General features: G+C 40.4%; 2 protein-coding genes, 3 long non-coding RNA genes and 6 pseudogenes across 6 annotated transcripts; 5 read left to right on the forward strand and 6 right to left on the reverse strand.

Annotated features, from left to right (window-relative positions):
• Positions 1-12,047: 12,047 nt before the first annotated feature.
• On the reverse strand, positions 12,048-23,570 carry LOC129374161 (uncharacterized). Of its 2 annotated transcripts, none has more exons than XR_008607463.1 (5): positions 23,516-23,570; positions 23,140-23,232; positions 12,855-12,913; positions 12,729-12,769; positions 12,048-12,580 (listed from the first exon to the last, which is right to left on the reverse strand). It is a non-coding gene; the product is annotated as an uncharacterized LOC129374161 (long non-coding RNA). The 2 variants fall into 2 exon arrangements; XR_008607462.1 differs by having other exon boundaries at positions 23,448-23,555.
• Positions 23,571-30,353: 6,783 nt separating this feature from the next.
• LOC129374156 (transmembrane emp24 domain-containing protein 2-like) lies at positions 30,354-32,089 on the reverse strand. Its single transcript, XM_055052412.1, has 4 exons — positions 31,707-32,089; positions 31,566-31,583; positions 30,611-30,718; positions 30,354-30,503 (listed from the first exon to the last, which is right to left on the reverse strand). The coding sequence occupies exons 1-4, from the start codon at positions 31,822-31,824 to the stop codon at positions 30,379-30,381; spliced, it is 369 nt and encodes a 122-aa protein (XP_054908387.1). The 5' UTR covers positions 31,825-32,089; the 3' UTR covers positions 30,354-30,378.
• A 746-nt stretch (positions 32,090-32,835) lies between these two features.
• LOC129374099 (translation initiation factor eIF-2B subunit alpha-like) lies at positions 32,836-35,952 on the forward strand (annotated as a pseudogene).
• Positions 35,243-42,837, reverse strand: LOC129374157 (ATP-dependent RNA helicase DDX55-like; annotated as a pseudogene).
• LOC129374158 (cadherin-1-like) lies at positions 41,957-57,333 on the forward strand (annotated as a pseudogene).
• An 11,324-nt stretch (positions 57,334-68,657) lies between these two features.
• On the reverse strand, positions 68,658-75,684 carry LOC129374163 (uncharacterized). The gene is made up of 5 exons (XR_008607465.1): positions 75,412-75,684; positions 75,105-75,197; positions 69,629-69,687; positions 69,503-69,543; positions 68,658-69,354 (listed from the first exon to the last, which is right to left on the reverse strand). It is a non-coding gene; the product is annotated as an uncharacterized LOC129374163 (long non-coding RNA).
• Positions 75,685-81,517: 5,833 nt separating this feature from the next.
• Positions 81,518-83,116, reverse strand: LOC129374100 (transmembrane emp24 domain-containing protein 2-like; annotated as a pseudogene).
• Positions 83,117-84,014: 898 nt separating this feature from the next.
• Positions 84,015-87,102, forward strand: LOC129374101 (translation initiation factor eIF-2B subunit alpha-like; annotated as a pseudogene).
• LOC129374152 (ATP-dependent RNA helicase DDX55-like) lies at positions 86,392-94,019 on the reverse strand (annotated as a pseudogene).
• LOC129374166 (uncharacterized) lies at positions 93,438-97,629 on the forward strand. The gene is made up of 3 exons (XR_008607469.1): positions 93,438-93,716; positions 96,872-96,988; positions 97,252-97,629. It is a non-coding gene; the product is annotated as an uncharacterized LOC129374166 (long non-coding RNA).
• Positions 97,630-97,832: 203 nt separating this feature from the next.
• Positions 97,833-104,400, forward strand: LOC129374102 (cadherin-1-like). The gene is made up of 10 exons (XM_055052299.1): positions 97,833-97,901; positions 100,251-100,427; positions 100,765-100,893; positions 101,110-101,295; positions 101,463-101,665; positions 101,931-102,073; positions 102,752-102,843; positions 102,957-103,089; positions 103,415-103,636; positions 104,306-104,400. Exons 1-10 carry the CDS (start codon positions 97,833-97,835, stop codon positions 104,398-104,400), a joined length of 1,449 nt encoding a protein of 482 aa, XP_054908274.1.
• The last annotated feature ends 4,931 nt before the right edge of the window (positions 104,401-109,331 follow it).

Consider the following 109,331-nt stretch of genomic DNA (forward strand, 5'->3'; position numbering starts at 1 on the left):
TTGGCGTCACACTTCACCACACTTCCGTTTAAAACCCTTTCAAAATAAAAGCATAAATTCTTATGTTAACAAATACTCGTTTTTAAATGAGGAAACACAAATTACTAATAAGGTCATTTACATCCTCCACCTTTTGTTGAGACGTTCTAGTTTTCGCCTTAAATAGAGAATTCGTTCTCCATTTTCTCAAACTTCCTGTTGTTTTCAAGCTCGTGCTCTGCAAGTTGAGCCTCCAGCTCCAGATATTGTTCGTTGTCCATTGTCCAAACAAATCACAGACAAATGATTGATATTTTCCTGGCTGTTCCCTGGAATTCAAGAATGCAGCTCTATGATGTCACAGAAGAACGTGATGTCACAAATCGGTGTAACAGCCTCAGCAGAACAACTGAAAAACGTCTGCAGTTTGAATAAAAACAATTTGTATTTTGGGGGGCGCAAGTGAGCACCGTATGGAGTAGACGTGTTTCTTTCGGCTCCTCACCGCTCAAATAATTTTACATTTGCATTGATATTCTACTCATTTTCGGTTTCCTCCTGCTCTGACCGACTGTCTTGACATCGAGGATGACTAAACCCAATGAATGAAGCTCTACGCGTGAAACTGATCGATTTGGAGGCCCGTTGCAGACGGCAGAATATTAAAATCATCGGATTGCCGGAAAAAATTGAGGGTGGATCTCCGAGAGAGTTTCTGACGAAGTTCATTCCAGAATGCTGGTTGGACTCTCTTATCAAAATATGGATTCTATTAATTACTAAAGACAGTAAAAACGTTTTGTTGACAACTTCAGAAAAAAAATGAATCAATTTTCGATTGTTGGTAAATAGAACAGATTACATGTTTTATTTTCCTAAAATAAAACAATGTGATCATCATTTTGTTGAATGATGATCATAAACGTTCTGAATCAACCTGGAGTATGAATAATTATGGACTTAACTGTTGCTAGACCTTGGGAGCTCGCAAAGATGCATCTCCCTAAGTTGAAGAATTAACAGTAAATGTCTGTAAGATGTTGAACATTGAGATGTTTTACTGTTTTGCTCAATTGTAATGCAATAATTTCTGTAAATATCCTTTTGGTGTTGGTAGTTGTCGTTTCGCATATTTTTTAAATACTTTTTCTTTTAACTCTGGTTTGAGCTCACAGCAGCAAGAGAATATGCTTTATTCCAAAAATGTCTTTTAACGTTATGAGCTCAGAAAGCAAAATATCAGTTTATTGTCGCTAAGGGAAATTTTCTTGAAGCAAGGTGATAAAAAGATCAATTTAAACACACACAGAAAACAATCACACAACAACACTGCAAAATAGAAACAGTTCTAAGAAACAATCAGTTTGATATGAATAAAACAGACTAAACAACAATTAGTGTGTCACTCTAATCTGTCCAGAAAAGAAGTGGTTTTGAAATATTATTTATCTGCTTAAACACAGGAAACTTATGGTAGGTAAAATTTTCAAAATAAAAATCAGATCATACTTCATTTCAATTTGTGACCAGAAAAAAGCTCGTCTCTAGCAAGAGCTTAACAAATACTGTTATTTTTGGAAAAAAAACAATAATTTGCCGCTCTTTTGAAGTGTCTCAACACTCCATTGATTAATAAAACATAAGAGTTTTGGAAAGAGACAAGAAACTTAAAGAAGGTAAATTTTTATAAAAATAAAACTCAGGTCTTTACTTCATTTCAATTCGATACTAGAAAAAAAAGCTCGTCTCTTAACAACAGCTTAACAAATCCTTGTTATTTTTGGAAAAAAAACATAATAATTCTGCCAATCTTTTGAAGTGTGTCAACACTCATTAGATTAATGAAACATAAGTGTTGTTGAAATATTATTCATCTACTTAGACACAAGAAACTTGTAGTAGGTAAATGTTATAAAAATAAAAATCAGGTCATTACTTCGTTTCAATTTGTTACCAGAAAAAAGATTGTGTCTCAGCAACAGCTTAACAAATATTATTTTGGGAAAAAAAACAGTAATCTGCCTCTCTTTTTAAAGTGTCTCAACACTCTAATTGTTCATAAAACATAAGTGTTTTTCAAAAGAGATAAGAAACTTAAAGTAGGTATAACCAGGTGAAAAAATGGGTACCTGTCAAATGTATTTTTAAAGGCATGTTTTTGTTTCACCCACTGGTTGTTATTCTTGTTTTTGCCAGCATGTGGTGCTGTTGTTACAGAGAGGTCTAAAATGACCGGAAATAAAAAAAAAAAACTCATTCATGTATCGTGGCACTAAAATCCAAACAGAAGAGAAGGACATTTTGTGCACCGAGACCGGTTGGAGGAAGGTGACTATATGGCCACCTGACCAGAAGATCCGAGTTCTCGAATTGCCACTGCCGTTTGTTTTACCCGTTGTTAGAGTTTAGCTCTGTGAAGCTACGGCCGCCATTTTCACTGAAGCTAACCGTTGATTGAATACGGGTCATGTTTTTTCAGCATATATATATATATATATATATATATATATATATATATATATATATAAATATATATATATATATATATATATATATATATATATATATATATATATATATATATATATATACACCTGAGCAATAGAGGCCAGATCTACCACACCAGACAAGACCCAAGGTGTAGGTTGTGCAAGGAGGCCCCTGAGACAGTCCAGCACATCACAGCAGGGTGCAAGATACTGGCAGGGAAAGCGTACATGGAACGACATAACCAAGTGGCAGGCATAGTGTACAGAAACATCTGTGCAGAATATGGACTGGAAACCCCGAGATCAAAGTGGGAAACACCCCCAAAGGTGGTGGAGAACGCCAGAGCTAAGATCCTGTTGGACTTCCAGATCCAGACAGACAGAATGGTAATGGCGAACCAACCAGACATTGTCGTAGTGGATAAATAACAGAGGAAAGCCGTTGTGGTAGATGTAGCAATACCAAGTGATTGCAACATCAGGAAAAAGGAGCACGGAAAACTGGAGAAATACCAGGGCCTCAGGGAAGAACTGGAGAGGGCCTGGAAGGTGAAGACCACAGTGGTGCCTGTGGTCATCGGGGCCCTCGGGGCAGTAACCCCCAAACTGGAGCAGTGGCTACAACAGATCCCAGGAACAACATCAGACATCTCAGTCCAGAAATGTGCAGTCCTTGGCACAGCCAAGATACTGCGCAGGACCCTCAAGCTCCCAGGCCTCTGGTAGAGGACCGAGCTCAGAGGATAAGAACCACCCGCGGTGGGTGAGAAGGGAATTTTATTTTTTATATATCTGCATTTGAGAGAGAGAAAACTATTCTTCTATATTCTATTTTTTTAAGCTCTGTGTGCATCATTACTCCTGGCTTCATAGGTAAATTTTATAAAAATAAAACTCAGATCTTTAGTTCGTTTCAATTCGTTGCAAGAAAAAAAGCTCGTCTCTTAGCAACAGCTTAACAAATATTATTTTTGAAAAAAACATAGTAATTCTGCCGTTATTTTTAAAGTGTATCAACACTCTTAATTTTTCATAAAACAGAAGTGTCGTTGAAATATCATTTATCTACTTAGACACAAGAAACCTAAAGTTAGTAAATTTTCTAAAAATAAAAATCAGGTCTTTATTTCGTTTCAATTCGTGACCAGAAAACAAGCTTATGTCTAAGAAGCAGCTGAACGAACAGCTATTGTTATTTTTGGAAAAAAATAGTAATTCTGCCGCTCCTTTGAAATGTGTCAACACTCTATTGATTCTTAAAAGTATAAGTGTCTTTGAAAGACACAAGAAACTTGTAGTAGGTACATTTTCTAAAAATAAAAATAAGATCTTTACTTTGTTTCAATTCGTTACCAGAAAAGAGCATCTCTCTTGGCAACAGCTTAACAAACTGTTTTTGAAATATTATTGATTTACTTAGACACAAGAAATGTATAGTAGATAAATTTGATAAATTTGACAAAAATATTTTTTAAAAGAACATAGTAATTCTGCCTGTCTTGGAGTGTCTCAACACTACATTGTTTCATAAAACATAAGTGTTGTTGAAAGATTATTTATCTACTTAGACACAAGAAACTTATAATAGGTAAATCTTATAAAAATAAAACTCAGGTCTTTGGTTCGTTTCAATTCGTTGCAAGAAAGAAAGCTCGTCTCTTAGCAAACAGCTTAACAAACATTGTTGTTTTTGAAAAAAACAGTTATTCTACCCCTGTTTTGAAATGTCTCAAACTCTAATTGTTCATAAGACATAAGAGTTTTTCCAAAGAGATAAGAAACTTAAAGTAGGTCAATTTTATAAAAATAAAACTCACGTCTTTTGGTCGTTTCAATTCGTTACCAGAAAAAAAGATTGTGTCTTAGCAACAGCTCAACAAATCTAATTTTTGAAAAAAAAAAAAAAAAAAAAAACAGCAATTCTTCCACTCTTTTGAACTGTCTCAACACTCTGTTTGATTAATAAAACATAAGTGGTTCTGAAATATTCATTTATCTACTTAACACAAGACACTTGGAGTTGGTAAATTTTATAAAAATAAGATCTTTACTTTGTTTCAACAAGAAAAACAGCAGCTAAACAAATATTGACCCAAAAACATAGTAATTCTGACGGTCTTTTGAAAGTTTGTCAACACTAATTGTTCATAAAACATCAGTGTTTTTGTAAGAGACAAGAAACTTATGGTATGTAAATTTGATTAAAAAAAACAAAACAAAACACTTATCTCTTTAATTCATTTCAATTCATTACAAGAAAACAAGCTTGTCTTTTAGCAACAGCTTAACAAATATTGTTTTTAGAAAACAGAAATTCTGCCACTCTTTAAGTGTCTCAACACTTCATTGATTAAAATAATATTTAAATAAAAATAATATTTAAATGATCTTTATTACCCCTACTCTTTATTAAGGACAGTGCACATTAATGAACAATCAACACTACTTGTTATGGCAACAGATCCAATATCTGTGTCATTCCTTAGACACGGAGAGTAAAGGACGCGTGAAACTATGAATTTTAACGAAACAATAACAATTCATACTCTGCCTCCTTGGCTGCCAACTCTGCTGCAGCCTCTGCTCTCTTTACATCTGCTATTGACCTTGCAGAGTTTGAGTTACTGGCAGCTGAGCGTTTACTTGAGTGTGTCATGGAAGAACTGTAAATGGATTGAACATAGTCTGGAGTAAGAAGTTCACGTAGACGTGCCTTCACTTTTCCTCTGTCATAATCATCTATCCCTGAGAGTCTTTCATATGCAACTTTGATAATGTCATTAGTGACCGCTTCGCATGCATCTATAAGTCGCCTAGTGTCACTGCAGGGAGTAATGATTTCCCTTATTTCTGTATATAACTTTATGACACTATCCCTTTCCTTTTCTAAGATGTCCAGGAGTGAAGCAATTTGACTGTTTGTTATGTCTCCTTTCAGTTGTTCTCTTGTCGTACGTACTTGCCTTTTCCATTGATCATAAACTTTGAGCAGACGTTTTTCCTTTTTGTGGGCTTCCTCCTCCTGATATGCTCGCATTTTTTCTGTGGGCCTCCTTTGACGAACAGAGCATAAAGTCTCCTCTTCCTCGTTGACAGGTAGGTCCTCGATGTACTCTGTTTCCTTTTCAGATGTTTCCATGGTGAAGACAGGGTGATAAAGTTGACCATCAAATCCCAGAAGACGTTGTTTGGAGCCGTGGAGCTGGAACCTTAATGTGGCTTTCGCTGGGACTTCGGTGCTGAGGGTGGATTGAACTTTTTCTTAGCTCTGGGTGAAGCTCTTACTCCTCTTGGGTCAAGCTCTTACTGTAGCGTCCCGGTTGAATGGATGGTCTCTCAAACTGATGGTTCACAACGTTTATTTAATGCCTTTTTTTTTTGTGAACACACCGTAAGAGCTACAGAACATACAAATAAAATACATTAATAACTCAAACAGTGTTGTTTTCACATTTTACTTTAACATATAAATCAATTTTCTTACATTCTGTAATTAAACCTGTCATAAAGTGCAACATATTAACTATTAACGGTTAATCAACGAATATTAGTGCCGTATAATAACGCAACCGTCACACCAAAGCAAATTACACATTTTACAGTAAAACTAAATATATATTACATATTAAAAACTCTCACCTTGTTCCCCATCAACCAAGCGCCAACCAACTGACTGTCTACACTCTAATCTGAACTACTCCTTTATTAGCTTCACTCCAACCTGAGCGCTCTCTTTCTGCGCGATGACCAGCAGTTAATTGTCAGTTAATTGTCTAACGTTGGCGTCACACTTCACCACACTTCCGTTTAAAACCCTTTCAAAATAAAAGCATAAATTCTTATGTTAACAAATACTCGTTTTTAAATGAGGAAACACAAATTACTAATAAGGTCATTTACATCCTCCACCCTTTTGTTGAGACGTTCTAGTTTTCGCCTTAAATAGAGAATTTCGTTCTCCATTTTCTCAAACTTCCTGTTGTTTTCAAGCTCGTGCTCTGCAAGTTGAGCCTCCAGCTCCAGATATTGTTCGTTGTCCATTGTCCAAACAAATCACAGACAAATGATTGATATTTTCCTGGCTGTTCCCTGGAATTCAAGAATGCAGCTCTATGATGTCACAGAAGAACGTGATGTCACAAATCGGTGTAACAACCTCAGCAGAACAACTGAAAAACGTCTGCAGTTTGAATAAAAACAATTTGTATTTTGGGGGGCGCAAGTGAGCACCGTATGGAGTAGACGTGTTTCTTTCGGCTCCTCACCGCTCAAAATAATTTTACATTTGCATTGATATTCTACTCATTTTTCGGTTCCTCCTTGCTCTGACCGACTGTCTTGACATCGAGGATGACTAAACCCAATGAATGAAGCTCTACGCGTGAAACTGATCGATTTGGAGGCCCGTTGCAGACGGCAGAATATTAAAATCATCGGATTGCCGGAAAAAATTGAGGGTGGATCTCCGAGAGAGTTTCTGACGAAGTTCATTCCAGAACTGCTTGGTTGGACTCTCTTATCAAAATATGGATTCTATTAATTACTAAAGACAGTAAAAACGTTTTGTTGACACCAACTTCCAGAAAAAAAATGAATTCAATTTTCGATTGTTGGTAAATAGAACAGATTACATTGTTTTATTTTCCTAAAATAAAACAATGTGATCATCATTTTGTTGAATGATGATCATAAACGTTCTGAATCAACCTGGAGTATGAATAATTATGGACTTAACTGTTGCTAGACCTTGGGAGCTCGCCAAAGATGCATCTCCCTAAGTTTGAAGAATTAACAGTAAATGTCTGTAAGATGTTGAACATTGAGATGTTTTACTGTTTTGCTCAATTGTAATGCAATAATTTCTGTAAATATCCTTTTGGTGTTGGTAGTTGTCGTTTCGCATATTTTTTAAATACTTTTTCTTTTAACTCTGGTTTGAGCTCACAGCAGCAAGAGAATATGCTTTATTCCAAAAATGTCTTTTTAACGTTATGAGCTCAGAAAGCAAAATATCAGTTTATTGTCCGCTAAGGGAAATTTTTCTTGAAGCAAGGTGATAAAAAGATAATTTAAACACACACAGAAACAATCACACAACAACACTGCAAAATAGAAACAGTTCTAAGAAACATCAGTTCTGATATGAATAAAACAGACTAAACAACAATTAGTGTGTCAACACTCTAATTGTCCAGAAAACAGAAGTGGTTTTGAAATATTATTTATCTGCTTAAACACAGGAAACTTATGGTAGGTAAAATTTTTCAAAATAAAAATCAGATCATACTTCATTTCAATTTGTGACCAGAAAAAAGCTCGTCTCTTAGCAAGAGCTTAACAAATACTGTTATTTTTGGAAAAAAACATAATTTTGCCGCTCTTTTGAAGTGTTGAGACACTCCATTGATTAATAAAACATAAGAGTTTTGGAAAGAGACAAGAAACTTAAAGAAGGTAAATTTTATAAAAATAAAACTCAGGTCTTTACTTCATTTCAATTCGATACTAGAAAAAAAAGCTCGTCTCTTAACAACAGCTTAACAAATCTTGTTATTTTTGGAAAAAAAACATAATAATTCTGCCAATCTTTTGAAGTGTGTCAACACTCATTAGATTAATGAAACATAAGTGTTGTTGAAATATTATTCATCTACTTAGACACAAGAAACTTGTAGTAGGTAAATGTTATAAAAATAAAAATCAGGTCATTACTTCGTTTCAATTTGTTACCAGAAAAAAAGATTGTGTCTCAGCAACAGCTTAACAAATATTATTTTTGGGAAAAAAACAGTAATTCTGCCTCTCTTTTTAAAGTGTCTCAACACTCTAATTGTTCATAAAACATAAGTGTTTTTCAAAAGAGATAAGAAACTTAAAGTAGGTATAACCAGGTGAAAAAATGGGTACCTGTCAAATGTATTTTTAAAGGCATGTTTTTGTTTCACCGACTGGTTGTTATTCTTGTTTTTGCCAGCATGTGGTGCTGTTGTTACAGAGAGGTCTAAAATGACCGGAAATAAAAAAAAAGAACTCATTCATGTATCGTGGCACTAAAATCCAAACAGAAGAGAAGGACATTTTGTGCACCGAGACCGGTTGGAGGAAGGTGACTATATGGCCACCTGACCAGAAGATCCGAGTTCTCGAATTGCCACTGCCGTTTGTTTTACCCGTTGTTAGAGTTTAGCTCTGTGAAGCTACGGCCGCCATTTTCACTGAAGCTAACCGTTGATTGAATACGGGTCATGTTTTTTCAGCATATATATATATATATATATATATATATATATAATATATATATATATATATATATATATATATATATATATATACACATCTGAGCAATAGAGGCCCAGATCTACCACACCAGACAAGACCCAAGGTGTAGGTTGTGCAAGGAGGCCCCTGAGACAGTCCAGCACATCACAGCAGGGTGCAAGATACTGGCAGGGAAAGCGTACATGGAACGACATAACCAAGTGGCAGGCATAGTGTACAGAAACATCTGTGCAGAATATGGACTGGAAACCCCGAGATCAAAGTGGGAAACACCCCCAAAGGTGGTGGAGAACGCCAGAGCTAAGATCCTGTTGGACTTCCAGATCCAGACAGACAGAATGGTAATGGTGAACCAACCAGACATTGTCGTAGTGGATAAATAACAGAGGAAAGCCGTTGTGGTAGATGTAGCAATACCAAGTGATTGCAACATCAGGAAAAAGGAGCACGAGAAACTGGAGAAATACCAGGGCCTCAGGGAAGAACTGGAGAGGGCCTGGAAGGTGAAGACCACAGTGGTGCCTGTGGTCATCGGGGCCCTCGGGGCAGTAACCCCCAAACTGGAGCAGTGGCTACAACAGATCCCAGGAACAACATCAGACATCTCAGTCCAGAAATGTGCAGTCCTTGGCACAGCCAAGATACTGCGCAGGACCCTCAAGCTCCCAGGCCTCTGGTAGAGGACCCGAGCTCAGAGGATAAGAACCACCCGCGGTGGGTGAGAAGGGAATTTTATTTTTTTATATATCTGCATTTGAGAGAGAGAAAACTATTCTTCTATATTCTATTTTTTTAAGCTCTGTGTGCATCATTACTCCTGGCTTCATAGGTAAATTTTATAAAAATAAAACTCAGATCTTTAGTTCGTTCAATTCGTTGCAAGAAAAAAAGCTCGTCTCTTAGCAACAGCTTAACAAATATTATTTTTTGAAAAAAACATAGTAATTCTGCCGTTTTTTTAAAGTGTATCAACACTCTTAATTTTTCATAAAACAGAAGTGTCGTTGAAATATCATTTATCTACTTAGACACAAGAAACCTAAAGTTAGTAAATTTTCTAAAAATAAAAATCAGGTCTTTATTTCGTTTCAATTCGTGACCAGAAAACAAGCTTATGTCTAAGAAGCAGCTGAACGAACAGCTATTGTTATTTTTGGAAAAAAACATAGTAATTCTGCCGCTCCTTTGAAATGTGTCAACACTCTATTGATTCTTAAAAGTATAAGTGTCTTTGAAAGACACAAGAAACTTGTAGTAGGTACATTTTCTAAAAATAAAAATAAGATCTTTACTTTGTTTCAATTCGTTACCAGAAAAGAGCATCTCTCTTGGCAACAGCTTAACAAACTGTTTTTGAAATATTATTGATTACTTAGACACAAGAAATGTATAGTAGATAAATTTGATAAATTTGACAAAAAATATTTTTTAAAAGAACATAGTAATTCTGCCTGTCTTGGAGTGTCTCAACACTACATTGTTTCATAAAACATAAGTGTTGTTGAAAGATTATTTATCTACTTAGACACAAGAAACTTATAATAGGTAAATCTTATAAAAATAAAACTCAGGTCTTTGGTTCGTTTCAATTCGTTCCAAGAAAGAAAGCTCGTCTCTTAGCAACAGCTTAACAAACATTGTTGTTTTTGAAAAACAGTTATTCTACCCCTGTTTTGAAATGTCTCAAACTCTAATTGTTCATAAGACATAAGAGTTTTCCAAAGAGATAAGAAACTTAAAGTAGGTCAATTTTATAAAAATAAAACTCACGTCTTTTGGTCGTTTCAATTCGTTACCAGAAAAAAAAGATTGTGTCTTAGCAACAGCTCAACAAATCTAATTTTTGAAAAAAAAAAAAAAAAAACAACAGCAATTCTTCCAATCTTTTGAACTGTCTCAACACTCTGTTTGATTAATAAAACATAAGTGGTTCTGAAATATTCATTTATCTACTTAACACAAGACACTTGGAGTTGGTAAATTTATAAAAATAAGATCTTTACTTTGTTTCAACAAGAAAAACAGCAGCTAAACAAATATTGACCCAAAAACATAGTAATTCTGACGGTCTTTTGAAAGTTTGTCAACACTAATTGTTCATAAAACATCAGTGTTTTTGTAAGAGACAAGAAACTTATGGTATGTAAATTTGATAAAAAAAAAATAAAAAAACCCACTTATCTCTTTAATTCATTTCGATTCATTACAAGAAAACAAGCTTGTCTTTTAGCAACAGCTTAACAAATATTGTTTTTAGAAAACAGAAATTCTGCCACTCTTTAAGTGTCTCAACACTTCATTGATTAAAATAATATTTAAATAAAATTAATATTTAAATAATCTTTATTACCCCTACTCTTTATTAAGGACAGTGCACATTAATGAACAATCAACACTACTGTATAGACTGTAAATGGGCCAGATTGTAGCATAATTGCTAATTTACATCTGTAGTTCTAGACAAGGAGACCCAAACAACAAAAAGACATTACAAACATACAATCAAGAATTAACAAACATTCACAAAAAAACACAGTAAAAAGTTAGTTAGGTTTTTTTGAAATATTATTTATCTATTTAGATATAAGAAACATGTAGGTAAATTTTATAAAAATCAAAATCAGATCTTTAGTTTGTTTCGTTACCAGAAAAACAGGGCTCAACAGGTGTTGACACCTCAACATATATTGTTGTTTTGAAAAAACGTAGTAATTCGGCCGTTGAAGAGTCTCAACTCTTAAGTGTTTTAACAACAATTTGAGGAAGAGAGTAACGTGGCACCCTTTCAACTTGGCGTTCCCCATTGAACAGCCACAGAATACATAGCTCTCTGATCTCGGCCGGGGGGCTCCAGGGAATGGCTCCCAGGGTTGGGCACTGTCCCAAGGAGTCCCCAGGAAAGGCCCAGTCCGGTGCCAGTCACCTGGCACCCTTGCAACTGACCAAGCCCCAGTGAGCATCGCTCTGGGTAAACGATTCCCAGACCCTGGATCTCGTCCAGGGACCACCGACTTACCTTCTGCCACCTAACCCTTACCCTAAACCTTACAGTTTTAGTGCATCCAATGCCTGCATGGAACTTGGCTGGATCCCCTGGTTCTAGAGACTCTGAAGGGGTCCCTTCAGAGTCCCCTGGTATCCCTTCAGAGTCCCTGGTATCCCTTCAGAGTCCCTTTAACTCTGCAAGTTGAGCCTCCTGTGATGGTCGAGAGGTTTAGTCTCAATAAAGAAAATAGTAGTCTGCAAGGATTGTACACAGAGTCTCAATCAAGATTCAATAATTTATTACAAAAACAGCTGGTTAAAAAAAGGAGGCATAGACAGTTCCTGACAAGAAATCAATACACAAGTTTGTGAGAGATTCTTAACTGGCCCAAAACGGGGAAAAGGAGGCGCGGTCCTCTACTGTTTCCAGTAGAGGTCCGACCGATCCTCCGGTTCCCAGCGAACCTCCAGCGGCGACCTAGCAGTCCCCACTCCTACAGTTGGCCGCCAGATCAGCAGCACTCCTTGGGGCCAGTCCTCCATCTCCAGATTAAATCTGAGAGAGAGTCTTAGCTGGCCCAACAACAAGGGAGGGGAAAGGGATGTAGTCCTCTGCTGCTCCCAGGCCGACCGATCCTCCGGTTCCCAACAGACCTCCAGCTGCGATCCCGCAATTCCCGCTCTTCCAGCTGGGCTCCAGCTCCTCTGCGGCGTCCAGATCAGCAGTACTCCTTTTGGGCCAGTCCTCCATCTCCAAACCTCCAGTCCACCTCCGTCCTCCTACAACCGACGTCTGTAGCCCACCTGGTCCATCTGCCCGTCCAGCTGCAGCCGTCTCACCTGGCCGTCTTCTCCAGCCGTGTTGTACCAATCAAAACATGCAACACAACAACCCAACATTTAAACCAAAATAATCTAGGAAACTAACTAACTTCAAAATACACAGTCCAAACAATATAAGAATCATAAATTAACTCAAAAGAAAAACAAGATCACCTTGCCACACTCCAGGTCCTCATTTTTTTCTGTGGCCATTTCTCAACAAAGAAATCACAGACAAGCAATGTTAGATAAACTGCATTAATCTAACATCCACATAATATCTTGAAGCAACTCACATACCTGTTCAAAACAGAAATAACCCAGTACAGCAGTCTGGGCTCTGGCTTTCCCTCACACACCTTAAACGATCAAAGAGCAAAAATAACCAAGTTGTTTCGGTAAATTCAACAAATGTCGCTGTGGTGGGAATTAAATACCCAATACAGTGCTGCACCTACATAAAACAATTGAAAAGCAATATATAAGGACTTGTAAAGTTAGCATACATGCTTTTTTTTAGAATATTTTCATACACAAACTGATGACAGCTCTATATACTCACCTCTCCCCAGCGCAGCTCGGCGCGAACTGAGTAGAATAGCGCGAACACACAGGAAACAAGAAAATAAAAGCTTCTCTACCAAAATAAAATTACAACTCGAAAACCAAGAAAAACAACTATACATAGATAATAAATATGGATTTGGGATGAAATATCAACAACTTCTTTTTTTTTTTGCATACTTGATTTTCATCCCAACATTTTGTGTTACGGTGATGAAATGATTTTTTGCATTAAAATAAAACAATTTGTCAAAAATGCCTATTTTTGTTTAAATCTGTCCGTCTGTGCACACTGAAGTTCTTGAAAAAATGTGGGGTAAAAAAGAAAAAAGGTTTTGTGGTTTCTTCATGGAAATTGTGTTTCGGTAAAGAATTTATATGAGTAAAATGTTTAAAAATACCTACAAAATGTGAATATAAATTGTAATTTTGCAGTGAAAAGTTAAATTAGGCTGTATTTCATGAAGAGTGAGTGTTTTTGTGTGTGCATAATGTTTCTTAGAATTTTTGCTGCGGGTTGGACCATGTTTATGATTTTGGGGTTGACTGTCCCGAGGGCCCCAATGACCACGGCCACCACTGTGGTCTTTACCTTCCAGACCCTCTCCAGTTCCTCCGTGAGACCCTGGTATTTCTCCAATATCTATCTATCTATCTATCTATCTATCTATCTATCTATCTATCTATCTATCTATCTATCTATCTATCTATCTATCTATCTATCTATCTATCTATCTATCTATCTATCTATCTATCTATCTATCTATCTATCTATCTATCTATCTATCTATCTATCTATCTATCTATCTATCTATCTATCTATCTATCTACTATCTATCTATCTATCTATCTATCTATCTATCTATCTATCTATCTATAAGGAATAGGGCCTTATTCCATATTGTATTGATTTAATTTTATTGGCTGCACAGTGGCGCAGTGGGTAGCGCTGTTTCCTTGCAGCAAGACGGTCCTGTGTTCGATTCCCGGCCCGGGGTCTTTCTGCAGGGAGTTTGCATGTTCTCCCTGTGCATGCTGGGTTCTCTCCTGGTTCTCCGGCTTCCTCCCACAGTCCAAAAACATGACTGTCAGGTTAATTGTTCTTTCCAAATTCTCCTTAGGTGTCAGTGTGTGTGTGCATGCTTGTTGTCCTGTTTGTCTTTGTGTTGCCCTGCGACAGACTGGCGACCTGTCCAGGGTGGACCCCACCTCTTGCCCGGGACGCAGCGGAAGATAGGCGCCAGCACCTCCCGACCCCGATAGGGAGAAGGGTGCTCAGAAAATGGATGGATCGATGGATGGATGTTCTGTGTTTGTATGTGCTTACATTAGTTTTTTCTGTCTTAGTCTCTCGTTGTTACGGAGCCCCCTAGGGGACATGGGGATTTTTTTCTTTTGCGTCCCCTCGCAAAACTTTTGTGTTCCCTCTCAAAATGAAAAAGTTTGAGGCAGCGTTCCGGAACAAGACGAAGATGACAGTGGAGCAGACAGTACACTCGTGTGTGAGTTTTGTGAATTTTTATTTTGAAATTGGCCTGCAATATAAGAATATTCAGTCTCTGCTTGCCAAAAAGCATGGGTGTCACAACAGTATGCGACATTTGAAAAGAATACTTAGTGCACGAGGACACACTCGTCGCTACTATTTTGCTAACTTGGCAAGTCTGGTGGAATTCGTCAGGAGAGAACTTCAGTCCTCTGGACAGCTTCACGAATATCGTTGGATGTATGCCAAATGCAGGCAACATGGACTTTGTGTAAGGAAGGAGGATGTCCGTCTGATCATGAGAGAATTAGATCCAGCAGGAGTGTCCTCAAAACAAGCCAGACGTCTTCAAAGAAGAAACTACTTCTCAAAGGGTCCGAACTTTATTTGGCACATTGACTCTTATGATAAACTGAAGCCATTTGGCTTTGTATTACGAAGCATCGGTGGATTTTCACGAAAGATTATCTGGCTCAATGCATACACCACAAATAGTGATCCCAAGTTGGTAGGAGGGTATTACACTGAAGCAGTAAAGCGTTTGGGAGGGTGACCGAGAGTTGTTAGAGGGGATTGGTACAGAAAATGTTTATGTCAGAGACTTCCAGAGATTCCTCATTCCCACTCAGCCCAACGACCCTCTTGAAAGTTACCTCAAAGGAGCAAGCACTGCAAATCAAAGGATTCAATATTGGTGGCGCTTTCTGCGCGTGGAGTGTATGGAGTTGTTCGTACAATACTTGAATGTCAAGCGAACGCTCAATTTTGTGACGTAGGTGCATACTTTTATCACACTGAAAATTGGAAATAACGCACGACGGTGGCACACCCATAAACGAAAGTGATATGTTTCTACAAAGAGAAGTAGATGTCTTTGTGTTTATATGTGGTAAATTATAATATCATGAAACAAAGCGATTCTCCAGTTGTTCTTTCGTGGTCGCTGTTCACACATCTGTGGTGCTGAAAATGCACTGGTTACTTTTTCTACCTTAATGTCATAACACGAAAGAGCAGGTTACTTGCTGTTATAGTGTGAGATTTTACACTACAGCAGCAACAAGGGATCATTTTGACAGCTGCATTTAAACCTCTATTATAATGAAGATACATTCAATTTCATTGGCTATTTTTTAAAACCAAATCAAAAGTGAACGAATTTTAACCCAATAGCAGGCGTTTAAATATGCATTAAGTTTCTAACTGTGTCAAAAGTCAAAACTGTTACAAGATACCAAAGTAATCTTTAAAATCAATTCATCTAAGAAATGTCACAATGTATTTCTATAACTCGGTAACAACTGTAATTGTATGAATGACAGTTCTAAACAGCAAGTCTGAAAGTACTTTATAGGAGCTGTTTCTCCTTTCTTAGTTAAATCTTATTTAGATTTAGTTAATTTTTATTTCTTCCTTATTTTCTAGTTGATTTATAATTAAAATTTTTGTTCAGTTATTTAAAATAAGTTTGCTGGTTCATTTAAGTTAATTAATTAAATTTTGGGACGTGGGTGTTACACAGTACAGATTTGAACTAGCACATTATGCATGTGGGTGGTCAAAAGGTTTTTTACCAGTCTATTCAGTTAGTCATCAGTCAGTCTATCCAATCGGTCAGCCAGTTCATAAAAACAACAGGTGTAGGAATCAGACTGAAAGAAGTAGTGGAATTCTGTGAGGCCTGTTACTTGTTTTGTCTGAATAGTGGAATAAAACAAAGAACTGCATTTTGACCTTTTGTAGAATCCATGATGCACCATTTGCACTATTTGAGTTGAATTCACCTTTTAGTCTTACGTTTTGTTACTTTTGAATTTGAGTTTTGGACAAATAGTCAGTACAACCTAAATAAACATTATTTTGTAATTATGACATAAAACAGTGACTATGCCTAATCCTTTTTTATAGCTGAGGTTAACAAAAATGTACTCAATTTTTCTGTTTTATGTTACAGGATGAGCTGGATGACACAGCACAACTATGGAATACACACCACATCAGGCCATCTAAAAACTTGCACGTTCCCAGCGGTCGGCCCAATGTGATGTATGCCCTACCTGAACTGTACAGAACTACAGACTTCCTCACTCCTTTTGAAGTAGAACAGATTCAACTGTGTAGAGATGCATGCACTTTTCGGCAGACCATACCATGTGATTCTGCTGTGTATGACATTTGCAATGTTTAATGGCAGAATATGGTCTAATGACACCATCAGATCCATATGATTCTGTGAAACTGTACATGTTACTGAGAGATGCCATTAGAGGATTACTGTGAGTATTGACTGGAAAGAGCCTGCCATGTTAGGGTTCCACATGTCTCAAAACGGAGCTGCTTGTTTTCGATTATGAGACATTAACATGCATTCTAACTGTTAAACTTGATAAATAATCTGACTCTTTTTTTTCCCTTTCTAAAGTATTAAAATAGAAGCAGAAAACTAAATGTCCCTCTTACAACATTAATCCATCTAAGTGCTGATTTATTTTGCTAAGTGCAAAAGTCAACATGCACAACACACAGCTGTGGATAAATGTTTACGCAAATTGCATATTTGCGTAAACATTTATTGTGAACATTCACAGGAAATCCAAACATGTATCAAAAATAAAAACTTTGCAAGACAATTACTTCATGTTTAAGTTTACCTAAAAACATTTTGGCACCACCAAAACAATAAAACAGGTCACCAGAAAACCAAGGTTGGCGGATGTTACAAACACTCTGAATTTTGTTGTATTTTAAGTATTGTTGTGTTTACTTCATTTCCATTATCCAACCATCAAAATAAACTTTCTGTTGAATTTCTAAACATACTTTGATAAAGATGAAAATACATCAATTTCACTGCTGGAATACTATCAGGAACTATTAGATAAAATGGCCAAAATTACAAGAACTGTGAATTCTTATCCCTTTAATTCCTAAAAACACTCTTTCACATTTAGAAAATTCTACAAGAAACAATGTTTTTAAACCAGCGTTATGTTATGTTCTCAACATTGTGCATATCAACAAATGAAAGGGTAAAGAATGAATGTATTTTGATCAATTAGTCAAACTCCAAATTTGGTTCTATTACAAGTTTTTTCCTGCAAACACATGTGCTATTAAAATATCTTGATGAAATTTCAGCTGCGTGACAGAACTTTATTAAAACAAATATGAAAACTAACTACTGGTCTAATTGCAACTGGCGGTTATTAAATTCTGGAAACTATACAAAATTGGAAATTGTTTACCCTTTGGGTTTTCAAGCAAAAACACAAACCTTTCAACATTGCACAGCTTTTAAGCATTGAAAATGGAAACCCACAATTTAACAATCATGAACATTGTGCATAATGCAGAATAATATAGGATTTAATTGAGCATAAATGTCAACTACCTTTTCAAGCTTAAATAATATCCATCAACATGAAGTTGCTTACCAAGATACTGTCAAACTCTGCTCTAAATTCTGGGTAGGAACTGTAAGTGTAAGGCACATCAATGATTGCTGCACATGTGTGTGCAACAGGTCTTCTCCCAAAACCGTTTCAGCATTGAATGTAACCTTAATTTTTTCTGTGCATAAAACGGAGGACCTGTGCAAAATCGCAAAAATTTTCTAGTTTGCGCTGATCTGCATTCCTAATGTACCTCTGCAAGTAAGTAAATGTTGTCTGCTCTTCCTGTGATAAAGCCTCTGTTTGCAGCATGTCAACTGCAAACATTCGTTTGTTGCTTTTTTGGACTCATAAATGAAGGACACCAGCTGGATGACACAGATTTAATGCAATGCCTTTGAAAATGTCAGTAAAGCAATCAACGATATACTTTGGTTCTTGTAATATGACTTTATGAGCCATGATCTGTATTGCTTGCTTGATATTTTCCTGAGATGGAATGCAGTGAGCCCCCATCTGTGAAAACAGATCCAACAAATTTTCCTCCTCATCCTCTTCCAATACTCCACTGAGGGCCTTTTCTGTGGTACTTCTCTCGCTCTCTGACAAATACTTAGAAAAGGAGGACAAACCAAACTTCTTCTTCTTCCTGATAACTCTGCCTGCGAATTACTTTTTAAAGCGACAGTTTTTATAGTTATATTTATATTATTGACATTTTAACTGGATTACTACTAACCTAAGGACTGGGGGATTTTCGTACTTTATTTTATTTTTACCTACTTTTCTTTACCTCCAAGTTAAACCAGGGCAAAATGCCTCCGACTGACCCCAAGGACATGAGCAGCATTTTACAACGACTTCAGTTTATAGAAATGAAGATCAAACTGCTGGAGGTGAACTTTGAGATCAACGCTGCCTGTGGAAATGAAACGACCCTTCCTCAAATCAACGGAGAGGTCGGGAGCCCTGCATCGAGCAGCTCACCCTGGAACGCTCTGGGTGCCAAGCCGAAACGGGAGTCTCGCACTGCGGATCCGATGAGACGACTATCAGAGAGAACCCGCACCTGGACGAATCAGCGTGGCCGGCTCTGAGCCGAAACCCACCTTCAACTTCAACACCTGCTCCGCCAAAGAAAGACAAACAAGCAGCTGCAACCAAAACGCCTCCACCGACCCCACTGACCCGCTGACCCGCTGACCCCGCTCCAGGGACAAAGCAACCTGCACGAGCCTCAAAAACATTCTGACTCTGTGGGAATCCCACTGAAAAACAGATTTTCTGCACTCCAGCCTGAGCCTCTGAGTGAAACTTCGCCTTCAAATATCAACAGTGAGGCAAGACCAAACATCCATCCCCCAAAGCTCCAAAGGACAAAGCGACCACCAGGAAAACTAAAGGTAACCCAAAAGTGCTTGTTGTTGGAGATGAGGCAGTAAAGGGAATCAGTGACGTTTGCAATCCAAGGAAAACAAGAGTGATGTATTTTCCTGGTGACACTGTATCTGATTAACCAAAAACTGCTCTCTCTAACCACTGATCAGCCAGATATTCAGACTTTAGTTGTGCATGTTGGAGCCAACGATCTGGCAAAGCAAAAGTCTGAGATTCTGAAAAAGGACTTTAACATTCTTCTGGACACTATGGGAAAACTGAGAATGAAGTTATTTCTCAGTGGTCCAATTCCATCACCTCAATGGGGAGATGAAAAACACTCCAGGCTGCTCACGATCAACAAATGGCTGATTAAAACCTGCTCTACCAGCTCAGTGACCTTCATCGATAACCTCTGGATCTATGGCAGCGCTTTCACCTTTTTGGAGAGGAGGAGCAATCTTAATAAACATGGGATAAAGCTACTCACTGCAAACCTTTTTTATTTTATCAACAAGGACAGCAACAGGATCATCGCGCCAGAAGAACAGGCTCAAGGATGTCTGACTAGGATGGAACGCTCCCCGGATCAGGAGCACGATATTCCAAAACAAGCTGATAAATCGACTGGAGACGGAGCGACTGCTTCCCTCGCTCCTTCCCCTCCCTCTCTGCCTCCAATCATTCACAGGATTCAATGGATACCAATGAAGAAATGTCTTCCGGACCAGAGTTTTTTAAATTTACAGATGGAATGAATCAACAGGTTCGCCTCGGCACGTCTCTCCTTAGTACTCACGTAGCAGACCTCACTACATTTAAGCCACCTGCCCCTGACTTTCCAGAGGATCCATCACTCTGCGTCTCTGAGGTCTGAGGCTGGGGACCAGATATTATCTTTACACCCGTCTTCCTCCAGAATGCAACTGGCCCCTGGAAATGCAGAACAGGACATTACCTGTCCGGATCACTACAAGAAAATTTACAAAAAATAGAAATATGAAATACAGCGGTCCTAATTTGAACCTCAGGCTGACCCTGCTAAAGGAACCTCAGACTGAAAATCTTTTGGCCTCCAAGTCACTTAAAATAGCACTTTTAAATACCAGATCACTCTGTGCTAAAGCTCTATTAATTAATGATTTCATCACTGAGTATAATGTTGATGTTATGTTTCTGACAGAAACATGGTTGAATGACGATAATGACCAAATTGTACTCATTGAATCAGCGCCTCCTGACTACAATTTTTTAAGTGAGAATAGAAAACATAAAAAAGGAGGAGGCGTGGCTTCTATATTTAAAAATACCATAAACTGTAGTAAAATCTCTTCGGTCATTTCACATCTTTTGAGTATCTTGGAATTCAGGTTAAAGGCTTCAAACGAACTTTGACACTAACTTTATACAAAACTCCAGCATATGTGGAAAATTTCTTGACTGACTTGAATGATCTTTTATCTCTCATATGCATGATTTTGATTGTTTAATAATTGTTGGTGATTTTAACATTCATGTGGACAAACCCGAAAACAGAGGAGCAAAAAAGCTCTTGATATTTTAGAAAATTTTGGTTAACACAACATGTCAAACAAGCAACACACACTCCAGGACACACACTGGACCTGGTTATCAGTAAGGGTGTGACTATTTCCAATGTCTCTGTAACTGATGTCGCCCTGTCGGATCACTTTGCTGTTATCTTTGAAGGTTCTTTATTCTTTGACCCACTTGGACAAACAGCTACTGTCACAAAACGTTCTTTCACAGAAAAACACAACAGAAACATTTAATCAAATCTATTCTTCCTCCTCACCCTTAAGCTGTAATGATGTAGATCAGTTGTTAGATGATTTTCAGTCTAAAGTCTCATATATCATTAATTCCATTGCCCCATTAAAGTAAAGGTTTTGACTGGTAGAAAGAAATCTCCATGGAGAAATGCACAAATAGTTCGGTCTGCAAGACAAGTCTGCCGCAGGGCAGAACGATAATGGCGTAAAACTCAACTTCATGTTCATCATGACATCTACAAAGAAAAAACTACGTAACTATCACTTAACACTAAAACATGCAAGGGAGGCTTTCTTGGCAGATGTCATAAACAAAAAACATCAATAATGCTCGAACTTTATTTGCAACAGTTGACAGGCTCACAAACCCTCCTGTGACGTTACACATGAACTCCAATCTAATGCTGCCTGGAACAGGTTTTCCAGCTTCTTTTCAGGAAAATCCAAAAAATCAGAGGATTAATCTGCACATCAACTTCAAAGCCAGAACCATTGCTGTACCAAAAACAAAACAAATACAGAAAAAATGACCCATTTTCAACTACTTAATTATAAAACTCTAGAAGAAATTATAAGTCAATTAAGTTCAAGCTCCTGCTGTCTGGATGTCCTACCCACACATTTCTTTAAGAAAGTCCTGCTGTTATTGCTACTGATCTGATCCAAATAGTAACTCATCGCTTACATCAGGTGTTTTCCCCCAGGCCTTGAAAACAGCAGTCATCAAACCACTGTTAAAAAAGAACAACCTGGACAAATCACTATTGCAGAATTACAGGCCAATCTCAAATCTCCCATTCATCAGCAAAGTTATTGAAAAAAACTGTGTGTAAACAATAAATAGTTTCCTCATGATGACCAACTGCTTGACACTTTCCAGTCTGGTTTTCGTGCTCACCACAGCACGGAGACTGCCCTCGTAAAAGTATTCAATGATATTCATATAAATACGGACTGTAGCAGAACCACGGTGCTGGTTCTGTTGGACCTCAGTGCAGCTTTTGACACTGTCGACCATGACATATTATTGAATCGACTTGAAAGTTGGGTTGGACTCTCTGGGTTCGGTGCTCGACTGGTTTGAATCCTACATAAAGAACAGGGATTTCTTTGTTTCAATTGGAAACTTCATCAAAGAGGTCAAAGGTCACATGTGGGTACCCCAAGGTTCAATCCTAGGACCCCTCTATTTAATATTTATATTCTCCACTAGCTCAGGTTATAACAGGAAATAATATTAGCTACCATAACTATGCAGATGACACACAGCTCTACATTACGATGTCACCAGGTGACTCTGAACCCATCCAATCACTGAATAAATGTTTAGAACAGATAAATGTGTGGATGTGCCAAAACTTTCTCCAACTGAACAAAAATAAAAACTGAAGTCATTATTTTTGGACCTAAAGAGGAACGATCTAGAGTCAATGCACAGCTTCAGTTATTACAACTAAAAACTAGCGATCAGGCCCGAAACCTGGGAGTAGTGATGGACTCGGAGCCACATAAAGACCAGAGCCACATAAAGACAGTAACAAAATCAGCCTTCTACCACCTGAAGAACATCTCCAGGATAGAGGACTAATGTCAGCCAGATCTAGAGAAACTTATTCATGCGTTTGTCTTCTTCTACTGCTTGAAGACCAAGTACAGAGGCAACTATGAATGTCTTGGACAACCTGACTGGAAATATGCCATAATCAATGAGTCCTTTGGCCCCAAATTCGGCTTACTGCATATCACCTCTCTTTGGAAAAGTCTGGTCTGAGTTTTGGCACCCTCTCCTCCTCCCCTTCACAGAGCTCCAAGAACTGCTCCCAGAAAGCTGTATACATGTCCCTTGACACTCCACTGTCGTCCACAGCCATTTCATGATTAATTCCATTCTTAATTCTGATTCCATTATGCTTTTGTCTATGAACAACTTAAGAAGGTCATCTATGACTATGGCACAGCGGATATGTGCATACCTGGTCTTTGGGATGTCCTACATCTCCAGTGGAAGACGGTAGTGCATAATTTTCTGTTGAAGGGATCATGTGTACTACAGCTGTTTGTGGAGCCTGGAATATAACATGAATTAGAACAGTACATTTTAGTTGTCATATTTTCTTCATAAGACAACCAAGAGTTTGAAAAGACATAGTAATAATTTAGATATGTAAGTATCTAATTTAGGAACTTCATGACATTCATTACATTGGTGTAACGTTATTTTTAAAAATGCAAACAAATCATGTACAGAAGCAAATAAAATTTTAAAACAAAACACATTTACTTCTGAAAAGTTTTCGGCTTCTGTCTCAGGATGACTGGCCATCATGGGAAGAGTAGAAGCAAGCTCACCATCACCATCTTCTGACCTTGATCTCCCCAGCGTCCCTACAGGTTTCCCGGCGTCCCCCAGGTCTCCCTGGCGTCCCTCCAGATTTTCCCGGCGTCCCTACAGGTTTTCCCGGCGTCCCTCCAGGTCTCCCCGGCGTCCCTACAGGTCTTCCCGGCGTCCCTCCAGGTCTCCCCGGCGTCCCTACAGGTCTCCCCGGGGTCCCTACAGGTTTTCCCGGCGTCCCTCCAGATTTTCCCGGCGTCCCTCCAGGTTTCCCCAGCGTCCCTACATGTCTCCCGGGGTCCCTACAGGTCTCCCTGGCGTCCCTTCAGGTTTCCCCAGGCTCCCTACAGGTTTCCCCAGGGTCCCTACAGGTTTCCCCGGTGTCCCTACAGGTTTCCCCGGGGTCCCTACAGGTTTCCCCGGGGTCCCTACAGGTTTCCCCGTCGTCCCTCCAGGTCTCCCCTGCGTCCCTACAGGTTTCCCCCTGGGTCCCTACAGGTCTCCCTGCGTCCCTACAGGTTTCCCCAGGGTCCCTACAGGTTTCCCCCGGGTCCCTACAGGTTTCCCCGGGTTCCCTACAGGTTTCTCCGGGGTCCCTACAGGTTTCCCCAGGGTCCCTACATGTTTCCCCGGGCTCCCTACAGGTTTCCCCGGGGTCCCTACAGGTTTCCCCGGGGTCCGTACAGGTTTCCCCAGGGTCCCTACAGGTTCCCCCGGGTCCCTACAGGTTTCCCCAGGGTCCCTACAGGTTTCCCCGGGGTCCCTACAGGTTTCCCCGGGCTCCCTACAGGTTTCCCCGGGCTCCCTACAGGTTTCCCCGGGGTCCCTACAGGTTTCCCCGGGGTCCCTACAGGTTTCCCCGAGGTCCCTACAGGTTTCCCCGGGGTCCCTACAGGTTTCCTCAGGGGCCCTACAGGTTCCCCGGGGTCCCTACAAGTTTCCCCGGAGTCCCTACAGATTTCCCAGCGTCCCTCCAGGTCTCCCCTGCGTCCCTACAGGTTTCCCCGGGGTCCTACAGGTTTTCCCAGGGTCCCTACAGGTTTCCCCGGGCTCCCTACAGGTTTCCCCGGCTCCCTACAGGTTTCCCCAGGGTCCCTCCAGGTCTCCCCTTCGTCCCTACAGGTTTCCTCCTGGGTCCCTACAGGTTTCCTCCTGGGTCCCTACAGGTTTCCCAGGGTCCCTACAGGTTTCCCCGGGCTCCTACAGGTTTCCCCGGGGTCCCTACAGGTTTCCCCGGGGTCCCTACAGATTTCCCCGGGGTCCCTACAGGTTTTCCCGGCGTCCCTCCAGGTCTCCCCTGCGTCCCTCCAGGTCTCCCCGGGGTCCCTACAGGTTTTCCTGGCGTCCCTCCAGATTTTCCCGGCGTCCCTCCAGGTTTCCCCAGCGTCCCTACATGTCTCCCCGGGGTCCCTACAGGTCTCCCCGGGGTCCCTACAGGTTTTCCGGCGTCCCTCCAGGTCTCCCCTGCGTCCCTCCAGGTCTCCCCGGGGTCCCTACAGGTTTTCCTGGCGTCCCTCCAGATTTTCCCGGCGTCCCTCCAGGTTTCCCCAGCGTCCCTACATGTCTCCCCGGGGTCCCTACAGGTCTCCCCGGGGTCCCTACATGTTTCCCTGGGGTCCCTACAGGTCTCCCTGGCGTCCGTCAGGTTTCCCCAGGCTCCCTACAGGTTTCCCCAGGGTCCCTACAGGTTTCCCCGGTGTCCCTACAGGTTTCCCCGGGGTCCCTACAGGTTTCCCCGTCGTCCCTCCAGGTCTCCCCTGCGTCCCTACAGGTTTCCCCCTGGGTCCCTCCAGGTCTCCCCTGCGTCCTACAGGTTTCCCCAGGGTCCCTACAGGTTTCCCCGGGTCCCTACAGGTTTCCCCGGGTTCCCTACAGGTTTCCCCGGGGTCCCTACAGGTTTCCCCAGGGTCCCTACAGGTTTCCCCGGGGTCCCTACAGGTTTCCCCAGGGTCCCTACAGGTTTCCCCGGGGTCCCTACAGGTTTTCCTGGCGTCCCTCCAGATTTTCCCGGCGTCCCTCCAGGTTTCCCCAGCGTCCCTAATGTCTCCCGGGGTCCCTACAGGTCTCCCCGGGGCCCCTACAGGTTTCCCTGGGGTCCCTACAGGTCTCCCTGGCATCCCTTCAGGTTTCCCCAGGCTCCCTACAGGTTTCCCCGGGGTCCCTACAGGTTTCCCCGGTCTCCCTACAGGTTTCCCCGGGTCCCTACAGGTCTCCCCTGCGTCCCTACAGGTTTCCCCAGGGTCTCTACAGGTTCCCCGGGTCCCTACAGGTTTCCCCGGGTTCCCTACAGGTTTCCCCGGGGTCCCTACAGGTTTCCCCAGGGTCCCTACAGGTTTTCCCGGGTCCCTACAGGTTTCCCCGGGGTCCCTACAGGTTTCCCCGGGGTCCCTACAGGTTTCCCCAGGGTCCCTACAGGTTTCCCCGGGCTCCCTACAGGTTTCCCCGGGGTCCCTACAGGTTTCCCCGGGGTCCGTACAGGTTTCCCCAGGGTCCCCTACAGGTTCCCCTGGGGTCCCTACAGGTTTCCCCCTGGGTCCCTACAGGTTTCCCCCTGGGTCCCTACAGGTTTCCCCAGGGTCCCTACAGGTTTCCCCGGGCTCCCTACAGGTTTCCCCGGGCTCCCTACAGGTTTCCCCGGGGTCCCTACAGGTTTCCCCGGGGTCCGTACAGGTTTCCCCTGGGGTCCCTACAGGTTCCCCTGCGGTCCCTACAGGTTTCCCCCTGGGTCCCTACAGGTTTCCCCGGGGTCCCTACAGGTTTCCCCAGGGTCCCTACAGGTTTCCCCGGGGTCCCTACAGGTTTCCCCGGGGTCCCTACAGGTTTCCCCGGGGTCCCTACAGGTTTCCCCGGGGTCCCTACAGGTTTCCCCGGGGTCCCTACAGGTTTCCCCGGGGTCCCTACAGGTTTTCCCAGGGTCCCTACAGGTTTCCCCAGGGTCCCTACAGGTTTCCCCGGGCTCCCTACAGGATTCCCCGGCTCCCTACAGGTTTCCCCAGGGTCCCTCCAGGTCTCCCCTGCGTCCGTACAGGTTTCCCCCTGGGTCCCTACAGGTTCCTCCTGGGTCCCTACAGGTTTCCCCCGGGTCCCTACAGGTTTCCCCGGGGTCTCTACAGGTTTCCCCGGCGTCCCTACCGATTTTCCCAGCGTCCCTACAGGTCTCCCCGGCGTCTCCTTCCTGCTGCTATCCTGACCAGCCTCTGAGTCCTGAGTCCTCTGTACCGGAGACCATCAATATTTGCACATGATGGTGCAAATATTGTTTCCCCGGGGTCCAAGTGCAAGACCGGTCTCGAGTACAGCAATACAGGCAATCCCTATTCCGAAGCCTAGGGCAAAACATTTTAAGAAAGATGGCTTCTGCACTGGCACGTCTTCATCCAGCTCCTTGTCCATGTTCAACTCTCTATCCTCCCCCTTTTTTTGAGATGTTTTCTTTTTTTCCTTAGATACTTGTATTCCTCTCGCAATTTCAAAATTTCGTTCTCCATTTTCTCAACTTCCTGTTGTTTTCAAGCTCGTGCTCTGCAAGTTGAGCCTCCAGCTCCAGATATTGTTCGTTGTCCATTGTCCAAACAAATCGCAGACAAGCAATTTCGATAGGAGAGCCTTCAACAAATGATTGATATTTTCCTGGCTGTTCCCTGGAATTCAAGAATGCAGCTCTATGATGTCACAGAGGAACGTGATGTCACAGAGGAACGTGATGTCACGTTTCCCGCTCCAGCAGAACAACTGAAAAACGTCTGAAGTTTGAATAAAAACAATTTTCATTTTCTATTTTATATTGTGAAACTAGGAAAAAAACATCTACACCATTAATCAATGAAAATATGAATTCCTATTGAGTCAGTGATATTTATCATATCATATATGAAATGTCCGATGACAATTTTAGGATTGAAACTTAATTTGCTGTTTCTGAAATGTGTCCCTGTAAAACACGCTGTAACTTATCTAGGTGTTAAAGGTCACAGGAACAGGTAGTATTTTTGCTCTTGTTTGCGAGTGTTCAAAAGAAATTCAACAGTCGGCAAGAAAGGGATTTAAGCAGAAGGAATGTTAAGGGCGCCATATGTTTTTTCACCAGTAGATGTCAGTAAAGCGCTTTGTTCTGATCTGGACAAGATTCCCTTGGAGTTTTTTTTTCTCTATAAAAATACTGCACATAAAATAATAATAATAATATAATGGGCTTTTAAATTCTGTAGCAGGAGGTTTAAATGTTTTGACACTTACTGTCTTTAATCAAATAGTAAAAATTAATCTGATTAAGAGTTTAAAAAACTCTTAAAAAAAAATTGAAAATAAACTTTCATGTGGAATATTTTCCCAAATCATCTGTTCAGCAAACCAGGGTGTATACATCTGTTGTTGTGTTGTATTTTTTTCAGTTAGGAAAACATCCAGACAAATCAGCTAAATTTCATCAGCAGCTACATAAATCATTACTGCTGTGAAACTGGGTTGATGAAAATATTAATTTGATAAGCCAGTTACTCGATACTAATTGTGAATCAGCGACCTGCGATCATTAAATCATGGAAATATAATTAACATTGCTTTTTCACCCCGAGGTTTGTACTAAAAGTACCTATTTTTCATTTGGCTTGACCAATTCTGATTTTTTTTTTCTTCAAAATTGCTGAATTTTCGTTTTCCCATTTAAATTGCCGGAAGCGAAGCTGGTGGCAGCAGAGAGTTGAGCCTCAAGTTGATCAACCTCTCACTAACTGGAGCATGTTCCTCCTGTCTGTACATCACCAATGGCAAAAAAAAAAACTTTGATTTTCCCTAATTTAGCTTCTGTAATATAATGTATAGTGTACCACCCGGTACCTCCTGCTGACTGTTGGCTCTGCTTCTCCTTAATGTTTCTGCCAGGTGGGTAAAAGCCGCTGCTGATGGGATCTGGCCTGGAAGTGAACGGCTGTAAATAGAAGACACTGCAGAACCTCAAGTGTTAAAGGAAGTTTCGGCCCAGAGCATTTAGAGGTTATGAAATAAACGTCAGAGAAAATACTGCAGCAATAATTAGAACCGCAGCATAAAGCCAAACATGCCGCAATTAAATGAATCAAAATGTCCCCAAAGAATCGGCGGGCTGACATAGGGGCCAACGGGGGATTCAGGTAGATTCCAGAGATGCAGGTTGGCTCAAAGTAATATGGGGCCCTAGACAGACGTTTAACATGTTTAAATATCAGTGAATCTGTTAGAGGGAGACCAGATTTATTGTTCTAGATCTCAGATGTGCAAACATCAAAAATTATATATAGTTAAACCCCTTGAGCTTTTTGTTCTATAAATCAGTCTGCAGCCAACTTGTTCTCAATGTTAAGATTTTATTAGGGCTTAATTAGTAAAATGGCAGCAAATAAGCTTATTTCATAACTGCATAACCTTTGACCTCTCCTCTGGTCTGTTTAACAGCTAGTCTCAGATCAACTCAGCCCTCCAGACCATCAGCAGCAGAAAAGGCAACTTTATTCCTATTGGGGAAAATATACTACAGCTGCTTTGCATTGTGCCCACATGATGGCAATGACACAGATTGATCCAATTAGATTCTTGATTAATAATGGGTTGTTGCTGTGTTGTTGTTCGGTCTTTTAGGCACATCCCTAAACAAAGGCAAATCTTTCGTCCTAGACATCTGCTGCTCAAAGATGTTTTAACGAGACAAAAAGTCGTACAGAATATTTGCTTTATTATGAAACCTGGGGGATTTGTTCACAGAAAGCCATCCTTCATTTGTACAGACCCATGAAGCAGGTTGTTGTTGCAATTACAAAAACAAAAGGAGACACTGTGTCCAGAGCAGGCTGAGGTCGCAAAACTGTTTTAATACAAAACTGAAGCACGTTTGGTTCCACGCAGCATTCAGGGACCGTAGGAATTACACGGCGGCGCTCTGACGGCTGCGTGGCACTCAACATGCTCCAGAAACTAAACATGGCATATTGTTGTGAAACCAAAACCTGACGACAATTCTAAAAGCAACTAAGCCCAAACAAAATATATTAAGTGTACAAACTCCCAACCGCCCTTTCGACCCCGCCCTCAGTCAACATTTAATATGGATTTCAGATTTCATTCACTTTTGTTTCGGAGCTATCATCCAAATAGCTCAGTTAAAATCTGACCCTCAACGACCAGCAGTCGAGTTTTAAACTGTAAAAAAACGTACTAGACATGTGAACAAGTGGTCTGGTTGATTTAGTTAAATACACGGGGAGCAGAGACGAACCTCCATGAAAATGTCCACTGAGTTCCCTTGGCATGTTCCACTTTCAATCCAATAACAGTGGTAGAGGTTATCTCATTTTTATTTTTTTAGAAAGACCAGCTGCAAGATGAATCCTTAACACTTCAAAACATGAGTGGAATGGTGAACTTTGACCCTTACGAACAACCCTCCACCTCCCAGATGCTGCATTCCAATGAAATCCTACATCCCCCCCTGTGTGACTCCGCGCAGGCGTTCTGACATTTTTCTTGCGTTGCGCTTGCAGAAACCTCGGCCATTTGCGCCAGCGAATGCTTTCCTGCCGAGAAACCGGCGCTTAACTAGACTTTAATCAAACCTCGACCAAAACCTGGCAAACCCAAAAGAGAAAGAAAAGAATGAAAGAATCCGACGTCTACAAGGAGACTCTTTTGGCCATATGTTTCCAAACATACAATTAAAGAGGGAATTAAGCAGGTAACAGAGCAGCAACAACGAAAAATATTCATCAGATCAAATCATGTGTTGGCTTTTCTCAAAATGGCCAGTCTTGTCTCTCAGTGTGGAAATAACTGTCTTGGTGTTGGAGGAGAAAAAAAACAAACAAAAAAAAACTGTGGAGGACACACAGGATGGATGGATGGATGGAGGGAACTACACCACTCGTCGCACTTCAAAAAATCTCTTCAAGTAGTAAATCTGTCCGAGTGTCATGGCCACCAGAACGAGGGCTTCGAAGAAGGACCACAGGACCACTCTGCTGTTTGTGTTGTCGTTAACTAGAAGGACAAAAACAACAAACAAAAAAAAACACAGCAGACAGGATGTGAGGATAAATTTTACTCCGCTTTATCAGAACAAACGGTTGCTGGGTTTGCGTCCTTACCCGCTCTGTGTATCCTCTCACGGACCTCCATGTACTCCTGCTCGTGCTTCACCGCCGTCATAGCGACGGCGAGCTCGTTGATCATCTCCTCCAGCTTGTTTTGATGAGCTGAAACGAGCAGCGAGCGAGCCGTTAAACCCAGAAGGACGACGCGTGCAGAGGACGTGCGTCAGGCTTCTACGCTGTACATGCAAAAAAACCGTCTTGCATCCGAGACATGATTCCTTTACAACTACAGTTCTGTGGAGGAGTATTTGCTCTGCTTATGGATTTCATCTGACTCGCATTTAAATGATTGCTGTCAAACTTTAAAATATATATATAAAAAGTCACACTTGGATAACCTGAAGAAAATGGACAGACAAGGTGAAAGTGGAACTTTTTTGGGGAAAGTTGCCCCACTTTTCAGAAAAGTGAACCATACAAACAGTGAAGCATGGTAGTGGTAGTATGATGGTCTGGAGCTGCTTTGCCGTTTTAAGACATGAATGATGTGCAGAAACCATAATTTTTCTTTCTTCTCTCTAAATGAAAATCTTGAAATAATCAAGTGTTTGGATGTTTATGCAGCAGGTTCAACCCAAACAAAATGGAAGGTTGCTGAGCAGTTGGGTCACTGTGTGCGCTTAAAGTGGATTGAGATGCTGCAAAGTAACCTTAAACTGACACTGCATGTTCATCGGTTCATTTCTGTCTGATGCTCTTCAGTAACCAAGAAAGACGAGCTAAACCTGCTGAAATCCATAAAAGAAGCAGATACTTTTTCATAGCACACCATTTCTCTGATACTCAGTGCAAACAGTTAAAAAAAACAAACATTAAGGCCGCATCTGTTGCAAACAACATCTAATATTAGTTTATAATATCAAAACAAGACTGGTTAGAGAAAACTCCACAGTGCATCCCAAATTTAATATGACAGTTTTCACTTATTCTGCCTTTCTTTTTTTCCTACCATCCCAGCTGTCACCACCTATAAAGGAGGGAAATTTACCCAAAGTAAAGTCAAAAAAGAAATTCAAACGAGAAAATCTTTAAAATAGAAACAGCATCACATAAAACGGGCCGTGTACTCAGACGTGGCCGATCTGAGTACCTTCCGTCTCCATGTCCTGGCCTTTCGGCGCCTCTCCGATGTCGATGGTGAACATGACGATCTTGGGCGTCATGGTGGACATCTTGTTGCTGAAGCAGAACCTGTAGGTTCCGTCCATGTGTGCAGCCACGGAGTATTTCCCACTCGACTCTCTGTCTCCTTTGTAAATCTGTTTACCATCAGGCCCAGTTATCTGAAGAGAGAACAATATCTGGGTAAGAAATAATGAAAGGGTGCAGTTTCACCCAGAAAACTTGCTAAGGCTGGTGGTAGGAGGCGCTGCTGTGTTTGAGTTAAACAAAAACAACTCAAATTGTGTAAAATAAAAACTCCTGACCTCTGGCTCCCTATATATGCGCATACTGGCAAACGATGTTGCCATTGTGCTTCCAACAGTTTTACTAACGAGAGGCTTGTTAACCCGTCTTTGTTTGCCATCACAGTTACTGGTGTACAAACAAATGAATAAAAACAATGCAGCCTGGTGGGGGGAGTAAAGCCTGGAGGCCCGTCAGGCTTATGAAGCTCTGTATGGGGCAGATATGTGGTAAATTCTTTTTTGACAATTTTTATTGCCATAGTATATCCACAAAAGCACAACAACACTCAAATAAAGGCCCACTCGCCTAGAATCTCAAAAGAAATTTTCAGTAATGTTCAATTTTTATGGAAGGTTTAAAAAAAATGACAGGGAAAAAAGTGAAGTAGTGAAAAGTTGACCCATGTAACACCACTATCCATCGCTGCTACGTCTTTTTCTTCTCTATGAGGAGAGAGATGTACTTGTGATCTTTAACCCGCAGCCTGTGGTCTCTCACTCTTGCGATAATACAGCGACTGTCTATATTTTTCCTAATCTGCGCTTCCATCGACCTGTGAAATTAAGCATTTTGTGCAACGTCATCTCTATCTGATTAGAGCGTCTCCTGCCAATAGACCGTCCAACTGGTGAAGCAACACTTACTACTCCAAACAGTCAATTGCGACATGAATATTGCACTCCGGTATCATGCAGTATTAGGATTAGTACAACAGGGTTACCCTTACAGAATATTTTACTAGCAATTCATTCCAAGTTAAATATAGACCAATCAGCATAGATGCGACTCTGGTCAATAAATTACGACGAATGGAAATGGGTAAGAAATTGATCACTTTATCAGTGGGAGGAACTCATATCAGAAATCATAATGTGCCATCATATTGATCCTCTACTCAACTCAAATGAGTCAAATCTCACTTTGAAGCTTCTACAATACAAGAGCACATCCTAAGAGTATAAATCAGTGATGCACATATCGCAATACACAGGTGTTATCAACAATAATACGTCTCATAGAAAGTTTAATGTTCAATTCATAGATTATTCACGAAACACCAATCCAGAACCGCACAGCATTCTGGGGGATGAAGGCAGAGTAAAGTCTTCAGCCGCTCAACCTCTCAGCTGACTCGCTCTTTCATTACCTAGCAACAACCTGTTTTGGTGTCTGGAAAATGAGCCGTTCCAAAAACCTTCAGCTAACCAAGTCACAATCTGAGGATGCTGCGATGTTGCCTGGCTTCCATTGGCTTAAAGTCTGTTAAAAATATATATATTAATCACCATTTGCTAACCATGAATTAAAAAAAAAGAACATTAGTAGACAGTATTTTTTTTTAACTGCAGATGCAACCTTTGCTGCAAATGATGCTTTCATGCTACATATTGCAATTTTTTTTAAACTGACTTAAACTGAATTATGTTTTTGTGTGTATTTTGTTGTATTTGTAATGTGTAAAAACAGGCTTAAATACAAAAAAAATTTGCAAAATGCCGATGTTTTTTTTTTTGTCCGATTAATCAATTGTCAAAAATCATAGTTGGCTGCAGCTTTAATCAGGACGTGTATGTGTTTGGCTCAGTCTGAATGTCTGTCCTTCGTCCAGGTGAAACCATCTTGGGTCTGAGGGAGAGCCTGACGTGGGCCACATCCTGCCTGAAGGGAGAGGACTCCTCTGTGGCCGTGTCCTCCGGGGGAGAGCTGTTCCTGCGCTTCATAAGCCTCACATCCCTGGAGCATCAGGTGACGCGTGTTTCACGTTGTAGCGTTTGTGACGGCTGACAGCGTGAAGCAGGTTTTCACGTCGCTGCGGAGTCATTTCGAGCCACGTTTTTGAGCATGCCCAAAATTCAGACTTTGATTAGGCCACTTCAAAACCTTTACGTTAGTTGTAATATTTGCCAGTCGCCATTTTCTTCCAAATTGTTTTGGTGTGATTTTAAAAGGCCAATAATTCCTCGTATGGGTCACCACTGATCCATGTTTTTCCAAAAATAAAAACTCTTGACCCAGATCAGTGTCTGCGCTTCATAACAGGCGTTTCTGTCTCCAGGACTTGTCTCGCTGTAAGAAGGTGATGGAGGAAAGAGGAGAACTGTTTCTAGAGAAGATCTCCATGTCCAGGAACAAAGTCGCTAAGCTCTGTCACACCTTCATCAAAGACGGAGCTGTAAGTACTGGTCCCGTCTCCTCTCCTTGCTCTTTGCGCTCGCTTCACCTCGTGCCTTTCTTTCCCCTGCCAATCCTCTCAGAAAATCCTGACTCACTCGTACTCCAGAGTGGTCCTGCGGGTTCTGGAGAAAGCTGCAGCGGAGAAGAAGCGCTTCTCCGTCTATGTGACCGAATCGCAGCCTGACGCCACAGGGTGAGCGAGTGAGCGAGGACGAGTTTCTTTCTCACAGGACACGAAATGATTCTGCGTTTTTCTCCTTTTGTTGAAGGCGGCAGATGGCAGAGGCCCTGAAGAAACTCAACGTTCCAGTAACAGTAGTGCTGGATGCAGCTGTAGGGTAAGCTACTCTGGGGTTCTGAGCTGGAGGGGGAACCGCAAATGGTTTATTTAATCATTCTTTCGTCACTGGTTGGATTTTGTTATTGGAAATATCCAACTGGAAAATACATGTCTAAGATAAAATAAACTCCATCAGTTCCATTATGAAAACAAAGAGAAAATAAAGCTATTATTAAAAAAAAAAAAAAAAAATGTTGCTGGTCAATCGATACAATTGTTAAAAAAAGTCAAGTTAATTTTTTTAGATATCATTTTAATATCATGTTCAATAAATTTCTCAGTTATTTGTTCATCAGCCTGAGCAGGAGAAAACAAACTTACTGATGTAAAAATGTTGCTTTCTTAGTGACATTTAAAGCCTCCAGTGACTCTGATATACTCTACTAACTGGAGTTTAGCTTTTGTACAACAGTATTACATGTCTTTTATTTTTGTCTGGGTTTTTTTGTTTTATTTTGGTCACAAAAGTCGCTAAATGCAGCAGCAAATTTGCTAAGTTGGTGACAGTGCGGTGCCGTCAGTCAGGACAGTGGCCGAGTTTCAGACGTTTGCAGAGATAAAATCGGTTTCTCAAGTAACTATCGGCCCTTCGCCCAAAAAGAAGAAAATGACCTGATTTATTGATGCATCACTAGATAGTAAATTTTGTTTTGGTATTTAAAATAACCGATCGGATGGTTCAGAAAGAGAACAAGCAAAAGTTGAGGAAAAATGCTTTATTTACTTTCACACCGTTTTAATGAACCTGTTTTTAGAAGCTGCTTAGTTTCAGTTTTCCGTCTTCCAGGTACGTGTTGGAGAAGGTGGACCTGGTCATCGTTGGAGCAGAGGGAGTCGTTGAGAGCGGAGGGATCATCAACAAGGTGCGTTCCCTTGGCGGCCCCGGGTGAAACTCAAACTGGAGGATAGTTGAACACGCGTATCAGATCGGGTCTGTGTAAACACGGGGCGGGTGTACGTTTCCAACAGAATCTAGAGTGTGTGTGTGTTTTTCCCCAGATTGGCACCTATCAGATGGCTCTGTGCTCCAAGGCTCACAACAAGCCCTTCTACGTCGTTGCAGAAAGTTTTAAATTTGTTCGTCTGTATCCGCTGAACCAACAGGACGTGCCCGATAAGTTTAAGGTGCGGCTTCCTTATTTTGTGTTTGTTTTTTTAAACGATTTTCCGTCCTTTCATCCAGATTTATTGACTCGTGCTTCCTGTCCCGCACAGTACAAAGCCGACACCCTGAAGAGCATCCGGAACCTGTCGGAGGAGCACCCGGTCATCGACTACACGACCCCTCCCTCATCACCCTGCTCTTCACAGACCTGGGGGTCCTCACCCCGTCGGCCGTCAGCGACGAACTCATCAAACTGTATTTATAACCGCGTCCCTTCGCTGAACAATAAAACAGACGTTTATGGTCCGCCTGCTTCCTGCTTGGAGTTCGTGAGCTGTTGCTCGAAGTCTTCCTCGCTGATCTGGCCTTTTTTTAGTTTCTTAAGGAGGCGAGTGTCTTCTAAAAGCTCCTTCATGTATTCTTCGTCCATGTCGGAGTCCTGCAGAGGCAGAACAGAAGCCATGAGAACGAAACTGCAGTACTTAACGTTTATGAAGAGTATATTTTTTACAGATTTGCTGAAACTGTCACTATGAGGTGAGATCGATCTAGTCCACTTCCTCCCTGAGCTGTTATGGCCGTCTGAAGAAATGAAACGTTCCTGGTCAAAAACAAACAATCGCAGCCAGGAGGAGGGTCCTAGCGCTGCCAATCAATGTCGTGAACGCACTGCTAAATGTGCTAATGGTGGAGAAACACCTTACTGTTAAAGGAAAACTTTATCGAGTGGCCATGCTAACTAGCCTTAGCATTCATGACAGACTATGGTAGCTGGAGATTAGTAGTTTCAACAGATATGTAAAAGAAATATGTCTATATAAATATATATATATTAATAAAAGTTGCACACTGCAGCTTTAATGTTTCATTTATCCCCCAAACAGAGTTTACCTCGTCGTGTTTCCTTTTGGCGCCGCGTTTTTTCTTGCGCTCCTTCTTGGTCTTCTGCTTGGACCAGGCCTTGTTCTTGACAAAGTTCTTCTTGGGAAGCTCCGTCTTCTCTTTGTTTTTCTGCTCGGCCAGCATCTTCTGCCTCTGCTTCTGTCGGTTTTTGTCCTTGTAGCGGATGCTGTCCGTGTCCACCGTCGTCTCCACGAAGTCGGGAAACGTTTTCCCCTTCAGCTCGGGCATCTTCGGCAGGCGGAGCAGCGCGAAGCCTTTGGCCAGGGACACAAAATCCAGATCTAACAGAAAAAGAAAAAAAACACGAGAAGGTTTCATTTTCTTTGTTTTGTTTGGGGATAATAAAAAAAAAATACATACAGTTGGCTTTGAGGATTTGTCACCTTTTACTCTGAAGATGAGGCTGCATTCGTGTTTGGCGTAAGCCTGGACGTACGACACAAAGGCCCTCATGCCTTTGTCGAACATGGCGCGGTCGGCCAGGGCCATGGCCTTCACCTTGGGCGTCACGTCCACCACGTCCTTTATAGGAGACATCTTCTGCAGCGGGCACTGGTCAGGTCACAAGCAACACTGTTAACCCAATCACTTTGCACTGATTATCAACCGGTTCTGGTTTCTTTGAGTGAACTTTAACATCACGAAATACAACAGAAATAAAACATTTTTGCAATTGCAATTTTAAATAGACATTTGTGTATACAAAATAGAACAGGTTGAATTTGGTATTTATTGCAAGAGATTGCAAAAAATAAATACAGAAAATTTCCCATGTCCTCAAAGGGTAGCAGATCACCATTAGCAAGAGAAAAATAGGGAAAAAAAAACTGCTTTACTCTCACTCAGGATTTGATTTCTGAGGATTTCATATCACAGTAGCTCTGATCCTCCTCTGAGTGACTTCATGCTGAGTAATGTTAGAGCTGAATAATCTGAGTGAGTTCTAGACAACTATTGTGAACCATCCATCATCAGATTATCAGATTATGAACGCCTGCATGGCCGATCCAAAAGGTCTTGTTGCTGACGGCTATGAACACCGCTGAAGGACCCAACTTCAGACTCACCTTCTGGTTGATGGACAAGAAGTTGACATAGGGTTCCTCCATTGGCAGCAGGAAGACGAGGGCGTTGCCATGGTTACCGATACGCGCCGTTCTCCCGCATCGATGCACAAAAGCACTGATGGGAAAAAAAAAGAGCAGACAGGGAAAAATGGTTGGAGCCAAGTAGTTAGAAAAGTAACATTGTTTTAATGTTTAAGCCAATAAAATAATTCATTCTGCAACATATATATATTGTTTTAAAAAGGACAACTTCTGTTTGTGTTTTTTTTAACTAACTGCACCAACCTGGCGCTGCTGGGGGGATCGTACTGCAGAACCCAGTTCACATCGGGGATGTCGATGCCTCTGGCCATGACTGCAACGTCACAACACGTTTAAAAACAAACACGTGACGGCACAGACTTACTGCGGGGCGGGGGGCGGATTTCTACCTCTTTAAGGCCCTGAAGTCTGAAAAAATACCGCTGCGCTTATTTTTCATCTTGCCGTGGATGCAGAGGATGGTGACCTTCTTGACCAGCGACTCCAGGGCTCGGCCGAAGTACTCCACACAGGCGCAGGTGCTTTTAGAAGCAACAAGGACAACGGGTAAGAGAAAACGTGTGCATGCATAACCAGGAACAAAACAACTAGCTTACCAATACTTTACTGTTGGAAATGGGGGAAAAGAAGTTAACATTTATTTAATCCTGCCCCTTATCTCAGTTTGATGAAATGTGTTGCTTCCAGATGCATTAATTTGCAGGAACTTGTTATTCAGAACATATGTTGGTGTTAATATGTGATCAATTAACTATTCTAAAGAACCTACACATGATAATATTACTATTAATGACTAAAGAATAACTGCGCATACAGCATCGGAATGATTACAGACACCTTGATAATGTAGATCATGTAGTATATCTGTCTTATATAACAAAACGCTAATGATGACAATAATGACACTAAAATAATAATCATCTAATGATGACAATAGTAAAACAGAAGGAAGGAAGAAGACTACCTTCTGCTAAATAGTGCAGAAATATCAAGTGATTTCTTATCATTCAAAAACTGATAAAATGTGAATCTGTATGAGGGCTGCAACTCACAATTGTTTTAGTGATTGATTAAACATTCTAAATAAAACACAACCAGAAATAAAAAAAAACATTAAACCAAAACAAAAACCACAAATGAATGAACCCAATCAAACCTGAAGAAGACCAGCTGCTTCTCATGCTTGTGTTGCCTTAGAAAAGCCACCAGGTTGTTGAACTTGTCCTGTGCTCTGCACATCTGAAAGGACAGCACACGATTGTGATTTGTCGTCGCCGTCTTCACTTCGTGGGCTGAACGGCGGGCTGTTCGCTCCGTCACTCACGGTGTAGTAGTTGGAGAGGCGGGCCGGGGTCTTCTGGGTGGCCGAGGCGGCCTGACCCTTCTCTTTGACCGTGATGCGGACGGGGTTCCTGAGGCCGGCCCTCACCAGCTTCTCCAGCTCCTGGGTCTGGGTGGCTGAGAAGAGGCCTCCGTCTCTGTTTGGGCAGGTAGCTCAGGATGCTGTTCAGGCTGGGGGGACGTGGGAGGGAATGGGGTGAAATGCAGAACAATCAGGAGCAACTTGATTGGCTAGGAGCAGATTTAGTTCAAAACCAAGAGAATAAAAAACAAACAAACCAATAAACACATCCAGACTGTATTTGAAACTACATGGTTACTGAAGGTTTCACCAACTCAAATTTAAGACTTTTTAAGACCATTATAAATTAAAGACCTGGATAATGACAGAAATGTAATAAAGATGATAAATGTTCAGCAAATTTGCAATTGATGGTTATAAAAAAGCTAGTTGTCAGCAGCTAGTTACTAGTAGCTTGTCTGGTAATCTTGTAGACGATGTATGCAAACCACTCAAACTTTTGCCTGACAGAAATGTTGATTAATGTAATTGAGGCCAAATTGCATGTTTTTTTAATGTTCACACTGTATTATTAATACAGGGTTACTGCAGGTTTCATCAACTCAAATTTAAGACTTTTTGAGACCATTATAAACTAAATTTAGGAATGCACATAAGAGATAAATTTATACCTCCCCATGATGCTTGCTAGTTAGCAAGGGCGTATATATTGACAGCTAGTTACTGATAGCCACAACCACCTTGAGTCACGGAGCACAATGAAAATGTGTGCAGGTAACTCAAACTTAACCTGACAGAAAATTAGTGCAAGAAAAAAAAATACATAGAATATAACAGATTAAACAGTCCTGCCACAACACATTAAATGACTTTAAGACATTTTAAGGCCTTAATTTTAGATACATAAATTTAAGACTTTTTAAAGGTGTGCACTCATCCTGGAATAGGATCTTTCCTCCATCCTGACTGTAAAATGTTTCCTGCTGATTCGTACCTGGCCTCAAAGCCCATGTCGAGCAGCCGGTCAGCTTCATCCAGAACCAGAACATCCAGGCTCCTGACTGCGCTGGCCAGTTCCAGCCCCTCTGACTTCCTCCTGAACATGTCCTCCAGGCGGCCCGGCGTCGCAATCACAATGTTGCCGCTGAAAAAAAAAGTGAAACGAACGTTACAGCACGACAATCGCTTTCTAACATGTTCCCAACTAACTCTGAGGACTACAGCGCTAATCTTAAACATTAATTCAGCTAATACTAAAGTGCTATAACAAGGTGGTATTTAGCAATAGCTAATGCTAAAGTGGCTTAACAGGATATTTAGCAGAAGTTATTGCTAAAAATGTCTGTCAAGATTTAGGAGAACCTAATGCAGTATAACAAGAGGGTATTTAGCACAAGCTAATGCTAAAGTGGTAAAAGAAGATGGTATTTAGCACAAGCTAATGCTGAAGCAGTAAAACAAGATGATATTTAGCACAAGCTAAAGCACTACAATAAGATGGTATGTCGTGGAAGCTAATGCAGTAAATGCTGTTACCCGATGTGTGTTACAACACAGACTATTGCTCTCAACAATGAGCGATAGTTGACACGCAGGTAAGTGGCTATCATGACACACCTACCTGTATGGTTGCTCTTGAGAAAGTGATTCTTTGGAACAAATGTTTTCAATGTTAGCAAAAAACTCTAAGGAGCTAAACAAAACATCAGGTCCCTATTAGTGGATTAATTGTGTTGCCACCACTGGGATACAGCTTTCATTTTTCTTATAAAAATTTAAAATATTTGCCCTCGGTTACTTATTAAAATGCAAACTTTACTCAAGCATTTTGTTTAAATGATGAAGTCTAACAGAAGAAAGTGATACACCATTAAAAACAGAGGAAGTCTATTTATTGCCAGCTTTTCATCCAGTTAAAGTCGGACTGAAATCCGTCGCGTACCCATGCTCTTTAAACTTCTCCACGTCTTCTGCCGGGTTGCTGCCACCAATCAGCAAAATCTGCCTGAGAACCAAAAGGTGAAATTGATTATTGAGTGCAAATTGATAAAAAAAAAAAAAAAAATGCCTGTAGTTAAATCTGCCAGCTCAGTTTGAAACAATTCCAATCTACAATATTTGACTCTGTGGAGTTTTTTTAATTTTTATATACAGATACTCACGTGAACTCTGGAAACTTCTGGATAAACATTCCCATCACTTCACTGATCTGCAGGGCCAGTTCTCGTGTGGGAGTGATCACCAGAGCACCGACCTGCACAAAACACCTGAACTTTTCAGCGGATCCGACACAACAGCAAACCTCCCAGCATCCAAAAAAGATAAATAACAATACTGCAGAGACTAAAGTAGCCGTGTTTTTTTGCCGTCATGGTTACCTGTTTCTTCTTGAGTTTCTCCTCGCGCTTCAGCAGCAGCTCTATAACAGGAATGACGAAAGCCAAAGTCTTCCCACTGCCGGTGACCTGAAGCAAAACAGCAAACGCCTTAAGAAACTACCGGTTGTCATGGCAGCACAACTTCCTGATCTTTTCCAAATAACTGTTTTTGCATAATTTTGATAATTACAACACCTCTATATCCTCAGTTTTGACCATCTATCATATTTAATATCTACTGTTGGATCCAAGGTGAATATTGATTCAGCCGCCAGCAGAGGGAGCCAAATCACGTTAAACACACAGAGCAACTTCAAAGCATCTCTTGAACGTTTCATATTTTGTCATGTGACCATAAACCTTTATAAATTTCATTCAGATTTCGGTTAGATAAAAAAGTCCATCATTCTGAATTTTTGCAGCTGAAAATCTGATAAGTGTGGCATGCACTTATTCACCCTGCTTGAGTTAAAACTTTGTAGAACTTTGAAGAACAATAGCAACTGCAAGCCCTTTAGAGGATGAACCTGTCAGCTCTGCACATGTGCAAACTGAATTCTTCTGTCCGATTGGATACAGAGCGTCTACGAACAGGCCTGTTCCAACTTTTTGTCCTAATAAGAAAGTGATTCAAATGACCACTACTGCTGTGAGTTTATCATCATCATCATCATCATCATCATCATCATCATCACAGCGCTCCTTCATCAGATATACTTCCATTCATGACAGAGACATCGCAGATGTTTTTGGTACCTTGTACTTATTCATTTGTCATTTTTGTAACAACTCGCTCAACACATTCGACGTCTCCTGGATCACGTTAGCTTGGATTTCTTCGTGACCCAGAATCAACGTGTCAGTAAATCCTACTGGTTCAGTTCTAGTTCTTGCTCCGTCTCGGCCTCTTTAAACAACTTGTTCACACTCACCGCCTCAGCAGCAACGTCTTTATTGTTCATGAACAGCGGAATACAAGCCGACTACAACGAAAAGAGATCCATCAGTCAGACAGGTGGAGATTCAGGGCAGCATGGATTGAAACAAGGATTTAAGGCTAATGAAAGTTACCTGTACAGGTGTCATGAAGGTAAATTTCATTTCCTCAAGCGTTTGTAAAATCTTCTCGTTTAGTTGGACAGGTAAAGTGTCCCATGTTCCGTCTGTAATGTTCTCCATGTTGGGAAGTAAATCGAGAAGACGTAGCAGCAGAATGCTAACGCTGTTAGCACATGGTCAGCCTTTCTGCACGATGGACCTTCTTCCGCTGCGTTCCGTAGTTGTTTACACGCCGGGGAGAAACTGAAGCCGACTCGCATGTTTTGGTTCCGCTTTCCACTCCGTTTGTTCTGTCTTCTTCTTTTGTGTTTTATTGGCAAATGGCAACCAACTTAAGGTGACTTTACCGCCACCTACCGGACTGGAGTGTTGTCATCAACGATACAGAGGGAATTTAACAATACGCACCTCAATGGTGTGTAGAAGTGTGCAAATTCATACACACACACGCGCGCGCATACACACATAACCCCCACACACTTTTAAAAACGATTAAATAACCTAATAGTTTTTTAAATCTAATTAATTGATTTCTTATAGATTTTGATTCGTTTCCTAAAATATTTATCAGAAAATCCCTTCTTCTCTCTTGTATTGACTTTAAATGCTGACGTCCCTCTGAATATTTATTACATTCTAATTAGACCTGTCCCACTGCCTCCATCTGACTGCAATAATCACAAGTCCTCGTTTCATGTTTCTCTTTTCAAAAAGAGAACTATTAAGTCCTGCATGCCCAGTTCTAAATTGTGACATGAATTCTTCTTCTTTCCAACTTCCCCATTTGTTGTTCTTCTTCTTCTACATTCTTACTTTTATTTGGTTTTCATGCAAGCATTTAACTTCCACATCAAGGCTGCTGTTACATGAGAACCACTGTTTTCTAGTAAATTTTCAAGTCATACTCAATATTTTTAATTGTAATATTAAAATTATTTTTTTCTTCAATGACTCCAAATCAGAGTGAAGCTGTTCATTTTTATTGAATTTGAACCTTTTGATATTATTTTTGCTTTTTTGTTGTTGTTAAAATGTAGTATTTTTCTTCTATAGCTTCTGGGTCATGTGACCATTTACACTGAATCAGCATGAAATTGTTCTAGGGGGAGTCACAGGAAATAACAGAAATAATAGAAAAACAGAGTTTCTTTTATTTTAACCCACAGATTATAAATGACAAAAAGATAAACTCAGCTCATAAAAGAGGTCAAAGAACCTCATTAGTATCTTCCCATTTTAGGTCTTCTTGCATTTTTGATGTTAATTTTGCCAATTATAACAATTATAACCTAATAACAAGCCTTGGGTAACGCGGGAAGTCAAACTGTCCTCAACAAGAAGAAGGTTGCCTTCAGGAGAGGAGACAGGGAAGCCATGAAGGCAGCACAGCAGGAGGTGAAGCAGTGTGTGAGGGAAGCAAAAGACAGCTACAGGAGAAAGGTGGAGCAGAAGCTGAGAGAGAACAACATGAGGGAGGTCTGGGAAGGTGTGAGGACCATCACTGGCCTCAACACAAAGACCAGAGTCGTTGGGGGAACAATGGAGAGGGCAAACCAACTGAACAACTTCTTCAACAGGTTCAACCAGTCTGTGCCCCCCCAACCCCCTCTCTCACTGCAGCCACCTCTGCTCCTTACCACACACCTCCCCACAGACAACAAAACACTGACAACCCCCCGCACACCTCAGCACAACCTCCACCCCACATCACCACAGACCAGGTCAAAGAACAGCTGAGGAAGCTCAAGCCCAGGAAAGCAGCAGGGCCGGACCAGGTGTGTCCAAGGCTGCTGAAGACCTGCGCTGCTGAACTGGGAGAGCCACTACAGCGGATCTTCAACCTCAGCCTGCAGCTAAGGGAAGTGCCCACCCTCTGGAAGACATCCTGCATCGTCCCAGTGCCCAAGAAGAACAGGCCCAGCGAGCTGAATGACTTTCGGCCCGTGACACTCACTTCACACCTGATGAAGACGTTGGAGCGGCTCTTCCTCGGCCTCCTCAGACCTCAGGTGGAACATGCTCAGGACCTCTTGCAATTCGCCTACCAGGCAGATGTTGGTGTGGAGGATGCCATCCTCTACCTGCTGCACCGGGCCCACTCCCACCTGGATAAGGGCAGTGGCACAGTGAGGATCCTTTTCTTGGACTTCTCCAGTGCCTTTAATACAATCCAGCCCCTTCTGCTCCAGGACAAACTAAACAGCATGGGAGTGGACCAGCACCTGGATCCATAGTTACCTCACCAACAGGCCGCAGTATGTCAGGCTAAAGGACACCGTGTCTGACACTGTGGTCAGCAGCACAGGAGCCCCTCAGGGCACAGTGCTGGCCCCTCTTCTCTTCACCCTGTACTCCTCTGACTTCCACTACAACTCGGAGCTGTGTCACATACAGAAGTATGCTGATGACACAGCCATAGTCGATGTATCAGGGACGACGGAGAGGAGGAATATCGCTGTCTGGTGAGGGACTTTGCTCTCTGGTGCCACACAAACCACCTGGAACTCAACACCTCTAAGACGAAGGAGCTGGTTATAGACTTTGGGAGGTCCAGACCAAAGCCGAGACCAGTCGTACTAGAGGGAACGGAGGTTGAGGTCGTGGGCTCCTACAAGTACCTCGGGCTGTGGCTGGACAGTAAACTGGATTGGTCAAAACACACCAGCCACCTGTACGGGAAGGTGCAGAGCAGGATGTACTTCCTGAGGAGACTGCGGTCCTTCAACATCTGCAGCAAACTGCTGTGGATGTTCTACCAGTCAGTGATCGCCAGTGTCCTCTTCTACACCGTGGTGTGCTGGGAGGCAGCACATCAAGAAGGACTCGTCCAGACTGGACAAACTGATCAGGCGTGCCGGCTCTGTGGTCGGCATGAAGCTGGACTCTCTGGTGACGTGGCAGAGGCGAGGACACTGAACAAACTGCTGGACATCATGGACGATAGCAGCCACCCTCTACACGCCGTCATCAGCAGCCAGAAGAGCCTGTTCAGTGACAAACTGCTGCTTCCCAAGTGCCGGACCAATAGATTCAAGAACTCCTTTGTCCCCCCGCCTTCAGACTGTACAACTCCTCACTGGGGGGTCGGAGGTGACACAGGGCAGAGGGAAGAAGGAGTAGTTTTACAAATGTGAACTCCATATTTATCAGGCCAAACCATACAGTGCAATACCATATCACTGGTCAATCTATCCACCAAATTGCTATAATTTCCTTTTGTGTTGTATTTATATTCTTTGTTTTGTATTTAATTTGTATTTTTTTTGTATTCTTTTATGTATGCTTACTGTGTGCCACATTTTTGCCTGTGAGCTGCTGGTAACTATAATTTCCTGAGGGAGTCTTCCCAAGGGATCATAAAGTCAAGTCTAAGTCTAAGTCTAATCATATTTGGTTTTTAGTAGCTCACCTGTCCTACTGACAAGGACTAAAATGTTTCAATGGAATAAAAGCAGGTGAGCCTCATCTTCAAAGTCTAGTAGAACAATTTCACACTGATTTAGTGCAAATGGGTCACATGACCCAGAAGCCAAAGAAAAATACTACATTTTAACAAAAAGATGCTAAAATATCAAAAAGGTTTCAAAGGCAATAAAAACGAGTGCACTTCATCTCACGAGTTAAGAAACCGTTTCACACTGATTTTGAGTCAATAAGGCACTTGACTCGGAAGCTATTGAAGAAAAAACAACACTTTTAATATAACAATTATTAAAAATATTGGGTATGACTAAAAATTCACTAGAGAACAGAGGGTCTTGTGTAACAACATGAATTCTGTGTCAGTTGGTCACAAGGCAAGAAATCTATTTACTATTTCTATTTGTTTCTTTGGAGTGTTTGGTTCGGAAATTGTTGAACCTCTGAGTGCATGAGGATGTAGCTGACGCGTGACTGTCGTCCGTCTGATATGATATATATATCATATCAGATATATGATATATCAGATATATGATATATCAGCAGCATGCATATAACTGCTGCTGATAACAGCTGAGGACTGAAAAATGGAAGGTCTGACACACACACACACACACACACACTTTAAGTTTACCAGATGCCACTTGCAGCACCTGAGAAGAGTTTAAAAACTGACACACAGCCTGTTTAAAATGATCAAATTGGTGAAAAAAAGCAGAACTTGTGACTTTTTTTGGTTGTGTGTGCATGCAGTGGTTATGTGAACATTTAGTGGTTTCGTGCCCACTGCAGGCTCAGAAGATAACAGTCTGCAGTAGAGTCTTGACGTGCTGACTTCTCTGTCTCTCAAAAACATTTGATTCATAAAAATAAAACACAAGAGCTTCTCCACACAAATGGGGACCACTTGGTTTGCAGTTTGGAGTGTTTGGATCTTCTTGCGGCAGGTATAAAGTTTCTCTCCTTTAATTTTAACACTTCTCCATTTCTTGTTTTTTTAAGTGTCTCTGTTATTTGTGTTTTATAGGTGACAGTTAAAAGTAGTAAACATGTATGACATGCACAAAACAACGTTATTTACTATTGTTTTGTTATTGAAAAATGTTACATTTCCATCATGTAAGAACCTAACTATTGAGGCATCACAGCTCGGACAGTTTCGCTACGTCTGGGTCTCAAACGCGTTCCTCCAGGGCCGGTTTCCTTCACCTCTGCTTCAACACACCTGGCTCAAACATGCACTCATCAGCAGAACTTTGTAGAGCTGGACTGAATGCTAATGAGGCAGTTTGACCATTTAATTAAAGAATGTAGTACAAGGAACAAATGTAAAAGTTGCAGGGTTCTGGCCCTTTCTAAATGCAATTTGAAACAATCTGCTTAGTGCAGGACAGATCTTAACATGCTTTATTAATGACATTGATTTTAGGGCGTATGAAATCAAACTGGAGTGAAAAAATTTTCAGCTCAAAATTTGCATATTGCATGATACTTCACTATTTTCTGTTGAACATTTTAACAGACAAATTGATCTACAAAACAATATTTATTACATTGTTGAAAAGTGGCGCAGTTGGTAGCACTGTTGCCTTGAGGCAAGAAAGTCCTGGGTTCGATTCCCGGCCTGGGATCTTTCTGCACAGAGTTTGCAGAAAGACGTGACTGTCGGGTAAATTGGTCTCTCTAAATTCTCCCGAGGTGTGTGTGTGTGTGTTTGTCCTGTTTATTTCTGCGTTGCTGTATCTCGCCTCTCACCAGCAACTCCCGGCCTCATTAGGACAGAAAATGGATGAATGGAGTGAAAAATGTGAAATTTCCAACATGTATAAAACTGTTGAGACCATATAATAGAAATTAGCCGTTAAAATAAACATATTTCTTCTCCTCTTCTAGACTGCAGCTGCAGAGGAATCACCATCTCAGCCTGGATTTGAGTCAGAGATGTTAATATTAAAAGTGAGCAAAAAAGCCTTGGAAACTGGCACAGACAATCATCATATTGGAGACAGTGTGAGTGTCTTTTCTTTCATTTTTTATTTTTACATCATGTGACACACACATTTAAGATATTAGCCAAACAAACAGACAATATAGTGGACTAAAAGCAGCGTTGTGAACTGTTTCTCATCATCATAGTAACAAGATTATGAGATTATTTTGATACTCGTCTTCAGGGGCCCTTGAGGGCCAGATTGCACCCTGGTTTCATCATTCACAGACCTTCACAGGTCGGTTCAGTCATTTACAGACAGAATATTTGTTCCTTAGGATCCAGCTGGTCCTCAGATCCCCGTCCTGGATTTCACTAAATCCAGTCCAGGACTGAAGAGGAGGAAGAGAGACTGGGTTATCCCTCCCTTAAACATTGCTGAGAATTCTAGAGGACCTTATCCTTTGCATATTCATGAGGTAACAGGAACAAAAATGTTATACAGTTTTTTTAAGATGTCAGAAACATTTCCTGCAGTGTATTTTCCTCTTTATTTATATCATATGTTGTAATGTGCATTTACAAACTTTCTACATTTCATTTGTGTTTAGTAAAACTGAATTTGCTCCAAAGTGAAAAAAAGTGTTTCTGGCCTGTATCTTTTATACCAGAAATAACATAGAATAAATGCTTCAACTAAAACATCTCTTAAGTTTAAGTTAATCAAAAGACATTTTGTATCCCACAATAATTTTCTCCTCACTGAACAGTTTTTGCTAATTGTTGTCTTTGAAGTTGTCTCTATTCAACCCTGATCTATGTTGTCCAGTTCCGCTCTGAAAAAGACAAGGTGAGGAGGATCTATTATAGCATCACCGGTCCTGGAGCAGATCAGCCTCCTATTGGTCTTTTCACCATGGACAGAGACACTGGTCGTCTGTATGTCACACAGGAACTGGACAGAGAGAAACAGGACAAGTACCTGGTCAGTGTTTTTCTGCTATCTGTTGGGTGCCTCATCCACACCAGTCCTGTTTCGCCACCGTAATAGAACTAGAAAGTCAGCTGGTTTGGGATCGTGTGAATGTGCAGTCAACTCTGATGCAGACCAAAAAAAAAAAGGAGAAATCAAGAGCCCAGAAACCTCAGACTCAGTTCTGATGAAGTGAACTCTGGTACAGTTTGAATTCACATGTGAATGCCAACCGGACCGGAGGCCTCTCAAAAAACAGGAAGCAGAGTGTAGCGCAGAGTATTCTGGGTAAACACAACTAAAATAGTTGAAACTAGTAATAGTTATTTTCATGATTTCATCATCAAATAGTTTCATTATTTGGTTCATGTATTAGAAGATCTTTCCAAAAACAAAATAGAAATCCTCCAAGCATTAAAATCTGACGCTGCTCCATTTTTGTGAAGAAGGAAGTTGAGCTCAGCGTCTTCTTCAGAGGTTTTATGTTGACTGTAAAGAGGATTCAGTAACTCAATCTGTCACAGAATACTTCACTGTAATTATTGAAAACTTTTAGAATATTAAGTAATTTTAAAACATACACAGAAATGTATTCAGTAAAAACCAAATTATTTTCATCATTATGAAAGAAGAAAGACACAATATAATTGTTCTGGTGATTAAAAAAATGGCATCATGTTACAGCTCACAGTCCATGTTACTGCAGAGGAAGGTGCAACTGCAGAGGAGCCAATGGAAATTGAAATCAATGTAATTGACCAGAATGACAACAAACCTGTTTTCAGTCAGTCCATCTATGAGGAGAAGTTCCAGAGGCGTCACAAAGAGGTAAAGTCACACACATTAATGTCTTTGTTCACATGTAGATATAAGTGCATTAATGTAATCTTATTTAAAATCACAAATATTTTGCAACTTTTAGCCTTTGTGACCTGAATCAGCTGCAGACCGAGGAGGAAACTGAGGCTGAATGACCTCCTCAGTCTGCAGTCACGTTCTCGGTCTTTGTTCAGCAGATGAACTCGTTGTGCCTCAGCCACAAGGAGACCGTTTCAGATTTATTCGCAAGTTTTTTGTTTTATTCTGTTGTCCACACGGATTCGGCTTTTTGGGAGACCAGAAGAGATCATTTCTGAAAGAGGGTTCCAGAGTGGATCGGTTTCATATTTCAGTGTATACATGTGAGCTGAGACTTTTTTTTTTTTTTTAACTATGACTGCTGAAGGGCTGCACAGTGGCGCAGTTGCCTTGCAGCAAGAAGGTCCTGGGTTCGATTTCCGGCCGGGTCTTTCTGCAGGGAGTTTGCATGTTCTCCCTGTGCATGCTGGGTTCTCTCCGGGTTCTCCGGCTTCCTCCCACAGTCCAAAAACATGACTGTCAGGTTAATTGGTCTTCCCAAATTCTCCCTAGGTGTGAGTGTGTGTGTGCATGGTTGTTTGTCTCTCTGTGCCCTGTGACAGACTGGTGACCTGTCCAGGGTGAACCCGCTTCTCGCCCGGAACGCAGTGGAGAGGCACCAGCACCTCCGACCCCGATAGGGAGAAGGGGGACGGAAAATGGATGGATGGGTTGCTGTAGCTCTCTTTGGATCCCACAATGAGCTCACTTTTATGAGTAACATGGTGACGTTCAGTGTTCTTTTTTTTGTCGTTCTGTGACAGTGTTAGAGCGCCACAGATTGGCTTGGCATACACTCTATGGTGTATGCTACACACTTTTTCTCTCTCTCTCTCTTTTTTTTTTTTTTTTACAAAACTTCTCACACTGATTGTGGCAAGCAACAAGATAGTTGGCAGTTGGACAGAGGTCTTGGTTCTGGTTCTGGTCTGCATACCCAGAACCAAACATGGAGAAGCAGCATTCAGCTTCTATGCAACACAAATCTGGAACAAACTTCCAGAAAAACTGCAAAACAGCTGAAACACTGAGTCCTTTAAATCGAAGACAATTTATTTAGAGATAATATTCATTAATGTGCAATTTTAGCCTTTCCAACTTTTCTTTGTTTTCCCGCATTATATCACTAAAGTGTATTTTTATCTAAACCATGTAAAGCTCTTTGAATTGTCTTGTAGCTGAATTGTGCTACAAAGCTAATCCTGCCTCACCTATCAAACTCAGCAACAATTTAAATACAAATAGAAAATCTGCCATCATCTCAGTTGATGTCACTGTGATGACTTTTAGTGATTTGTCAAAATTTAGAAAGACCTTTGACCTGAGTTTTAATGGAACTTGGAATCATCAGCTAGACAAGAAGAGCTTCTCAGCTCAGCCTCATTGTTAAAATCTGTTGATAAACTGATGTCTCTGCTCTCACTGACCTGCTTCGTGTTTTCTCTTGATTAGGTTTTAAGGTGATCAGGTCGTGGCCACCGATGCTGATGCACCAAATACTGACAACTCTGATATCAGGTACTTTATAATGAGCCAGAGCCCAGAGCAGCCCAGTCCCAACATGTTTACCATCAACCCATCAACTGGAGACATCATAGTTAAAGAAGTTGGACTGGACAGAGAGGTGGGAATTCAGTTAATCAATGAATCAATCAACTACATCTGTATAGCACATTTCAAGACTGTTAGGGTAGTCCGAGTGTCTCACTAAGTCTCACGGTCAGATTTCCTGTTGATAACATGGAGCTTTACATTTGGTCGGAATTCAACCTTCATGTGGAGAATAATTAATTCACTAAATAAGGTTGAGGCAAGTTTTATAAAAACTCACTTCAGATTATTTCTCCCAACATGTGATGCAGTGATCAGCCAACTGATCCATCAAAGTTTTGCTCTGGACTTAACAATTTGTCGCTCGGAGGCAAAGTTGTTGATTCAAGTCCATGTTTGTTACAACAGAAAATCCCTCAATACAACTGAAAGTAAAGGCAGCCGACATGAAAGGAGAAGGTAATACTGGATTTGCCGAAGTGATCATCAAGGTGACGGACAGCAACAATCACGCTCCGGTCTTTACAGAACCTTCTGTAAGTAGAACACGTGACTACTTTTATTAATCTGCTGATTATATTTAAATCTGTTTATCAGAATCGATTTGTGCAGTAGGTGACCAGTAAAGCAGTAGATCACCCTGAATGCTATTGGCGTGTCCATGAAATGAAAAACAAATCACAAACTGATAATAGATGATCATACAATGACCGTGTGGAACTTTTTCTGGTGACGTCTGCATCTTGTGTCTCAGTACACGGCCACAGTTAAAGAGAATGAAGTAGACGCTCTAGTTGTTAAGCTGTCGGTGACAGACGGGGATGAGCCTCATACTGCAGCCTGGAAGGCAAAGTTCAGCATTATTGATGGAGATCCACAAAACCTTTTTACGTGGAAACAGGAACAAACAAACAGGAAGGAATCATCACTACTGCTAAGGTAGGACGACCAGCAGGTTCTCACTGCTGGAGCATAAATAATAAATGTGATTCTTTATTGCACTGTTTTTAATAAAGGGACATTTTTATAAACATAGCATAGTTAAGTGATTGTACTGCTAATGTCTGATCAGTTGATCTGAGATGATTTTTCTTTTACTAAACCAGAGTCTGGACTTTGAGAGATCCAGTAAGCACACTCTACTGGTCAGAGTGGTGAACGAGGCTCCTTTGCTCTTGTTTCATTGGTCACTTCCACTGCCACAGTGGTGGTGACTGTGTTGGATGTCAACGAACATCCCATCTTTGAACCAGTAGAGCGGCGTGTGTCTAAAAGGGAGGATCTTGCCGTGAACAGCGTTGTGGTGAGGTACACAGCTTCTCAGACTTTGCGTTCAAACAAAGGGTCAGGTAAGAAAATCCTCCAACTTGAAGAGTCACTGCATAAATTACCTTCATTTATGCTGTACTTCTGAACCAAGTTTGTTTCCCACTGGTAATTAATCAGGCAGGAAACATTACTATAGATGGATGTGTTTTTGTTTTGTCATACTGCTTATAAAGTCTGGCTTTGTCTTATCATTTATATACATTTATATACAGCTTTATATACATTTTTGTTCTTGATGTCCAGGTATAAAATACTCAATGACCCAGCTGACTGGCTTGGCATTGATCATGAGACTGGTGTGATAACAGTGAGAAACCAGATGGACAGAGAATCCAGCTTTGTTAAGGAAGACAAATACACAGCTCTGATTGGTGCTTATGATGATGGTGGGTGTGACCGTTAACGGTCTTCATGGTTTTGGAAGAACTCTTCATAAATCATGGTGGAAGTTAAAAGGAATTTAATTAATGGTTTGAGCTAAATTTTAATTCAGTTCAAATTCAAAAATTAGAGAGATGTTGGAGTTGGGGATATAAAACCCTGCAGCCTTGACTCAGTAAAAAACACATCACACTGTATTACCTATTCCTTTCCGAGTCCTTGTCAGGGCTTGAAGCTCATCCACTTCGGCCTCCTTTTCAACTCCTCTGGGATTTCTGGCTTCAGCTATGGTATTATTTCAGCTTTTCAGATGTTAGACAGTTGTTCCCTGTTGTATACCACTTTATCACAATGGTTGTGTATCAAAACTAGAATTGCAAAGTATAAAGAAATTCTTTCCAAAATCATTCAACTACACAGCACCCAAAACAAAGACGAAGCTGTCGAACAAAAAAAAAGCAACTTTCCCCCAAAAAGGCTGGAATGAAAGTTTGAAAAGGGAAAAAATCTCTGTGAAAGTACACAACTACAATTCCAGGATTTACTCAAAAATTCAATTCTAGAATTGACTTGAAAAGAGTTCTTTACAATATTTCTTGTCTTGAAGAGATTTTGAACTCCTTCCTCAGAAGATCATTGAAGGTGTCGACATGCTTCACTGCTGTTTGCCTGTCATGTCCAGATCCGATCCCAGCGACAGGAACTGGAACTCTGATCATTGAACTTGAGGATGTCAACGACAACGCCCCCTTTATTGAAGAATGTTCTATTACAGTGTGTACCCCCGTTAGGAGATCAACATTTCTTAGGCCTGGTTGTTGTGTAGAGTTCTGTGTTTGAAAATATTATTAGTATCGAACTGAATTTAAATCCATTTGGTTTGTTCAGGTGTGCAACAAGAAACCAGCTCCTCGGCTGCTGACTGTGACAGATAAAGATGGACCAGGCTTTACTTCTCCGTACAGCGTGAGCTTACATGACTCTGCTAAGGCCGACTGGATCGCGAGGATGAACGACGCCAGTATGTATCCGAGATAAACCCAACTCATCGTGATTCAGTCCACAAGCATCACCAACAAATGGAGGAATCTGCATTTAGAGGCAGAACAGACTAACCACTATATTTATATGTATTATATTTGCTGAAACTACAGTGTAATCGAAGTGGAAACGGATGATCGAGCATTTTTGCTTATCATCTCTCATTCTTTGATGCTACCCAGTTTGCTGCTGTTCTTGCCAGAACTTTAAGTGTCACCTAAGTTGTTCAAGTGAAGAAGAATGAGAAATCGAAACTTGATTGAACGTCTGATAAATGATTTTATTTTTTTGTTCTCTTGCTTGCAGGAACAGAGATTATTCTGACTTCGAACCGTGAGCTAGAGGAGAGAGATTACACTGTAGCCATGACTGTTTCAGACACCTCTGGTCTGTCTCAGGTCAGCAAGGTCACAGCTACAGTGAGTGACTGCACTGGAGAAGTAGTGACCCGGCAGGAGAATACTGTCGGTGGCTCCCACCAGTCAGTCATCCTGGGAATACTGAAAGGCATCCTCATGCTGCTGTTCAGTGAGTTTGAATCTTGTTAAGCTTCTGTTCAAAGCTGTTTGAGGAACAGCTTTGAATTCAAGAGACCAAGAACCATTTTAAACTGAGAATCTGGAAACTAGTATGTTGCATGATTATCATAAAAACACAAGACAAACACTGATGTCTATGAAGTTGGACATGTAATAATTTACAATCAACAAAGTTCACTACACAAGTGCATGCTTCAGATAAAACTAATATTACAGTGATTTTATTCATATTCAACACTAAATTTTCCAGTAGCAGCCTCTAAATGATCCAACCCCTAAGATAGAACCCCTCTTTAGAGAACACATTAGGCTGGTGTGGAATAAATGGGTCCATTGCATCTTGCTCACCATCTCTACCACAAAACATGACACCGACACTTTGTTCACATCTGACGAATGGGGCTGCTAAACATCATGACAGCACATGACAGAAGCATGTGATAGTGAATATAGAAACACTGAGAAAACTCACATCAATCTGTGATTGCGTAGCACAAAGAGCTGTGGTAATTTGATCCTTTTGAGCAAGATTAATGTGAGAAACTTGTGTGATCATAGGATGAGGCTTTAGGGGATAAGAAGCTTCTTGCTCCATCAGGGCAATAGAATTTACAACACCATCATCCACGCAGTGATTATGAGTCTTCTCTTCATTTAGTGCTGGGGCTGCCGTTCTTTCTGTTTGTGAGGCGAAGAAAAGCAGCAGAGGAACCTGTTGAATTCAACCATCTCCACGTCAAAGACAAGTTTGAGGAAGAGATGATGGACGACAGAGAGAACATTCAGGTGAACAGGGACAAAGGCTGATTCTGCTCAGACATTCATACGGTTCAGTTAAAACTTCAGACTGAAATTGTTCTTGCCAGTTTATTCTTGGCTTCTACTTGTTTGAGTCGAGCTAATTATTATTTTTTTTTTAGCGTAACAGACCTGATTAAGGTTCACAGATGGAGACATTTACCAAATCTTGAAATGGTTGACTTTGCCTGAATTCACAAAACATGATTTATGTCACTATGTCATAAACAGTTTCCCCTTGAACCAGAGCAGCCTTAAAAACGTGCAGAAGACGAGATGCTAACCAGTTTTGCCCGTACATGCTAGGCTACACGACGGTGGAGCATCGTTTCCATGTTCACTGATGATTAGTACCTTTGCCATAATGCAATATTTGATATATTTATAATCACACTTACCTATAAAATATATGAAGGTTAATCTTCTTACCTGGCGGATACACAGAGGGCTGATAGTAATTATGATTGATGGCTGCTGTCCATTGCTGCCATGTCTTTCCTCATTGAAAGTTATACAACATGTTTGTATAACTTCTTACCGGTTTGTGCTGCCGACCGCGCAGCATCCTGTGATCATTTTCACTGCGAAATCAACTAATTAAAAGCGACATCAGGGTGCCATATGTAAATTTACAGGAGCGCGTAGGTTATTTGGATGTCCATCATGGCGGAAGAGGCTGAATTTCAAAGAGTGACGTCACGTGCAGAAGGTCGATAAGTGTTGTTCTGGACTCGTAAAAGCACAATTGAATACATTAAACAAATATTTTTTTCTACAAATTCAATTTCACAATTACAATCAACATATGCCGTTTTAATAACGCCACCAAAATAAGGTGCATGAATGCGTTGAAAGCTTTAAAAAAACAACAACTTGTTTATATGTTTATTTTTCTTGTACTCATTTTCCCTTCTTTTCTTCCTCACATCCTGCTGGCGTTTGACTGTAAGGGAGGCGGTTCTGACCCGCAAGACCCGGAATATGACTATCTGAATGAAGAGGTTCCCGTTTAAGAAACTGCCTGATACTAAAAGAGGAGAACAGAATGAAGTCATATTGTACATGTTTGGTGAATTTGAATATTAATGAGAATTTTTTCAATGTCTGCTTTCAGTTTAATCACCTTTGTTCTACATTAGTTGTTGCTGAAAGATAAAATAAGTTTTTATTTTGGAGTTTTTTGTTTGCCTTTTGGACAGAAATGACATGTGAAAGATGACATTTATATTTTTGTTTTCCAATACAGAACTTACTGTATTTATTGAACACACGCCCTCATTGGCATCGAGATTCATCGGTGAAGTCTGTGCAAAACTTGAAAACTTTATGGACATCTTTGGTATTCTACAATTCAGCCCAAAATTATTTACACACCTGTCAGATTTAGCTTAAGTAATCTTGAAAATTCACTAAGATGTTTTATTGTTTGTTTGTTTCGGAAGTAATATTATTAATTAACATTTCAACATCATATTGTCGTTCTAGCAGTAAACTAGGAAAATTTTGTGAATGGAGCAAAAATTAGGGTGATGGTGAGGAGACCTTTCAACCTGGAAGGCTTGGGGTTCATTGCAACAAAACAGCGAAATACAGTAAAAAGAAATGCAAATACTGATCAGCAATATAATAAGAGTTTGATTGCTGTTATCAAAATATGGATTCTATTAATTACTAAAGACAGTAAAAACGTTTTGTTGACACCAACTTCCAGAAAAAAAATGAATTCAATTTTCGATCGTTGGTAAATAGAACAGATTACATTGTTTTATTTTCTGAAAATAAAACAATGTGATCATCATTTTGTTGAATGATGATCATAAACGTTCTGAATCAACCTGGAGTATGAATAATTATGGACTTAACTGTTGCTAGACCTTGGGAGCTCGCCAAAGATGCATCTCCCTAAGTTTGAAGAATTAACAGTAAATGTCTGTAAGATGTTGAACATTGAGATGTTTTACTGTTTTGCTCAATTGTAATGCAATAATTTCTGTAAATATCCTTTTGGTGTTGGTAGTTGTCGTTTCGCATATTTTTTAAACTTTTTCTTTTAACTCTGGTTTGAGCTCACAGCAGCAAGAGAATATGCTTTATTCCAAAAATGTCTTTTTAACGTTATGAGCTCAGAAAGCAAAATATCAGTTTATTGTCCGCTAAGGGAAATTTTTCTTGAAGCAAGGTGATAAAAAGATAATTTAAACACACACAGAAACAATCACACAACAACACTGCAAAATAGAAACAGTTCTAAGAAACATCAGTTCTGATATGAATAAAACAGACTAAACAACAATTAGTGTGTCAACACTCTAATTGTCCAGAAAACAGAAGTGGTTTTGAAATATTATTTATCTGCTTAAACACAGGAAACTTATGGTAGGTAAAATTTTTCAAAATAAAAATCAGATCATACTTCATTTCAATTTGTGACCAGAAAAAAGCTCGTCTCTTAGCAAGAGCTTAACAAATACTGTTATTTTTGGAAAAAAACATAATTTTGCCGCTCTTTTGAAGTGTCTCAACACTCCATTGATTAATAAAACATAAGAGTTTTTGAAAGAGACAAGAAACTTAAAGAAGGTAAATTTTATAAAAATAAAACTCAGGTCTTTACTTCATTTCAATTCGATACTAGAAAAAAAAGCTCGTCTCTTAACAACAGCTTAACAAATCTTGTTATTTTTGGAAAAAAACATAATAATTCTGCCAATCTTTTGAAGTGTGTCAACACTCATTAGATTAATGAAACATAAGTGTTGTTGAAATATTATTCATCTACTTAGACACAAGAAACTTGTAGTAGGTAAATGTTATAAAAATAAAATCAGGTCATTACTTCGTTTCAATTTGTTACCAGAAAAAAGATTGTGTCTCAGCAACAGCTTAACAAATATTTTTTTTGGAAAAAAACAGTAATTCTGCCTCTCTTTTTAAAGTGTCTCAACACTCTAATTGTTCATAAAACATAAGTGTTTTTCAAAAGAGATAAGAAACTTAAAGTAGGTATAACCAGGTGAAAAAATGGGTACCTGTCAAATGTATTTTTAAAGGCATGTTTTGTTTCACCGACTGGTTGTTATTCTTGTTTTTGCCAGCATGTGGTGCTGTTGTTACAGAGAGGTCTAAAATGACCGGAAATAAAAAAAAAAAACTCATTCATGTATCGTGGCACTAAAATCCAAACAGAAGAGAAGGACATTTTGTGCACCGAGACCGGTTGGAGGAAGGTGACTATATGGCCACCTGACCAGAAGATCCGAGTTCTCGAATTGCCACTGCCGTTTGTTTTACCCGTTGTTAGAGTTTAGCTCTGTGAAGCTACGGCCGCCATTTTCACTGAAGCTAACCGTTGATTGAATACGGGTCATGTTTTTTCAGCATATATATATATATATATATATATATATATATATATATATATATATATATATATATATATATATATATATCATCTGAGCAATAGAGGCCCAGATCTACCACACCAGACAAGACCCAAGGTGTAGGTTGTGCAAGGAGGCCCCTGAGACAGTCCAGCACATCACAGCAGGGTGCAAGATACTGGCAGGGAAAGCGTACATGGAACGACATAACCAAGTGGCAGGCATAGTGTACAGAAACATCTGTGCAGAATATGGACTGGAAACCCCGAGATCAAAGTGGGAAACACCCCCAAAGGTGGTGGGAGCTAGAGCTAAGATCCTGTGGACTTCCAGATCCAGACAGACAATGGTAATGGCGAACCAACCAGACATTGTCGTAGTGGATAAAAATAACAGAGGAAAGCCATTGTGGTAGATGTAGCAATACCAAGTGATTGCAACATCAGGAAAAAGGAGCACGAGAAACTGGAGAAATACCAGGGCCTCAGGGAAGAACTGGAGAGGGCCTGGAAGGTGAAGACCACAGTGGTGCCTGTGTCATCGGGGCCCTCGGGGCAGTAACCCCCAAACTGGAGCAGTGGCTACAACAGATCCCAGGAACAACATCAGACATCTCAGTCCAGAAATGTGCAGTCCTTGGCACAGCCAAGATACTGCGCAGGACCCTCAAGCTCCCAGGCCTCTGGTAGAGGACCCGAGCTCAGAGGATAAGAACCACCCGCGGTGGGTGAGAAGGGAATTTTATTTTTTTATATATCTGCATTTGAGAGAGAGAAAACTATTCTTCTATATTCTATTTTTTTAAGCTCTGTGTGCATCATTACTCCTGGCTTCATAGGTAAATTTTATAAAAATAAAACTCAGATCTTTAGTTCGTTTCAATTCGTGACAAGAAAAAAAGCTCGTCTCTTAGCAACAGCTTAACAAATATTATTTTTTGAAAAAAACATAGTAATTCTGCCGTTATTTTTAAAGTGTATCAACACTCTTAATTTTTCATAAAACAGAAGTGTCGTTGAAATATCATTTATCTACTTAGACACAAGAAACCTAAAGTTAATAAATTTTCTAAAAATAAAAATCAGGTCTTTACTTCGTTTCAATTCGTGACCAGAAAACAAGCTTATGTCTAAGAAGCAGCTGAACGAACAGCTATTGTTATTTTTGGAAAAAAACATAGTAATTCTGCCGCTCCTTTGAAATGTGTCAACACTCTATTGATTCTTAAAAGTATAAGTGTCTTTGAAAGACACAAGAAACTTGTAGTAGGTACATTTTCTAAAAATAAAAATAAGATCTTTACTTTGTTTCAATTCGTTACCAGAAAAGAGCATCTCTCTTGGCAACAGCTTAACAAACTGTTTTTGAAATATTATTGATTTACTTAGACACAAGAAATGTATAGTAGATAAATTTGATAAATTTGACAAAAAATATTTTTTAAAAGAACATAGTAATTCTGCCTGTCTTGGAGTGTCTCAACACTACATTGTTTCATAAAACATAAGTGTTGTTGAAAGATTATTTATCTACTTAGACACAAGAAACTTATAATAGGTAAATCTTATAAAAATAAAACTCAGGTCTTTGGTTCGTTTCAATTCGTTGCAAGAAAGAAAGCTCGTCTCTTAGCAACAGCTTAACAAACATTGTTGTTTTTGAAAAACAGTTATTCTACCCCTGTTTTGAAATGTCTCAAACTCTAATTGTTCATAAGACATAAGAGTTTTTCCAAAGAGATAAGAAACTTAAAGTAGGTCAATTTTATAAAAATAAAACTCACGTCTTTTGGTCGTTTCAATTCGTTACCAGAAAAAAAGATTGTGTCTTAGCAACAGCTCAACAAATCTAATTTTTAAAAAAAAAAAAAAAAAACAGCAATTCTTCCATCTTTTGAACTGTCTCAACACTCTGTTTGATTAATAAAACATAAGTGGTTCTGAAATATTCATTTATCTACTTAACACAAGACACTTGGAGTTGGTAAATTTTATAAAAATAAGATCTTTACTTTGTTTCAACAAGAAAAACAGCAGCTAAACAAATATTGACCCAAAAACATAGTAATTCTGACGGTCTTTTGAAAGTTTGTCAACACTAATTGTTCATAAAACATCAGTGTTTTTGTAAGAGACAAGAAACTTATGGTATGTAAATTTGATTAAAAAAAACCACTTATCTCTTTAATTCATTTCAATTCATTACAAAAAAACAAGCTTGTCTTTTTAGAAAACAGAAATTCTGCCACTCTTTAAGTGTCTCAACACTTCATTGATTAAAATAATATTTAAATAAAAATAATATTTAAATGATCTTTATTACCCCTACTCTTTATTAAGGACAGTGCACATTAATGAACAATCAACACTACTTGTTATGGCAACAGATCCAATATCTGTGTCATTCCTTAGACACGGAGAGTAAAGGACGCGTGAAACTATGAATTTTAACGAAACAATAACAATTCATACTCTGCCTCCTTGGCTGCCAACTCTGCTGCAGCCTCTGCTCTCTTTACATCTGCTATTGACCTTGCAGAGTTTGAGTTACTGGCAGCTGAGCGTTTACTTGAGTGTGTCATGGAAGAACTGTAAATGGATTGAACATAGTCTGGAGTAAGAAGTTCACGTAGACGTGCCTTCACTTTTCCTCTGTCATAATCATCTATCCCTGAGAGTCTTTCATATGCAACTTTGATAATGTCATTAGTGACCGCTTCGCATGCATCTATAAGTCGCCTAGTGTCACTGCAGGGAGTAATGATTTCCCTTATTTCTGTATATAACTTTATGACACTATCCCTTTCCTTTTCTAAGATGTCCAGGAGTGAAGCAATTTGACTGTTTGTTATGTCTCCTTTCAGTTGTTCTCTTGTCGTACGTACTTGCCTTTTCCATTGATCATAAACTTTGAGCAGACGTTTTTCCTTTTTGTGGGCTTCCTCCTCCTGATATGCTCGCATTTTTTCTGTGGGCCTCCTTTGACGAACAGAGCATAAAGCTCCTCTTCCTCGTTGACAGGTAGGTCCTCGATGTACTCTGTTTCCTTTTCAGATGTTTCCATGTGAAGACAGGGTGATAAAGTTGACCATCAAATCCCAGAAGACGTTGTTTGGAGCCGTGGAGCTGGAACCTTAATGTGGCTTTCGCTGGGACTTCGGTGCTGAGGGTGGATTGAACTTTTTCTTAGCTCTGGGTGAAGCTCTTACTCCTCTTGGGTCAAGCTCTTACTGTAGCGTCCCGGTTGAATGGATGGTCTCTCAAACTGATGGTTCACAACGTTTATTTAATGCCTTTTTTTTTTTGTGAACACACCGTAAGAGCTACAGAACATACAAATAAAATACATTAATAACTCAAACAGTGTTGTTTTCACATTTTACTTTAACATATAAATCAATTTTCTTACATTCTGTAATTAAACCTGTCATAAAGTGCAACATATTAACTATTAACGGTTAATCAACGAATATTAGTGCCGTATAATAACGCAACCGTCACACCCAAAGCAAATTACACATTTTACAGTAAAACTAAATATATATTACATATTAAAAACTCTCACCTTGTTCCCCATCAACCAAGCGCCAACCAACTGACTGTCTACACTCTAATCTGAACTACTCCTTTATTAGCTTCACTCCAACCTGAGCGCTCTCTTTCTGCGCGATGACCAGCAGTTAATTGTCAGTTAATTGTCTAACGTTGGCGTCACACTTCACCACACTTCCGTTAAAACCCTTTCAAAATAAAAGCATAAATTCTTATGTTAACAAATACTCGTTTTTAAATGAGGAAACACAAATTACTAATAAGGTCATTTACATCCTCCACCCTTTTGTTGAGACGTTCTAGTTTTCGCCTTAAATAGAGAATTTCGTTCTCCATTTCTCAAACTTCCTGTTGTTTTCAAGCTCGTGCTCTGCAAGTTGAGCCTCCAGCTCCAGATATTGTTCGTTGTCCATTGTCCAAAACAAATCACAGACAAATGATTGATATTTTCCTGGCTGTTCCCTGGAATTCAAGAATGCAGCTCTATGATGTCACAGAAGAAAGTGATGTCACAAATCGGTGTAACAGCCTCAGCAGAACAACTGAAAAACGTCTGCAGTTTGAATAAAAACAATTTGTATTTTGGGGGCGCAAGTGAGCACCGTATGGAGTAGACGTGTTTCTTTCGGCTCCTCACCGCTCAAAATAATTTTACATTTGCATTGATATTCTACTCATTTTTCGGTTCCTCCTTGCTCTGACCGACTGTCTTGACATCGAGGATGACTAAACCCAATGAATGAAGCTCTACGCGTGAAACTGATCGATTTGAGGCCCGTTGCAGACGGCAGAATATTAAAATCATCGGATTGCCGGAAAAAATTGAGGGTGGATCTCCGAGAGAGTTTCTGACGAAGTTCATTCCAGAACTGCTTGGTTGGACTCTCTTATCAAAATATGGATTCTATTAATTACTAAAGACAGTAAAAACGTTTGTTGACACCAACTTCCAGAAAAAAAATGAATTCAATTTTCGATTGTTGGTAAATAGAACAGATTACATTGTTTTATTTTCCTAAAATAAAACAATGTGATCATCATTTTGTTGAATGATGATCATAAACGTTCTGAATCAACCTGGAGTATGAATAATTATGGACTTAACTGTTGCTAGACCTTGGGAGCTCGCCAAAGATGCATCTCCCTAAGTTTGAAGAATTAACAGTAAATGTCTGTAAGATGTTGAACATTGAGATGTTTTACTGTTTTGCTCAATTGTAATGCAATAATTTCTGTAAATATCCTTTTGGTGGTAGTTGTCGTTTCGCATATTTTTTAAATACTTTTTCTTTAACTCTGGTTTGAGCTCACAGCAGCAAGAGAATATGCTTTATTCCAAAAATGTCTTTTAACGTTATGAGCTCAGAAAGCAAAATATCAGTTTATTGTCCGCTAAGGGAAATTTTTCTTGAAGCAAGGTGATAAAAAGATCATTTAAACACACACAGAAACAATCACACAACAACACTGCAAAATAGAAACAGTTCTAAGAAACATCAGTTCTGATATGAATAAAACAGACTAAACAACAATTAGTGTGTCAACACTCTAATTGTCCAGAAAAACAGAAGTGGTTTTGAAATATTATTTATCTGCTTAAACACAGGAAACTTATGGTAGGTAAAATTTTTCAAAATAAAAATCAGATCATACTTCATTTCAATTTGTGACCAGAAAAAAGCTCGTCTCTTAGCAAGAGCTTAACAAATACTGTTATTTTGGAAAAAAACATAATTTTGCCGCTCTTTTGAAGTGTCTCAACACTCCATTGATTAATAAAACATAAGAGTTTTGAAAGAGACAAGAAACTTAAAGAAGGTAAATTTTATAAAAATAAAACTCAGGTCTTTACTTCATTTCAATTCGATACTAGAAAAAAAAGCTCGTCTCTTAACAACAGCTTAACAAATCTTGTTATTTTTGGAAAAAAAACATAATAATTCTGCCAATCTTTTGAAGTGTGTCAACACTCATTAGATTAATGAAACATAAGTGTTGTTGAAATATTATTCATCTACTTAGACACAAGAAACTTGTAGTAGGTAAATGTTATAAAAATAAAAATCAGGTCATTACTTCGTTTCAATTTGTTACCAGAAAAAAGATTGTGTCTCAGCAACAGCTTAAAAAAATATTTTTTGGAAAAAAACAGTAATTCTGCCTCTCTTTTTAAAGTGTCTCAACACTCTAATTGTTCATAAAACATAAGTGTTTTTCAAAAGAGATAAGAAACTTAAAGTAGGTATAACCAGGTGAAAAAATGGGTACCTGTCAAATGTATTTTTAAAGGCATGTTTTTGTTTCACCGACTGGTTGTTATTCTTGTTTTTGCCAGCATGTGGTGCTGTTGTTACAGAGAGGTCTAAAATGACCGGAAATAAAAAAAAAAAACTCATTCATGTATCGTGGCACTAAAATCCAAACAGAAGAGAAGGACATTTTGTGCACCGAGACCGGTTGGAGGAAGGTGACTATATGGCCACCTGACCAGAAGATCCGAGTTCTCGAATTGCCACTGCCGTTTGTTTTACCCGTTGTTAGAGTTTAGCTCTGTGAAGCTACGGCCGCCATTTTCACTGAAGCTAACCGTTGATTGAATACGGGTCATGTTTTTTCAGCATATATATATATATATATATATATATATATATATATATATATATATATATATATATATATATATATATATATATATATATATATATATATATATATATATATATAATACCTGAGCAATAGAGGCCCAGATCTACCACACCAGACAAGACCCAAGGTGTAGGTTGTGCAAGGAGGCCCCTGAGACAGTCCAGCACATCACAGCAGGGTGCAAGATACTGGCAGGGAAAGCGTACATGGAACGACATAACCAAGTGGCAGGCATAGTGTACAGAAACATCTGTGCAGAATATGGACTGGAAACCCCGAGATCAAAGTGGGAAACACCCCCAAAGGTGGTGGAGAACGCCAGAGCTAAGATCCTGTTGGACTTCCAGATCCAGACAGACAGAATGGTAATGGCGAACCAACCAGACATTGTCGTAGTGGATAAACAACAGAGGAAAGCCGTTGTGGTAGATGTAGCAATACCAAGTGATTGCAACATCAGGAAAAAGGAGCACGAGAAACTGGAGAAATACCAGGGCCTCAGGGAAGAACTGGAGAGGGCCTGGAAGGTGAAGACCACAGTGGTGCCTGTGGTCATCGGGGCCCTCGGGGCAGTAACCCCCAAACTGGAGCAGTGGCTACAACAGATCCCAGGAACAACATCAGACATCTCAGTCCAGAAATGTGCAGTCCTTGGCACAGCCAAGATACTGCGCAGGACCCTCAAGCTCCCAGGCCTCTGGTAGAGGACCCGAGCTCAGAGGATAAGAACCACCCGCGGTGGGTGAGAAGGGAATTTTATTTTTTATATATCTGCATTTGAGAGAGAGAAAACTATTCTTCTATATTCTATTTTTTTAAGCTCTGTGTGCATCATTACTCCTGGCTTCATAGGTAAATTTTATAAAAATAAAACTCAGATCTTTAGTTCGTTTCAATTCGTTGCAAGAAAAAAAGCTCGTCTCTTAGCAACAGCTTAACAAATATTATTTTTTGAAAAAAACATAGTAATTCTGCCGTTATTTTTAAAGTGTATCAACACTCTTAATTTTTCATAAAACAGAAGTGTCGTTGAAATATCATTTATCTACTTAGACACAAGAAACCTAAAGTTAGTAAATTTTCTAAAAATAAAAATCAGGTCTTTATTTCGTTTCAATTCGTGACCAGAAAACAAGCTTATGTCTAAGAAGCAGCTGAACGAACAGCTATTGTTATTTTTGGAAAAAAACATAGTAATTCTGCCACTTCTTTGAAATGTGTCAACACTCTATTGATTCTTAAAAGTATAAGTCTCTTTGAAAGACACAAGAAACTTGTAGTAGGTACATTTTCTAAAAATAAAAATAAGATCTTTACTTCGTTTCAATTCGTTACCAGAAAAGAGCATCTCTCTTGGCAACAGCTTAACAAACTGTTTTTGAAATATTATTGATTTACTTAGACACAAGAAATGTATAGTAGATAAATTTGATAAATTTGACAAAAAATATTTTTTAAAAGAACATAGTAATTCTGCCTGTCTTGGAGTGTCTCAACACTACATTGTTTCATAAAACATAAGTGTTGTTGAAAGATTATTTATCTACTTAGACACAAGAAACTTATAATAGGTAAATCTTATAAAAATAAAACTCAGGTCTTTGGTTCGTTTCAATTCGTTGCAAGAAAGAAAGCTCGTCTCTTAGCAACAGCTTAACAAACATTGTTGTTTTTGAAAAACAGTTATTCTACCCCTGTTTTGAAATGTCTCAAACTCTAATTGTTCATAAGACATAAGAGTTTTTCCAAGAGATAAGAAACTTAAAGTAGGTCAATTTTATAAAAATAAAACTCACGTCTTTTGGTCGTTTCAATTCGTTACCAGAAAAAAAGATTGTGTCTTAGCAACAGCTCAACAAATCTAATTTTTGAAAAAAAAAAAAAAAAAACAGCAATTCTTCCACTCTTTTGAACTGTCTCAACACTCTGTTTGATTAATAAAACATAAGTGGTTCTGAAATATTCATTTATCTACTTAACACAAGACACTTGGAGTTGGTAAATTTTATAAAAATAAGATCTTTACTTTGTTTCAACAAGAAAAACAGCAGCTAAACAAATATTGACCCAAAAACATAGTAATTCTGACGGTCTTTTGAAAGTTTGTCAACACTAATTGTTCATAAAACATCAGTGTTTTTGTAAGAGACAAGAAACTTATGGTATGTAAATTTGATTAAAAAAAACCACTTATCTCTTTAATTCATTTCAATTCATTACAAAAAAACAAGCTTGTCTTTTAGCAACAGCTTAACAAACATTGTTGTTTTTGAAAAACAGTTTTCTACCCCTGTTTTGAAATGTCTCAAACTCTAATTGTTCATAAGACATAAGAGTTTTTCCAAAGAGATAAGAAACTTAAAGTAGGTCAATTTTATAAAATAAAACTCACGTCTTTTGGTCGTTTCAATTCGTTAGCAGAAAAAAAGATTGTGTCTTAGCAACAGCTCAACAAATCTAATTTTTGAAAAAAAAAAAAAAAACAGCAATTCTGCCAATCTTTTGAAGTGTGTCAACACTCATTAGATTAATGAAACATAAGTGGTTCTGAAATATTCATTTATCTACTTAACACAAGACACTTGGAGTTGGTAAATTTTATAAAAATAAGATCTTTACTTCGTTTCAACAAGAAAAACAGCAGCTAAACAAATATTGACCCAAAAACATAGTAATTCTGACGGTCTTTGAAAGTTTGTCAACACTAATTGTTCATAAAACATCAGTGTTTTTGTAAGAGACAAGAAACTTATGGTATGTAAATTTGATTAAAAAACAAAACAAAACACTTATCTCTTTAATTCGTTTTCGATTCATTACAAGAAAACAAGCTTGTCTTTTAGCAACAGCTTAACAAATATTGTTTTTAGAAAACAGAAATTCTGCCACTCTTTAAGTGTCTCAACACTTCATTGATTAAAATAATATTTAAATAAAATTAATATTTAAATAATCTTTATTACCCCTACTCTTTATTAAGGACAGTGCACATTAATGAACAATCAACACTACTGTATAGACTGTAAATGGGCCAGATTGTAGCATAATTGCTAATTTACATCTGTAGTTCTAGACAAGGAGACCCAAACAACAAAAAGACATTACAAACATACAATCAAGAATTAACAAACATTCACAAAAAAAACACAGTAAAAAGTTAGTTAGGTTTTTTTGAAATATTATTTATCTATTTAGATATAAGAAACATGTAGGTAAATTTTATAAAAATCAAAATCAGATCTTTAGTTTTGTTTCGTTACCAGAAAAACAGGGCTCAACAGGTGTTGACACCTCAACATATATTGTTGTTTTGAAAAACGTAGTAATTCGGCCGTTGAAGAGTCTCAACTCTTAAGTGTTTTAACAACAATTTGAGGAAGAGAGTAACGTGGCACCCTTTCAACTTGGCATTCCCCATTGAACAACCACAGAATACATAGCTCTCTGATCTCGGCCGGGGGGCTCCAGGGAATGGCTCCCAGGGTTGGGCACTGTCCCAAGGAGTCCCCAGGAAAGGCCCAGTCCGGTGCCAGTCACCTGGCACCCTTGCAACTGACCAAGCCCCAGTGAGCATCGTTCTGGGTAAACGGTTCCCAGACCCTGGATCTCGTCCAGGGACCACCGACTTACCTTCTGCCACCTAACCTTTACCCTAAACCTTACAGGTTTAGTGCATCCAATGCCTGCATGGAACTTGGCTGGATCCCCTGGTTCTAGAGACTCTGAAGGGGTCCCTTCAGAGTCCCCTGGTATCCCTTCAGAGTCCCCTGGTATCCCTTCAGAGTCCCTTTAACTCTGCAAGTTGAGCCTCCTGTGATGGTCGAGAGGTTTTAGTCTCAATAAAGAAAATAGTAGTCTGCAAGGATTGTACACAGAGTCTCAATCAAGATTCAATAATTTATTTACAAAAACAGCTGGTTAAAAAAAGGAGGCATAGACAGTTCCTGACAAGAAATCAATACACAAGTTTGTGAGAGATTCTTAACTGGCCCAAAACGGGGAAAAGGGGGCGCGGTCCTCTACTGTTTCCAGTAGAGGTCCGACCGATCCTCCGGTTCCCAGCGAACCTCCAGCGGCGACCTAGCAGTCCCCACTCCTACAGTTGGCCGCCAGATCAGCAGCACTCCTTGGGGCCAGTCCTCCATCTCCAGATTAAATCTGAGAGAGAGTCTTAGCTGGCCCAACAACAAGGGAGGGGAAAGGGATGTAGTCCTCTGCTGCTCCCAGGCCGACCGATCCTCCGGTTCCCAACAGACCTCCAGCTGCGATCCCGCAATTCCCGCTCTTCCAGCTGGGCTCCAGCTCCTCTGCGGCGTCCAGATCAGCAGTACTCCTTTTGGGCCAGTTTGGGCCAGTCCTCCATCTCCAAACCTCCAGTCCACCTCCGTCCTCCTACAACCGACGTCTGTAGCCCACCTGGTCCATCTGCCCGTCCAGCTGCAGCCGTCTCACCTGGCCGTCTTCTCCAGCCGTGTTGTACCAATCAAAACATGCAACACAACAACCCAACATTTAAACCAAAATAATCTAGGAAACTAACTAACTTCAAAATACACAGTCCAAACAATATAAGAATCATAAATTAACTCAAAAGAAAAACAAGATCACCTTGCCACACTCCAGCTCCTCATTTTTTTCTGTGGCCATTTCTCAACAAAGAAATCACAGACAAGCAATGTTAGATAAACTGCATTAATCTAACATCCACATAATATCTTGAATCAACTCACATACCTGTTCAAAACAGAAATAACCCAGTACAGCAGTCTGGGCTCTGGCTTTCCCTCACACACCTTAAACGATCAAAGAGCAAAAATAACCAAGTTGTTTCGGTAAATTCAACAAATGTCGCTGTGGTGGGAATTAAATACCCAATACAGTGCTGCACCTACATAAAACAATTGAAAAGCAATATATAAGGACTTGTAAAGTCCTGAATCAAATTGAATATTTATGATGGATGAGATACTTTGGAAGGAAGAAAGCCTGAAAGGCATGGACATTAAATCAACATTAATGGTATCTGGTTATTTGTGGCGTTCACTGTCTAGTATTTTGTTCGTACAATACTTGAATGTCAAGCGAACGCTCAATTTTGTGACGTAGGTGCATACTTTTATCACACTGAAAATTGGAAATAACGCACGACGGTGGCACACCCATAAACGAAAGTGATATGTTTCTACAAAGAGAAGTAGATGTCTTTGTGTTTATATGTGGTAAATTATAATATCATGAAACAAAGCGATTCTCCAGTTGTTCTTTCGTGGTCGCTGTTCACACATCTGTGGTGCTGAAAATGCACTGGTTACTTTTTCTACCTTAATGTCATAACACGAAAGAGCAGGTTACTTGCTGTTATAGTGTGAGATTTTACACTACAGCAGCAACAAGGGATCATTTGACAGCTGCATTTAAACCTCTATTATAATGAAGATACATTCAATTTCATTGGCTATCATTTTTTAAAACCAAATCAAAAGTGAACGAATTTTAACCCAATAGCAGGCGTTTAAATATGCATTAAGTTTCTAACTGTGTCAAAAGTCAAACTGTTACAAGATACCAAAGTAATCTTTAAAATCAATTCATCTAAGAAATGTCACAATGTATTTCTATAACTCGGTAACAACTGTAATTGTATGAATGACAGTTCTAAACAGCAAGTCTGAAAGTACTTTATAGGAGCTGTTTCTCCTTCTTAGTTAAATCTTATTTAGATTTAGTTAATTTTTATTTCTTCCTTATTTTCTAGTTGATTTATAATTAAAATTTTTGTTCAGTTTATTTAAAATAAGTTTGCTGGTTCACTTAAGTTAATTAATTAAATTTTGGGACGTGGGTGTTACACAGTACAGATTGAACTAGCACATTATGCACGTGGGTGGTCAAAAGGTTTTTACCAGTCTATTCAGTTAGTCATCAGTCAGTCTATCCAATCGGTCAGCCAGTTCATAAAAACAACAGGTGTAGGAATCAGACTGAAAGAAGTAGTGGAATCCTGTGAGGCCTGTTACTTGTTTTGTCTGAATAGTGGAATAAAACAAAGAACTGCATTTTGACCTTTTGTAGAATCCATGATGCACCATTTGCACTATTTGAGTTGAATTCACCTTTTAGTCTTACGTTTTGTTACTTTTGAATTTGAGTTTTGGACAAATAGTCAGTACAACCTAAATAAACATTATTTTGTAATTATGACATAAAACAGTGACTATGCCTAATCCTTTTTATAGCTGAGGTTAACAAAAATGTACTCAATTTTTCTGTTTTATGTTACAGGATGAGCTGGATGACACAGCACAACTATGGAATACACACCACATCAGGCCATCTAAAAAACTTGCACGTTCCCAGCGGTCGGCCCAATGTGATGTATGCCCTACCTGAACTGTACAGAACTACAGACTTCCTCACTCCTTTTGAAGTAGAACAGATTCAACTGTGTAGAGATGCATGCACTTTTCGGCAGACCATACCATGTGATTCTGCTGTGTATGACATTTGCAATGTTTTAATGGCAGAATATGGTCTAATGACACCATCAGATCCATATGATTCTGTGAAACTGTACATGTTACTGAGAGATGCCATTAGAGGATTACTGTGAGTATTGACTGGAAAGAGCCTGCCATGTTAGGGTTCCAAAAATAGAAATATGAAATACAGCGGTCCTAATTTGAACCTCAGGCTGATCCCTGCCTAAAGGAACCTCAGACTGAAAATCTTTTGGCCTCCAAGTCACTTAAAATAGCACTTTAAATACCAGATCACTCTGTGCTAAAGCTCTATTAATTAATGATTTCATCACTGAGTATAATGTGATGTTGATGACTGACAGAAACATGGTTGAATGACGATAATGACCAAATTGTACTCATTGAATCAGCGCCTCCTGACTACAATTTTTTAAGTGAGAATAGAAAACATAAAAAAGGAGGAGGCGTGGCTTCTATATTTAAAAATACCATAAACTGTAGTAAAATCTCTTTCGGTCATTTCACATCTTTTGAGTATCTTGGAATTCAGGTTAAAGGCTTCAAACGAACTTTGACACTAACTTTATACAAAACTCCAGCATATGTGGAAAATTTCTTTACTGACTTGAATGATCTTTTATCTCTATGCATTGATTATGATTGTTTAATAATTGTTGGTGATTTTAACATTCATGTGGACAAACCCGAAAACAGAGGAGCAAAAAAGCTCTCTGATATTTTAGAAAATTTTGGTTTAACACAACATGTAAACAGGCAACACACACTCAAGGACACACACTGGACCTGGTTATCAGTAAGGGTGTGACTATTTCCAATGTCTCTGTAACTGATGTCGCCCTGTCGGATCACTTTGCTGTTATCTTTGAAGGTTCTTTATTCTTTGACCCACTTGGACAAACAGCTACTGTCACAAAACGTTCTTTCACAGAAAACACAACAGAAACATTTAATCAAATCTATTCTTCCTCCTCACCCTTAAGCTGTAATGATGTAGATCAGTTGTTAGATGATTTTCAGTCTAAAGTCTCATATATCATTAATTCCATTGCCCCATTTAAAGTAAAGGTTTTGACTGGTAGAAAGAAATCTTCATGGAGAAATGCACAAATAGTTCGGTCTGCAAGACAAGTCTGCCGCAGGGCAGAACGATAATGGCGTAAAACTCAACTTCATGTTCATCATGACATCTACAAAGAAAAACTACGTAACTATCACTTAACACTAAAACATGCAAGGGAGGCTTTCTTTGCAGATGTCATAAACAAAAACATCAATAATGCTCGAACGTTATTTGCAACAGTTGACAGGCTCACAAACCCTCCTGTGACGTTACCACATGAACTCCAATCTAATGCTGCCTGGAACAAGTTTTCCAGCTTCTTTTCAGAGAAAATCCAAAAAATCAGAGGATTAATCTGCACATCAACTTCAAAGCCAGAACCATTGCTGTACCAAAACAAAACAAATACAGAAAAAATGACCCATTTTCAACTACTTAATTATAAAACTCTAGAAGAAATTATAAGTCAATTAAGTTCAAGCTCCTGCTGTCTGGATGTCCTACCCACACATTTCTTTAAGAAAGTCCTGCCTGTTATTGCTACTGATCTGATCCAAATAGTAACTCATCGCTTACATCAGGTGTTTTCCCCAGGCCTTGAAAACAGCAGTCATCAAACCACTGTTAAAAAAGAACAACCTGGACAAATCACTATTGCAGAATTACAGGCCAATCTCAAATCTCCCATTCATCAGCAAAGTTATTGAAAAAACTGTGTGTAAACAATTAAATAGTTTCCTCATGATGACCAACTGCTTTGACACTTTCCAGTCTGGTTTTCGTGCTCACCACAGACGGAGACTGCCCTCGTAAAAGTATTCAATGATATTCATATAAATACGGACTGTAGCAGAACCACGGTGCTGGTTCTGTTGGACCTCAGTGCAGCTTTTGACACTGTCGACCATGACATATTATTGAATCGACTTGAAAGTTGGGTTGGACTCTCTGGTTCGGTGCTCGACTGGTTTGAATCCTACATAAAGAACAGGGATTTCTTTGTTTCAATTGGAAACTTCTCATCAAAGAGGTCAAAGGTCACATGTGGGGTACCCCAAGGTTCAATCCTAGGACCCCTCTTATTTAATATTTATATTCTCCCACTAGCTCAGGTCATAACAGGGAATAATATTAAGTACCATAACTATGCAGATGACACACAGCTCTACATTACGATGTCAGGTGACTCTGAACCCATCCAATCACTGAATAAATGTTTAGAACAGATAAATGTGTGGATGTGCCAAAACTTTCTCCAACTGAACAAAAATAAAACTGAAGTCATTATTTTTGGACCTAAAGAGGAACGATCTAGAGTCAATGCACAGCTTCAGTTATTACAACTAAAAACTAGCGATCAGGCCCGAAACCTGGGAGTAGTGATGGACTCGGAGCCACATAAAGACCAGAGCCACATAAAGACAGTAACAAAATCAGCCTTCTACCACCTGAAGAACATCTCCAGGATTAGAGGACTAATGTCTCAGCCAGATCTAGAGAAACTTATTCATGCGTTTGTCTTTAGTCGCATTGATTATTGCAACAGTGTCTTCACAGGTCTGTCCAATAAATCAATCAAAAGCTGCAGTTGATCCAGAACGCTGCTGCTCGCGTTCTCACTGGAACCATGAAGATAGAGCACATAACACCAGTTTTAAAGTCCCTCCACTGGCTCCCTGTAGCTCAAAGAATAGATTTTAAAATACTGTTGTTAGTTTACAAATCACTGAATGGTTTAGCACCACAATACATCAAAGATCTGCTGTTGTTGTATCAACCTTACAGACCTCTCAGGTCTTCTGGTTCTGGTCTGCTCTGCATCCCCAGAACCAGAACCAAAAGAGGAGAAGCAGCTTTCAGCATCTACGCACCAAAACTTTGGAACAAACTTCCAGAAAACTGTAAAACAGCGGAAACCCTGACTTCCTTCAAATCTCAAGTAAAAACGCACCTGTTTAGAGTTGCATTTGAAATGTAATATGTATGGATTTGATTTTGTGGCTATGTATGTAATCTTTTTTTTTTTTTTTTTTTCCTGTTGTGGGCAACGGGGCCCGGCGAATACCCGTGGTTAAACGGACGGCGGAGTCCGGCGGTAACAGGCGCTTAAATTCCGTGTCAAAGGGAAGGGGGAAGAAAGGGAAGAAAGAGGGGAAGAAGGGGAAAGAAAAAAAAAGGAAAAAAAAAAAAAACCTTGGTATTTTATTCTATGTTGCATGCCTTTGTGTTTTGTGTTTATGATGTCAAGCACTTTGAAATGCCTTGTAGCTGAAATGTGCTATACAAATAAAATTTGACTGATTGATTGATGATTCTACTGCTTGAAGACCAAGTACAGAGGCAACTATGAATGTCTTGGACAACCTGACTGGAAATATGCCATAATCAATGAGTCCTTTGGCCCAATTTGGCTTACTGCATATCACCTCTCTTTGGAAAAGTCTGGTCTGAGTTTTGGCACCTCCCTCCTCCCCTTCACAGAGCTCCAAGAACTGCTCCCAGAAAGCTGTATACACGTCCCTTGACACTCCACCGTCGTCCACAGCCATTTCATGATTAAATTCCATTCTTAATTCTGATTCCATTTGCTTTTGTTATGAACAACTTAAGAAGGTCATCTATGACTATGGCACAGCGGATATGTGCATACCTGGTCTTTGGGATGTCCTACATCTCCAGTGGAAGACGGTAGTGCATAATTTTCTGTTGAAGGGATCATGTGTACTACAGCTGTTTGTGGAGCCTGGAATATAACATGAATTAGAACAGTACATTTTAGTTGTCATATTTTCTTCATAAGACAACCAAGAGTTTGAAAAGACATAGTAATAATTTAGATATGTAAGTATCTAATTTAGGAACTTCATGACATTCATTACATTGGTGTAACGTTATTTTAAAAATGCAAACAAATCATGTATAGAAGCAAATAAAATTTTAAAACAAAACACATTTACTTCTGAAAAGTTTTCGGCTTCTGTCTAAGGATGACTGGCCATCATGGGAAGAGTAGAAGCAAGCTCACCATCACCATCTTCTGACCTTGATCTCCCCAGCGTCCCTACAGGTTTTCCCGGCGTCCCTCCAGGTCTCCCCGGCGTCCCTCCAGATTTTCCCGGCGTCCCTCCAGGTTTCCCCAGCGTCCCTACATGTCTCCCCGGGGTCCCTACAGGTCTCCCCGGGGTCCCTACAGGTTTCCCTGGGGTCCCTCCAGGTCTCCCCTGCGTCCCTCCAGGTCTCCCCTGCGTCCCTCCAGGTTTCCCCCGTCCCTACATGTCTCCCCGGGGTCCCTACAGGTTTCCCTGGGGTCCCTACAGGTCTCCCTGCCGTCCCTACAGGTTTCCCCAGGGTCCCTACAGGTTTCCCCGGGGTCCCTACAGGTTCCCCGTCGTCCCTCCAGGTCTCCCCTGCGTCCCTACAGGTTTCCCCCTGGGTCCCTCCAGGTCTCCCCTGCGTCCCTACAGGTTTCCCCGGGTCCCTACAGGTTTCCCCGGGTCCCTACAGGTTTCCCCAGGCTCCCTACAGGTTTCCCCAGGGTCCCTACAGGTTTCCCCGGGGTCCCTACAGGTTTCCCCGTCGTCCCTCCAGGTCTCCCCTGCGTCCCTACAGGTTTCCCCCTGGGTCCCTCCAGGTCTCCCCTGCGTCCCTACAGGTTTCCCCAGGGTCCCTACAGGTTTCCCCCGGGTCCCTACAGGTTTCCCCGGGCTCCCTACAGGTTTCCCCAGGGTCCCTACAGGTTTCCCCCGGGTCCCTACAGGTTTCCCCGGGCTCCCTACAGGTTTCCCCGGGGTCCCTACAGGTTTCCCCGGGCTCCCTACAGGTTTCCCCAGGGTCCCTACAGGTTTCTCGGGCTCCCTACAGGTTTCCCCGGGGTCCCTACAGGTTTCCCCGTCGTCCCTCCAGGTCTCCCCTGCGTCCCTCCAGGTTTCCCCAGCGTCCCTACATGTCTCCCCGGGGTCCCTACAGGTCTCCCCGGGTCCCTACAGGTTTCCCTGGGGTCCCTACAGGTCTCCCTGGCGTCCCTACAGGTTTCCCCAGGGTCCCTACAGGTTTCCCCGGCGTCCCTCCAGGTCTCCCCTGCGTCCCTACAGGTTTCCCCAGGGTCCCTACAGGTTTCCCCGGGGTCCCTACAGGTTTCCCCGTCGTCCCTCCAGGTCTCCCCTGCGTCCCTACAGGTTTCCCCCTGGGTCCCTCCAGGTCTCCCCTGCGTCCCTACAGGTTTCCCCAGGGTCCCTACAGGTTTCCCCGGGTCCCTACAGGTTTCCCCGGGCTCCCTATAGGTTTCCCCGGGGTCCCTACAGGTTTCCCCGGGCTCCCTACAGGTTTCCCCAGGGTCCCTACAGGTTTCCCCGGGCTCCCTACAGGTTTCCCCGGGGTCCCTACAGGTTTCCCCGGGGTCCCTACAGGTTTCCCCGGCGTCCCTACAGATTTTCCCAGCGTCCCTCCAGGTCTCCCCTGCGTCCCTACAGGTTTCCCCCTGGGTCCCTACAGGTTTCCCCAGGGTCCCTACAGGTTTCCCCGGGCTCCCTACAGGTTTCCCCGGGGTCCCTACAGGTTTCCCCGGGGTCCCTACAGGTTTCCCCAGGGTCCCTACAGGTTCCCCGGGGTCCCTACAGGTTTCCCCGGCGTCCCTACAGATTTTCCCAGCATCCCTCCAGGTCTCCCCTGCGTCCCTACAGGTTTCCCCCTGGGTCCCTACAGGTTTCCCCAGGGTCCCTACAGGTTTCCCCGGGCTCCCTACAGGTTTCCCCGGGGTCCCTACAGTTTTCCCGGGGTCCCTACAGGTTTCCCCAGGGTCCCTACAGGTTTCCCTGGGCTCCCTACAGGTTTCCCCGGGCTACCTACAGGTTTCCCCGGGGTCCCTACAGGTTTCCCCGGGCTCCCTACAGGTTTCCCCAGGGTCCCTACAGGTTTCCCCGGGGTCCCTACAGGTTTCCCCGGGGGGTCCCTTTTTCCCCGGGCCCTACAGGTTTCCCCGGCTCCCTACAGGTTTCCCCAGGGTCCCTCCAGGTCTCCCCTGCGTCCCTACAGGTTTCCCCCGGGTCCCTACAGGTTTCCCCGGGCTCCCTACAGGTTTCCCCGGGGTCCCTACAGGTTTCCCCAGGGTCCCTACAGGTTTCCCCGGGGTCCCTACAGGTTTCCCCGGGGTCCCTACAGGTTTCCCAGGGGTCCCTACAGGTTTCCCCAGGGTCCCTACAGGTTTCCCCGGGGTCCCTACAGGTTTCCCCGGGGTCCCTACAGGTTTCCCCGTGGTCCCTACAGGTTTCCCCGGGGTCCCTACAGGTTTCCCCGGGGTCCCTACAGGTTTCCCCGGGGTCCCTACAGGTTTCCCCCAGGGTCCCTACAGGTTTCCCCGGGGTCCTACAGGTTTCCCCGGCGTCCCTACCGATTTTCCCAGCGTCCCCACAGGTCTCCCCGGCGTGTCCTTCCTGCTGCTATCCTGACCAGCCTCTGAGTCCTGAGTCCTCTGTACCGGAGACCATCAATATTTGCACTGGAACCCGAAAAGGACATCAAAACGGGTGTGGACTACAGCAAAACAGGCAATCCCTAGTCCGACGCCTAGGGCAAAACATTTTAAGAGAGATGGCTTCTGCACTGGCACGTCTTTATCCAGCTGCTTGTCCATGTTCAACTCTCTATCCTCCACCCTTTTGTTGAGATGTTGTAGTTTTTGCCTTAGATAGTTGTTTTCCTCTCGCAATTTCAAAATTTCGTTCTCCATTTTCTGAAACCGCCTGTTGCTTTCAAGCTCGTGCTCTGCAAGTTGAGCCTCAAGCTCCAGATATTGTTGGTTGTCCATTGTCCAAACAAATCGCAGACAAGCAATGTCGATAGGAGAGCCTTCAACAAATGATTGATATTTCCTGGCTGTTCCCTGGAATTCAAGAATGCAGCTCTATGATGTCACAGAGGAACGTGATGTCACAGAGGAACGTGATGTCACGTTTCCCGCTCCAGCAGAACAACTGAAAAACGTCTGAAGTTTGAATAAAAACAATTTTCATTTTCTATTTTATATTGTGAAACTAGGAAAAAAACATCTACACCATTAATCAATGAAAATATGAATTCCTATTGAGTCAGTGATATATTCGATGACAATTTTAGGATTGAAACTTAATTTGCTGTTTCTGAAATGTGTCCCTGTAAAACACGCTGTAACTTATCTAGGTGTTAAAAGGTCACAGGAACAGGTAGTAATTTTGCTCTTGTTTGCGAGTGTTCAAAAGAAATTCAACAGTCGGCAAGAAAGGGATTTAAGCAGAAGGAATGTTAAGGGCGCCATATGTTTTTTCACCAGTAGATGTCAGTAAAGCGCTTTGTTCTGATCTGGACAAGATTCCCTTGGAGTTTTTTTTTTCTCTATAAAAATACTGCACATAAAATAATAATAATAATATAATGGGCTTTTAAATTCTGTAGCAGGAGGTTTAAATGTTTTGACATTTACTGTCTTTAATCAAATAGTAAAAATTAATCTGATTAAGAGTTTAAAAAACTCTTTAAAAAATTAAAAAATAAAACTTTCATGTGGAATATTTTCCCAAATCATCTGTTCAGCAAACCAGGGTGTATACATCTGTTGTTGTGTTGTATTTTTTTCAGTTAGGAAAACATCCAGACAAATCAGCTAAATTTCATCAGCAGCTACATAAATCATTACTGCTGTGAAACTGGGTTGATGAAAATATTAATTTGATAAGCCAGTTACTCAATACTAATTGTGAATCAGCGACCTGCGATCATTAAATCATGGAAATATATAATTAACATTGCTTTTTCACCCCGAGGTTTGTACTATAAAGTACCTATTTTTCATTTGGCTTGACCAATTCTGATTTTTTTTTTTTCTTCAAAATTACTGAATTTTCGTATTTTCCCATTTAAATTGCCAGAAGCGAAGCTGGTGAGGCAGCAGAGAGTTGAGCCTCAAGTTGATCAACCTCTCACTAACTGGAGCATGTTCCTCCTGTCTGTACATCACCAATGGCAAAAAAAAAAACATTTGATTTTCCCTAATTTAGCTTCTGTAATATAATGTATAGTGTACCACCCGGTACCTCCTGCTGACTGTTGGCTCTGCTTCTCCTTAATGTTTCTGCCAGGTGGGTAAAAGCCGCTGCTGATGGGATCTGGCCTGGAAGTGAACGGCTGTAAATAGAAGACACTGCAGAACCTCAAGTGTTAAAGGAAGTTTCGGCCCAGAGCATTTAGAGGTTATGAAATAAACGTCAGAGAAAATACTGCAGCAATAATTAGAACCGCAGCATAAAGCCAAACATGCCGCAATTAAATGAATCAAAATGTCCCCAAAGAATCGGCGGGCTGACATAGGGGCCAACGGGGGATTCAGGTAGATTCCAGAGATGCAGGTTGGCTCAAAGTAATATGGGGCCCTAGACAGACGTTTAACATGTTTAAATATCAGTGAATCTGTTAGAGGGAGACCAGATTTATTGTTCTAGATCTCAGATGTGCAAACATCAAAAATTATATATAGTTAAACCCTTTGAGCTTTTTGTTCTATAAATCAGTCTGCAGCCAACTTGTTCTCAATGTTAAGATTTTATTAGGGCTTAATTAGTAAAATGGCAGCAAATAAGCTTATTTCATAACTGCATAACCTTTGACCTCTCCTCTGGTCTGTTTAACAGCTAGTCTCAGATCAACTCAGCCCTCCAGACCATCAGCAGCAGAAAAGGCAACTTTATTCCTATTGGGGAAAATATACTACAGCTGCTTTGCATTGTGCCCACATGATGGCAATGACACAGATTGATCCAATTAGATTCTTGATTAATAATGGGGGTTGCTGTGTTGTTGTTCGGTCTTTTAGGCACATCCCTAAACAAAGGCAAATCTTTCGTCCTAGACATCTGCTGCTCAAAGATGTTTTAACGAGACAAAAAGTCGTACAGAATATTTGCTTTATTATGAAACCTGGGGGATTTGTTCACAGAAAGCCATCCTTCATTTGTACAGACCCATGAAGCAGGTTGTTGTTGCAATTACAAAAACAAAAGGAGACACTGTGTCCAGAGCAGGCTGAGGTCGCCAAAACTGTTTTAATACAAAACTGAAGCACGTTTGGTTCCACGCAGCATTCAGGGACCGTAGGAATTACACGGCGGCGCTCTGACGGCTGCGTGGCACTCAACATGCTCCAGAAACTAAACATGGCATATTGTTGTGAAACCCAAAACCTGATGACAATTCTAAAAGCAACTAAGCCCAAACAAAAATATATTAAGTGTACAAACTCCCAACCGCCCCCTTTCGACCCCGCCCTCAGTCAACATTTAATATGGATTTCAGATTTCATTCACTTTTGTTTCGGAGCTATCATCCAAATAGCTCAGTTAAAATCTGACCCTCAACGACCAGCAGTCGAGTTTTAAACTGTAAAAACGTACTAGACATGTGAACAAGTGGTCTGGTTGATTTAGTTAAATACACGGGGAGCAGAGACGAACCTCCATGAAAATGTCCACTGAGTTCCCCTTGGCATGTTCCACTTTCAATCCAATAACAGTGGTAGAGGTTATCTCATTTTTATTTTTTAGAAAGACCAGCTGCAAGATGAATCCTTAACACTTCAAAACATGAGTGGAAATGGTGAACTTTGACCCTTACGAACAACCCTCCACCTCCCAGATGCTGCATTCCAATTGAAATCCTACATCCCCCCCTGTGGTGACTCCGCGCACGCGTTCTGACATTTTTCTTGCGTTGCGCTTGCAGAAACCTCGGCCATTTGCGCCAGTGAATGCTTTCCTGCCGAGAAACCGGCGCTTAACTAGACTTTAATCAAACCTCGACCAAAACCTGGCAAACCCAAAAGAGAAAGAAAAGAATGAAAGAATCCGACGTCTACAAGGAGACTCTTTTGGCCATATGTTTCCAAACATACAATTAAAGAGGGAATTAAGCAGGTAACAGAGCAGCAACAACAAAAAATATTCATCAGATCAAATCATGTGTTGGCTTTTCTCAAAATGGCCAGTCTTGTCTCTCAGTGTGGAAATAACTCTTGGTGTTGGAGGAGAAAAAAACAAAAAAAAAAAAACTGTGGAGGACACACAGGGATGGATGGATGGATGGAGGGAACTACACCACTCGTCGCACTTCAAAAAATCTCTTCAAGTAGTAAATCTGTCCGAGTGTCATGGCCACCAGAACGAGGGCTTCGAAGAAGGACCACAGGACCACTCTGCTGTTTGTGTTGTCGTTAACTAGAAGGACAAAAACAAACAAACAAACAAAAAACACAGCAGACAGGATGTGAGGATAAATTTTACTCCGCTTTATCAGAACAAACGGTTGCTGGGTTTGCGTCCTTACCCGCTCTGTGTATCCTCTCACGGACCTCCATGTACTCCTGCTCGTGCTTCACCGCCGTCATAGCGACGGCGAGCTCGTTGATCATCTCCTCCAGCTTGTTTTGATGAGCTGAAACGAGCAGCGAGCGAGCCGTTAAACCCAGAAGGACGACGCGTGCAGAGGACGTGCGTCAGGCTTCTACGCTGTACATGCAAAAAAACCGTCTTGCATCCGAGACACGATTCCTTTACAACTACAGTTCTGTGGAGGAGTATTTGCTCTGCTTATGGATTTCATCTGACTCGCATTTAAATGATTGCTGTCAAACTTTAAAATATATAAAAGTCACACTTGGATAACCTGAAGAAAATGGACAGACAAGGTGAAAGTGGAACTTTTTTGGGGAAAGTTGCCCCACTTTTCAGAAAAGTGAACCATACAAACAGTGAAGCATGGTAGTGGTAGTATGATGGTCTGGAGCTGCTTTGCCGTTTTAAGACATGAATGATGTGCTGAAACCATAATTTTTCTTTCTTCTCTCTAAATGAAAATTCTTGAAATAATCAAGTGTTTGGATGTTTATGCAGCAGGTTCAACCCAAACAAAATGGAAGGTTGCTGAGCAGTTGGGTCACTGTGTGCGCTTAAAGTGGATTGAGATGCTGCAAAGTAACCTTAAACTGACACTGCATGTTCATCGGTTCATTTCTGTCTGATGCTCTTCAGTAACCAAGAAAGACGAGCTAAACCTGCTGAAATCCATAAAAGAAGCAGATACTTTTTCATAGCACACCATTTCTCTGATACTCAGTGCAAACAGTTAAAAAAAACAAACATTAAGGCCGCATCTGTTGCAAACAACATCTAATATTAGTTTATAATATCAAAACAAGACTGGTTAGAGAAAACTCCACAGTGCATCCCAAATTTAATATGACAGTTTTCACTTATTCTGCCTTTCTTTTTTTCCTACCATCCCAGCTGTCACCACCTATAAAGGAGGGAAATTTACCCAAAGTAAAGTCAAAAAAGAAATTCAAACGAGAAAATCTTTAAATAGAAACAGCATCACATAAAACGGGCCGTGTACTCAGACGTGGCCGATCTGAGTACCTTCCGTCCATGTCCTGGCCTTTCGGCGCCTCTCCGATGTCGATGGTGAACATGACGATCTTGGGCGTCATGGTGGACATCTTGTTGCTGAAGCAGAACTGTAGGTTCCGTCCATGTGTGCAGCCACGGAGTATTTCCCACTCGACTCTCTGTCTCCTTTGTAAATCTGTTTACCATCAGGCCCAGTTATCTGAAGAGAGAACAATATCTGGGTAAGAAATAATGAAAGGGTGCAGTTTCACCCAGAAAACTTGCTAAGGCTGGTGGTAGGAGGCGCTGCTGTGTTTGAGTTAAACAAAACAACTCAAATTGTGTAAAATAAAAACTCCTGACCTCTGGCTCCCTATATATGCGCATACTGGCAACGATGTTGCCATTGTGCTTCCAACAGTTTTACTAACGAGAGGCTTGTTAACCGTCTTTGTTTGCCATCACAGTTACTGGTGTACAAACAAATGAATAAAAACAATGCAGCCTGGTGGGGGGAGTAAAGCCTGGAGGCCCGTCAGGCTTATGAAGCTCTGTATGGGGCAGATATGTGGTAAATTCTTTTTTGACAATTTTTATTGCCATAGTATATCCACAAAAGCACAACAACACTCAAATAAAGGCCCACTCGCCTAGAATCTCAAAAGAAATTTTCAGTAATGTTCAATTTTTATGGAAGGTTTAAAAAAAAATGACAGGGAAAAAAGTGAAGTAGTGAAAAGTTGACCCATGTAACACCACTATCCATCGCTGCTACGTCTTTTTCTTCTCTATGAGGAGAGAGATGTACTTGTGATCTTTAACCCGCAGCCTGTGGTCTCTCACTCTTGCGATAATACAGCGACTGTCTATATTTTTCCTAATCTGCGCTTCCATCGACCTGTGAAATTAAGCATTTTGTGCAACGTCATCTCTATCTGATTAGAGCGTCTCCTGCCAATAGACCGTCCAACTGGTGAAGCAACACTTACTACTCCAAACAGTCAATTGCGACATGAATATTGCACTCCGGTATCATGCAGTATTAGGATTAGTACAACAGGGTTACCCTTACAGAATATTTTACTAGCAATTCATTCCAAGTTAAATATAGACCAATCAGCATAGATGCGACTCTGGTCAATAAATTACGACGAATGGAAATGGGTAAGAAATTGATCACTTTATCAGTGGGAGGAACTCAAATCATAATATGCCATCATATTGATCCTCTACTCAACTCAAATGAGTCAAATCTCACTTTGAAGCTTCTACAATACAAGAGCACATCCTAAGAGTATAAATCAGTGATGCACATATCGCAATACACAGGTGTTATCAACAATAATACGTCTCATAGAAAGTTTAATGTTCAATTCATAGATTATTCACGAAACACCAATCCAGAACCGCACAGCATTCTGGGGGATGAAGGCAGAGTAAAGTCTTCAGCCGCTCAACCTCTCAGCTGACTCGCTCTTTCATTACCTAGCAACAACCTGTTTTGGTGTCTGGAAAATGAGCCGTTCCAAAAACCTTCAGCTAACCAAGTCACAATCTGAGGATGCTGCGATGTTGCCTGGCTTCCATTGGCTTAAAGTCTGTTAAAAATATTATATTAATCACCATTTGCTAACCATGAATTTAAAAAAAGAACATTAGTAGACAGTATTTTTTTAACTGCAGATGCAACCTTTGCTACAAATGATGCTTTTTATGCTACATATTGCAATTTTTTAAACTGACTTAAACTGAATTATGTTTTTGTGTGTATTTTGTTGTATTTGTAATGTGTAAAAACAGGCTTAAATACAAAAAAAATCTGCAAAATGCCGATGTTTTTTTTTGTCCGATTAATCAATTGTCAAAAATCATAGATGGCTGCAGCTTTAATCAGGACGTGTATGTGTTTGGCTCAGTCTGAATGTCTGTCCTTCCGTCCAGGTGAAACCATCTTGGGTCTGAGGGAGAGCCTGACGTGGGCCACATCCTGAGGGGAGAGGACTCCTCTGTGGCCGTGTCCTCCGGGGGAGAGCTGTTCCTGCGCTTCATAAGCCTCACATCCCTGGAGCATCAGGTGACGCGTGTTCACGTTGTAGCGTTTGTGACGGCTGACAGCGTGAAGCAGGTTTTCACGTCGCTGCGGAGTCATTTCGAGCCACGTTTTTGAGCATGCCCAAAATTCAGACTTTGATTAGGCCACTTCAAAACCTTTACGTTAGTTGTAATATTTGCCAGTCGCCATTTTCTTCCAAATTGTTTTGGTGTGATTTTAAAAGGCCAATAATTCCTCGTATGGGTCACCACTGATCCATGTTTTTCCAAAAATAAAAACTCTTGACCCAGATCAGTGTCTGCGCTTCATAACAGGCGTTTCTGTCTCCAGGACTTGTCTCGCTGTAAGAAGGTGATGGAGGAAAGAGGAGAACTGTTTCTAGAGAAGATCTCCATGTCCAGGAACAAAGTCGCTAAGCTCTGTCACACCTTCATCAAAGACGGAGCTGTAAGTACTGGTCCCGTCTCCTCTCCTTGCTCTTTGCGCTCGCTTCACCTTGTGCCTTTCTTTCCCCTGCCAATCCTCTCAGAAAATCCTGACTCACTCGTACTCCAGAGTGGTCCTGCGGGTTCTGGAGAAAGCTGCAGCGGAGAAGAAGCGCTTTCTCTATGACCGAATCGCAGCCCTGACGCCACAGGGTGAGCGAGTGAGCGAGGACGAGTTTCTTTCTCACAGGACACGAAATGATTCTGCGTTTTTCTCCTTTTGTTGAAGGCGGCAGATGGCAGAGGCCCTGAAGAAACTCAACGTTCCAGTAACAGTAGTGTGGATGCAGCTGTAGGGTAAGCTACTCTGGGGTTCTGAGCTGGAGGGGGAACCGCAAATGGTTTATTTAATCATTCTTTCGTCACTGGTTGGATTTTGTTATTGGAAATATCCAACTGGAAAATACATGTCTAAGATAAAATAAACTCCATCAGTTCCACTATGAAAACAAAGAGAAAATAAAGCTATTATTAAAAAAAAAAAAATGTTGTGGTCAATCGATACAATTGTTAAAAAAAAGTCAAGTTAATTTTTTTAGATATCATTTTAATATCATGTTCAATAAATTTCTCAGTTATTTGTTCATCAGCCTGAGCAGGAGAAAACAAACTTACTGATGTAAAAATGTTGCTTTCTTAGTGACATTTAAAGCCTCCAGCAACTCTGATATACTCTACTAACTGGAGTTTAGCTTTTGTACAACAGTACATGTCTTTTATTTTTGTCTGGGTTTTTTTGTTTTATTTTGGTCACAAAAGTCGCTAAATGCAGCAGCAAATTTGCTAAGTTGGTGACAGTGCGGTGCCGTCAGTCAGGACAGTGGCCGAGTTTCAGACGTTTGCAGAGATAAAATCGGTTTCTCAGTAACTATCGGCCCTTCGCCCAAAAAGAAGAAAATCTGACCTGATTTATTGATGCATCACTAGATAGTAAATTTTGTTTTGGTATTTAAAATAACCGATCGGATGGTTCAGAAAGAGAACAAGCAAAAGTTGAGGAAAAATGCTTTATTTACTTTCACACCGTTTTAATGAACCTGTTTTTAGAAGCTGCTTAGTTTCAGTTTTCCGTCTTCCAGGTACGTGTTGGAGAAGGTGGACCTGGTCATCGTTGGAGCAGAGGGAGTCGTTGAGAGCGGAGGGATCATCAACAAGGTGCGTTCCCTTGGCGGCCCCGGGTGAAACTCAAACTGGAGGATAGTTGAACACGCGTATCAGATCGGGTCTGTGTAAACACGGGGCGGGTGTACGTTTCCAACAGAATCTAGAGTGTGTGTGTGTTTTTCCCCAGATTGGCACCTATCAGATGGCTCTGTGCTCCAAGGCTCACAACAAGCCCTTCTACGTCGTTGCAGAAAGTTTTAAATTTGTTCGTCTGTATCCGCTGAACCAACAGGACGTGCCCGATAAGTTTAAGGTGCGGCTTCCTTATTTTGTGTTTGTTTTTTTAAACAATTTTCCGTCCTTTTATCCAGATTTATTGACTCGTGCTTCCTGTCCCGCACAGTACAAAGCCGACACCCTGAAGAGCATCCGGAACCTGTCGGAGGAGCACCCGGTCATCGACTACACGCCCCCCTCCCTCATCACCCTGCTCTTCACAGACCTGGGGGTCCTCACCCCGTCGGCCGTCAGCGACGAACTCATCAAACTGTATTTATAACCGCGTCCCTTCGCTGAACAATAAAACAGACGTTTATGGTCCGCCTGCTTCCTGCTTGGAGTTCGTGAGCTGTTGCTCGAAGTCTTCCTCGCTGATCTGGCCTTTTTTTAGTTTCTTAAGGAGGCGAGTGTCTTCTAAAAGCTCCTTCATGTATTCTTCGTCCATGTCGGAGTCCTGCAGAGGCAGAACAGAAGCCATGAGAACGAAACTGCAGTACTTAACGTTTATGAAGAGTATATTTTTTACAGATTTGCTGAAACTGTCACTATGAGGTGAGATCGATCTAGTCCACTTCCTCCCTGAGCTGTTATGGCCGTCTGAAGAAATGAAACGTTCCTGGTCAAAAACAAACAATCGCAGCCAGGAGGAGGGTCCTAGCGCTGCCAATCAATGTCGTGAACGCACTGCTAAATGTGCTAATGGTGGAGAAACACCTTACTGTTAAAGGAAAACTTTTCGAGTGGCCATGCTAACTAGCCTTAGCATTCATGACAGACTATGGTAGCTGGAGATTAGTAGTTTCAACAGATATGTAAAAGAAATATGTCTATATAAATATATATATATTAATAAAAGTTGCACACTGCAGCTTTAATGTTTCATTTATCCCCCAAACAGAGTTTACCTCGTCGTGTTTCCTTTTGGCGCCGCGTTTTTTCTTGCGCTCCTTCTTGGTCTTCTGCTTGGACCAGGCCTTGTTCTTGACAAAGTTCTTCTTGGGAAGCTCCGTCTTCTCTTTGTTTTTCTGCTCGGCCAGCATCTTCTGCCTCTGCTTCTGTCGGTTTTTGTCCTTGTAGCGGATGCTGTCCGTGTCCACCGTCGTCTCCACGAAGTCGGGAAACGTTTTCCCCTTCAGCTCGGGCATCTTCGGCAGGCGGAGCAGCGCGAAGCCTTTGGCCAGGGACACAAAATCCAGATCTAACAGAAAAAGAAAAAAAACACGAGAAGGTTTCATTTTCTTTGTTTTGTTTGGGGATAATAAAAAAAAAATACATACAGTTGGCTTTGAGGATTTGTCACCTTTTACTCTGAAGATGAGGCTGCATTCGTGTTTGGCGTAAGCCTGGACGTACGACACAAAGGCCCTCATGCCTTTGTCGAACATGGCGCGGTCGGCCAGGGCCATGGCCTTCACCTTGGGCGTCACGTCCACCACGTCCTTTATAGGAGACATCTTCTGCAGCGGGCACTGGTCAGGTCACAAGCAACACTGTTAACCCAATCACTTTGCACCGATTATCAACCGGTTCTGGTTTCTTTGAGTGAACTTTAACATCACGAAATACAACAGAAATAAAACATTTTTGCAATTGCAATTTTAAATAGACATTTGTGTATACAAAATAGAACAGGTTGAATTTGGTAATTTATTGCAAGAGATTGCAAAAAATAAATACAGAAAATTTCCCATGTCCTCAAAGGGTAGCAGATCACCATTAGCAAGAGAAAAATAGGGAAAAAAAAACTGCTTTACTCTCACTCAGGATTTGATTTCTGAGGATTTCATATCACAGTAGCTCTGATCCTCCTCTGAGTGACTTCATGCTGAGTAATGTTAGAGCTGAATAATCTGAGTGAGTTCTAGACAACTATTGTGAACCATCCATCATCAGATTATCAGATTATGAACGCCTGCATGGCCGATCCAAAAGGTCTTGTTGCTGACGGCTATGAACACCGCTGAAGGACCCAACTTCAGACTCACCTTCTGGTTGATGGACAAGAAGTTGACATAGGGTTCCTCCATTGGCAGCAGGAAGACGAGGGCGTTGCCATGGTTACCGATACGCGCCGTTCTCCCGCATCGATGCACAAAAGCACTGATGGGAAAAAAAAAAGAGCAGACAGGGAAAAATGGGTTGGAGCCAAGTAGTTAGAAAAGTAACATTGTTTTAATGCTTAAGCCAATAAAATAATTCATTTTGCAACATATATATTGTTTTAAAAAGGACAACTTCTGTTTGTGTTTTTTTTAAACTAACTGCACCAACCTGGCGCTGCTGGGGGGATCGTACTGCAGAACCCAGTTCACATCGGGGATGTCGATGCCTCTGGCCATGACTGCAACGTCACAACACGTTTAAAAACAAACACGTGACAGCACAGACTTACTGCGGGCGGGGGCGGATTTCTACCTCTTTAAGGCCCTAAAGTCTGAAAAAATGCCGCTGCGCTTATTTTTCATCTTGCCGTGGATGCAGAGGATGGTGACCTTCTTGACCAGCGACTCCAGGGCTCGGCCGAAGTACTCCACACAGGCGCAGGTGCTTTTAGAAGCAACAAGGACAACGGGTAAGAGAAAACGTGTGCATGCATAACCAGGAACAAAACAACTAGCTTACCACTACTTTACTGTTGGAAATGGGGGAAAAGAAGTTTACATTTATTTAATCCTGCCCCTTATCTCAGTTTAATGAAATGTGTCGCTTCCAGATGCATTAATTTGCAGGAACTTGTTAATCAGAACATATGTTGGTGTTAATATGTGATCAATTAACTATTCTAAAGAACCTACACATGATAATATTACTATTAATGACTAAAGAATAACTGCGCATACAGCATCGGAATGATTACAGACACCTTGATAATGTAGATCATGTAGTATATCTGTCTTATATAACAAAACGCTAATGATGACAATAATGACACTAAAATAATAATCATCTAATGATGACAATAGTAAAACAGAAGGAAGGAAGAAGACACCTTCTGCTAAATAGTGCAGAAATCAAGTGATTTCTTATCATTCAAAAACTGATAAAATGTGAATCTGTATGAGGGCTGCAACTCACAATTGTTTTAGTGATTGATTAAACATTCTAAATAAACACAACCAGAAATTAAAAAAAACATTAAACCAAAACAAAAACCACAAATGAATGAACCCAATCAAACCTGAAGAAGACCAGCTGCTTCTCATGCTTGTGTTGCCTTAGAAAAGCCACCAGGTTGTTGAACTTGTCCTGTGCTCTGCACATCTGAAAGGACAGCACACGATTGTGATTTGTCGTCGCCGTCTTCACTTAGTGGGCTGAACGGCGGGCTGTTCGCTCCGTCACTCACGGTGTAGTAGTTGGAGAGGCGGGCCGGGGTCTTCTGGGTGGCCGAGGCGGCCTGACCCTTCTCTTTGACCGTGATGCGGACGGGGTTCCTGAGGCCGGCCCTCACCAGCTTCTCCAGCTCCTGGGTCTGGGTGGCTGAGAAGAGGCCCGTCCGTCTCTGTTTGGGCAGGTAGCTCAGGATGCTGTTCAGGCTGGGGGGACGTGGGAGGGAATGGGGTGAAATGCAGAACAATCAGGAGCAACTTGATTGGCTAGGAGCAGATTTAGTTCAAAACCAAGAGAATAAAAACAAACAAACCAATAACACATCCAGACTGTATTTGAAACTACATGGTTACTGAAGGTTTCACCAACTCAAATTTAAGACTTTTTAAGACCATTATAAATTAAAGACCTGGATAATGACAGAAATGTAATAAAGATGATAAATGTTCAGCAAATTTGCAATTGATGGTTATAAAAAGCTAGTTGTCAGCAGCTAGTTACTAGTAGCTTGTCTGGTAATCTTGTAGACGATGTATGCAAACCACTCAAACTTTTGCCTGACAGAAATGTTGATTAATGTAATTGAGGCCAAATTGCATGTTTTTTTAATGTTCACACTGTATTATTAATACAGGGTTACTGCAGGTTTCATCAACTCAAATTTAAGACTTTTTGAGACCATTATAAACTAAATTTAGGAATGCACATAAGAGATAAATTTATACCTCCCCATGATGAGCTTGCTAGTTAGCAAGGGCGTATATATTGACAGCTAGTTACTGGTAGCCTCAACCACCTTGAGTCACAGAGCACAATGAAAATGTGTGCAGGTAACTCAAACTTAACCTGACAGAAAATTAGTGCAAGAAAAAAAAAATACATAGAATATAACAGATTAAACAGTCCTGCCACAACACATTAAATGACTTTAAGACATTTTAAGGCCTTAATTTTAGATACATAATTTAAGACTTTTTAAAGGTGTGCACTCATCCTGGAATAGGATCTTTCCTCCATCCTGACTGTAAAATGTTCCTGCTGATTCGTACCTGGCCTCAAAGCCCATGTCGAGCAGCCGGTCAGCTTCATCCAGAACCAGAACATCCAGGCTCCTGACTGCGCTGGCCAGTTCCAGCCCCTCTGACTTCCTCCTGAACATGTCCTCCAGGCGGCCCGCGTCGCAATCACAATGTTGCCGCTGAAAAAAAAAAAGTGAAACGAACGTTACAGCACGACAATCGCTTTCTAACATGTTCCCAACTAACACTGAGGACTACAGCGCTAATCTTAAACATTAATTCAGCTAATACTAAAGTGCTATAACAAGGTGGTATTTAGCAATAGCTAATGCTAAAGTGGCTTAACAGGATATTTAGCAGAAGTTATTGCTAAAAATGTCTGTCAAGATTTAGGAGAACCTAATGCAGTATAACAAGAGGGTATTTAGCACAAGCTAATGCTAAAGTGGTAAAAGAAGATGGTATTTAGCACAAGCTAATGCTAAAGCAGTAAAACAAGATGGTATTTAGCACAAGCTAATGCTAAAGCAGTAAAACAAGATGGTATTTAGCACAAGCTAATGCTGAAGCAGTAAAACAAGATGGTATTTAGCACAAGCTAAAGCACTACAATAAGATGGTATGTCGTGGAAGCTAATGCAAATGCTGTTACCCGATGTGTGTTACAACACAGACTATTGCTCTCAACAATGAGCGATAGTTGACACGCAGGTAGTGGCTATCATGACACACCTACCTGTATGGTTGCTCTTGAGAAAGTGATTCTTTGGAACAAATGTTTTCAATGTTAGCAAAAAACTCTAAGGAGCTAAACAAAACATCAGGTCCCTATTAGTGGATTAATTGTGTTGCCACCACTGGGATACAGCTTTCATTTTTCTTATAAAAATTTAAAATATTTGCCCTCGGTTACTTATTAAAATGAAACTTTACTCAGAAGCATTTTGTTCAAATGATGAAGTCTAACAGAAGAAAGTGATACACCATTAAAACAGAGGAAGTCTATTTATTGCCAGCTTTTCATCAGTTAAAGTCGGACTGAAATCCGTCGCGTACCCATGCTCTTTAAACTTCTCCACGTCTTCTGCCGGGTTGCTGCCACCAATCAGCAAAATCTGCCTGAGAACCAAAAGGTGAAATTGATTATTGAGTGCAAATTGATAAAAAAAAAAAAAATGCCTGTAGTTAAATCTGCCAGCTCAGTTTGAAACAATTCCAATCTACAATATTTGACTCTGTGGAGTTTTTTTTAATTTTTATATATAGATACTCACGTAAACTCTGGAAACTTCTGGATAAACATTCCCATCACTTCACTGATCTGCAGGCCAGTTCTCGTGTGGGAGTGATCACCAGAGCACCGACCTGCACAAAACACCTGAACTTTTCAGCGGATCCGACACAACAGCAAACCTCCCAGCATCCAAAAAAAGATAAATAACAATACTGCAGAGACTAAAGTAGCCGTGTTTTTTTGCCGTCATGGTTACCTGTTTCTTCTTGAGTTTCTCCTCGCGCTTCAGCAGCAGCTCTATAACAGGAATGACGAAAGCCAAAGTCTTCCCACTGCCGGTGACCTGAAGCAAAACAGCAAACGCCTTAAGAAACTACCGGTTGTCATGGCAGCACAACTTCCTGATCTTTTCCAAATAACTGTTTTTGCATAATTTTGATAATTACAACACCTCTATATCCTCAGTTTTGACCATCTATCATATTTAATATCTACTGTTGGATCCAAGGTGAATATTGATTCAGCCGCCAGCAGAGGGAGCCAAATCACGTTAAACACACAGAGCAACTTCAAAGCATCTCTTGAACGTTTCATATTTTGTCATGTGACCATAAACCTTTATAAATTTCATTCAGATTTCGGTTAGATAAAAAAAGTCCATCATTCTGAATTTTTGCAGCTGAAAATCTGATAAGTGTGGCATGCACTTATTCACCCTGCTTGAGTTAAAACTTTGTAGACTTTGAAGAACAATAGCAACTGCAAGCCCTTTAGAGGATGAACCTGTCAGCTCTGCACATGTGCAAACTGAATTCTTCTGTCCGATTGGATACAGAGCGTCTACCAACAGGCCTGTTCCAACTTTTTGTCCTAATAAGAAAGTGATTCAAATGACCACTACTGCTGTGAGTTTATCATCATCATCATCATCATCATCACAGCGCTCCTTCATCCTTCATCAGATATACTTCCATTCATGACAGAGACATCGCAGATGTTTTTGGTACCTTGTACTTATTCATTTGTCATTTTTGTAACAACTCGCTCAACACGAGATCAACATATTCGACGTCTCCTGGATCACGTTAGCTTGGATTTCTTCGTGACCCAGAATCAACGTGTCAGTAAATCCTACTGGTTCAGTTCTAGTTCTTGCTCCGTCTCGGCCTCTTTAAACAACTTGTTCACACTCACCGCCTCAGCAGCAACGTCTTTATTGTTCATGAACAGCGGAATACAAGCCGACTACAACGAAAAGAGATCCATCAGTCAGACAGGTGGAGATTCAGGGCAGCATGGATTGAAACAAGGATTTAAGGCTAATGAAAGTTACCTGTACAGGTGTCATGAAGGTAAATTTCATTTCCTCAAGCGTTTGTAAAATCTTCTCGTTTAGTTGGACAGGTAAAGTGTCCCATGTTCCGTCTGTAATGTTCTCCATGTTGGGAAGTAAATCGAGAAGACGTAGCAGCAGAATGCTAACGCTGTTAGCACATGGTCAGCCTTTCTGCACGATGGACCTTCTTCCGCTGCGTTCCGTAGTTGTTTACACGCCGGGGAGAAACTGAAGCCGACTCGCATGTTTTGGTTCCGCTTTCCACTCCGTTTGTTCTGTCTTCTTCTTTTGTGTTTTATTGGCAAATGGCAACCAACTTAAGGTGACTTTACCGCCACCTACCGGACTGGAGTGTTGTCATCAACGATACAGAGGGAATTTAACAATACGCACCTCAATGGTGTGTAGAAGTGTGCAAATTCATACACACACACGCGCGCATACACACATACCCCCACACACTTTTAAAAACGATTAAATAACCTAATAGTTTTTTAAAATCTAATCAATTGATTTCTTATAGATTTTGATTCGTTTCCTAAAATATTTATCAGAAAATCCCTTCTTCTCTCTTGTATTGACTTTAAATGCTGACGTCCCTCTGAATATTTATTACATTCTAATTAGACCTGTCCCACTGCCTCCATCTGACTGCAATAATCACAAGTCCTCGTTTCATGTTTCTCTTTTCAAAAAGAGAACTATTAAGTCCTGCATGCCCAGTTCTAAATTGTGACATGAATTCTTCTTCTTTCCAACTTCCCCATTTGTTGTTGTTCTTCTTCTACATTCTTACTTTTATTTGGTTTTCATGCAAGCATTTAACTTCCACCTCAAGGCTGCTGTTACATGAGAACCACTGTTTTCTAGTAAATTTTCAAGTCATACTCAATATTTTTAATTGTAATATTAAAATTATTTTTTTCTTCAATGACTCCAAATCAGAGTGAAGCTGTTCATTTTTATTGAATTTGAACCTTTTGATATTTTTGCTTTTTTGTTGTTGTTAAAATGTAGTATTTTTCTTCTATAGCTTCTGGGTCATGTGACCCATTTACACTGAATCAGTGTGAAATTGTTCTAGGGGGAGTCACAGGAAATAACAGAAATAATAGAAAAACAGAGTTTCTTTTATTTTAACCCACAGATTATAAATGACAAAAGATAAACTCAGCTCATAAAAGAGGTCAAAGAACCTCTTTAGTATCTTCCCCATTTTAGGTCTTCTTGCATTTTGATGTTAATTTTGCCAATCATATTTGGTTTTTAGTAGCTCACCTGTCCTACTGACAAGGACTAAAATGTTTCAATGGAATAAAAGCAGGTGAGCCTCATCTTCAAAGTCTAGTAGAACAATTTCACACTGATTTAGTGCAAATGGGTCACATGACCAGAAGCCAAAGAAAAATACTACATTTTAACAAAAAGATGCTAAAATATCAAAAAGGTTCAAAGGCAATAAAAACGAGTGCACTTCATCTCACGAGTTAAGAACCGTTTCACACTGATTTTGAGTCAATAAGGCACATGACTCGGAAGCTATTGAAGAAAAAAACAACACTTTTTAATATAACAATTATTAAAAATATTGGGTATGACTAAAAATTCACTAGAGAACAGAGGGTCTTGTGTAACAACATGAATTCTGTGTCAGTTGGTCACAAGGCAAGAAATCTATTTACTATTTCTATTTGTTTCTTTGGAGTGTTTGGTTCGGAAATTTGTTGAACCTCTGAGTGCATGAGGATGTAGCTGACGCGTGACTGTCGTCCGTCTGATATGATATATATATATCATATCAGATATATGATATATCAGCAGCATGCATATAACTGCTGCTGATAACAGCTGAGGACTGAAAAATGGAAGGTCTGACACACACACACACACACACACTTTAAGTTTTACCAGATGCCACTTGCAGCACCTGAGAAGAGTTTAAAAACTGACACACAGCCTGTTTAAAATGATCAAATTGGTGAAAAAAAGCAGAACTTGTGACTTTTGTTTGGTTGTGTGTGCATGCAGTGGTTTATGTGAACATTTAGTGGTTTCGTGCCCACTGCAGGCTCAGAAGATAACAGTCTGCAGTAGAGTCTTGACGTGCTGACTTCTCTGTCTCTCAAAAACATTTGATTCATAAAAATAAAACACAAGAGCTTCTCCACACAAATGGGGACCACTTGGTTTGCAATTTGGAGTGTTGGATCTTCTTGCGGCAGGTATAAAGTTTTCTCTCCTTTAATTTTAACACTTCTCCATTTCTTGTTTTTTTTTAAGTGTCTCTGTTATTTTGTGTTTTATAGGTGACAGTTAAAAGTAGTAAACATGTATGACATGCACAAAACAACGTTATTTACTATTGTTTTGTTATTGAAAAATGTTACATTTCCATCAATGTAAGAAACCTAACTATTGAGGCATCACAGCTCGGACAGTTTCGCTACGTCTGGGTCTCAAACTGCGTTCCTCCAGGGCCGGTTTCCTTCACCTCTGCTTCAACACACCTGGCTCAAACATGCACTCATCAGCAGAACTTTGTAGAGCTGGACTGAATGCTAATGAGGCAGTTTGACCATTTAATTAAAGAATGTAGTACAAGGAACAAATGTAAAAGTTGCAGGGTTCTGGCCCTTTCTAAATGCAATTTGAAACAATCTGCTAGTGCAGGACAGATCTTAACATGCTCTTATTAATGACATTGATTTTAGGGCGTATGAAATCAAACTGGAGTGAAAAAATTTTCAGCTCAAAATTTGCATATTGCATGATACTTCACTATTTTCTGTTGAACATTTTAACAGACAAATTGATCTACAAAACAATATTTATTACATTGTTGAAAGTGGCGCAGTTGGTAGCACTGTTGCCTTGAGCAAGAAAGTCCTGGGTTCGATTCCCGGCCTGGGATCTTTCTGCACAGAGTTTGCAGAAAGACGTGACTGTCGGGTAAATTGGTCTCTCTAAATTCTCCCGAGGTGTGTGTGTGTGTGTTTGTCCTGTTTATTTCTGCGTTGCTGTATCTCGCCTCTCACCAGCAACTCCCGGCCTCATTAGGGACAGAAAATGGATGGAGTGAAAAATGTGAAATTTCCAACAATGTATAAAACTGTTGAGACCATATAATAGAAATTAGCCGTTAAAATAAACATATTTCTTCTCCTCTTCTAGACTGCAGCTGCAGAGGAATCACCATCTCAGCCTGGATTTGAGTCAGAGATGTTAATATTAAAAGTGAGCAAAAAAGCCTTGGAAACTGGCACAGACAATCATCATATTGGAGACAGTGTGAGTGTCTTTTCTTTCATTTTTTATTTTTACATCATGTGACACACACATTTAATGAATATTAGCCAAACAAACAGACAATATAGTGGACTAAAAAGCAGCGTTGTGAACTGTTTCTCATCATCATAGTAACAAGGATTATGAGATTATTTTGATACTCGTCTTCAGGGGCCCTTGAGGGCCAGATTGCACCCTGGTTTCATCATTCACCAGACCTTCACAGGTCGGTTCAGTCATTACAGACAGAATATTTGTTTCCTTAGGATCCAGCTGGTCCTCAGATCCCCGTCCTGGATTTCACTAAATCCAGTCCAGGACTGAAGAGGAGGAAGAGAGACTGGGTTATCCCTCCCTTAAACATTGCTGAGAATTCTAGAGGACCTTATCCTTTGCATATTCATGAGGTAACAGGAACAAAAATGTTATACAGTTTTTTTAAGATGTCAGAAACATTTCCTGCAGTGTATTTTCCTCTTTATTTATATCATATGTTTGTAATGTGCATTTACAAACTTTCTACATTTCATTTTGTGTTTAGTAAAACTGAATTTGGCTCCAAAGTGAAAAAAAAAGTGTTTCTGGCCTGTATCTTTTATACCAGAAATAACATAGAATAAATGCTTCAACTAAAACATCTCTTAAGTTTAAGTTAATCAAAAGACATTTTATCCCACAATAATTTTCTGTTCACTGAACAGTTTTTGCTAATTGTTGTCTTTGAAGTTGTCTCTATTCAACCCTGATTTTTGTTGTCCAGATACGCTCTGATGCAGACAATGTGAGGAGGCTCTATTATAGCATCACCGGTCCTGGAGCAGATCAGCCTCCTATTGGTCTTTTCACCATGGACAGAGACACTGGTCGTCTGTATGTCACACAGGAACTGGACAGAGAGAAACAGGACAAGTACCTGGTCAGTGTTTTCTCTGCTATCTGTTGGGTGCCTCATCCACACCAGTCCTGTTTCGCCACCGTAATAGAACTAGAAAGTCCAGCTGGTTTGGGATCGAGTGAATGTGCAGTCAAACTCTGATGCAGACCAAAAAAAAAAAGGAGAAATCAAGAGCCCAGAAACCTCAGACTCAGTTCTGATGAAGTGAACTCTGGTACAGTTTGAATTCACATGTGAATGCCAACCGGACCGGAGGCCTCTTAAAAAACATGAAGCAGAGTGTAGCGCAGAGTATTCTGGGTAAACACAACTAAAATAGTTGAAACTAGTAATAGTTATTTTCATGAAATCATCATCAAATAGTTTCATTATTTGGTTCATGTATTAGAAGATCTTTTGCCAAAAACAAAATAGAAATCCTCCAAGCATTAAAATCTGACGCTGCTCCATTTTTGTGAAGAAGGAAGTTGAGCTCAGCGTCTTCTTCAGAGGTTTTTATGTTGACTGTAAAGAGGATTCAGTAACTCAATCTGTCACAGAATACTTCACTGTAATTATTGAAAACTTTTTAGAATATTAAGTAGTTTTAAAACATACACAGAAATGTATTCAGTAAAAACCAAATTATTTTTCATCATTATGAAAGAAGAAAGACACAATATAATTGTTCTGGTGATTAAAAAATGGCATCATGTTACAGCTCACAGTCCATGTTACGCAGAGGAAGCAACTGCAGAGGAGCCAATGGAAATTGAAATCAATGTAATTGACCAGAATGACAACAAACCTGTTTTCAGTCAGTCCATCTATGAGGGAGAAGTTCCAGAGGCGACACAAAGAGGTAAAGTCACACACATTAATGTCTTTGTTCACATGTGTAGATATAAGTGCATTAATGTAATCTTATTTAAAATCACAAATATTTGCAAACTTTTAGCCTTTGTGACCTGAATCAGCTGCAGACCGAGGAGGAAACTGAGGCTGAATGACCTCCTCAGTCTGCAGTCACGTTCTCGGTCTTTGTTCAGCAGATGAACTCGTTGTGCCTCACCACAAGGAGACCGTTTCAGATTTATCCGCAAGTTTTTTTTGTTTATTCTGTTGTCCACACGGATTCGGCTTTTTGAGAGACCAGAAGAGATCATTTCTGAAAGAGGGTTCCAGAGTGGATCGGTTTCATATTTCAGTGTATACTTGTGAGCTGAGACTTTTTTAAATTTTTTAACTATGACTGCTGAAGGGCTGCACAGTGGCGCAGTTGCCTTGCAGCAAGAAGGTCCTGTGTTCGATTTCCGGCCCGGGGTCTTTCTGCAGGGAGTTTGCATGTTCTCCCTGTGCATGCTGGGTTCTCTCCGGTTCTCCGGCTTCCTCCCACAGTCCAAAAACATGACTGTCAGGTTAATTGGTCTTCCCAAATTCTCCCTAGGTGTGAGTGTGTGTGTGCATGGTTGTTTGTCTCTCTGTGTTTGCCCTGCGACAGACTGGTGACCTGTCCAGGGTGAACCCCGCTTCTCGCCCGGAACGCAGCTGGAGAGGCACCAGCACCTCCCGACCCCGATAGGGAGAAGGGTGACGGAAAATGGATGGATGGGTTGCTGTAGTTCTCTTTGGATCCCACAATGAGCTCACTTTTATGAGTAACATGGTGACGTTCAGTGTTCTTTTTTTGTCGTTCTGTGACAGTGTTAGAGCGCCACCGATTGGCTTGGCATACCCTCTATGGTGTATGCTACACACTTTTTCTCTCTCTCTCTCTTTTTTTTTTTTTTTTTACAAAACTTCTCACACTGATTGTGGCAAGCAACAAGATAGTTGGCAGTTGGACAGAGGTCTTGGTTCTGGTTCTGGTCTGTATACCCAGAACCAAACATGGAGAAGCAGCATTCAGCTTCTATGCAACACAAATCTGGAACAAACTTCCAGAAAACTGCAAAACAGCTGAAACACTGAGTTCCTTTAAATCGAAGACAATTTATTTAGAGATAAATATTCATTAATGTGCAATTTTAGCCTTTCCAACTTTTCTTTGTTTTCCCGCATTATATCACTGAAGTGTATTTTTTATCTAAACCATGTAAAGCTCTTTGAATTGTCTTGTAGCTGAATTGTGCTACAAAGCTAATCCTGCCTCACCTATCAAACTCAGCAACAATTTAAATACAATAGAAAATCTGCCATCATCTCAGTTGATGTCACTGTGATGACTTTTAGTGATTTGTCAAAATTTAGAAAGACCTTTGACCTGAGTTTTAATGGAACTTGGAATCATCAGCTAGACAAGAAGAGCTTCTCAGCTCAGCCTCATTGTTAAATCTCTGTTGATAAACTGATGTCTCTGCTCTCACTGACCTGCTTCGTGTTTCCTCTTGATTAGGTTTTAAGGTGATTCAGGTCGTGGCCACCGATGCTGATGCACCAAATACTGACAACTCTGATATCAGGTACTTTATAATGAGCCAGAGCCCAGAGCAGCCCAGTCCCAACATGTTTACCATCAACCCATCAACTGGAGACATCATAGTTAAAGAAGTTGGACTGGACAGAGAGGTGGGAATTCAGTTAATCAATGAATCAATCAACTACATCTGTATAGCACATTTCAAAGACTGTTAGGTAGTCTGAGTGTCTCACTAAGTCCTCACGGTCAGATTTCCTGTTGATAACATGGAGCTTTACATTTTGGTCGGAATTCAACCTTCATGTGGAGAATAATTTAATTCACTAAATAAGGTTGAAGCAAGTTTTATAAAACTCACTTCAGATTATTTCTCCCAACATGTGATGCAGTGATCAGCCAACTGATCCATCAAAGTTCTGCTCTGGACTTAACAATTTGTCGCTCGGAGGCAAAGTTGTTGATTCAAGTCCATGTTTGTTACAACAGAAAATCCCTCAATACAAACTGAAAGTAAAGGCAGCCGACATGAAAGGAGAAGGTAATACTGGATTTGCCGAAGTGATCATCAAGGTGACGGACAGCAACAATCACGCTCCGGTCTTTACAGAACCTTCTGTAAGTAGAACACGTGACTACTTTTATTAATCTGCTGATTATATTTAAATCTGTTTATCAGAATCGATTTGTGCAGTAGGTGACCAGTAAAGCAGTAGATCACCCTGAATGCTATTGGCGTGTCCATGAAATGAAAAACAAATCAAACTGATAATCGATGATCATACAATGACTGTGTGGAACTTTTTCTGGTGACGTCTGCATCTTGTGTCTCAGTACACGGCCACAGTTAAAGAGAATGAAGTAGACGCTCTAGTTGTTAAGCTGTCGGTGACAGACGGGGATGAGCCTCATACTGCAGCCTGGAAGGCAAAGTCCAGCATTATTGATGGAGATCCACAAAACCTTTTTACTGTGGAAACAGGAACAAACAAACAGGAAGGAATCATCACTACTGCTAAGGTAGGAGGACCAGCAGGTTCTCACTGCTGGAGCATAAATAATAAATGTGATTCTTTATTGCACTGTTTTTAATAAAGGGACATTTTTATAAACATAGCATAGTTAAGTGATTGTACTGCTAATGTCTGATCAGTTGATCTGAGATGATTTTTCTTTTACTAAACCAGAGTCTGGACTTTGAGAGATCCAGTAAGCACACTCTACTGGTCAGAGTGGTGAACGAGGCTCCTTTTGCTCTTGTTTCATTGGTCACTTCCACTGCCACAGTGGTGGTGACTGTGTTGGATGTCAACGAACATCCCATCTTTGAACCAGTAGAGCGGCGTGTGTCTAAAAGGGAGGATCTTGCCGTGAACAGCGTTGTGGTGAGGTACACAGCTTCTTTGACTTTGCGTTCAAACAAAGGGTCAGGTAAGAAAATCCTCCAACTTGAAGAGTCACTGCATAAATTACCTTTCATTTATGCTGTACTTCTGAACCAAGTTTGTTTTCCCACTGGTAATTAATCAGGCAGGAAACATTACTATGATGGATGTGTTTTTGTTTTGTCATACTGCTTATAAAGTCTGGCTTTGTCTTATCATTTATATACATTTATATACAGCTTTATATACATTTTTGTTCTTGATGTCCAGGTATAAAATACTCAATGACCCAGCTGGCTGGCTTGGCATTGATCATGAGACTGGTGTGATAACAGTGAGAAACCAGATGGACAGAGAATCCAGCTTTGTTAAGGAAGACAAATACACAGCTCTGATTGGTGCTTATGATGATGGTGGGTGTGACCGTTAACGGTCTTCATGGTTTTGGAGGAACTCTTCATAAATCATGGTGGAAGTTAAAAGGAATTTAATTTAATGGTTTGAGCTAAATTTTAATTCAGTTCAAATTCAAAAATTAGAGAGATGTTGGAGTTGGGGATATAAACCCTGCAGCCTTGACTCAGTAAAACACATCACACTGTATTACCTATTCCCTTTCCGAGTCCTTGTCAGGGCTTGAAGCTCATCCACTTCGGCCTCCTTTTCAACTCCTCTGGGATTTCTGGCTTCAGCTATGGTATTATTTCAGCTTTTCAGATGTTAGACAGTTGTTCCCTGTTGTAAACCACTTTATCACAATGGTTGTGTATCAAAACTAGAATTGCAAAGTATAAAGAAATTCTTTCCAAAATCAGTTCAACTACACAGCACCCAAAACAAAAACGAAGCTGTTGAACAAAAAAAAGCAACTTTCCCCCAAAAAGGCTGGAATGAAAGTTTGAAAAGGGAAAAAATCTCTGTGAAAGTACACAACTACAATTCCAGGATTTACTCAAAAATTCAATTCTAGAATTGACTTGAAAAGAGTTCTTTACAATATTTCTTGTCTTGAAGAGATTTTGAACTCCTTCCTCAGAGGATCATTGAAGGTGTCGACATGCTTCACTGCTGTTTGCCTGTCATGCCTCCAGATCCGATCCCAGCGACAGGAACTGGAACTCTGATCATTGAACTTGAGGATGTCAACGACAACGCCCCCTTTATTGAAGAACGTTCTATTACAGTGTGTACCCCGTTAGGAGATCAACATTTCTTAGGCCTGGTTGTTGTGTAGAGTTCTGTGTTTGAAAATATTATTAGTATCGAACTGAATTTAAATCCATTTGGTTTGTTCAGGTGTGCAACAAGAAACCAGCTCCTCGGCTGCTGACTGTGACAGATAAAGATGGACCAGGCTTTACTTCTCCGTACAGCGTGAGCTTACATGACTCTGCTAAGGCCGACTGGATCGCGAGGATGAACGACGCCAGTATGTATCCGAGATAAACCCACTCATCGTGATTCAGTCCACAAGCATCACCAACAAATGGAGGAATCTGCATTTAGAGGCAGAACAGACTAACCACTATATTTATATGTATTATATTTGCTGAAACTACAGTGTAATCGAAGTGGAAACGGATGATCGAGCATTTTTGCTTATCATCTCTCATTCTTTGATGCTACCCAGTTTGCTGCTGTTCTTGCCAGAACTTTAAGTGTCACCTAAGTTGTTCAAGTGAAGAAGAATGAGAAATCGAAACTTGATTGAACGTCTGATAAATGATTTTATTTTTTTGTTCTCTTGCTTGCAGGAACAGAGATTATTCTGACTTCGAACCGTGAGCTAGAGGAGAGAGATTACACTGTAGCCATGACTGTTTCAGACACCTCTGGTCTGTCTCAGGTCAGCAAGGTCACAGCTACAGTGAGTGACTGCACTGGAGAAGTAGTGACCCGGCAGGAGAATACTGTCGGTGGCTCCCACCAGTCAGTCATCCTGGGAATACTGAAAGGCATCCTCATGCTGCTGTTCAGTGAGTTTGAATCTTGTTAAGCTTCTGTTCAAAGCTGTTTGAGGAACAGCTTTGAATTCAAGAGACCAAGAACCATTTTAAACTGAGAATCTGGAAACTAGTATGTTGCATGATTATCATAAAAAACACAAGACAAACACTGACGTCTATGAAGTTGGACATGTAATAATTTACAATCAACAAAGTTCACTACACAAGTGCATGCTTCAGATAAAACTAATATTACAGTGATTTTATTCATATTCAACACTAAATTTTCCAGTAGCAGCCTCTAAATGATCCGACCCCTAAGATAGAACCCCTCTTTAGAGAACACATTAGGCTGGTGTGGAATAAATGGGTCCATTGCATCTTGCTCACCATCTCTACCACAAAACATGACACCGACACTTTGTTCACATCTGACGAATGGGGCTGCTAAACATCATGACAGCACATGACAGAAGCATGTGATAGTGAATATAGAAACACGAGAAAACTCACATCAATCTGTGATTGCGTAGCACAAAGAGCTGTGGTAATTTGATCCTTTTGAGCAAGATTAATGTGAGAAACTTGTGTGATCATAGGATGAGGCTTTAGGGGATAAGAAGCTTCTTGCTCCATCAGGGCAATAGAATTTACAACACCATCATCCACGCAGTGATTATGAGTCTTCTCTTCATTTAGTGCTGGGGCTGCCGTTCTTTCTGTTTGTGAGGCGAAGAAAAGCAGCAGAGGAACCTGTTGAATTCAAACCATCTCCACGTCAAAGACAAGTTTGAGGAAGAGAGAGATGGACGACAGAGAGAACATTCAGGTGAAACAGGGACAAAGGCTGATTCTGCTCAGACATTCATACGGTTCAGTTAAAACTTCAGACTGAAATTGTTCTTGCCAGTTTATTCTTGGCTTCTACTTGTTTGAGTCGAGCTAATTTTTTTTTTAGCGTAACAGACCTGATAAGGTTCACAGATGGAGACATTTACCAAATCTTGAAATGGTTGACTTTGCCTGAATTCACAAAACATGATTTATGTCACTATGTCATAAACAGTTTCCCCTTGAACCAGAGCAGCCTTAAAACGTGCAGAAGACGAGATGCTAACCAGTTTTGCCCGTACATGCTAGGCTACACGACGGTGGAGCATCGTTCCATGTTCACTGATGATTAGTACCTTTGCCATAATGCAATATTGATATATTTATAATCACACTTACCTATAAAATATATGAAGGTTAATCTTCTTACCTGGCGGATACACAGAGGGCTGATAGTAATTATGATTGATGGCTGCTGTCCATTGCTGCCATGTCTTTCCTCATTGAAAGTTATACACAAGTTTGTATAACTTCTTACCGGTTTGTGCTGCCGACCGCGCAGCATCCTGTGATCATTTTCACTGCGAAATCAACTAATTAAAAGCGACATCAGGGTGCCATATGTAAATTTGACAGGAGCGCGTAGGTTATTTGGATGTCATCATGGCGGAAGAGGCTGAATTTCAAAGAGTGACGTCACGTGCAGAAGGTCGATAAGTGTTGTTCTGGACTCGTAAAAGCACAATTGAATACATTAAACAAATATTTTTTCTACAAATTCAATATCACAATTACAATCAACATATGCCGTTTTAATAACGCCACCAAAATAAGGTGCATGAATGCGTTGAACGCTTTTAAAAAAACAACAACTTGTTTATGTTTATTTTTCTTGTACTCATTTTTCCTTCTTTTCTTCCTCACATGCTGGGTTTGACTGACTAAGGAGGCGGTTCTGACCCGCAAGACCCGGAATATGACTATCTGAATGAAGAGGTTCCCCTTTAAGAAACTGCCTGATACTAAAAGAGGAGAACAGAATGAAGTCATATTGTACATGTTTGGTGAATTGAATATTAATGAGAATTTGTTCAAGTCTGCTTTCAGTTTAAATCACCTTGTTCTACATAGTTGTTGCTGAAGATAAAATAAGTTTTTATTTTGGAGTTTTTTGTTTGCCTTTGTGGACAGAAATGACATGTTAAAGATGACATTTATATTTTGTTTTCCAATACAGAACTTACTGTATTATTGAACACACGCCCTCATTGGCATCGAGATTCACGGTGAAGTCTGTGCAAAACTTGAAAACTTTATGGACATCTTTGGTATTCTACAATTCAGCCCCAAAATATTACACACCTGTCAGATTTAGCTTAAGTAATCTTGAAAATTCACTAAGATGTTTATTGTTTTGTTTGTCGAATATTAATATTAATTAACATTTCAACATTATATTCGTTCTAGCAGTAAACTAGGAAAATTTTGTGAATGGAGCAAAATTAGGGGGATGGTGAGGGAGACCTTCAACCTGGAAGGCTTGGGGTTCATTGCAACAAAACAGCGAAATACAGTAAAAAGAAATGCAAATACTGATCAGCAATATAAAAAGAGTTTGATTGCTGTTATCAAAATATGGATTCTATTAATTACTAAAGACAGTAAAAATGTTTTGTTGACACCAACTTCCAGAAAAAAAATGAATTCAATTTTCGATCGTTGGTAAATAGAACAGATTACATTGTTTTATTTTCTTAAAATTAAACAATGTGATCATCATTTTGTTGAATGATGATCATAAACGTTCTGAATCAACCCGGAGTATGAATAATTATGGACTTAACTGTTGCTAGACCTTGGGAGCTCGCCAAAGATGCATCTCCCTAAGTTTGAAGAATTAACAGTAAATGTCTGTAAGATGTTGAACATTGAGATGTTTTACTGTTTTGCTCAATTGTAATGCAATAATTTCTGTAATATCCTTTTGGTGTTGGTAGTTGTCGTTTCGCATATTTTTTAAATACTTTTTCTTTTAACTCTGGTTTGAGCTCACAGCAGCAAGAGAATATGCTTTATTCCAAAAATGTCTTTTTAACGTTATGAGCTCAGAAAGCAAAATATCAGTTTATTGTCCGCTAAGGGAAATTTTTCTTGAAGCAAGGTGATAAAAAGATCATTTAAACACACACAGAAACAATCACACAACAACACTGCAAAATAGAAACAGTTCTAAGAAACATCAGTTCTGATATGAATAAAACAGACTAAACAACAATTAGTGTGTCAACACTCTAATTGTCCAGAAAACAGAAGTGGTTTTGAAATATTATTTATCTGCTTAAACACAGGAAACTTATGGTAGGTAAAATTTTTCAAAATAAAAATCAGATCATACTTCATTTCAATTTGTGACCAAAAAAAAGCTCGTCTCTTAGCAAGAGCTTAACAAATACTGTTATTTTTGGAAAAAAACATAATTTTGCCGCTCTTTTGAAGTGTCTCAACACTCCATTGATTAATAAAACATAAGAGTTTTTTGAAAGAGACAAGAAACTTAAAGAAGGTAAATTTTATAAAAATAAAACTCAGGTCTTTACTTCATTTCAATTCGATACTAGAAAAAAAAGTTAGTCTCTTAACAACAGCTTAACAAATCTTGTTATTTTTGGAAAAAAACATAATAATTCTGCCAATCTTTGAAGTGTGTCAACACTCATTAGATTAATGAAACATAAGTGTTGTTGAAATATTATTCATCTACTTAGACACAAGAAACTTGTAGTAGGTAAATGTTATAAAAATAAAAATCAGGTCATTACTTCGTTTCAATTTGTTACCAGAAAAAAGTTGTGTCTCAGCAACAGCTTAACAAATATTATTTTTTGGAAAAAAACAGTAATTCTGCCTCTCTTTTTAAAGTGTCTCAACACTCTAATTGTTCATAAAACATAAGTGTTTTTCAAAAGAGATAAGAAACTTAAAGTAGGTATAACCAGGTGAAAAAATGGGTACCTGTCAAATGTATTTTTAAAGGCATGTTTTTGTTTCACCGACTGGTTGTTATTCTTGTTTTTGCCAGCATGTGGTGCTGTTGTTACAGAGAGGTCTAAAATGACCGGAAATTAAAAAAAAAACTCATTCATGTATCGTGGCACTAAAATCCAAACAGAAGAGAAGGACATTTTGTGCACCGAGACCGGTTGGAGGAAGGTGACTATATGGCCACCTGACCAGAAGATCCGAGTTCTCAAATTGCCACTGCCGTTTGTTTTACCCGTTGTTAGAGTTTAGCTCTGTGAAGCTACGGCCGCCATTTTCACTGCTAACCGTTGATTGAATACGGGTCATGTTTTTTCAGCATATATATATATATATATATATATATATATATATATATATATATATATATATATATATATATATATATATACACCTGAGCAATAGAGGGCCCAGATCTACCACACCAGACAAGACCCAAGGTGTAGGTTGTGCAAGGAGGCCCCTGAGACAGTCCAGCACATCACAGCAGGGTGCAAGATACTGGCAGGGAAAGCGTACATGGAACGACATAACCAAGTGGCAGGCATAGTGTACAGAAACATCTGTGCAGAATATGGACTGGAAACCCCGAGATCAAAGTGGGAAACACCCCCAAAGGTGGTGGAGAACGCCAGAGCTAAGATCCTGTGGGACTTCCAGATCCAGACAGACAAAATGGTAATGGCGAACCAACCAGACATTGTCGTAGTGGATAAATAACAGAGGAAAGCCGTTGTGGTAGATGTAGCAATACCAAGTGATTGCAACATCAGGAAAGGAGCACGAGAAACTGGAGAAATACCAGGGCCTCAGGGAAGAACTGGAGAGGGCCTGGAAGGTGAAGACCACAGTGGTCCTGTGGTCATCGGGGCCCTCGGGGCAGTAACCCCCAAACTGGAGCAGTGGCTACAACAGATCCCAGGAACAAACATCAGACATCTCAGTCCAGAAATGTGCAGTCCTTGGCACAGCCAAGATACTGCAGGACCCTCAAGCTCCCAGGCCTCTGGTAGAGGACCCGAGCTCAGAGGATAAGAACCACCCCGGTGGGTGAGAAGGGAATTTTATTTTTTTATATATCTGCATTTGAGAGAGAGAAAACTATTCTTCTATATTCTATTTTTTTTAAGCTCTGTGTGCATCATTACTCCTGGCTTCATAGGTAAATTTTATAAAAATAAAACTCAGATCTTTAGTTCGTTTCAATTCGTGACAAGAAAAAAGCTCGTCTCTTAGCAACAGCTTAACAAATATTATTTTTTGAAAAAAACATAGTAATTCTGCCGTTATTTTTAAAGTGTATCAACACTCTTAATTTTTCATAAAACAGAAGTGTCGTTGAAATATCATTTATCTACTTAGACACAAGAAACCTAAAGTTAGTAAATTTTCTAAAAATAAAAATCAGGTCTTTATTTCGTTTCAATTCGTGACCAGAAAACAAGCTTATGTCTAAGAAGCAGCTGAACGAACAGCTATTGTTATTTTTGGAAAAAAACATAGTAATTCTGCCGCTCCTTTGAAATGTGTCAACACTCTATTGATTCTTAAAAGTATAAGTGTCTTTGAAAGACACAAGAAACTTGTAGTAGGTACATTTTCTAAAAATAAAAATAAGATCTTTACTTCGTTTCAATTCGTTACCAGAAAAGAGCATCTCTCTTGGCAACAGCTTAACAAACTGTTTTTGAAATATTATTGATTTACTTAGACACAAGAAATGTATAGTAGATAAATTTGATAAATTTGACAAAAAATATTTTTTAAAAGAACATAGTAATTCTGCCTGTCTTGGAGTGTCTCAACACTACATTGTTTCATAAAACATAAGTGTTGTTGAAAGATTATTTATCTA

Source organism: Poeciliopsis prolifica, unplaced genomic scaffold (genome assembly GCF_027474105.1).
Source record: "Poeciliopsis prolifica strain line A6 unplaced genomic scaffold, Auburn_PproV2 SCAFFOLD035, whole genome shotgun sequence".
Classification (NCBI taxonomy): Eukaryota; Metazoa; Chordata; class Actinopteri; order Cyprinodontiformes; family Poeciliidae; genus Poeciliopsis; species Poeciliopsis prolifica.

Bases quoted from the DNA above. Each gene is read 5' to 3' on its own strand.
- LOC129374156 (XM_055052412.1), bottom strand. From the start codon at position 31,824: ATGGACGGAACCTACAGGTTCTGCTTCAGCAACAAGATGTCCACCATG. The intron at 30,504-30,610 runs GTAAGGACGCAA...TTGTCCTTCTAG, and splicing joins TGAGAGGATACACAGAGCGG to TTAACGACAACACAAACAGC.
- LOC129374102 (XM_055052299.1), top strand. From the start codon at position 97,833: ATGGACAGAGACACTGGTCGTCTGTATGTCACACAGGAACTGGACAGA. The intron at 101,666-101,930 runs GTACACAGCTTC...CTTGATGTCCAG, and splicing joins GTGAACAGCGTTGTGGTGAG to GTATAAAATACTCAATGACC. The intron at 103,637-104,305 runs GTGAGTTTGAAT...CTCTTCATTTAG, and splicing joins CATCCTCATGCTGCTGTTCA to TGCTGGGGCTGCCGTTCTTT.